Here is a 144179-nt window from a genome sequence, read left to right on the forward strand (position 1 = left end):
AATGCGCCACCCACCTTGAGATATAAGTTCTAAGATCTCAGTATAGTTACAACGGTTGCCCCACCCTTCAAACCGAAACGCATTACTGCTTCACGGCAGAAATAGGCAGGGCGGTGGTACCTACCCGCGCGGACTCACAAGAGGTCCTACCACCAGTATAAAATCGTTCGGCACAATAGACAACTGCCGTTATTGCTTGACCAGATCGGAGAAAGCTATAGTGAATAACACCATACTGAGACCACCAAACAGCTACCATTACCTTTTTATTGGTAAGCTTTACTTTAGGATACTGTTGCGGCGTTTGACCTGGGGTCAGCCATTGCATTTTTTGCTTACAGTTATCGTAAAGAATCCACTTTTCATCACATGTCACAATTCGATCCAATGTTTCTTCATTTCTGTATCGATTGAACAAGCCAACAAAAGTTTCAACAGACGTTTCTTTCTGCAGATAAGTCAAATCATGAGGCACCCGTTTTTCATATTTTCATATTTTTTAATTTTATTGATTTGACGCAAATTAGTTAAAAATACGTTTAAATCAAAATCGCACGGTGCGTTCATTAGCAGTCCCCTCTCCAAACGCTACATCGATATTGCGAGTTGTTTCTGCAGCGTTAGTTCCGCGTCGGAACTCGTATTAAAAAATCACTCGAATTTTCGAAGTATCCAACTGAAAGTCGATAATCGAATATTGCACATTTTTTAAAAGAAGAACCTCATAGGTTCCATTTCAAAAAAGTTTCACTCAAATATCTTAATCCATGAAGGTTCTATGTCAATTCGAAGTACCTATTACAATAAAACTACAATTTTATACTTTAACCCCTATTACGTAGGTTAATCAGTAAAATCATATGTTCGACGAGGTATAAGAAGCAAAGGAACAGAAGTGTACGCTCACATACAGCATTGCCGAGACCTTGCCCGCCACGCAAGGACGAGCACCAGCCCCTTGCTAGAAAAATCGTCATTTTTATACCGACTCGCCCGGCGAAAAGTCCTCTTTGCAAAAATAGATAAAAAAACAAAAATTTTAAATTTCGAATTTCAAGTGACGTTTTAAAGTTCGAACTTAATTTTGCTTAAATTGTACTTAAATTTAAATTAGTGAATTGTATGCAAAAATCTAGCTTAAAGTGATTTTTAAATTATACGAATAAAAATTTCAGGTAAGTTCTATTGCTACTAAACAAATAATGACTTTACTACCTTGTCTCTCCCATGTCAATTTTATTTCAGTTTCCCAATAATATTTTCATTAATGAAAGCTTCTAACATTACATAATAAATATAAGTTTTCCAAATAGGTACAGTTTTTTTTTTACTAATATTTAACCATACTTATTTACTTTAAAATTTGAATATAATTAATTTGTCCATTATAAATTGATAAGTTATATATCATACAGAAATAATTACAGTTTTCAATCAGGGTCGAGATACTTTTAAATTTCAACTAACATATTGCAGACGGGTTATTATAATATTATTTATTCACTTGATTTTTAGTTTAATAACGAGCTTTTTTTAAATAGCAATTGTTTTGAAACCAATTCAGCGTATGAAAGCATTTTGAAAAAGGTAGGATAAATTTCGTAAGTCATAAATCCGATGTTCCTGCTTAACTACGGACGCAGACGTGATTTAATATTTACGGGAACTCAAAGTACTACCTCAAAAAATATCAGGTTCCATTTTTTAAATGAAAGATTTAACCTAAGCTCAGCACCTATTTAAATTCGTTTAATTTCAATGATGATTGCAATTTTGGTATAACTGTGATATCTTCAGTTACCGCGTGACGTAAATACGATGATTTTAATAGGTAGTCAACTAACAGCTAATCAGGTTTCATATCATAAAAAAAATTGCTCTCTCAAACCAGCGGTATCAAGAGCGGATATATTAAATAGGCGATATCGCAGATCCAAGACAGTACCCGTACTTTATTCTTTCCGAAAGTGTTCTAAAAATACAAGTAACGTGAAATGCGTTTACAAATTATTGGTAGCCTATCAATATGCTGTGATCGACTGCGAGTTCGAAAGGAAAAAGTTTTTTGTTTTGACTGATATCGGGAACGATTTGTAATGTCATGTATATATGAGGTCACAAAATGTAGTGGTGGTTTATAGTTTAAGAATAAATAATAACAACAGTTGCTTTATTCGAATAGATTCCGAAATCGATTATTACTGGTTGTAGAGCCCGTCTGATGTATTGAGTTTATAGGATATATATATAGAGTATGGTCGTTATTAAAATGAAATGGGGGCCAGAATTTAAATTTTCCAAGAAGGAGGTTGATGTCCACTAATCGCTAAACAATAACAGCCAGCTCGTCTGCCCGTTTACCGTAAAAAAAAGTTACAGCTACGTCTTATCTTCTTATATATATAAATGAATTGCTGTTCGTTAGTCTCGCTAAAACTCGATAACGGCTGGACCCATTTGGCTAATAAGGTAGGCAGCGGCTTGGCTCTGCCCCTGGCATTGCTGAAGTCCATGGGCGACGGTAACCACTCACCATCAGGTGGGCCGTATGCCCGTCTGCCTAAAAAGGCAATAAAATAAAAAAATATATATATTGGTATTTAATTATTTGTGGAAGTCCAGAGAAGGCTTAAAAGGTAGATAAATATGAAAATGCTCGGAAATAAATAAAAATAACAATTTTGTTTTTCCTTTGATGTGTCCCCCGTCGGACGGATTCTTTTTGTTTCTTTTAAGTTTATTTTATAGAAAAGTTTAGGTCTTTTATTTATCGATTGAGGCACTACTAAGTCTGCCGGGTCAGCTAGTTATTAATAAAGAACATATATCTAATCGTTAAGTAGTAACATTGTGAAATTCAATATTGAAACTCATTATGATTAATATTCGTTTTTCATTTACGAAAGCTGCTACGAGAGAAACATCGTATTTAGCAGTTCAACATATAGTTAAACTTATTCGATTAAAATATTTTTATTCTTTAGGCAAACTTAAATAAAATTAAAACCATATTCCATCATTATATTCGTTTGAAGTTTTCATAATAATTGCAATGATATCATACACATTGAATTGAAGATAAATCTTGTACTCAAAGTTATTTCACTGGTTAGGTGCCTTACGTGAGATACCATTAAATGCACCAGCATTTCCACGCCTCATTTTATATCCCTCGTGCTTATCGTAAGAGGAATCTCTGTCCTTCGTGTTGAACTAAACCATTGTTTACTAACACGGACTGGTTAGAGATGCTACCATACGGAGACTAGTATTGTCAGACGAGAATTATTTTGTATTTTTTTTTGCATTTTATAATGATGTTCAAAATCCTATACTAATTTATACGAATAGATTTCGGATAAATCTGGACTTTATTCTTATTTAACATAGTATAAATTCATAATATTTTTATCTATCTCTATATATAAAAATGAATTGCTGTTCGTTAGTCTCGCTAAAACTCGAGAATGGCTGAACCGATTTGGCTAATTTTGGTCTTGAATTATTTGTGAAAGTCCAGAGAAGGTTTAAAAGGTAGATAAATATGAAAATGCCAGGAATTAAATAAAAATAACAATTTTGTTTTTTTCCCTTTGATTTCCCCCCGACGGACGGATTCCCTTTGTTTCTTTTAAGTTTATTTTATACAAAAGTTTAGGTCTTTTATTTATCGATTGAGGCACTACGAAGTCGGCCGGGTCAGCTAGTAATAAATAAATTAATGTTACTGTTCGTTATAAAATTATACTTATTAATATTTTATCTTTTGTATCTTATACTGCACAAATACATTTAAGCAGATAAACAAACAACAGCTTAGTTATTTAGTATTGATATTTTGTGTATTAGCAGTCCTTAGGTATGGTACATACATATCTGGGTTTTGCGGTGAATAGTAAAGTTAAAAAAATGGATGAGAATATAGTGACAGTAATAGCTTGAGGGTCAAATACTATCGTGTTTATTTTATTAAATATTATAATAGCGTGTTAATAGTCGAAAAGCTTATTTTATTAGGACCTACAATAACTATGTCAATCGATCAATTTATCTACACATATATAATTTATAAGTTGTGTTTATATCTGTGTATATTTATGTATACCATAAGTTTAGTAGCGATTGAATCATATAATCAAAGGTAGGCCAGCAGGCAGGCAGAGTTTGCTAGTGGATAATTAAAAAGCATACATTTTTAAAGGAGATACATTTTTGGGAGGTACTGGAACAATCAAGTGAGTTTAAAATTGGAACAGCATTGTTTTAATGGGTCATAAAATGTTATATGTTTCTCATTTTTCATGAGATCGATCAATTAATGAATTCGCTTATGAAAAATTATAAGCGAGTACCGTAACTAAAGGGTATATTTGTAACTCTGCCATAATTGACTCTACCGTTTGACCAGGAGTGTATAAATTAGCAATTTTAACATTTGTAGGTACCTAACGAACGGATCCTGTAACATATGCACCTGGCAACACTCCAAAGGCGTACGTTCATTGTAATTCCATCGATATGAGAATTGTATGGTCTTCGTAATCTGTGTACAAGTAGGAAAAGAAAATTACAGTAGGGTTTTGAATTTTAAACGAGCGAATAAACTTAGATACAAATCTTCCAGTCTGACCTATTACTGAAATATTACGCATTTAGGTATATGTATATATTGGGATGAAGATTTTTCAGAATATTATTAAAAAGATAGTGAGTATTCATGAACGTAAAATACATATGTTCAATCTTTTGTAGCTGTCTCGATTATAATTCGAAACATATGTTGGCGTTATTTTTTTTATTTCTAAGTCAAATTAATTAACTGTGGCTCACATCGATTATTTAATTCATACCGGAGACTTTTTGGCGGGAGCGCGAGCAGTTTAGTGGTGTGATTTGTTTTATTTTGTCTATTTAGTGTTTCTTCGGGTTTAAATGTGTAATAATGGTGGTTTATTAACTGTTTAATATCTGTGAAAATGCACAAATGTGGGAAAATTAAACAAAGCCGCTGGACGTAGCTTCTCGGGATCCTCCAAAAAGTCCACTGAAAAAATCTTAGTAAATGACCACCATTTTACCGAGGTTAATTTTATCCCATTTCATTTCATTTCATCCCAGTTGATTAATGTTTCAAATTAATTATCTTCATTTCATTTCACTCCATAATATCATCTTTCATAAAAATATGAATATAAATTAAAATAAGACATGACTTAAAGGTCTCAGTTACCAGGTCATAAAATCCCTTAAAAAAAATTTAAATCATACCAGAAATCAAAGAGCTTATAAGCACTATGCTAGGAATGGTAAATGGTCCTAGATCCTAGTAAAGTAGGAAAAATCCGCAGGCTACCAGTAATGTTTTCTTCCCAAAATAAGTCCGTGTATTGCATTCGTTTAACGATATTTAAACAGCAAGTGAGGCAGCGGACTGAAACTGCCGGTCATCGTTCTTGTCGAACCCGCCGCTTGCTCGACGAGTAAATTAGCCCACAGACACAGCCCACTGAATTTCTCGCCGGATCTTCTCAGTGGGTCGCCTTACCGATCCGGTGGTAGATTCAGCGAAGCACGGCTCTTGCTAGAGTTCGTGTTAGCAACGTCCTCAGGTTTGAGCCCCGTGAGCTCACCTACTAGCTAAGGCTACGCTGAAATAGCCTCTCAAGGCTATCAGCTTAGGTAGGAAAAAAAAAACTGAAACTGTTTATGTTGTGTCGTGAAAAAACAATGCACTTCAATAATTTTTTTATGTTAATTCTTTGTTATAATTACCTTGACATTGAATTATGTTACATGTCTCAAGAATGCAATGCACGTTTCTTGATCAGAACAATCTTTAACATTGTGAAAAATAGACAATAGTTTTTATTGAATCACAAAGCATCCATGACCTGACCCGTTTTGGGATTTCGGTAAACATTATTAATTTACAAGTATGAATTGTATCAGATCTAGTTTTGTGGTGTACTCTCATAATTAAAGTGCATAACGCATTTGTGTTTTAACGTGATTAAGCTGTGAGATATTTTTCAGTTTAATTCAAACAATCGAAATGGCCAATACTTTAATCTGGCAATGCCATTGTCGATGCTTACAAGCTAGTAGTTATGTCACAGTTAAAATTTATAATTACGTTCTATATTTTTGTATACTTAGTTTTAAAACAGGATTTGATATGGAATTTAGCCCAAATAAGCTCATGATGGTGGCAGGTATGGCCATGTGACCAAGCATTGCCCCATGGCGCCATTAGCTCACACAGACGAGTACCATCCTGCCCATTTCTACCTCTGTGTATTATGCATTCCTGTTGCATTCTGGTAGTCGTTATATAATAAAAATGTGACTTCAACTTTACAACTTAAGGAAGGGGGCAGCCTTCACGTTGTGATGACTATTGGTTCCGTTAATCGCATATTACCAAGCAGGTTGTGAACTTCTCGGTTCCTTAAAGACCATTAAAGAAATTGGTATGCTCTATAGGAATACGATTAATACTAGAATATCACTTCGTTGTGATATTTTGCAATTATTTTAACGGTTCGACGAGATCTCACGCCTCGTCTGGTGTTAAGTACCTGTTGGAGCCCATAGACCTCACAAAGTGACTTCCTTCTCCCATCTTGAATCTAAGTGAAACTGATACTACTGTCCTTTATTTACATACCAGTAAATACATTTTATTTATTTATATCTACAATTAAATCTGTTCTAATTGAGATGGTATTTGATTATCAAATCTTTACATTTTTCTAGTACTTATTATTGTAATCCACAATAAGCATTGAAGTGGTATCACAATGAATCTACAGGACACGCAATATTTCCAAGTGTCAATTATTAAGGTATGCGATCGGCGCTCGGCACCTGTAATAGATTGAATATTGTTGTCGCTCATGACACTATCTATGTACTGTGATAATCATTGTGTCATTACAAGCTATATACATCTGATGCTGGTGTGCACGTCCCTCCGCAGGTGCCGGCGGAAGATCAGCGCCCCAGTACCGATTGTCTCGGTACTGTTAGGCATTGCTGAGCCGGTAACCCTTTCCAAGCCTCGTTATTTTTGTTTCATTTTTTGTAAACTTATGTTTGGAATAAATGTTTATTATTATTATTATTTTTTAAATGTAAAACTATTAAACGTCAAAATTTAAATTATTTTTGATAGCGAATTAATTGTATGCACCCCAAAAGGCTTTAGTTGCTATTGGCGATGCTCATAAATGGCTGCAAACGAAAAACTAAGATCTTTTTTTTTAATAAATGTATGTGTCCGTCACTAATTCAATTGAGAATTTATAAGACTAAAAATACAGCTAGTTAGGGCCTGATAATCAATGTGCCACGATACAAAGTAGGGTTTGTTCAATTTAAACCAACAAAGATTGACAAAAAAAATCGCTTGCTATTTTTATTCTTACAACATCACATTACATTCGCAATGCTTTCTGTAATATCATCCCAGCTGCGTAAGAAGCGTAATTTTCTTGTAATTTTTTTCTCCTATTTCTTCGGTGCGGATTCTACGTGTATACATTCTTTATCGGTCAGCTAGGTTTTATTGTATTAAAAACATGTCTTATATTGAACAAAACGATTAAGTTTGGCTTGAAGGACTGCAAGCCAAGGCAGATGTGCAAACCTGTTCAATTTATACTCCAGTAGTTGACTGGTACAATGATTTTTTAGCCCTTGGGTCAATAATAAGACCCTTAAGTATTCGAGTTCTTGCAAACCAGTTTCATAGTGAGTTACGATGCTATCTTGAACTCTTTGGATATACGAGTTCAATCTAGAAACGCTACGGACAGCTATTTTTTTTACTTTAATATCATTATACCCTTTTCATTTTTTGAAATGACACTCAATGAAAACTTTAATAATTATTTAGCAGTTTTTACGGTTTATTTTCTTCAACGTTAGGGAATAAGTGATTTCCTATCCAAATACGTGATATGTATCAAAACCAATTGTTTGTTAAAATAACTCATCATATGTAATGTCGGACGTAATAGGTTCTGTGAGTTATTTTTGGGATGAAGCGATTATTGGCTTAAAAAAGGCCTCTATTGCTTCAGTAGAAAAAGAACAACTGCTCCAATTGGAGCAGTTGACTTTTCATGACTGATAAATTTATCAGTCATGAAAAGTCAACCGCTTTCATTAATTTTATAACTTGGATAGTTTTATTTTTTACTCGCATTCAATTGCCAAATAAAAACAGTACAAACAGTTAAAACTTCAAAGTATGCCTATAATAATAAATACTTTTGTCAAAATTATCAAATTCTAAGATCATTGAACTTTTTCACATTTAATGTACATTCATAATGTACATTAGTAATAATTATTGCGGTGTGAATTTGCTCTGACTAGTTAGAAATGCCAACAAATTTCTCGTGTAAATAAAAATCTGGATCTTCGAACAGTGTTAATGACAATTGAATTACATTTAATGTTTCTAGTCGACAGTATTTCATTTAAGTACCAGGTTTTGTTTAGTATACTTCTTTCTATGATTCTAAATTGAACTGATGAAATTTAAGATATATTAATAATTATATTGTTAATTGTGTATTTTTGTTTTCGTTAAGAAATTGTACATATGTTCATAAACCACTTATGCCGCGAAGCAACCGTGTTTTTCAATTTGAAGGCTGTCGTAATTTCAATACAATTGGGGTTTCAACCCTTGAAGCTAGAGGCTGTATTCAGGTGTTTGTGGGGAGAGCTCTTTTGCACATCCTCCCCAGTCAAAATCAATGAAATTACATATAAACATATTTTAATAATTCATCAATATACATTTATCTTGATTTAGCATAGCTTGCAATTATTATTTAGGAATTTTAATACGTCGTTTGAATGTAACCAATATATGTAATGGCTTTAACGCCAAGTAGGATCAAGTTCATTGCCAAGAATCTGTTTATTCCTCAATAACAATATATTAAACAGTTAAACAGTTACACAGCATGCACGTTTCTAATTTACATAGTAACAATCGAAGATGTGGATCACCTCTTTGGCACACGACAACACTCTTTAGTAGGTACATATTTGTTAAATGAAATTTTAGACAATCAATGACTACATGGTGGGTTCTGTAAAACCTAACGCTAAATTATGAACTCCTTCTACAAGACTGTCACTTTTCGCAACATGTCTCTAGTACTAAAGATAGGAACCAACTATTATAGGAATTAGGGAACTAAGAAAAACTACAGAAATAATTACGCGATAATACTTCTCATCCTTGTTAAACGTTATTGGGTTGCGCAAGCAGTCGCTTGCGGCGAAGGGCTCGACAAGTAAATTAACCCTCAGACACAGCCCAATGAGTTTCTCGTCGGATCTTCTCAGTGGGTCGCGTTTCCGATCCGGTGTTAGATTCTGCGAAGCACTGCTCTTGCTAGGGTTCATGTTAGCAAACGTCGTCAGGTTTGAGCCCCACAAGCTCACCTACTAGTTAAGGTTACGCTGAAATACCCTCTCAAGGCTATCAGCTTAGGTAGGAAAAAAGCAACGGGAGAATGGGCAGCAGCGTTCTCTGAGTATCATACTATCCTATTACAGTTTGAGCAGTTAAACAATAAAATCTCAATGGTTAAGGACAGCATTCACGTTCTGATGTGTATGATTTCCGGTGAGCACTGAGCACCAGGGTAGCCAAGAGCTCATTTATCCATCTAGATAGTGCAAAAATACCTGTAATATTTTTTCCCTGCATTAGGAACATCTCAGAAGTGTCATTGATGATGGTTATTTCCTTTCATTATAAATTATGCTCGCTCATATCGGAATATTTCAATAGGTTTCTCGTTAATTATGAATTGTGCTGTAGTTCCTGACGAATGAATTTTTTAAATAATGGGGGAAGTTTATGGGGACACAAAAGTTTCTACGTTCATTGTGCATCTAAGGTTTTGTAACGTGCTTCGAATTAAGTATGTTTTGAGCGTGGTGGTAATTCGCGCTCTTAGTCAACGACTATTACTCTTGGCCAGACTTGACCTCAGACGCGACCTCAAAACTATCGATCAAAAACAAGAGCGCCATGTAAGTAGTTTTCAGTATCACCACACTTGTTCTCGGTTGTTTTCGAAATAAAATTGTTTATATGGCTTAGTGCTTATATTGGTTACTTGATTTTCAAATGAGGTTACAATACTATCGACCCGCGTCAGTTGTTATGACAGCGAGATTAAATATGAAATGTTAGTTTTGTGAGCAAACAACTTTATTCACATTTGCTATCCATTTAATGCTTTTTGCGTAATTCCCGAACAAGTAAATAAACAAACCACGCGTAATTTATTTGTATCCAGCGGTGCGGCTAAGCCGGTATTCGAATCTCGCAGGCAGCTACACCAATTTTTCTAATGAGAGACGTACTTAACTAATATTCACGAATTACTTCCACGATGAAGTAATACGTGAATATGAGGAAATGACTATATAGAGCGCTTTGTCGTTCAGGGCAAAGTAGAAGGCACCAGACCGCGTGGAAGGTTGCCCATGCGATGGACCGACCAGGTCAAGTCGGCAGTTGACGGCTATTTGCATGAGTGTACCAGGCTCACTGCAAACCGGGAGGAGTGGCGATTGCACGTGAGGCGCATAACATCTGCCCACAGCAATGATGCTGAATGACAACCACGACCGCTCTGACAAGAGTGATACGACAATGGAAATGGAAATAAAAATCAAACCCGAAAATATTGTAATTTGTGTAATTACGATAGAATTCAGCCATAGACCTTCAGCCAATAGCCATAGAGTCTCAAGGTGGATAATGGAATTCGGGTTATTTATGTCGATAGGTTCAAGTAACTACCTAAAATCAGGTAGGCCGTGAGCCGTTATTCACCATGTCATAAAAGAACCACTTTACTTCTTTGTGTAAATTTGGATTGTGCCTACGTAAACTATTAACACAAACTCTGGCATCGATTATAGGATAAAATCTAAAATTCTATTTCACGCATGTTTATATTTGCGAAAGCCTTTATCACGCTCGCTAAGCCAACGAACTCGGCATGATTCAAAAATATAATTACAACGAGATCACTATCACCACGTACACTAAAAGGAGGATGTTTTGTTTTTACGTGCCGAGTATGTAACAATGACCATTTTTTTATTCAAACGCTGAATTGAGGCAGCGTATTAACATTTAAGTCGCTTTGTTTTATAATTGTTCTTTTTTATTACTTTGTTCTTCTGCTTAGATGGTCCTCTCGAGGCTGTTCCGTTGGCTAAGATGTTTATGGTCCTTTGTTAGTGGCGTAAATTCAAAATTATTTTAAGATGTGGAAATAAAACCGCTGCGCTCATCGACAGTGTGTTTCCAAAGATCTTTTTTGCCACGTACCATCCGGCTTTGGAATGAACTCCCCTCCACGGTGTTTTCCGAGCGCTATAACATGTCCTTATTCAAACGAGGCTTGCGGAGAGTACTTAATGGTAGGCAGCGACTTGGCTCTGCCCCTGGCATTGCTGACGTCCATGAGCGACGATGACCACTTACCATCAGGTGGGCCGTATGCTCGTCTGCCTACAAAGGCAATAAAAAAAACTAACAGGGAATGCTTATTTTTATAGCGTAGAATCGGAGACAACTATTTTGTTCGTATTCTGGAGCAGATACATTGTATGGCCTGGCAGTTCCTCTGCCATTGCCGATATTGATGCTTCGAAGATGAACGTATACATAATACGAGCATAGATTAGGGTTATTGTTATCGAAATATTGACCTCATACTTCCAGCAAACGACTGTAATGTAGATCAGCTCGAATTATCTTTACCAGGTAGACCACGAGTTCGGCTTCCCGGGCACAGCGATGCAATAAAAATAAAACCACTTCGCCATTGTTTCTAAAGCTAACTCGTTTTCCCTACTCGCTTGATAATACAATATTCGTATCGTTCTTCCTATTTCTATGACAACTAATGAAATAGTATTTTCTTCGATTTCCGCAAGTTTTAGACATAATTAAAACCTGATTGACTGTTTAATTTAGCGTTTTTTTGTCATTTTATCATTTCGGCTGGCCGTCGGTCATGACGAAGACTATAAAGCATTCGAAATATCGGAAATAATGTAATAATAATATTTTCTGATCTAATCTAATATATAAAATAATTAATTGTCTATATCTATCTTCTTCTATATATGTAAAAATGAATTGCTGTTCGTTAGTCTCGCTAAAACTCGAGAACGGCTGGTCCGATTTGGCTAAATATTGGTTTTCAATTGTTTGTGCAAGTCCAGAGAAGGTTTAATAGGTAGATAAATATGAAAATGCTCGGAATTAAATAAAAATAACAATTTTGTTTTTCCTTTGATGTGTCCCCCGTCGGATGGATACCTTTTGTTTGCTTTAAGTTTATTTTATACAAAAGTTTAGGTCTTTTATTTGTCGATTGAGGCACTAAGAAGTTTGCCGGGGTAGCTAGTAATAAATAAAATAATTAATAATAGTAAATAAATTAAATAATAGATAAAATAATTAATTGTCTATATTAGTTAAATTTAAATTACGTTGTTGTTCGGTTTTGTTGCAATTATGTCATTATGTCTTAAACTGAGATGATTAAATTAATTGTTTTGTTTTAATGCACTTTAGAGAATGTTATTTTATAGCTCAATTTACTTATCGTAAATCCGAAGATCATTGACCGTATGTGTTTAAAAAAAAATTGCCGTGATTAAATGTAAACCATTTATTTTGATCGATTAGTACAAAACTGACCGGTTCCGCGTATGGACCGTTAAATTATTAGGCAATTTGTTTCATTGTCAGTTTTATGACAATGTTATATTAGTGATTTATTGAGAAAACGCGATATTTTAAAAGTTGTTTCAATAAGTTGTGCTGTCATTAGAAATGCTTTTTGTTGTAATATTATTGTTTTTAATACGTTTTTGTTCTATCTATATCTATACTAATATTATAAAGAGGAAAGATTTGTTTGTTTGTTTGCTTCGAATAGGCTCCGAAACTACTGGACCGATTTGAAAAATTCTTTTTCCATTAGAAGCCGACATTGTCCCTGATGAACATAGGCTACTTTTTTAATTTTTTTTTTGTTTTCTAGTGTGTTTTAATGTTTCCGAAGCGAAGCGAGGGCGGGTCGCTAGTATATTAATAAGTGAAGCAAAAACTTTGTACCTATCCCTTTTTACGAAAATTGCGCGGACGGAGGAGTATGAAATTTTCCACACTTATAGAGAATATAGAGAAGAAGTGCACAATGCTAATATTTTTTTAAAATATTAACGAACCTTTTTTGTAATGTATATGTGATTGTGTATATATATATAAGTCGTCGTGGCCATAAGGATAAGACGTCCGGTGCATTCGTAGTTGCGATGCACCGGTGTTCGAATCCCGCAGGCGGGTACCAATTTTTCGAATGAAATACGTACTTAACAAATGTTCACGATTGACTTCCACGGTGAAGGAATAACATCGTGTAATAAAAATCAAACCCGCAAAATTATAATTTGCGTAATCACTGGTGGTAGGACCTATTGTGAGTCCGCACGGGTAGGTACCACCACCCTGCCTATTTCTGCCGTGAAGCAGTAATGCGTTTCGGTTTGAAGGGTGGGGTAGCCGTTGTAACTATACTGAGACCTTAGAACTTATATCTCAAGGTGGGTGGCGCATTTACGTTGTAGATGTCTATGGGCTCCAGTAACCACTTAACACCAGGTGGGCTGTGAGCTCGTCCACCCATCTAAGCAATAAAAAAAAAAAACTTTTTTGTGTATGTATTTGTAACTTAATATAAATTTCATTGCACCTACAACTATTTACTCTGCACTACCTTTGGTTGACTGGTAGAGAATGCCTTAGGCATTAAGTCCGCCAATGTAAATTTTACATGAAGTGTAATAAATAAATAAATAAATAAAAAATAAATAAATTGTACGTATGATCTAATTTTAAAGTCAGAGCCAGAGCATTGATAGAAATAATAATAAAAAAAACCCGCGATATTAAATTGTAAAAATACTTTTAATCAATGCCTACGACTTGCAAATACCGACCGAAATACTATAACACCGTTAGTGCTCTAATTAGTAATTCTTCTAAGTAATTATGAATCGAATATTATAATTTATTATTAATTTAAAATTTAGCAGGGCGTTGCCGTTTGTTTGTTCATAATTCATTGACAGTACGAGTATTATTAATGTCTAAATTGGCAAACCACGCCCTGATCATTTTAACTGTTTTAATAAAATGCCAGACGAAAAAAAAATCGCTGATACATTTAGAAAGAATAAACGTAACGGGTTAAGATATTTTTCATACAGATATCAAGCTTTGCGTCATCGGAATAAAGGACACAACATTTAATATGCTATTTGAGGATATGTTTACTTTTATGCTTCGCGACTTTAAAATTAACTCTACAAAGTTCAATGACCGTAATCAAAAATTGTTAAAACAAAAAAAAAAGTCTAATAAAAGTTAATCACTCTGCAATCATGTAAATATTATCGTAAACTAATTAAGGTTCAATAAATTTTTGTTAAGCAGTAAATTTTTTTTATCTATCACAAATTCATTCATGTGTGATTCATTGTTTTACTGTTAGAACAATTTGCATAAACACCAATGAATCTCATCTCGAAGCTGTTAAAGAGAATAAGTACCACTTTTAAGTGTTATTTAAAAGTGCTTTAGAATTGATTATTGACCAATCATTGCGTGTTCTAATGTTAGGCTATGCTATTAATGCTTTAAATAATTTTAAAGCGCATTTTAGTTTTTATTTAGCATTTAGACTTAAGTGGTTTTTTTTAATGTAGCCCATAGACTGATGATGATGATGATGATTCATCCGACCGATTTCGGCCATGGCGACCACTTTGACTCCTATCCGTCGATTTGGCGCTCGTGTGCTCGAAGATGGCTTATATAGCCTATCTTTGCGGCAAAACTCCTATAGACTAGGTGTATGCCAAACCCCCTTGAAACATGAGGTCAAAAGTCTCAATTGTATAACAGCGGTCTCACTCTTTGAACCGGAAAACAGCACTGCTATGTTGGTTCTAGCTAGATGAATGCCAATTTTTGCATTTCTTAAGTTCCACTGAAGGAAAGCTTTCCTTATCAAGTTTACTACGACGTCAAAATATCGGGAACTCATTTAACGTAAAAATCGTGGTAAGAACCCATTAAATAAAAGTGTTTGTGATATCTATTATTTTTACTATACTCAATTAAATTGTGTTTTCCAAGATAGTTTTTGTCATGTTTTATCAAACTATGATAAGGTGACTATGATATATTTTTAAAATGATTTTTTAAGAATTCTATTAGTTTGATCATTCTGATAATATGTGAGCGACAATATATGAGTGGTGATAACCACTTTTTAATACGCTTTTATTAGCTTCAGATGAATGTATGTTTGTAACGGAATTTTTGAACATGATTTTGACGCCTTCAAAACAATCGGATTAACTCGAAATTTGGTATACTTATTAAGGACCGATGACAATTCAATGTTAAAAAATAAAAAATTCCAAAAATTGCAATTGAACTAAAAAATTAAAAATAAATAATAGTTTAAAAAAACTAACAAAATACGCTTTTATAGAAAATTTATTTTCAATTTTTTATTTGGATTTTCTATAAAAGCGTATATTGTTAGTTTTTTTAAACTATTATTTATTTACTATTTTTACACGACAAACGTGATGCGCCTCATCTAATGATTTGTCACTTTACCGCGGCAAAAATAGTTATCATTTTTAGAACATGACCTTGCACTGTTGTACCATTGAACCAAATGACTAGCGAATACGCTCTATATAATTAAAACGAAACAATAAGAAAGTTGATGCGTGCAGATTCATTTCGGATTCGTGTTGCAATGTTTAGAATCGCCGGATGATCGTGATAAGATCTCGACCTACGGTCCGTTACGCGTTTCCAAATGTGCGATTTGGATAAGATTGATTCGTATACGCTTAAGAATTAATAGTGTGCAAGTTTATTCAGCAGGAAAATTTAAATTTGCTTCTTATTTAAGTGCTAACGCAACGAATGACACTCGTCCCTTGATAATGACACTAAATAGTAATTTTCTTGCCATATACTTAATCCTTTGACATCTAATACTATGCTAAAAAAATTATAAATCGTTTAACTATTTTAAGGAATAGGAAGCTTGTAACATTAGTCCGTATTTTTGCCGTTTTTAAACATCCTGTAAACACATTATTAACAAAAGAAAAAACAAAAACTGTTTTAAAAAAAAATTCATATCCAATAAAAAAACTATAAGTTATTTTTTAAGAAAGTAATATTTTGTTTCATGTGAAAATGAAGGGTCGTGTTTAGCATTTTACACATTTATTTGTAGTTCGGGTAGCAGTAGTTTCTTTTGTTGTCTATTCGATGATGTATGTCGGACAATAGAGTTAGAAATTTATAAAAATATTTTCCTCATTGTTTTCTATACATTTTTGAAAAATATGTGTTTCGATAGTTATCCGGTGTAAGAACACTAAGAACATCTATCTGGTCGGTATAAAGATTGTAAAGTCATGTCATAATAATAATAGCTCACGATTTAAGACGGATTCAAATCGTGACTTTAAAAGAAAATTGACTGAAATTGATTATTTTAATTATATTCTCATGGTAGCTATGTGGGTCAAGGTTCGTATGTAACATAGAAACGTTAAAATAATGATGACTAATCGTAAGTTCACTGTCAATAAAATTATTCAGATTTTCGTTATTTTTATTGCTTTAAAAAAACAAAAACGACCCGCTGTGGTCATTCTGTCCCTCTAAATGTCGATTTATAGACAAGGGTCTTTCAATCTTTATAGTAAGAGAGCCCCAGTAGGGGATTTTGATATTTAGTAAATGCGACAGGTTAACAGATGTGATGACACCTTTTTTTTAGTGCTTCGATGGGTGGACAAGCTCAAAGCCCATCTGGTGTTAAGTGGTTACTTTAGCATATAGACATCTACAACGTAAATGCACCACCCACCATGAGATATAAGTTCTAAGGTCTCAAGTATATTTACAACGGCTGCCCCACCCCTCAAACCGAAACGCATTACTACTTCACGGCTGAAACAGGCAGGGTGTTGGTACCTACCCTTGCGGACTCACAAGAGGTCCTACCATCAGTAAAACCTCCATCAAAACGTCTCTAATGCAAGACACAAATACCCAAATACCGAATATTCCGCCGCCGTGGTATAAAAGGCAAGGGCACTAGTTGCAATACAAGTGAGCCGAATCATCGATGGATCTGTTTTAGTGTTACACCACATCTCAATGAATCGTCATACTACATTAATCTATTTAAGTTTCGATAGCCGTTTTATACTTGATAAATTATTTTATTGCAATTGTCTATTCGTTAGTTAAAAAATCAAATCGCAATATTTAGTTCAGCGCTCATGAAATACAATGCGTAATTCACGCACATGAAATTAAACATTAATCTGTGATTATTACTAGAAAAACACACCAGGAAGATTTAATTTAACATGTACATAAATCTCATTAAGTCTTCCTCCGCGGCCTAATTGTTTCTACATTGATACAGAATAGTGTAATAAAAACAGATTAACAAAATAGATGAGCGATAAGTAATTATGATATGACGCATCAAAAATACAATACATATCTTTGGATGGGGATACAATTTTAATTAATTTTATCTCAATAATTGGCCTCATTAAGTAATACTATATATGCTTTCGAGATTTATAGCCTATTATTAAATGTGACCTCTATGACTGGCTATTTGAAGAGAATTCAAATAAAATTCAGCACACACACCACTACACTACTAGTAAATAAGGGAAAAAATTCTAAATGTATTCGTCGCTAATAAAGTTCCATAGGAAAAATATTAGGTATGTTATGTTTTCAGTAATTATAATTACACAATATACACATTCGGTCTGGGTCGTACCTGGTTCAGAGATTATCCATTGCCATACAGCGTGGCAATGCTGCTAGCGTAATGGGTACTTTCGGGCCGGGTGGTTTCGGTGGCCTGTTTTGACTAGCCGATGCCTACGCGCCCATTGCTGTTAGCGTGGACCTTTATGTTACTTATGACGACGCTTGCAGCTGAAAGTAAGTATTGTTCTTTTTGACGAAGCATGTTGCTGATAACTTTATTTCTGTAATCTGACGAAGCATGTTGCGGATAATAGCATGTACTTTTAGGTTAGGAATGTACCCACTTATACAAAGATTTGACTATTTTCTTTCGTAGCACGGGCCCAGCAAACATTTTTAATGTTATTGTCGCTTTAATTAGATTTGATACTGGTATCTATTTCTATAGACATACCTTCAATTCGAGTTAGCGCCAATTTAAGAAGTGCAATTTGTCGATTTGAATATTTCATATTCCAAAAAATTTTTTTTTTTCAGATGATGTTAAGCACGAGTAAATTTTTTTTTTAATATTTTTTATTGCATGGATAGGTGGATGGGTGGACGAGTTCACAGTCCACATGGTGTTAAGTGGTTACCGGAGCCCATAGACCTGTACAACGTAAATACCGCCACCCACCTTTAGATATGAATTCTAAAGTCTAGTATAGTCAGTATAGTTACAACGGTTGCCCCATTCTTCAAGCCGAAACGCATTACTGCTTCACGGCAGATATAGGCAGGGTGGTGATACCTACCCGTCCGAGTCACAAGTGGTCCTACCACCAGTAAAAAATAAGTATAAATTCTATTTGATTCATACCGCGTTAAATTACGGACTCCCTTCAACACACTGTTTATTTAGAAAAAACGGACTTTTAGTTTTGTAATTAAAAATATAGCGTCACGTACATTCTTTAATACCATATCAATAGAAAAAGACAAAACAGTTTAGTAACATTTTCTCTCCTGCTCGTCAATCGATCTTATTTTTTTGTTTGATAGCTGTTGATGAGGTTTAATCTATACTAATACCTAGTCAGGTCATAAATTCTGTCACATGTTTAATGTAAAATAATTGAAACAAGTTTATTCATTATGTAACCATTCATATACCAAAACGAACTTAACAAAACATAAATTCTTATGACACTAAAGTTTATTCAAAATGACCTCCGTGATTTTGAATACAGGCCTTCAATCTGCGCGGCCAGTTGTCTATCGCAGCACGAACGAGGTCCATGTCAATATCGGCGGCTGCCTTAATCAAGGATGTCTTGAGTGACTCCAAATTGGGATGAGGCTTTGAGCACGCCTTTTCCTCCAAGTGTTGCCATATCTTGTAATCTAACGGATTCAAATCCGGACTGGAGGAGGGCCAGTCTTCGTGCCGGATGAAGTCGATTTCACGCGCCGCCAGCCAGTCTTGTGTGCTCTTCGCTCTATGAGCTGGCGCCGAATCTTGTTGGAATACCCAGTGCCTGTTATTGAACATGGTATGAGAAACAGGTTCCACAAGGTTCGTCAGGACTGTATTTTGATACACAACTGCATTCGTTTTTATACCTTTCTCACAAAAATGTACCTCTGTTAAGCCCTCAATAAGAAACTCCCAACCATACCATGAGCGAGGATGGAAAATGACCTCGTTGGACACGCGGAATACGGTTGCTCGCTTCTTCACTACTGTGTGCGTACACTTTATCATTTTGTTTGTTATAGCTCTCTTCTACGGTAAAATTTTTTTCATACGAAAAAAGAATTTCCCGGTATTTTTTTCCCGCGTACCGCTTCAACAAAGCGCGGCATCTCTTCAGTCTCAGGTCCATTAGACGAGCATTCAAACGATGTCCTGTTTTTCTTCGATATGCCCGAAGCCCTAAGTCTTCATTTAACACCCTTTTCACCGTGGTTCTGCTTAACCCCATCTGAAGGGCCAACAGTTTCTGCTTACGTTTGGGATTTCTTTGAATTCGCGCCTTCACAGCTTTTATCACTGCTGGAGTCCTAACAGACCGAGGGCGACCACTTCTTGACCTGTCATCTACACTAGAGTCTTCATTGTATCGTTTGATGGTACGATAAACGAATCTTTCGAAACGAATCGTTTGGAGCCTCTGGGTTTGCGGAGGGACTTCGGTTCCCTCTGTATTTTATACCGTATGTTCCATGGGGAGTGCTCTGAGGAATTGTTCGAGATGATACCAGCATCTCGTTTTTACCATCGCACCGCCCGCCACCGGAGTAGAGTTCATCCATACTACCTGGAGCCACTGCGGTCATCCACAGTGCGTTTCCAGAGATCTTTTTTGCCACGTACCATCCGGCTATGGAATGAGCTCCCCTCCACGGTGTTTCCCGAGCACTATGACATGTCCTTCTTCAAACGAGGCTTGTGGAGAGTATTAAGCGGTAGACAGCGGCTTGGCTCTGCCCCTGGCATTGCTGAAGTCCATGGGCGACGGTAACCACTCACCATCAGGTGGGCCGTATTCCCGTCTGCCTACAAAGGCAATAAAAAAAAAAAAATCTTTTGGTTATAGTCAAATTTTTCAGTATGTTAAAAATTTGAATTGGCGCGTAACCGCAACGATGCAACGCAATAACTGCAACACGGTCTTCTTTAAGCGTCCACTCCATATTTAAAAATGAGTAAAATTCTAAAAGTATACATTTTTATTTTCATGAAAAATTCGAAATTCGAATTCAATAAACTTTTTTGTGGCCAGCATTCTAAAAGAAAAGTTTTTACTGTATGACAATACTTATGACCTGACTAGGTATATAAATCTACAGTTGTTTTTACGGATGTTCCGTTATAACTACTGAACCATGCATCCGATTGACTTGAAACTTTGTATCCATGTAGAAAATACACGTACTTAATGGATAAGCTAATTAATATTTATATGAGTGTTGGACTCCCTAATAATAATGACAATAAATAATCATGTTAATTTTAAATGCCCAGCGAAGCGCGCGAGTACGGCTAGTATTCGATAAAATGAAACTGGAAATAGTTTTTAACACTATTTTATTAGTATTTTTCACACACATATAAAAAAAATTACTTATAACGAATGAAAAGAAATGCAGCATATAATCTAAATCTTGAGATATCAGTGGTTGAATTTCGACTACTCTGCGAATACTATTTATTTGTATTTTTCCTATTTATTTCGTAGACAAGTGAACGTCGTGGTGTTAAGTGGTTACCGAAGCTCCTAAATTTGAGAGTTTGAGGTCTGCGTCTTAATTGTTTAGTAAATAATATGCAATTTAAATGCAATCTCATCTTAATGCATTAACACTGTAATGCATAAAAATGGAATAATTCTACAACTATTGGAATGAAAGTTGCAGTGGTTAATCAACATCCTTGTAATTAAAGACTAACTATTTTCCCATTATATCTTAGGTCATCCATCGTTATTTTATAAATATGTACATACACGTCATACACAACACTTTATGGCGATAATCGAATTAAAACTCCTTTTTTTAGGAACAACCAGGGAAATGTGGTGTGAAATATGTACTAATTTTGTTTCTTATTGCTTAGATGGTTGGATAAGTTCACAGCCCACCTGGTGTTAAGTGGATACTAGAGCCCATAGACATCTATAACGTTAATGTGCCACCCACCTTGAAATATAAATTCTAAGGTCTCAAGTATAATTACAACGGCTGCTCCGCCCTTCAAACCGAAACGCATTACTGCTTCACGGCAGAAATAGATAGGGTGGTGGTACCTGCGCGTCCGGACTCCTAAGAGGTCCTACCATCAGCATTATTGATTAACATATCATTATTTATTGAAAAGTGGACCTGTAGTAGTCGAAATTCGACTATAATTAATTGAAATTATAAGTTTGAACATTATTAGGGTTCTATTATCAAAGACTATTTATTATACTTCTATAGTCACAGATTTCGCCAAGGCTACCTATAATCAAATATTAATAAAAACAAACAATATTTAATCTATTCTCAATTTGACCGCAGACGTCAAGAACAAAAGTTTGACAATAAATAAATAGTATGCATGCGTGTGTGTGTCAAATACATGGTAGTATGTGTAATGTTTTCTTTATTGATTTGTGGCAACTCACTTACCCGCCACTACTTGGGCAACCGCCTTACAATTTAACAAAATCGCTGTCGCCTATGAATTCAGGCAATCTATTATTGTTGTTCAACACTTCGGCAATCTTGAAAACTGCGGGCAGTACACATCGATTTTTGCTGTGCTACCCATCGTTCGTGTCAGTGCTTTACTACTCGTATATGTTATTTCTTTATCGTACCACTCTTGTCATAGTTTGTTTGTGAATATTGCTATCTTCAATAAACTATTCAAAGCAGTACATATTCATACTCACCGTGTAAAACACCCTTCGTGTCAGCGCCTACCTAATACAGTTAGAAGCAGAAATACAACAACTACTTCTACAGATTTAATGTATCTTTTATGCATTATTTAAAAAATATATTAGCATTGTGCACTTCTTCTCTATATTCTCTATAAGTGTGGGAAATTTCATACTCCTCCGTCCGCGCAATTTTCGTAAAAAGGGATACACAGTTTTTGCTTCACGTATAGTAACCGGCAAACATCGTGAGCAAATGACCTTGACTGCGCAGAACCGAATTTTAGATCACTTTGGTGGTGAGGGTGAGGCGCGACGGCAGGGGAAATCGTATCGAGCGCGTTATTGGTAGATCAGTCGAACCTTGCGTCCCGCACCGCATTCCGCATTCCGCTTGCTCCCAAAAGTACGCTTGCGTACAGTGAAAAGTCTATCGTTATTAATCGTTAAGTTATATTTTGTTATAATTGCTTGTTGACTTTGTTGCCATTGCTATTTGTTGAGTGTTTGTTGATTTTTTATAAAAAAATACACTATGCCGCGACAAACTGGTGTAGGATTCAAAAGAAAGGGTAGAAAAATTGTGTAGGACGTATATTGCTTCATTATAAAACAGGGGAAGAATGATATTATGGAAAAAGTAAAACAGACTTCGGAAGCAACAAAAACATCAGTGAGTACTGTTAGGTGCATTATTAACGAAGCTAAAGGCTCTGGCTTGCTCATCGTGCTTGGGACTCCGTCTTCAAAAAATAATTAATTATAGACAAAAAAGAAGATCGAACCGACCGAGTCGTAAACTACACCGATGAGCCCTATGTCGACTTATCACGATGATGGCGACTCGGGTGATGAAAACAGTGATGATGATAATGGTCAAGATTATGATAACGAAAAAAAATTACAAATACCAGCTTCGCTTCAACTGAATGAAGACCTGGCAACAGCTCTAGTTTTGACTTAATAGAAGGAATATCTATTTTACCCCAAGATTAAATTATTATAATTATTAACCTATATTTTTTGTTGATGTTCTAATAAATATATAAATAAATACATATGTTGATTTTAATAATTTAATAGCATTATGACGCAGAGTAAATAATGTTTTTGCACGTGAGTGTACCATGCGCAAACTTACCCCCACTACGTCAACAAATGCTCAAGAAGTTTGCCGGCTATTATATCTTAATTAAAAATTAGATCGATTGTTAAGACCTTTTGTAAAGGATTTTTATTAGTTTCGTTTCCAGATGAAAACTAAAAGTTGACTGACCGTTTGCAGCTTATGCAGCCTTGGCCGTGAAAATACAACAAAACGAACGCGTTACATGAATGTGTCATAACTTGAGCTGGTCATAGTAATTATCTGCTGTGTTGCGTCGACAAATTGATGTTTTATTCATATGCGAAATAGCAACTTAACGACCCTTTTAGATATTATTATAAAAGGAAATACCTAACAATTATTTTATTAACACGTCTAATAATGTTTAAAAATGCGCACGCTTGCTACATTAATGTCGGAATTGAGTATAAAAGCCTATGTCAATCTGTTTACGACACGCAAAATATTCGTTCAAAATACTGCATCAAGGTTTGATGAAGTTTATATATTAGTCATTCTACAATCTCGATCTCATAGGACAATAATTGGATAATTTGATATGTTGTGAATAAAAAAAATCTTGGCAAAGAAAATTACATATTAAGTAAGTCGTCAATTTGATGTATACAATAAGGTCAATTGCGTAATGGCAAAAGATTTGAACAATTTACCTCATTCATCTAGCTAAACGTAATTTGGTCACGCCATTGTTTGGATACAGGCATGATTTAAACGACGATAGTTCAAACGTAATGATGGACTTAAAAAAAAATCGCTTTACCCGATCCTGGGCCCTTCTGCATATTGTATCGACGTTATTATCGGATTATTGGAGATGATAAAATAACTTGTTTTTCAATAGTACAAGCCGGCATTGGTGCAGTTCACTTTTTTCTTTATATAAGACCGGTTCCAGATAATATATTCTTTCACGAAACTTAGCTCTGAAATTCTCTTCGGAGTTTTTAGGCACTATTGATATTTCAAGGTTAACTCTATTTAATGTGGCAGAAAGATGTTTATGTTTCTGGTAGTACCACCGATTATGGTGAACAACTTCGTCATCAAAACAATCACAAGGAAACAGTCGGATCCTGATGCTATTGTATATTTAATTTCATGATGAATTTTGTGACACTAATCATCAAGTGTTTTATTATGGTCAAGCAAGCAAAGGGCTTAATGTGGCAGTAGGCGTCATAGAACACAAGATCTTCCCTTTGTCGTTAACTTTCAAACTATCTATCTATATTTCTGTCCACAGACGTCCACTGCTGGACATGGGCCTCCCCCAACCCTCTCCCCTCAATGAACTTTTAAACTACCTAGTTTTTTCCAAAGAGCGGGTGAAATCGCTCGGTAGATCGGCAGTCCAAATGTTGTTTTTTGAAACTTATACATACGCAAACTTACCTTCAAAATGTCGTTAGCGAGATTCAGCCATCTGTCAAATATCTTGTGTTCTATAGACGCTGTCACCGCCACAAAGTTTCAGGAGATTATGTTTCTCCAAAATTGTGTACGAAAATTTAACTGCCTATGTTTGCAAGTTGTAAACCATAGTTATACATTCTTGATTTCAAAATGTAACAGGGGCTCAAATAACATAATTAAGTTTCGCTATTGCATATGCTTCATGCTTTAATTGAGTCACGACATTCGTGCTGCGTTCCTATAAGTACTTATCAGGTAGACCGTGATTTATACAAATTTAGTGCAAAGAAAAGTGGCGGATGTTTCTAATGAAGTCCAGTTAATATTCAGACAGAAGAAGATTCTTCGAATAATTAAGAGTTGATTCACGCAACAAAGCGTAGTTTCATAAGGAAACAATCAGCGAATCAATTATCTATGTACGCTTTTTGCCCAGGTCGGCCCATTCATGTCGATGAGTGTTACAATATAAAAGAGCCGGGAATAATCGAAAATGATGTAATGCTATAATGCTCCATGTAATCATTCAGAAATGGGAACGAAAAAACACTGATGCGTTTTACTTTGTGCTTTATGAAAATGTTCAGCATCTCATATGCAAAGGATAATTAATCATAATTAATAAAAATGTTCTAATGTTCTTAAATCTAGTTAAATAATATGTTAAGTATTGTGTTAAATCTAATTGATTAATTTGAAATGTTATATGATTGTGGATGGTTTGGGATGCAGTGAAGTGTATTCGTTTCTAAAGTACGAACAGTAGAAAAAAATCCGGTACCAATATATCTATATATATAAAAGAAAGTCGTGTTAGTTACACTATTTATAACTCAAGAACGACTGAACTGATTTGGCTGCAAATTGGTGAGGAGGTAGCTTAGAACCAGGAGAAGGACATTACTTTTTATCACATTCCCGTGGGACTTGACATAAAACGTGGTAACTATAACAAAACGTAACTGACAGCTAAACGTAATATATTCTATGGTTGATTGTGTTAATTATAGTAGAATTTTGAAGTTGACTGGTTGATGTGTTTGAAACAAACCGTGTGGCGGACCAAAGTTCGCAGGGTCCGCTAGTCTACCTATATATTATGTATATCGACGCCTGAAAGGCAAACGTGACTAAGCGACAATGTGTGAACTTTACAGTAGACTAATTTAAAGTTGAAATACCTGGAAAAAAAATCTATTTTAACGAATGAAACTGTAGAATTGAAATGATTTTAATAGACCTAGAAATATATGTCGGGGAAAGGCTCTCCTCGCCGACATCGCCATTAGTGGCTGCGGGCTTAGTGGGCGTCATGGGGTTAAAGTGCGAGCACAAAACACAATGGATGCCGTTTTATCAATAGTTTAATTTCAGTTTATACAATATTTTGTTATTCCACGGTAATATTGTAGGAACACAACAGTTTAGACCGAGCAGCGAGTTCGGTGCACCAATCTCACTTTAACTATATCCAAATTATCCAACGATCCAACTCGATACGTTTTTATGCTCACAAAATACAAAATGCGTCACACCACAATACAAGCTTTCTCAAAAGTGAAGATGGCGCCTCGACCACGCTCGAGACAAGACGCTCTGCTCTGATTGGTCGCTGCCTACGTGATTTACAGTTATGGGACCTTTTATTACAGTTTATTTTTATGAAAGGTTTTAAAGTTATAGAAAAACGTAACAAACAAGATAAAATAAAATTAGAAATTATAAAAGTAATTACAACGTAAAACTAATAATAATAAACATTAAGCATGTAAACAAGAATCAACTCGACTCATTGCTTCCTCTGACACGGCCGTCCTGACATATCACACGTCCTCGTGTGATGTTGAAGGCCGTGCATCATCGCTATCTGCAAAAAAAGAAACTTTATTTTTGTACGTCTCGGCCACTCCTGACCCAGGACATTACAGGATCCTTACATTTGATCCTTCATGCAATAACTACATTTCTGTTTCGTATTCTGATCTGAATCCTAATAGATTCCACGCTACATTCTAAATTAATTCCATAGTATCTAAGCAGCCACTTCGCCGTTAACAGACTAATAGCAATAAAATGGCCACCTCGCCATCCTATGGCCACCTCGCCATCCTATGGCCACCTCGCCATCCTATGGCCACCTCGCCATCCTATGGCCACCTCGCCATCCTACGGCCACCTCGCCATCCTATGGCCACCTCGCCATCCTATGGCCACCTCGCCATCCTATGGCCACCTCGCCATCCTTTGGCCACCTCGCCATCTCATGGCCACCTCGCCAACTCATGGCCACCTCGCCATTCTACGGTCGTTGTATTGGCATTCCCTACACTTCAGGAACTAATTATTTTAAGCACAAGAAATTTATTATGAATATCTTACCATCACTGTCATCTGACAGACACGGATCCAGCTCAGTTGGGATATAGGATTGAGGAAAAGGACGTAAGCGGTCTCTCGCATACTTGTATGTACGATTACAATTCAAGCTTTTGAGATGATACCTGTCACCGTCTAGTATTTCAATGACCTCATAAGGTCCTTTATATTTAGGGTCTAATTTTGTTTGATTCCGTTCGTGATTCTCAATTAAAACATAATCGCCCACAGAAAACGAAGTGACTTTTGCCTTCCTTTTGTCGAACCGTGCTTTATCAAGACATGCGTTATGTTTTATTAGCCCATTAGCACGTTCTCTAATCTCTTCTATATCTACCTCAACCTCATGATCGTCTACGGTTAATAAATTTAAGGGTCTCGCTACTCTACCTATTAATAACTCTAGAGGACTTGCTTTCGTTACTCTATGAATTGTGCTATTTATGGATAGTTGGACATCATCTAATGCGTCTTGCCAGGACCTACTTGGGCTTGTTTCTATCACAGTTAACATGTTTTTGAGTGTACTCATTATACGCTCTACTTGGCCATTAGCACGACAAGAGCCGGTTGCTATTAGATGTAGGTGGATATTGTGATTAACACAGAAATCTTTAAAATCTTTATTTGCAAAGCATCGACCCTGGTCAGCGATAACCCGCGCAGGGGCCCCGAAAAGCGATATGGATGCTTTGAGAGCGCTGATCGCACTATCTGTGTTAATTCTTGTAGAATGCCTGAGTAACACATATTTTGTAAAAGCGTCTACAACAACAAAAACATATTCCTTTTGATCATTTTTGCCACTAAACTTACCTGTGGCGTCAATGTGGATTGTATGCCAGGGAATATTAGCTTTCGGTATGGGGTGTAACTCTATCTGCTGTTTACCGCTTCGCGACTTAGCTACTCTACACGTTATGCAATTTTCTACGAATTTTCTGACGTATTTTGACATATTGGGAAACCAATAATGTTGATACGCTTTTTCTAGAGTTTTATCCCATCCCAGATGAAGAATGGACTCGTGAATATGATTTATAACCGACCAACGAAAAGCTCTAGGAACAACTGGTAGCCAAATGTTGCGATTATTCCTTTGAAATTTTCTATAAAGCACATTAGATCGTAATTCATAGATTCTACTACGATCTAGGTCCAAATCATCGTTTTCGAGCTTACTAATAATTTCATTGTATTCAGGGTCTCGTCGTTGTTCCACTTGTAACCAATTCGAAGATAACTCAGCTATATTAATGCGTTTTTCTCCTACACAATTTTCTCTACATAAATTATCACTATCGCCAACGGTGGTGCTATTCACCTCAGGTAATTGATTTCTAGAGAGAAAGTCGACGTGGGCCATTTTTCTACCCTCCCTGTACTGTATATCAAAATCGAAAGCCTGGAGGAATGCCCACCACCGATGCACTCTAGGAGTTAAGTCCACTTTGGTTCTTGAGGCTTTCAAAGAATTGCAATCAGTAACAACCGTGAAAGTCCTGCCATACAAATAATGGCGAAAATGCTTAACCGAGTTAACAACTGCTAGTGTCTCTAACTCATAAGAGTGGTATCGAGATTCCGCGTGCGTAGTGCGTTTACTGTAGTACTCTACCGGGTGTAATTTTGCTGTTTTAGCTCTTTGGAATAGGATCGCGCCGTAACCTTCACTACAAGCGTCCGTATGTAGCTCTATAGGTAATTCCGGGTCAAAAAGCATCAAAACCGGGGAGGAAGTCAACGCCGATATTATGTCTTGCCTAATTGTTTCGTACTCTGTGCTCCAAACTATTTTAGAATTATTCTTAGCTAACAAACGGTAGAGCGGTGCCATCCTAAGCGAAAAGTTATTAACAAACTGTCTAAAGTAGGATGCTAAGCCTAAAAATTGTCTGAGTTGAGTGATGGTCTGTGGTGGTAAGGAACTAGCCAACGCGATAATCTTTCGGGGGTTAGGCCTGATTACACCCTCTGATACTTCATACCCTAAGAATTGAACCTGCTTCTTTAGAAAGGCACATTTTTTCATATTGAACGAAAATCCGGCATCACTAAGAGTTTTCAGTACTACGTGTAATCGCTCCAGTCCTTGCTCTACATTATTCGCGGGTATAACTAAATCATCCATATAGACAATTGCGTAAGAGTGCGCTAGGTCACCTAGAGCCGTATTAATAGCTCTCTGATACACAGAGGGAGCATTTCGTAGACCAAATGGCATAGCAGTGAACTCATAATGAGAGTCTGGGGTAACAAATGCGGTCTTCTCTATCGAATTCGACTCTTCATTTATAGGAATTTGATAGAATCCACTAGCCATATCAAGACATGTATAAAGTCGTGCGCCTGATAACCTTTGAACTTGATCACCGATCAAAGGTAGTGGGTACCGGTCGGGAACTGTGTTAGAGTTTAACTCTCGGTAATCTACGCACATCCGGTCAGTGCCGTCGCGCTTCTTCACTAAGATTATTGGGCTAGAGAAGGCCGATTTGCTTAGTCTAATAACTCCAGCTGATAATAGTTCACTGCATTTATTACGTACTATTAGTCGCTCTTCAGGACTCAAATGATAAGGCCGCCTTTGTACAATTTTGCTAGGATCTACTAAATTTATTTCTAATTCACCTGTCTTCACTCTATTAGTAGGCGTACCTTCAACAAACGAACTCTTAAAGTAGCTAAGAAGTTCTATCAATTGCGGTTTAAGGTTATTGGGTATATCAGTGTCCACGTCATGAAAGTCAGCCACCACGTTTCCTAAGTTGCAAATGTTAACTAAAGAGGACTTTTCAACTATGGTAAGCTTATCACTCGATATGTGTACTGACAACCCTAAGGCCAACAAATCGCGTCCAACCAAAATATCATTATCTAGGTAATCATCAGGTATAATGTGAAATAAAATTTGTACGTCGTGGCCACTGAGAACGACCCTAGATAAAATTTGTGAGTTACATGTTACACTAGACTTTCCCACTCCCGTCAATGTAACAATTGCGTGCTGCAATGTACCGACAAGTTTATGAGAGACGCTTTCTTTAACCAAAGAACAGTCAGCACCGGAATCAAAACAAAACGAGAACTGCTCACCAAATTGTGTAATTATCCCGGTGACAGGTTTCATACAACACACGTCCACTCGCTTCGCGACGCTGGGTGCGGCGGTGGGCTGTCCACTACTGCTTGTAACTGGCCATGTTTTTGAACACCGCGATGCCACGTGACCTTCAACACCACACTTGTAGCAAGTCACAGGTGCATGCTTAGCCACGGCCGTGTCGGGACGTCCAAAGGTCGGAGCTGTTTGTTGCTTGTCATGCGAACGACTGAAACATTCAATAGATTTATGGCCAAGCTTTCCACAAGCGTAACATTTTGTGGAACCAGAACTTAACCTAGGACGTTTATAATCTTGCGTAGTGCTTGCAACGGCCTTTGTAGTGTCTTGGTAACTCCGTTTGCGATACGAAAAAGCCATCAGTTCGCGTTGCATTTTACAGCGCGTAGCTATTTCTTCCGCAAAAATATTGCGTTGTAACCGTGGCTCAATTTGTGCCATGTGTGCAAGTATTAATGATACCACCATTTCTTCCTTGTCTAAATTATTCCATCGTGACATGAGTAAGGTAAATAAACGGCTTGCATATGCAGCAAGACATTCACCTTCTTGTGGTTTACCAGTAAGCATCTTCAATAACGTCGCTGCACATGTTTCTAACGTAACAAATCGAGAAATAAAAATTTCCTTAAATTCTACCCATTTGATATTAGGAAAAACTATTTGAGAAAACCATGTTGCAGCCGACCCTTTCATAGCCTTACTAAGAATGAGAATTAATTTACTTCCCTGTATCTCACGATCCGATAAGCAAATGTCCGCCGTGGCCAGCCAGGCCCGGGCGTCAGTGTTTGCATCATCCGGTTGAAACTTAGGCAGCGTGATGTTTTTATCCTCAAGATTCGGTGGTTTAGTCAAAGCCTCCACGAGTAGCTTCATGCTGGTTTGTTGTGCTTCAAATAAGGCACGCCACCCATCATTTGCTGTCGTCTGTTCGTTCACATTTTGTGCCTGCACCGATCCCACTTCTGATGTCGGGGAAAGGCTCTCCTCGCCGACATCGCCATTAGTGGCTGCGGGCTTAGTGGGCGTCATGGGGTTAAAGTGCGAGCACAAAACACAATGGATGCCGTTTTATCAATAGTTTAATTTCAGTTTATACAATATTTTGTTATTCCACGGTAATATTGTAGGAACACAACAGTTTAGACCGAGCAGCGAGTTCGGTGCACCAATCTCACTTTAACTATATCCAAATTATCCAACGATCCAACTCGATACGTTTTTATGCTCACAAAATACAAAATGCGTCACACCACAATACAAGCTTTCTCAAAAGTGAAGATGGCGCCTCGACCACGCTCGAGACAAGACGCTCTGCTCTGATTGGTCGCTGCCTACGTGATTTACAGTTATGGGACCTTTTATTACAGTTTATTTTTATGAAAGGTTTTAAAGTTATAGAAAAACGTAACAAACAAGATAAAATAAAATTAGAAATTATAAAAGTAATTACAACGTAAAACTAATAATAATAAACATTAAGCATGTAAACAAGAATCAACTCGACTCATTGCTTCCTCTGACATATATATATTTCTTTGCGCATCGAATATGGTTATTGCCTATCATTTATGTACAAAGCAATTATTGTCGCTTAGTCACATTTGCCTTTCAAGCGTCGATATGTATATAGAAAAAAGGCAACCTAATAAATGCAGGTTAAAAATGCTAAAATGCAAATTTATTTCAAAGCGATGCATTCAAAACAAGACAAAGAAAACGACTTGTTATTATCGTACGCAGTAGTAGGAACGCAATAATTTACTATTAGTCGTACTCGTATCAGAGTTCAATCGATTCAGCAGCCACGGGAATGTTGGCTTCATTTCTTAGCAGGGAAACTTGCACTTTGTAACAACCTGTTAATAAAGTTCATTTTTTTATAAAGTAACGTTAATAAAACCTATGTTATTGATACGCTGCCATACCTTTCATCCAGTTGAGATCAAACTTCGTTTTATTACTTGCAATTACTGATGGTAGGACCTCTTGTGAGTCCGCGCAGGTAGGTACCACCACCCTGCCTATTTCTGCCGTGAAGCAGTAATGCGTTTCGGTTTGAAGGACGGGGCAGCCGTTGTAACTTGAGACCTTAGAACTTATATCTCAAGGTGGGTGGCGGAATTTACGTTATAGATGTCTATGGGCTCCGGTAACCACTTAACACCAGGCGGGCTGTGAGCTCGTCCACCCAACTGAGCAATAAAAAAAAGGTCGTAATATTGACGGTGAGATAACCATAGGCTTCAGTTATCACTTAAAGCCCGGTGAGCAACGGTTTTACGGTAGGCAGCAGCTTGGCTCTGCCTCTGATGGTTACCACTCACCATCAGTATTCTGGGCTACCTAGACGGGCAATAAAAATAAAAAAAGCTTCGATCCTTACTATCTATCTACAGTATTGGGAGTAATTTTTATGTAAGAAAATTGAAATGCAATAGTTATCCTTTAATTAACATAATATGCGTCACACCGTAGTCGCTTGCAATCCCAGCAATGTCCGCCTGATATAAAAATAGACTTGTAGGATCACCGCAGGCTGCTTTCTTATTTTTTTATAAGAAGATCGAGTTGTAATTATTCGTGGCATTGAACTAGCCAGCCAGCTACGATTCCTTCGCACATCAAGACTGGCTGGTTGTTGACATGTGACCTTTAAGGATCCTCTGGAATTCTTGTTCGCGCTCGCATACAAAGGGATCTGTATTTATAACAATTTACCTTTGTAGCGATAACAATTAAAAGTAATCAACTAACTAGAAACTCTTTAGTTTGACGGCTTGTTGTTGTAAAAACAAACTTTTGAGTTATATAAGAAAAGCGACTTCTGTTAAATATAATGAGAATATCACCAATTTAGTGGAAATTTAATTAAAAATGCAAAGAATGAGAACGAAAAGATATAACTTAAGTAATTTATTCTATAATTTTTTATGGGTGTATTTATAAAACCAGGTGGTTCGTGTACACGCTTGTTTGTAGAAATCAAATATGACATGTCAAATAATGAGTATAACTCATTGAAGTATGAAAACTAGGTCTATGGTATAACTATGTTTGTAGACGTTTGAAAATTAGAAATGTGCCTTATTTCAAAATCAAAATCTATATATTAATACGTGAAGCAAAAACTTTGTATCCCTTCCCTACGATAATTGTGCGGACGGAGGAGTATGAAATTTTCCACATTTATAGAGAATATAGAGAAGGAGTGCACAATGCTAATATTTTTTTAAACTAATGCATAAATAATGCATTAAACCAATAAAAAAAACATTACACACACCGACATGTATTTATTTATTTATTCATTCAATCTACTTACAAATTAACAGTATAAACCAAAACATTTGTAAGGCATTAATAATTAGCTTAAGTAATTCCTAACAACAACAATAAATCGCTGCAAACCATCATGGAATATATCCATTTCCGGAGCATAGGCTAGCAAGCCATTGAGTAGCGAGGCAGCACGATGCGTCGGGGAGTTAGCGGTGTGCTGCGTACGCGCGTGCGTGGTACTAAGAAGCTGCCGCTGGCGACGCACCCGTCCACACATACATCCGCGCATATAGCCATCAGGCACATATAGAGACACTGATTCCAGTGCAGTGGAGTTATCAATTTTGTTATGCAATAGCTGATAATAATGCACCATAAGAGTCATCTTCCGTCTCAGCTCAAGAGTATCTAATCCGACCATACCAGCCACATAAAGTGATGGATACAAGAACGGATAGTATCCATACATTTTCTTGAATAGGAACCTGCAAAAATTTTTGTGTAGTTTTTCCAGCATTAGCTTTTGAACTGCTTCGCGAGGATCCCACACGAGTGCGTTATATTCAAGACTCCTTCGCAAATAGGCATCGTACAGCATAAAAATCACACGATGGCCTACAAAGTCGTGCGTCTGACGAATTATGAAACCAAGCAGACAACTACCCCTTTTACAGATATGCTGTATGTGATCTTTAAACGTTAGCTTGGAATCAAAAATAACCCCCAAGTCATGTATAACTGCCACATGATTCAAAATGACTCCAGATATATGGTACGGGAACAACACGGGCGACCGTGACCGGCTGTATGCAACGACCTTGCATTTATTAGTATTAAAATGCAAGCGGTTACGCTCTCCCCACTCTGCAACCCGAGTAATGTCGCGCTGCAAAGCATGGCGCTCAGCATCACACCCGACCCCAACGTACAGCTTAAGGTCATCAGCAAACATAAGACACCTGGTCCGCTCACTAAGAATAAAAGGAAGATCATTTATCATGATTAAAAACTGAGTCGGACCAAGGGTACTACGCTGACTGACCCCTGATCTTGTAAAATAAGTTTTAGATTTGAAGCCCGCCAACTCTACATGCTGAGACACACACACGCATATATACTATTTTGTTTATTGTTAAAGTCTGTAGTCAAGGAGTGAATAGATTAATACTGTTTTTCTATAATATTATTTGTCTTTATTGTACCCTTAGCGTAATCTGTGATTATAGAAGTCTTTGATAATAGAACCACAATAACGTTCAAACTTATAATTAAAATTAATAATTATATGAGAATTTCGAATACAGGGCGACCATTAGTATGCATTATTTCCCCATTATTAGTAGATTAGTAACGCAGAAAATTTCAGGGATATACCAACATACCAACTACAAAAAGGATCCCTTTTTTAGGGCTGATGGAACTAGGAACACTGACTGATTCGGTAACACACTGACTGATTCAGGATTCGGTAACACAGTAGTTCGCGCCCCTGACTGCAGGGCGGCAAATCGAGATTTACGTTCCCATATCGGGCAAACCTTCAAGTGCCAAACAAGTTTTTTAATAAACGTATATAACTTACGGCACCGGTTATCTTATAACCTTAAAAAACTGCCTATATAAACATAATATCTATCCCTGGTTCTCATAAAACCAGAAATCTTTTCTTTGGGTCACATAACCACGTATTTTTGTTTCGATTTATTATTATTATATGACGGATGCATAATGTTTTGTCTAGACTTGAAGATCCACGGCCTCAAGCAAAAAATTGTTGATGGAATGATGAATGAAACATAAAAGTTTAGGCTCAAAACAATTTTCCTAATGTCCTGCTGTTGTACTAACACTAAACAAACTTTATTTTAATTTCAGGTGACTTCGACCAAAAAACCATGTCCTAAACCAGAAGCTGTGCAAATTTGTAAAGATGGCCTCGTTGACTATAAGATATTTCTTGCCGTATTTGCTGCTTCCATTAGTAATAAGAGGAAATGAAACAATCATAAATGGTAGATCTGAAAATTAATATTAATTAATTTAATCTAAAAAAAAAACAATCTGACTCGTATAATCTCCCCGGGATCGATTCATGAATAATCTCAGTGTATGCCCGTAAATCTTAATTTTCAATGCATATTCCTTTATTCTTAACTAAGCATACACTATAATGTAATAATAATGTAATGTAAAACTATACTGAGACTTTAGAACTCATATGTCAAGTTGGGTGACGGCATTTACGTTGTAGATGTCTATGGGCTCCAGTAAACACTTAACACTAGGTGGGCTGTGAGCTCGTCCACCTATCTATGAATAAAATAAAATAAAAAAAATTAATGTGTTTAGATGAGTTGGTAGAAGATACTCGCCAGCCTCGAGCCAGTGGAAGAATAGTCAAATTGTACTCAGGGGCTAGACGAGAACCAATCATATGCTCCAGTGATGGTTTTAAGGCTGATCCACACGACTGCACTGTGTTTTACAGGTGTATGAAATCAGGAAGTGGAAAGTATACTATTTTTAGGGTAAGCAATAAATACTCTGTGGATTTACGATTAATTTACAGGAAAGGAAATCTTATTGATTTGGAAAAATAACTTGTTTTTCAATTAAAAACTATTATTATGTACATGTGTACTTTTGAGTATGTACTTAATATATTTATTTTGTATGAATCGGCGAATGAACTCATGGCCCGCCTGGTTTTAAGAGGCTACCATAGTCCATAGATATCGTAACGTAACCGTCACCACCCATCTTCAGACATTACGGTGAAATCTAAACTTAGATAGTAAATGGCTGTTCCAAGCTTCAAATCAATAAATACCTATAAATGTTAATACACAAATAAATCAAGCTTTATACAAATTCTACAGATGTCGTACTACAAACAAAGGAATTGGTTTAGGAATAGCTTTATGAATGCTTGCTGATAAAGATAACACAAAAAAGTTACATAAGCGCCACTTTTAAATTGTGTAGTACTGTTTGTGTAGTTGACGTCGGCTGGAGTTGTGTAAAAACAATAATATAGGAGACGAAAAATAAATTAATAGTTAGCGTTTATTTTATTTCAGTTCCAATGTGGGCCTGGAACCATCTACGACATAGACTCGGAGGTATGTAACCACCAACGTAGTACAAAACGGTCCGAGTGTGGTGGCCTTAATGTGCCATCGATAGAAGAAAATGATAATGGAATCGAAAATTACAACCAAGAAGTTCCTAAGCCTATAAGTACCAAGTTTCCTGTTTACGTTACTACAACAGTAAAAACTTCAACGATTTCCTTAACTACGCCTAGTTCTAAGCCAAACACAGATTCACTAAATCTAGAGACTGCGAATGAAATCACGAAATTTCCCGAAAGTTTTGTCTCTACAGATCCGATGACCTCTACAACAAAGTATTATGAGCATAAGAATAATGCTATTGTTGATTATTCATTATCATCACCAACAAAACTCGAAGCAGTAACTGCCTCGCAAGGACTAAAATCGCAGAGCAACATTTGTATTTCTGAAGGTTTTATGGGTGACAGTGAAAATTGTCACAAATTTTATAGATGTGTTGGCAATCAAAGAGGTGGTTTCATGAAATTTGAATTTTCGTGTAGTGCATTGACTGTGTGGGATGATGAAATTCAAGCATGTAATCACCCTTGGTCTGTAAAGAGAAGTAGGTGCAGCAGAAGCAGTTCAGATTCGAGTAGCGTCCAAATAAAGCCAGCAATAAAAGATTCCCATATAGGAACCATGCAAACGACTACAAGCAGTTTCACAGAAAATGGCACAATTAATAGTAGTCAAGTAATTCACGCTCCACATTTGTCACAATCTCCTGTGAAAATAAATGACGATGAACTAAAACAAAATGCAAATAATAAAATAGAACAGAATCACTCACACATAAACTATGGGGAAGTAGAAAGCCATATTCCAACCAAAATTTACAAAGATATAGCACTCTTTCAAAACCAGACAGATAAATTTAAGCAGCCGAGCCAAAAAGAAGAAGTAAATAAGACAAGTACAACTGTACCCACAGTTCAGACAGATTCTAAGCCAAAAATAAATAATTTATGTGTTCAAACCGGTTTTCTCGGAGACCCTTACGACTGCAAAAAATTTTATAGATGTGTTGATACTGGAAAAGGAAATTTTATAAAATATGAATTTTCATGTGGTGAAAGTACGGTATGGGATCCAAAATTAGAAGCTTGTAATCACGCCTGGGCAGTTCCGAAATGTGGTGGAAATTTTATGTCTACTACTGAAGTTGACGTAGTGGAATCAGCACTTAACGCGTCTAATTCTTTCACACCGTCAGCACCTGTCATCCAAACAACTATAGAAATTGACGCTGAAGAAGAAGACATTGGGTATGGAAATATTCATTCTTCAGAAAAAACGACGACTCCCAGAGCGACCACTATCGCTAGTAGCCCTCAAATTTCACCATCGAACGATTGTAAGTCGAGTGGCTTCAAAGGTGACTCAAAAGATTGTAGTATATTTTATAGGTGTGTCGAAGATGCTAATGGAAGATATACAAAATATGAATTTAAATGTGGGGAAGGTACAGTCTGGGATTCTAATCTAGAAGCTTGTAATCATGCTTGGGCAGTAAAAAAATGTGGAGAGAATGAATTATCTATTGAAAACATATCAACAACCACTGAAACTACAACTATTACCAAAAATCCAACATCACCTAGTCAAACTATAATGAATAGTAAAAATCCAATAACGACATTAAATGGTAATCTAACTACCACTACTACTACTGAAATATATCAACCTGATCAAGAAGACTCTGGTTATATTGGTCATATTGAAGAAATCACATCCTCAACAACAAAACTACCCGATTCTTCGATAAACGGAAGTAGTGAATGTAAATCAAATGGCTTTCTTGGAGATAAAAATAACTGTAAAAATTTTTACAGGTGTGTAAGTAACGGTGATGGTTCGTTTAATAAATACGAATTTACATGTGGCGAAGGAACAGTTTGGGATAGTAACATTGAAGCATGTAATCATGCATGGGCAGTGGAAAGTTGCGGTGGTATTAGTGTATCAAGTTCTAGTGAAAATTTTGATTTAGTTTCCACAATTTCTCCTCAATTGACGACTACAAACAAAGCCGAAAATTCCAACATTGAATCTACAGGTGACACGGCGTCGACGACACTAGTATCAGTATCATTTTCTACTACAACTACAGAAACCGCTGCTTTGACAACAAATACATGTAAAAGCACTGGCTTCATAGGGGATCAAAAAGATTGTAAGAAATTCTATAGATGTGTTGACAATGGAGATGGAACTTTTACACGTTTTGAATTTAATTGTGGGGAAGGAACTGTTTGGGATAGTAAAATTGGTAATTGTAATCATGCTTGGGCTGTAGAAAAATGTGGAGAGTATGGCGAAGATGAAAACTCTAACGCAGCCAATACTTCTGATGGTAAACCAATTTTCGCAGATGAATATGACAACGGAGTTGCAACAACAAGTAAAACGACTAATAATGAAAAACCAGATTTTATTCAAACAACAGTATTAAGTCCAATTGTAAACACAATTTGTAAGCAGAGTGGATTTATTGTTGACAAAAACGACTGTCAGAAATTTTATAGGTGTGTTGATGATGGAAAGGGTGGATTTATACAGTTCGCTTATCGATGTGGGGAGGGTACCGTTTGGGATTCTAGTATTGAAGCTTGTAATCATGTATGGGCTGCACAAGAGTGCAGATTTGATAATGTTACAAGTGAAACGATTGATAGTTCAACACATGAGTCGCCAACTACCTCTTCCGTTCAGGATTCACTAAATTCCACATTACCTTCAGTAATTAATACCGTCGCAACATCTACAGAAAAGGCCGTAAGCGATTACTGCACACAAGATGGTTTTATCGGTGACAAAAGAGATTGTAAAACGTTTTATCGTTGCGTTCACAATAGTCATGGTGGTTTCATAAAATATGAATTTCGCTGTGGAGAAGGGACTTTTTGGAACCAAGAAATACAAGCTTGTGACCATGTTTCAGAAAATAAGAGATGCTACAGTCCTGATCATGAAATCGTTGATACTAGACCTCAAATCGAAAATGATGAAATTTATACAGAAGCGATGACCGAAATCATAAGTACATCGCATTCACCAATTGTGACGCAAAAACCTGTGACCTCTGAGGATACTTGTCAAAATGAAGGATTTTTTGGAGATTCTAGTGATTGTCAAAAATTTTATAGGTGTGTGGAAGATTCAAAAAATGGATACACAAAATATGAATTCGTTTGTGGCGCTGGTACAATTTGGAATCAAGATATTATAGCTTGTGACCATCCAACTTCAGAGAATAAATGCTTAAGTGAAAATATCAATTCTAATCCTAACCAAACGAATGAATCAAATGTAGATGGAGAATCTTCAGATATTACAAGCACGTTTAAGCCGCATTCTACTCGAGAACCAGAAAATTCAACGACTGCAGACACTGACGAATGCATTTCTGAAGGATTTTATGCAAACTCGCATGATTGTAAGAAATTTTTCCGTTGCGTCATAAACGACAAAGGAACGTTTACCAAATACGATTTTATTTGTGGTATTGGTACAATATGGGTTCAAGAGATACAAGCATGTGATCATAATAATGGAATCGAGACTTGCACTTCGATAAATATACCAGAAACTTCTACAGTTACATACGCTTCAACTACAAGCCAATCGAGCTCAAATACCACTCCATTACTGTCAACACCCATAAAAAATGATAATGACTACTACATCAGTACTAAGAAACCCACTACAGAAGTATGTGAAGCAGAGGGATTCTTCGGAAATGATAATGATTGCAAGAAATTCTATCGCTGTGTAGATAATGGTCAAGGTGGCTATACAAAACACGAGTTCAGTTGTGGTGAAGGGACCGCTTGGGATACCACTATTGAAAGTTGCAATCACATAGACAACGTTAAAAATTGTCATTTTTCACACCAAGAAGAAAGTCAAACACAGCCGATATTATTCGACGAAATGCCATCCACTGAAAATGAACAGGGCACAACAAGAGTTCCATCTTCTTCACAATCTACTGAGAGCAGTATTTCGGATGATAAAGCAAACTGTGAAAGTGAAGGCTACTTTGGCGACACTGAGGATTGTAAAATATTTTATAGATGTGTAGATAATGGAAAAAACGGATTTACCAAATATGAATTTACTTGTGGAGAAGGTACAATCTGGGATCAAGACTTAACTACATGTAATCATCCGCAAGACGTATTAAAACCTTCCTGTGGTCACACTAGTGAACAGATTTCTACATCATCTACAATGAGTTCTTCGTCATCAGACTCTCCTTCAGCAACCAGTACTTTATCAACAACCGCAAGTACGACAGAAATCAGTAATAGTACCTCAACCGACTCTTCCCAACAAAGTTCGAATAAACCAAACCAGAATATCACTTGTCCTAAAGAAGGTTTTTATCCGAATCCTAACGATTGCAAGAAATTTTATAGATGTGTTGATTGGGATAGTAATGGTCAAAGATTTTCAGTGTATCATTTTGAATGTGCAGATGGAACTATTTGGGATCCTGCACTTAATACTTGTAATCATGAAGAATCAGTTTATCCTCCTAGAGACTGCAGTAATACACAATCAGAAAGCCAAATCACAGGACAAGAAACTACTACAGAAGAACAACTGCAAGAATCATCTACACAGACAACTAGTGAAATGACAACTGCAACTAATGAAGAGGCGGCTACTCAACAAACATCAACGACTCAAAAAACCACAACAATGGAAGAAACTACCATGAGTGAAGAGCCTACAACACGACAAACAACCCCACTAGATACAAGTACTGAATCGACACATACTACAATACATAGTACAACTCAGCAACACTCTACTGAAGAAATTTCAACATCACAAACGTATGCACAAAGCACTACGCAACAAGCAACAACTCAAACACAAACAAGCACACAAATTACTGTGCAACAAACAACAACATCTGAACCCAGTACAACTCAGCAACAAACAAGTTCACAAACCACTACAGATCAAACAATGGAAAATTCTACTAGTGATCAAACAACATCAAGCACTAATACGGCCACAACACAACCAACAACAAGTGAATATTCCAGTACTGAGATATCAACTACTTCAGAGACGGCTATAACAGAGCAATCTACAAATCAAGCAACCAATTCAACTCAAATGACAACTACTCTCACTGATGTCTCAACTACTACAGATCCAACCCTATCTACTACAACAGAAACAGCCAGTATAACAGAAGTCAGTCAAGAATTAACAACTACTGAAGAAAATTCATCTACGACCAGTGAAGGACCCACAGAAGTTTCTACTCAAGAAATTGGCACTGAATCTTCTACCACCAATATGGAAACTTCCACTGAAGGAAATACTGATGGCAACTGCCCTAATACGGAAGATGATCAGCATTTGTTTGTATGTCCTACGTCGTTCAGAAGACATCCAAAGTATTGTAATATATTCTATCAATGTACAGAAGATGATGAAACACACGAAATTAAAATAGCTACTTTCAACTGTCCGAACAATACTATATATGATGAAAGTCAAATTAAATGTGTTGAACAAGATAAAACGAATATTGAGTGCGACGGTGAAATATCATCAAGGCGAAGACTGAAACATTTATCATTAAATTACAAAGATCCTGTAAGTATTTTTTCAAGTACTTAATCATCTAGCTTTTATTATTGGTCAATCTGTTGAATAAAAATTTGCGTATTTCATAGTTGTCTCTAAATAAAGTTTTAATAAAAAAAAAGATCGTGGGACACCGGATAGGAACGAAGTCCCTTATTATAAAAATATTAATTTTAAGTTCTATTCGAGGTATAAAGAAAATAAAACTGGAGGTTTCGCAACAGCCCACGGTCATTCGGTAACGTGCGAACTTATTGTGGTACACTTCATTCACGGTTGTTTGCATAAGAGTTAGTGTATTGCGCAAACGAACGCTCTGAGATCGTGGTCAATGAATGATAAAAAAATATGTTATTTTTTGTACGTTATTACAAAGTTAGTCGTACACTGTGTGCATTACTAATAAAAATCTTACGTTACGGACGTTTTTTCTCAGTTAGGGTACCCCTCCGCATCGTCCCATAAGGAACTTCGTTCCAAAAATATACTACTGCTTTGTCTATTGTGACATGGATAGTCAATAAGCTATTTTTATGACTGGCATATCTATCAGTTCTCATGTTATAAAAATTTTGCTGTTTCCCGTTATAATACGAACCGACTATCTGGGTATCGGTATCTCATCACCATCTTCATTCGTTCCTAGGGTCAGTGTTAGCATCACTCCGGTTTGAGCCCCGTGAGCTCACCTACACGTTAGGGCGAAGCTGAAATAGTCTCTCAAGGCTATCAGCGTAGGTAGTAAAAAAAAGTTAACACCCTTCTGCCTATTTCTAGAGCGGAACGATAATGCATTGTAATTTAAAAGCTAAGTCGTCGTGTTCAAATCCCGCAGTCAGGCGGTCATTTTTTTAATAATGAATTACGTACGTAATTCATATTTTATAAACGACTTAATGATAAATGAAATATCGTATAATAACAGTCGATTAACAAATTTTATAAAAGTGCATAGTTTCTGGTGGTAGGACGAATTATAAGCCCATTTCGGTTCGTACCACCATCTTGATTATTTCTGCTGCGATGCAGTCATACGTTCCAATTTGCTGCTATTTTTCCTAGTTAAAGCTTCTCCAAGCATTAGAATTTTAGTTCTTGATATAACTTTGTTTTATTCGTTATTGCAGATAATAGTTACGAGGGATAGTCAATCATGTTCATCCGAAGGCCACATGCCCTTTGAAAAGAACAGTGAGTGTTCTCCGGCATTTTTGAAATGCGAAAAATCGAAAAATGGCAGATTACGGGGTATAGTACATCAATGTCCTCAAAATTACGTGTACTGGTCCATAAGCAGGCGATGCGAGCTAGTCGAGAGAGTTAGGGACTGCAAAAGGACTACTAACAACTGGAACGGTAGATGGGAAATACCAATAGACAGACATAATGTAGCTTGGTAATGTGACAGCGGGACATTAAGAAATATCGAAAAGACTTCGATTTTAAAGTATGTGATAATATACTTTATTAATAGTGTAAAAAGTGTAGAATAGTCTTATCTAATAAGGATTTTAAGTCATAACCGTTTATCGTTAGGCTTCTAAACAAAATTATTGCACAAACATAGATATCCACTAAAATTTTCAATTATAATAAGTAGCAGTTCCAAAAATTATAGAGTTGACTCTATTTTTTCTAGTCTCAATTGAATTTGAAACATAACCAATACATACATATGTGGTTGCGCAAACTGTTATGTTCTATTAATAATTATCCAAAAAGCGATAGTTTTAAACAGAACTTGTGAACAAAATATTGTTAAATTTTTTTGAACACATTATTTTGATCACGACTTAAATTTATACAAATAAATTATTAATCAACGATATGCTTGTTTTATTTAGTTGTAACATATAACTTATTTCTTTTAGTATACGAAATAAAGAAATGTCGACAAAGAAACTGACAGTATATATGAGCAGTGCTTTATAAATTTTATGCTGTAACAAGAGCCGTTTAGACACAGACTTACACTATTTAAATTAATATTACATCAATACCTATACATGACATTAAAACACCATTGCAAAATAATGATAGTTCTGTTGTTATAAATTCCGTGATATTTTGGTCACCTTTGTAATTTAATGCATCATTAAAAAGAGTCCCTATAAATGCATGACAAGCTGTGTTACTTGCAATGATATTACCTTTTAAATCAATTGTTAGCCTATATGTTGCGTTGTCAATTGGCTTAGCTAAATCATTTCTCTTTATATCTTCTGAATCTCTGTTTTTAAGACCTGTTTTAGGAAATATAGGATGACCATTTGTAACTGTTTCCTTTGATTCGATAAAATTGTCTTGTTCAAAGTTTTTAGGGTTTGACGATATTTCGTGTTCTCGTGTCACTGAGGTCAACTGCGGGTTAGGCTTACGATGAAACAAAAAATCTAGAAACATCGGCAATAAACTCACTGTTGTTGAAGTTACATTTTCATCAATCTGATGTTCTTTAATTAATTTACGATTGTTATTAAGCAGTCTATTTTCAATTATTGAATTCGGTGTAGTTTTTGATGATTTATCTGATAGGCCATCTCCTAATGTTGTAATGGCGAATGATTTATCCTTTAGTAACATCTGCTCTGTTACTAATAAAGTGTTTTGTTCATTACGATCTAAAATTATGTCAGTTTTGCTTTCTGTTTCAGCTAATGGCTCTTCCGATAATTTGTTTTGTTGCTCATTCGTTTCTAAAGCATCGATTATATCTCGTATGTTATTTAATTTTTTATGTGCTTTATATCGATGTGAATCAACATTAGTATTGTGTTTTATGGAATTTATTGTTTTGTCTTCCAAGTCATCTTTTTCATATTTCGACAAAACATCTTGCAATTTATTTATGTAAGCTATAGAAGGTGATTTAGGAGTTAATACATTAGGATTAAAAGCTATTCCTCCCTTATCCCAAATAGAAAGAGCGCGTACCATAAATTTAATGAAATCTTCCGGCAGCTCTCTCCAAAATTTCGTTAAAGCAGAGTCATCTAAACACCTACTTAAACTAATATATTCTATCCGAATGTTTACGTTTCCATAATTTTTTTCATTTGAATAAACTTTTTCCGTCCACAGTGTATTCATGGCGATTTCATTATTTTCTTCACCTATAATATGGTAGTTTGATAATTTGGTATCGTTTAAAACAACTATAAGTCGGTATATATAAGATGGATGTTTCTCAGATAGCAGTTTAATATACGGTATGTATTCGTCGAAATCGATTTCTTTATCTTTCTCTATGAATACGTGCATCCATACTGTTTTTGCAGTGCTTGGTTTATTCGTTTTATACAAGCCTGTATCGAAAATTTGATTCGTCACTGGTTTCAATTGCGCCTCTGGCATTAATGTTAAAATAAAAAAGCTATTGTATATTATAAATGTAGTAATGGTTATCATTCCAAGTCCAATCCACCAATACGCTACAAATCTGGTCCAGTGATCTGAAAACAATGTTGTGCATATTTTTAAACATTAAAATAAATTGAAATTAATTTAAAAACGTTATTGCTGGTGTCATTTGTATAATTACAATAACGTTTATATTTGAATATTTGGTGAGCATCTAAACAAACAAAATGGGAAATGGAATATGAATTTCACATCGTTATAAGAAAACATGTTTATTAATAAGGGATATAGCGACACGATGACTTTATGCAAATTTTGTTTACCAAAATTAAAAGTAAACGTATAATACCTACTAAAACACTTGCATGCACACTTAAAGAAAGTTTCTAAATATTACGGTCCAATAGATAACATTCATGCTAGGGCTGTAGTTATAACTATACTGAGACCTTAGAACTTATATCTCAAGGTGGGTGGCGCATTTACACTGTAGATGTCTATGGGTTCCGGTAACCACTTAACACCAGGTGGGCTGTGAGCTCGTCCAGCCATATAGGCAATAAAAAAAAAAATCGTGACTCACTAGCACGTAAAGCCATTATAAAGTTGACAGAATGATTGAACGTAATTAAACCGACACAATCTTATGTTTACTCATACTTTAAACATACGCATCTCGTAATATAAAATTTTGAATAATTTACTTAAATAAGTATGATAATTAATGATGATTAAATTACCTGGCCAATGTTTAATAATAGCAGCGGCTCCTTTCAGATTTACTTTGATACGATTTCTGTTTGAAAAGGAACGGCGTCGGTAATGACGTGGAATCGACTGATCTTCCTCAGAGAGTTCGTCATGCAGCAAAGGATAATGCTCACGGTATTCAGACATCACTATCCATAAGACTCACTGTTAAGAAACGAGTATATTCATTATTGTTGGTGATCTGCTTGATGATTATTAAATATAAATAAATTTACTAGGCTGTACAAACATTTCCCAAAGCTAATATAATGTGAGATGTCATTATCGGAACGTCAATAATTTTTTAGCTGAGATGTTAAACTCATTTGATTTTAGCTATATACTTCTTGTTTAGTAAAGCTTACACAAATTTAGAAAAAAAAATATAGTTACATTGTCCATTGCTTCTGCAATCCAATCATGATTTCGGATTAGATAGGTCGACATTTTATTCTAATGCAATTGAAACTTGCACCTCTTTTCTCTTGGCCGGGTTATTGGTTACGCGTTGTGGTGTTTATGAACTCTGGTGGCCACTTAACACCAGGGCAGCCCTAAGTTTGTCTGTTCATATACAATAAAAAGTTTGTCATGCAACCAAAATAATTGACTTACCATAATTCAATAAAGCATAATTTACGAAAACAGACCACTGAAACCAGCAATGTTTATTTTACAACTTGTATATTATTTATTGTCGTTTTAAATGAAATATTATTTTATAGATGATAAATTTTCTACAATTGCCGCGTACGGTGCACGATGTGCGACTGCATATACGCGATAAGTATAGCATCAATAAAGTAAATTGTACGCACGCAAATTTTCAAATGTTTAAAAATTTAATTTTTCCGCTTTGAATAGAATTACTGTTGTATCAACATTATTTGATGGCACGTACGGACGTGATGTCGGATTTGTTATTACTTAAATGTTGTTTAAGCGTTATTAGAATGGCAAAATGAGTCATTTTCATTACATTTTCGTGGTATTTTTTATAAAGTTACGTAATACCAGTACATTAATTTTAAAGAATTATAATGTTCGTGTCAATGCGGTATAGTATAAGCCAAATCGAAGTCCAATTTTTTTAAGTATATTTTGATATCTTGTACGTAAACATTACGTATCTGTAAATACTTCTAAACTTTTAAAGAATGTTCTGCTGCGAATTATTTTATGGATTATCAGTCCTAAGGGAAGAGATACAATGTTTTGGTGATTCTGGGCCTAAAAACAACCACTACAAAAATTTAATGTTGTACCTAACATTTGCCATAATTTTAGTGCGCTATTCCTCTAAAATTGAAAAAAATCAAACGAAGAAAATGTTTATTTTTTTCTTGTCTGTTAATTTTTGAATGTATGAATTAATAAAATGTTTCCAGATATTACAAATAATCTATAATACATCTTTTTAACAAAAAGTACGTTCTTTGAAAAAAAAGTTATAGTGACAAAAATTCTAAATTGGAATACGTTCAAAATTTTTGGCGAATGTCAACATGGCGTAAATTATTAATTAAATACCTATGGTGCTTGGTTTTTGATTTTGAATAACCATATTAAAGGATTCTACAGAAGGAAATAAAACTTTATCAGGTAACAAATAAGGTTTATCATAATTTAAGTGTCAATTAATATTAGAAATAGTGAAAGTCCTCATTTGTTGCACACATTGCCAAATACGTTCATAAGTATTTCTATAAAAATTCAAAATAATATGATTATTATTATTGTTTCATATTATGTTTTAGCTATTTTCGTATTCAGGATGGTGGATCACGATCCAGGCCTTAAACAGGAGGAAAACTATCCTCTTTTAAAGGTGGATGCGGGAGGAGGTGATTCTTGTGTGGGTCCTCAAGCGCCGCTTACTACGGTATCTCCAGGATGGACCATTGCTTCTGGGAGAAAACATTCTTGGCTTAATCGGTGGCCCGGTTAGTTATAATGGAATAATACAAACACAACTTTGAGTCTTTCCGCATTTTTTTTTAAATATAGGCAATAATATTGTAACCTCTCCTATTAAAGTATTCGTCCAAGCTCGCTCATATTACGTAAGTTTTAACATTAACATTAACGTTAGTTTAATATAAGTGACTTAATTTAGTATTGTAATAATACAACCAAGAGTAAATGTGTTTAAAATTTTAAATTTATCAGCTATAAATACTAGTTTATTATATATATTACTAGCTGATCCGGCAGACTTCGTAGTGCCTCAATCGATAAATAAAAGACCTAAACTTTTGTATAAAATAAACTTAAAACAAACAAAAGGAATCCGCCCAACGGGGGACACATCAAAGGGAAAACAAAATTGTTATTTTTATTTAATTCCGAGCATTTTCATATTTATTTACCTTTTAAACCTTCTCTGGACTTCCACAAATAAAATTAGCCAAATCGGTCTAGCCGTTCTTGAGTTTTAGCGAGACTAACGAACAGCAATTCATTTTTATATATATATATATAGATAGATAAATATATAGATAATATTAGTTTAATGTCAATAACTATAAAATATCGTTACAGAATTATTCTCGGCCTGTTGGATGACGTTTATTTTATTGGGAATATCTCTTCTGGTATTTTACGCTATTGGTATTAGCGTTTACAGACACCAGGGTCTTATATTTGTAAATTGCAACGACACCAGACCATATAGTCAAGTTTTTTATCATCAAATAGTCTCAGCAGAAACATATTTTCCATTCAGCTCGTACTATGGATATCTATCGAACATGGTTACGCAATACCCTGATCTACGTTTGAATTGGTTCTTCCTGATCGACGATTCACAGCAGTATACCTTCAATAAATTAGTTCAAACGAGAAAAACGAATGTCTTTGAGAAAAACAACAGGAGATCCATTCAAGATTTTAGACTGAAATACAAAAGTGTAAATCTAACTATAATGCTCTTAAGTAAGTTTATGGCGACGACTCCAATGAGGTTCAATTGGAGAACTATTCCGGCATCGTATTTGAGTTTTTACGTAAGGACCTTCTCAGTCTGGCGCAACGGTGGCATAGGGATGGATTTATCTATATTCAATGCACGATTTAACAGTCGATCCGAAGATAATAGAATCAAAGCAATATTGAAACAGCACAATGACGGTATTCAACCTGAAATTTATTCCAACGTACTCAGCACTATAGACTCCCAAGAGGAAACTGAGTTTTTCGCGTTAATTAACCAGTTTTTAAACGAAATTCGATCCATTCTTAATAAAACTGTGTTCTTTTCTACGACATCCGAAAAGAGGCATAATTTTAACGAGCCACGCAAAGGTAAACGTGAAGTAAAGGACTTGTTTCGTATTAAAAGTTTTGATGAAAACTGTACTGCTCACCGCCATTTGTCAAACTCATCCAATAACAAAGGAGCAGCAGCAAGCGAGAGCAAATTAAATAGCAGCGTATTCCATACATTAAGGACTGTCGGCGATGTGTTAACGTTTTCTAATTCAAGCTCTAATAATACTCCATCGCAAAGGGATATAAGAAATATATTCCCTGATAAGATGAATGCGACATCAGAAATGAAACGGGTAACGAATAATAGTTCAGAATCTCCTTCGGTAATGTTTTTCTATGAATTTTCATTTTTGAGTGACGGAATGGAGCCGGTTTATGTGTTGCCTGATTTCGAAAAGAATTTAGGAGGCTTAAACACACAAGCAACATTAAAGAAAAACACGAGAGAGAATCGGATTGCCCCTCAACTTTTGGCCATAGATTCGGAAGGTGTTTTTGTAGCGGCTTCTACTCGTTTGCATCCATTATTGGGATATTTAATTGGCAATGGCTGTCACCATTTGCACCCCAAGTTTGCTATTCAAAATGCTTTATCTACTCATTGCTCACGATATTTTCGAAATGATTTATACTGCGATAATATTTTTTTGTTGTGAAAATACTCCGTTAACGTTTATTTTGATTAAATAAATTTGTATGTTTTTAATGCAATTAAAATAAATAAACTAGGTTTTAATCTGAAGCGTATATTTTCAAAGTATAGTCGGCTCATTGGGCCATGTTTTAAGATTTTAAATAAACTTTTGTGCCGACTTGAATAGGATACGTTTGTCTTTATTCCAATGGAGTTGAATCTTTGAGCTCAAGGCTCCTAAGTACTGGAAAGTTAATGAACTTTGGCGACAGATTAACGCGAATCCGTAGACTAGCTAACCTACTATATCTGCTAATTCCAAGATTCCAACAATTTGCAATAAGCGAGACTTCGCTTTCGACCAATGACCAATGACATGCTTATATATGTAATCACTATTATATAACAATATGAGCTACGAATGTTTGAGAATTAGGTTGAGTTTTGAGCCTAAGCTGGTTGGTATTACTTTTTGCATATTCCTGCCGTAAATCAATCAAGCTTGAAAAGGTGTGTCCGCTATTTCAATGTAATAACTTGGCAGTGGTAAACCTGGTTAAATTTGCATTAGACCACACTAATATATTTATTGCATAGTTGGAGATCTTCTACTGGTGGTAGCACGTCCTGTGAGTACACACGGGTAGGCCGTTTGTATGAAAACTGAGATCATAGAACTCATGTCTCAGGTGAGTGGCGGCATTTACGTCGTAGATGTCGGTGGACTTGACGACCACTTAATACTAAATGGGCCGTGTATTTGTACATTCATTTATTAACAATTAAAGGTGAGTGAACGAGCTCACTCTAGTGGTTACCAGTGCATATAGACATCACAATGTGAATATCGCCACCCAAGTTGGGTGGTGACCCAACCCACCTTAACACTTGAGGTCATATCTCACTTGTATGAATAAAAAAGGAAATTCTAATCGTGAAGGATGTCTATTAGATTATTAATTCAAGTTATATGCAATATTCACAATAATTGCGTTGTTCAACTAAATGTTGACACGTATGTACCTACGTGGTATGTAGACATTGACAAAACGGTATTGTGAAAAGAAAAAAGAACATTCAATGAACTCAATGAGTGTACTTCAAAAGTATAATAGGTTTTTTTATTTTATTTTAATTCTATTAATTTAATTATTATAAATTTAATTTTATTCTATTCATGGTTTTCACTTAATGACTAATTATAAACTGATTACTTTTTGACTATTAATGTACGACAAATTGTATTAGCTACTGTTGGTTGTGCCTAATAAATTAATAAAGTCCAATTATCTATGGATTCATGAAGTCATCTGTCATTTTATAGACAAGCAATACAAAAACATTAAATTATTGTTAATGTATTTGCCAGTGCTCATAATGTTATTGAACTATGGCGTGGCGGTTAAAAAGATCAACTTGAAATGAAATTGCCATTTAATATAGTTTTGACTCCAATTTTGAAACCGTATTTGGGAAATATAAAGTCGTTTTGTCAACAATATACATTTGTAATTAGTTACTATTATACTTGCTTCTACGGGACTGTCGGTTTAGTATGTCATTCAATATTCAGTTATGATACCCATTCAATACTCAGACGACCCTACGGTTCGGACGGTCTTAGGCTGTAATTGCAGTCCATAGACATCTTATGAAGTATCTCCTAGTCTAAATTGCATTGAAGTAGCAGTGATATATTATAACCGTCAAATAGTAACGTGTGCTTGCTTTACTGGGTTACACCAATTTACTACTGGCTTGGTAGTATTACATTCATACCGTCCTATTTCATTCTTTATGGTTTATACTTCAGATAGAAGTAACTAAATTAGGAATAAGCACCCGTGGTCTACGATTCTTTGAGCGCCTGCTAATAGGCAGTAGTAGTGGTTATGCTAAGGTCGCTTGTGTTAGATCTTCTCACTTGGACTGTAATTGTCTATTTTCTGTTAGTATGTATGTAGGATCGTTTGGAACCTCGGGGTCTGCGGAGGGACTTCGGTTCCCTCTGTATTCTGTACCGTATGTTCCATGCTCTGAGGACATGTTCGAGATGATACCATCGTCTCGTTTTTACCATCGCACCGCCCGCCACCGGAGTAGAGTTCATCCATACTATCTGGAGCCACTACGTTTATCCACAGTGCGCTTCCAGAGATCTTTTTTGCCTCATACCATCCGGCTTTGAACGAGAATCCTTAACGGTGTTTTCCGAGCGCTATGACATGTCCTTCTTCAAACGAGGCTTATGGAGAGTATTAAATGGTAGGCAGCGGCTTGGCTATGCCCCTGGCATTGCTGACGTCCATGAGCGACGGTAACCACTCACCATCAGGTGGGCCGTAAGCTCGTCTGCCTTTAATGGCAATAAAAAAAATGCATGTATATAATGTTAGATAAAGTTTCAAATGTCGATCAAAAAACCAAACTCAAAGATAAAGCCGAATGGTAATTTTATTGTTTCAGGTGTACCTAATTACATTCTTTCAGAAGTTTTTATCGTTTGAAAATCGTCAACTTGAATATTGTTTCAGTTTATTAGTATTCATCACCTAAAAACACATTTAGGAGAACAGCCGATGGCGTCGACGGAGAATATTTACAATTTCATGATCATTCACGATTTGAAGATCATAGCGACCTCAATGGGCTTCATACAATATGTTTGTCTGCTTATAGGATGTTTGACAGTAAGTATGATTATATAGCAGTAGCATATTATCTATTAATATTTCCGTAATGATTCAGAAATATGACGCAGTTTTATGCGTACCTACTTAACATAATTGCTACCAAACTTATTCTAAAAATATTACCAAAAATAAATTTATTTTGGGAGAACGACAAAGGAAAGCTCTTCCACCGAGCGAATGCTCAGTAGACCGACGTCGTCCACATGTCGTTGCTTGGAACTTGTATATTCAAACTCAAGTTGTATTTATTGGAGCTATGGGTGCAGGAGAACCATGACAAATTTTCGTCGGTCATTATGGCGAACCTTGAGGAAGGCCTACGTCCAGCAGTGGGCTGATGATGATGCTGATTACAAGAATTGAAATTTTGAGATACAGGAACAAGAAAGAAATAATAGTGTTTTTTTTTTTAAATTACTACGACACTAGAAAACCTTCCGAAAAAGTACCAGAATAAACATTGTCAAATCATATTTTTAAAATAACAAAGTCGAATTTTTTTAGAATAAAACAAGAAAATCTTTTCATTTTCAGGAGAACCCAGCATTATTTCTACCTCATTTATTCGGGCAGCTTGTCGTAATATTCATTAAAATAGTGAACGCTTTTCTTTCACTAACAAGAACAAATTCGAAGTCATTACGAGGGCTTCTTCACAAAGCACTTAGTATTTTGATAATGACTTTCAATTGGATGCAGGAATTTTGCGTTTTTAGACTGTTTCTGTGTGTTTGTGATTTGTGAAATTATTTGCTTTTGATTAAAATATGTTTAAAGAGAATGGAAAATAGTTTCTGCTTTGTTTTATTTTTTATATGTTCTTATGTTTATACTTTATTGGAAATTAATATATTTTTCGTATGTAGCTTAGGTCAATCAATTAGTGTTTTAGCGAAAAAGGTCTTCTTTTTAAATTGACTGTTATTAAAAAAAATATGTCACCTGTCATTTGAGTCATATTTATAGTTGGACACCGGTCTCTTCTGATCCGCGCAAAACAGATACGATGGTTTAAAAAGCTATATTAGAAAATGTATTCAGTTTTTTGACACTGATGCTGTGCACCGCGCAGTGTATCTATCAATAGCGCCGATTAATACAAACCAATCCTTTGTCGTATTACCTTAATAGCAAAATGAACAGTGACAGTAATTTCATTTTGAATCAGATTCGTCAGAGACACGAAAATCATGTAGATACCGTAAGTCGAATTTATTTAAGTACATATGGATTATGGTAAGGATAATTATTAATGTGATTGAATTGAAATTTATTAGTACCAAAGATAAAAGACGGGGGAACTTATATGTTATATACACACTATATACACTTATGTGGAATAAATTGCTTCAGAAAAAATACTTCAGGGAATGTGAATCGTTTCTTTTTCAGACAGTAGGAATGAAGTAATGGTAAGCTGGAGTGGCAGGTATCCCGTAACACTCCCCCAGGGAATGCTGTAGGTACAATGCACAGAGGCCCAAGTACCAAAGATCCTACCACCTAGGACACTGGGATTTGGTATAATTCGAGTGGCACATCGATATCTCGAAATTGAATATAAAAAAAATTAAGAGAGGAGACTTTCCATTACTTTTTTTTTAAATTAAAAACCTTTTACATATTCTTGATAATGTTTTGATTAATTCATTAAATCAAGGCTGAAACAAGCACTTTTACTACATATACGATCATTCTTACGGCTGGTAGGACTTCTTGTGAGTCCGCACAGGCCGGTGGGGCAGCCGTTGTAGCTGAGACCTTAGAACTTATATCTCAAGGTGAGCGGCGCATTTACGTTGTAGATGTCTCTGGGCTCCAGTAACCACTTAAAACCAGGTGGGCTGTGAGCTCGCCCACCCATCTAAGCAATATTTTTTTTTATCAGAATTTTACATAGATTAGTGTTCGTGTACATAAACAAGAATACGAGAATGCCATAGCGTAAAGTATTAAAACAGGATATTGGTCTAACTACATATATAATATACAATAAACACGTGACCTATTTTGTTGATTTGTTAGATAAACGCGGTCGGTGAGAATTCGCATGCCGCTCAAATCAAGATGCGTGCTCTTCTGGTAGCCCTGCTGGGAGTTTCTATGTCGGCGTGTGCTTTTGCCTCGCAGCCAGTCGAGTTAGAGTTGGACGACGATGACGTCACGCAAAAATTGAGTAACGTCAGTTTCGCTAGAAGGTGAATTCAAATTTTGTCTCTTTCTCCCATTTTTTGGAACGAAGTTCCTTACCGCAGGCTTGTAGGAGATAGGGATTTTGCTGCACGACCGAACTGAAAAAAATGTGATAGTAAGAACCGTAAGAAAAAGTCCGTGGAATAAGGCCTTGTTTTCCGCAAAGCGATATTTCACCGCGCGATTTTTTTCTCGTAATTTTTATATTTTTTTTTATATGGAACTTCGTTCCTATCCGGTGTCCCACGACACCACACATCTTTTTTATTATCATATACTTAATGTTGGGCTGTGAATATTTTAGCCTATTTTATTCAAATATATAGGTACATATTTTGTTATAGAATTACGAAGCCCACGATCCGGCTTGTTATTGGAAATGGAAAATCCAGTGCATTTCTGACGGCAGTGACATCCTTGCTTTTACTTATCGCTGTGATGTCGAAGGTAAATAAGCAAAACAGTCGTAGAAGTAAATTAACATGAACGTTCACAGCACAGAATCCAAGGTCAAGAACTAGATTTTGTTTTTGTTTACCGAAAACTCGCGTGAGAGATCAACATGAACACACCGATATATCCAAAAATGAAATGTCTTCCACAAAAATATTGACTGACGAAAATCTTATCCGGTCCGGATCGTCAGGTTGTTTCCCGATGAACGAGGTGATCAACAACCAAATCAACGTACCTACTCACATATCCACCACGTAATAATATATATTCATTCTAATGATCGCAACGGTGTGCAGACACAAGTTTAAATGATATTATTTGAGTTCTGGCCATCGCGACGACGCATTATGAAAAAGAATGAATGCGGAATAACCAACGCTAGGTATATGAATCGAGATTTTCTGACGGATTAATATGACCAGTACTCGCAGAATTTATATTTTATTACTAGCTGGCTTGGCAAACGTTGTTTTGCCATATAAATTATTTCTAGGAAAGATAAATAACCTAGATACCAACTGCAGTGCCATCTGCCGGGCTGATTTGTGAATCTAAACCATCCAGGTTGCCACCCAAAGGCATACAAAAAAAAACATTCAAATCGGTCCAGCCGTTTAGGAGGAGTTTAGTGACAAACACACGCACCGAAGAAATATACATATAAAGATATACGCTATAAAACTTGAATACGACAATTGTATTTAAAGAAATTTGGCTGTGTAAATGTGTAAACGGTATAAAAATCTCCGGGGTATTTAATTTAATTTCATAAAACTAAAAGGTAAAGTCTGCAAAAAAAGTGAAATAAAATAAAATAAAAAATGTAATTACGGTTTGATTCAGCAATCGTGGTGGCGTCGCGGTGCTCGATGGCTTGCAGCACCGGCTCTATTGGTAGTCGCTTTAGAAGCTGCTTCAGATGCGAGCGACGCGTTATTGGCTGCGGTACTGCGGGGTTCCGCTGAACCAGCCAAAATTGCCCTACAGACTATTGGTGCAGGATTACTTGTCACGGTCGAAATACTGGTTTGGTAAGGTTCCTTGAATAAAACAATTATATTGAGTTGTTCGGAAAGTAATTTCGTTTTTTTTTGGTGGAAATGAACCCATACATCGAGCTTCGAGGATAATCCCAGGCCTATTAAGTGGTCATAAGCTGTTGAATTTGATAAATTTAACCTCAATCCGATTTCACGTGCTGTTATTCGCCGGTTCGCATCAATTAATGCCTTTATCGCGTCTTTATCAGCTTCAACTGGCCTTCCCGAACGTGGTCAATACCGTCTTTACCATAAGGGCACACGGGGCTCGTGCCCAGGGCCCCCATTCTCAGGGGGCCCCGAAGGACCGACAATTTCTCTCACACATTTATTCTCAAAACATTTTTGTTGGGCACATTACACTTTTTTCACAAATCAGTAATCTTATCAGAAGGCATATACTACGCAATTATATCGATGACTGCGCGTATTTCAACTGTACTAATTAATAATATTTCCGAACGCATCCTACCTAATTTACTAAGTAGGTACACCATCTAGCGATTACGATAACGGTTTCCGTTATCGTAATCGTAACCAAAAAACCAGCAGAATTCTAATTTCATTAATGACACATTATATCATACTGTATTTGATTACCTACTACCTATAATAAATGGTCCTACTCAGTAAAAAATGTTATTTTAATTCGCTTTTTTTACTTTCCAAAAGAGCCTCAAATTCTTGTGTGCTCAAGGGCCCCAGCCTGATTTAAGACGTCCCTGAACGTGGTGCATCTTCGACATCAAAATTGCTGGATTGAAATTTAGCGAACCAGTTCTGGCACTGGTGTACTGTCAACACACCTTCTCCGTACACATCGGTCAATTTCTTTCTGGCTTGAACAGCATTTTTACCCTTTCTCTAGTAAAATAGTAAGAATAGTCGGAAATGCTGCTTATCGCTCTCCATATTTAAAAGGGCACCAACCAAAAACTAATGCGTAGTTTTAATTGGAAATTTTCACACACAAGCCTTGCTATATGAGCTCTCAAAGCATATAAAAATTATACGGCTTGAATGTGAGGTTGGGTGCAAAAAAATACAATTGAATCCTGTGTCGGGAATAAACCAAATTACTTTCCGAACAACCTAGTATATATTTTGTCTTTTCTGCTTAATTTCCTCGAATGTTGAATAACGAATATTGAAATTTAGTCATTGTTTAAAGAAGACAGAAAGTTGATAATCCGTTGTTGATTCAATCCTAAGTTTTAGTCGCAGGAAATCGCATTGAAACCCGTGGACCACGGGCTGCCCGATGGCGATAGTCTGGGAGTATGCTCTATAAGAAAACTCTTGATGGTTGGTTTCTCTGGATGGGGAATAATGGAACAGGTTGCCGCTAATTACCGCAGTGGGGATGTTTAAATTTTCATCACTTGAATAATCTATGGAACGTTTATATTCAAACTATTTAGTTGATAGTTTAATTTTTATGGTTTCAGGTACTTTATAGCTAAATTTTTTGAATACAGTCCACCGCCCTTAGTCGAAGTCAAAGACAGAGAAACTGTAAAGGCATCGCCAGAATCACAATGAAGCTTTTTTTTATTTTTTTATTATCTACATTTTTTTTAAATAAAACAGCTAATATCATTACATAAGATAGTTTATTTTTAATAGGTATATGTTACGTACTACATAAGGCCACGTTACGATTAAGCTGACATTACATGAAGGCACTGGTTATGTGTTGAAGAATAATTGTGGTTGGGAAGTCCAGTTTTATTAAAAATCAACTCCAAATTAATTCAAGACAGTCACTGTAGCAAAACCACTATCGTGGCTACAAATAGTATATTCTTTACAAAATCTATTCTTGGCTGTGGTCACATGATTCAAAATATACATTTTGACTAAATTTTGCCATAAAAACCATAAAAGTACGGTTTGCAAAACTGACGATAACAATAATATATGTTGATTACATTGTTGACATGTCATCTTCTCAAAACATTTCCTTCTAAACGAACATAATAACGTTTTACAAATGGAGGTGTGTGCAAATACTAATATACCTTTTGCAGCTTCAGAATGCTTCAGCAAATGATACAATATGAACGATTGCTAAAAGTAACATTTAAATTTATATTTTTAATATTAATACGTGAAGCAAAAACTTTGTACCCCTTTTTACGAAAATTGCGCGGACGGAGGAGTATGAAATTTCTCACGCTTATAGAGAATATAGAGAAGGAGTGCACAATACTAATATTTTTTTCAAATAATGCATAAAAGGTACTTTAAATCAATAAAGAAAACATTATTAACATTATTAATATTACTGATCTATAGTGCAGTTTTGGCGAATACTGTGATTATATTATCGAAATATAATAGTGTTTGACAATAAAACCATAATAATGTTTGAATTTATAATTTCAATTAATTAGTCGAATCTCGAATACTGTGGGGCCACTAGTATTTTTAAAATCACCCAAACTTAATATACAAAATGTCTATCCATATAAAATAATATATATTTTTAGTAGCAAAAATGAAACAGTACAAGAATCTTTTTCCTATGTTTGGCGACCGAATTACTCTTTTATCATGTTTTGTAGTTTACTAAATTTAGTATTGCCAATTAAAAAAGGCCGGAAACTTTATTCACTTTTCCTATATAAAAATGTTTGTAACGAAACAGACAGAAGAGAAAACGTTATACATGGAAAGGAATTCTCAACCTTGAAGCATCAGTCCTAATGGTCGAATTTTGACCTTGAGGAGCACTATGCAGGACCAATTTAGTTATATTGTTTAATACTTTTTTTAGAGCTAAGGATATTGTTTTGTCTTCTGAAAACTTCAATCTTGTCGAGTCGGCACTATGGAAGGTATAGGCTATAAGCAAGGGGCACAAATTGGCACTAACTACTATATGAAATTTAAAGTTTCAGAAAGTAGATTTTATTAATTTAAAGTTATATTCATTGGCGAAGTTTCTTAAATAAGTAATGGTACCAATTAATTGTTAAATAACCAACCGAATTGGTTATTCAAATGTCAAAATCAAACAACTTCATATATCGTCTTTTCGCATTAAAAGTGTACAATTTCCAAATACATTCGAAATTGAGTTAATATGCGGAATCATCACCAGTATTTTTCTCATAAATACTGTCAAAAGAGCGTAGTTTAGTTTTTTTTTTTTTAGTTTATCTATGTTGTGTGTTACTATTAACAAAATTAATACATAATTTTATCTTACTTTAAAATACAGATAATGTAACTGGTAAAAAATAAAAATTAAATGTTGCAAATATGATTAATATTAAAAATATCACAATATGTCAAACCTTTAAAACACTCTCCTGCAAAATAAGTAAGTTTTGAGATTATACAGCTTCGATCAACAATAGTAACTAGATTTCGGGTCGGCAAAAATCCGTCTCATTAAATAACAGCGCACTTGAAATGTGAGCTCTTATTTTGTTTAGTTCACTTCAGGCACAGCCAATGTCAACCCGTCTCACTATGCCGCAGTGTGTATTCAAAAGTTGCAAAAAATGCCCGAAAAAGCAATTTAACGGCCGGAGTATCTTACTTTCGGTAAGTACATGAAGTATACGTTATATTTTAAGCTTTAAACTAATAAATAATATTACATTTTAAACAAAATTACCGATTTTTAACCACCGCTACAATTGTTGGCCAAGGCTCGCCAACACTCAGGCCCTGACCCGCGACAACGTCGCGGCGTTGCGACGTCCGCAGCGCGCGATTGCGGTCAGGGCGGTTCGTGGATACCGCACCGTCTCGTTCGAGGCGGCGTGCGTGCTAGCTGGGACGCCTCCCTGGGACCTGGAAGCGGAGGCACTCGCTGCGGATTACGCGTGGCGATGCGATCTCCGCTCCAGGGGGGAGCCGCGTCCTGGCGCGGCGGAAGTTCGAGCGCGGAAGCTTCAATCTCGGCGTTCCGTGCTCGAGGCGTGGTCTCGCCGCCTGGCGGACCCCGCCTACGGGCGACGGACCGTCGAGGCGATCCGCCCGGTCCTCTCGGACTGGGTGAATCGCGACCGAGGACGTCTCACCTTCCGAGCGACGCAGGTGCTCACGGGACACGGCTGTTTCGGTCGCTACCTGCACCTCGTCATACACATACTATTGAAGAGCAACCCGGTCGGCGGTGTATCGCGTTCCGACCCGGCAGGCTGGTTCTGGCCCAGCGGGGTATCCCGGAACACCAGCGGCACCGCCCGGGCGGCCTGTTAGGGCCGCCGTACCGCGGAGACTGACGTCGTTGGTCGTCGACTATCGCCTCGACGACCCGTCGGTCGGGCGTCCTCGGGGTGGCGCCGCGTGTCTGGTTGTAGTGTTGACCGCGGGAACCCCCCTACTCTGAACGGGTTCTGACCCCGGACGGAGATCGGACGTCGGGTGTAAGAGTGCAGGGGAGTCGTTTAGTGGGTGGGCCCTAAAATCCTTGGGCCCGCGATCTGCTCTCAACACCTGCAGATCGTTGAGTCTCACATACCCCGCGCGCCCCCTAGGCGCGGGGACCTCGTAGGAGGTTCGGCCACCGGCCCGAAAAAAAAAAAAAAAAGGCTCGCCAACACTTGGACAAAATTTTTGTTTAACAGAAAAGTAAATGCATGGAGTAGATTTGTGTTGCAATAATTTTTAAAAATTTGTTAGCAGTACTTCAAAATTGGTTAGTTAAAATTGGTTAATTCTGCTTTTGTGTCTGTTTGTTGGATTCTCATTGGATACTCAGCTTTTCTTTTTTATTTTAGCTTTCCTAGCAATCACGTGTGCAGAATGGATCTCGATTGTCGCCAGAGAAAGAAGAGATTACTTTTATAAGCCAGCTAAGAACTCCACTCATTGACACTGGACATCTTTGCCTTCCGTGTTCACGGCTATTGAAACGTGGCCGAAGCATTGTAATAAAAATATCGCGCTTAAAACCGTTTAAACGTTGTTTTATTATATGTACTAGTCGCGAAAACATAAAAATATACTATAAAAATATCTATTACACAAAACGTAACGCTAATAAAATAATAAGTAATGTATAGATACTAACAAACATAAATCCTCAAAACATAAAAAGTAAACAACTAACCTTTTACTTTTATTCATATAATAAATTATTTCACTGTTCAACGCGACTCCGTTACCTCCTGTAGTAAATAGAAATTGAAATTTCAAGAAGCAAAAATAAATAAAACAAAACGATGTTAGTTCTCAAAGCTATAACCGAAAAAGTTACTTTATTTGTTGGCGCATAAAGTTGATTTAACATTAAAGATTGTTTAACATATGCCTTTTCATTTGTAAGTGACAGGAGTAATTTATTGCTTTGTGACGAATGATTGTAAGTATTAGATAATGTTTTGGAGATTTGGAACTTTATTACTAGGTGTCTTAGTTGTAATTAGTTTGAACTTAAAACTGTTTCAAAACTTTTTTCTCCGTTTGTTGTAAACCAACGTAGCTATGTATATTCACGCGGACAGTTTTTGCTTCGATTTCGTACGTGTCCCTTTATCTAGTTACAATAATTGTTGATCGAAGTTATACAGTTTTAATGCGAGAAGATGATATTATTAAGACTCACAGTGTGCATTTTCAATTAAATATATTATAGTACATTTTTTTTAATACTTCCTAATAATATAATACATATATACGCAACTATATTGAAGGCTCAATAATCTCAAGCTATGCGTATAAGTTACATGTAACTATTTCTATTTGGTTTGTGCTAAGGTATGTATAATATATAGCATTATTAATATTATATACCTTATTGTATTATTAATACAATGTATTAAAATTTTTATACAGTAATCTCCTCTATAACGCGGTAGATTGGTTCCGCGTTAAAGGAAACGCGTTGCAGAAGTGTTGGACGAGCTCACAGCCCATTTGGTGTTAAGTGGTTACTGGAGCCCATAGACATCTACGACGTAAATGCGCCATCCACCTTGAGATATAAGTTCTAAGGTCTCAAGTATAGTTACAACGGCTGCTCCACCGTTCAAACCGAAACGACTGTTTCGCGGCAGAAATAGGCAGGGTGGTGGTACCTACCCGCGCGGACTCACAAGAGGTCCTACCACCAGTAAAGTAAAAGCAGTGCTTCTACGCACTGCTTTTGCTAGGGCTAGTGTTAGCAACGACCTCTGGTTAGAGCCCCGTGAGCTCATTTACTAGCTCGGCGAATCTGGTATAACCCTTCGAGGTTAATAGAATAGGTAGAAGAAAATAAAAGGGGATAAATTATATTGTTTCGAGCACTCACTACTACAGTAGAATACATTTCTACTTTTTTTTTTTTATTGCTTAGGTGGGTGGACGAGTTCACAGCCCACCTGGTGTTAAGTGGTTACTGGAGCCTATAGACATCTACAACGTAAATGCGCCACCCACCTCGAGATATAAGTTCTAAGGTCTCAGTATAGTTACAACGGCTACCCCACCCTTCGAACCGAAACGCATTACTGCTTCACGGCGGAAATAGGCGGGGTGGTGGTACCTACCCGTGCGGACTCCCAAGAGGTCCTACCACCAGTGATTACGCAAATTATAATTTTGCGGGTTTGATTTGCCTGAAACCTCTGCCTTTAGATACAGCGTATTTCCGGAGATAAATTTCTCCTATGGGCAAAAAACGTACTTACTATTCTAATTTCACACGACACAGCCAATAATTTACGTAGCACATCGTTCCATTTAACATTTTAAAAATCATTGAATACTCTATAAAATAATTGAATAATATGCTATATATTAAATATTTAGTAACTTGATTGATATGCGATATAGTTTCCTTATATTTTTACTACTTATAAAACAATACTACCAAACGTTGTTCTTGTTTAACATATTAAAATTTGGTTTGTTTTAAACTATAAGAAAAGGAAAAAAAACCGATGAATAAACACTTTAAAAAAAAACAGCTGTAAATTTACAAAAAAAAAAAAAAAACTGTTAAGCGTATCTAACTCCTTTACACAGATTGCAGATTAAGGATTTCTTATTAGGATTTAGCTCATTTTTACGTGTAATTTCAGCGTCCAGCCATTCGATTAAATCTTTCTTCAATCGCAATATCGTGTCTTGATTAACTCGGCCATCGTGAAAGAAGTCTTTTACGACTTCAACGATTCCGTTATCGTCGTGTCTGGCTTCCCCGAACGGTCTCCGCTGTTTCATGTAATTGAAAACGAATTCAACTACCTGCGAAATCAAATCTCGCTCCGGACTGAGCAATTTCAGATTGGCAATTTCGCTTGGCACAAGTTTCGACAGCAGATTAAATGATAGGGTCATCAAATTCGTATAGACCTCTTCGGAGAGGTTTTGGAGCATCGAAACTATTTCATCGGTGCCCGACGAGCTGATACGCACGAAATATGAGCCGATTTGGATTATCTCTTCTGGACGGATGCCAACTAATAGATGGCCTTCTTCGTCGTCTACTCCGAAGTAGTTGTCCACTCTGTTGACGGGCGAGTTCAGACGTGTGGACACATTAGCAGGCCCCGGGGGGGCTGGGCCGATTTCGGCGAATATTTGCGATCTCCCTTCCGAGCCGAGCGAGTGTAACTCGGACGGGCTGTACCCGTGTTGGTTGTTCAACATGACCCGGCCGTCGGCCGTCATTGATATCCTGAGCCTGTGCTGGTTCACGTCCTTGTTGATGCTCAGAACTTGAGCAAAGTATTCGTCTTTGTTAGCGATATTCTTGATGCCCTGGATGACTTCGGTGTTACCTTGAACGGTGCCCTGCACCCGTCTAGCTTCGGCGGAAAGCTTATCGAAAATTTTCCTGTCAAACATTTCAAGTATAAAAATAATAATAATAATAACAATATCGGTAGTCGGTTTAGTGACGATAGTTTTACGTGAATAACGTCAGTAACAGAACTATTCGAACTGCTAGCTGTGACGTCACGCGTCAAGAGAGATAAATGTGTCACGAGCCAACGCTTGGGCCGATCGAGCCTCTCTATCCCTTGTTCCGCGCTCTCGCTTGCATGATCAGGCTTAGGCGGAACGTGACACTTTTTCGTGCGTGCAGCTGGTTTTCATCGGTTTATGAGACATTATCACATAAAAAAAAAGAAAAGAAACTATTTATTATATTTTTTTATCCTGACCACACTGATCACATTGGAGGGTAGTTGCAAAAAAATTATGTATTCTCATTGGTACTTCGTGTTTGTGAAAATTGGTCCGACTCAATCGGACGTCTTAAAGTCGGTATTCAAAGATTTCGTTACACGTAAACTTTTTATTTTTTTATTGCTCGTTTAGGCAGATATTAGCATACGGCCCACCTGATTCTGAGCGGTTACCATCGCTCATGGACATCAGCAATGCCAGGGGCAGAGCCAAGCCGCTGTCTACCGTTTAATACTAAACATATCAAGCGTATTGAATATACCAGTTTTTAGGTTCAAATAAAGCCCTTACCTGTGCCGATTACTCCGGAGCGTATCGCGGAACTCATTTATCCTGTTCGTCTGACTCTGCTCAATGATCTCTTGCGCCGTCTGATTCGATACGACAGCGTTGAAGAAGAACAACGTCGACATGGCGAATTGGAATATCTCAATACGACTCGGCTTCTGACCGTGTTTCCTGTACTGAAATATTATTTAAAATAAATAATAGTTTAAAAAACCAACCAACGAAATACGCTTTTATAGAATTTTAATAAGAAACTTTTTAGTTGGATTTGAATTATGAGTAGAAGGGTTATTTTGATATTCTAATATCCCGCAAAGCACCACACGCTTTTTTATTTACAATAAAATCATTTTTTCTTACAATATTTTTAATTCAAATTTATTAAAATTTATTTTCAATTTTTTAATTGGATTTTCTATAAAGGTGTATTTTGTTGGTTTTTTTTAAACTATTATTTATTTTTCATTTTTTAGTTGAAATACAATTTTTTCAATATTTTTCGTCAATCGTGAACATTTGTTAAGTACGTATTTCATTGGGAAAATTGGTACCTGCCGGCGGGATTCGAACACTTTTGCATCGCTAAATACGAATGCACACGAATGCATAATAATAATTATTAAAAATTTTGCTCCTTTACACATAAATAAGAATAAGCAATATATATATAAAACATACTTAAAATACCTTTGGTACCATTATTATTGGTATCTACTTCAATAATACCTTTGAAACATAAATAATAAAATCCGGGGAATTCCCACAAGGAACAAGCTCCTGCTTAAGAATTGAAAATAAACGATGATCTGGCCGAGAATAAAACCGCAGCTTCGACTGGTCATTTACAAATTAGCTTTGTTGTATTAATGAAGTAATTTATTATTTATGTTTCAAAGGTATTATTGAAGTAGATACCAATTTCAGAAATCTACCTTATCACAAATTTAACTGAAACTTACCTGTATTATAAGATGCACAAAGCCATTAGTAAAGCTCGCAGCTCCGGTCAACAGGTTCGCGTGTCGCAGCACGTCGACTGACTTAGTCAAGAACCTCCCCGACTGAAGTGAATAAAACGTTTACTTGTATATATTTATAAAGAGACTGATCGTCCAAAATATACGCGGGCCGTTTATCGTCCTTAGACGAAAGGCCTCGGTGAATGCCTAGAATGAATGTTAAGTTTCAGCTTGACTGGACAGTAGACACAGAAGCGCATTGATCGAGAACAAACAAACGCACCTTTCATACTTATCTATACATATAAATAAAATTAGGGTGTCTGTTTGTAGTATTGAAATAGCCGCTTTTTACTACATGCATATGAGTATACATACGGTACATACACCAAAATAATATTTTTTACAATTTTTGTCTGTCTGTCTGTCTGTTTGTTCCGGCTAATCTCTGGAACGGCTGGACCGATTTTGATGAGACTTTCACTAATAGGTAGCTGATGATATAAGGAGTAACTTAGGCTACTTTTTTTAGACTAGCTTCGCCCCGGGGCGTCACCCGCAGTTATTGTCGTACCGCGCGCAACATGGCGGGCTTCGCCTATCAATAATATAATTTAATGTTTCCGAAGCGAAGCGAGGGCGGGTCGCTAGTTTATTAAATACAGACGGATGTATGATTTTGGCCATAAATAGTAAGGTTCTTCTTCTTCTTTTTTTTTAAAAAGTATCTATATAAACGTAGTTCAATAATATAATTTTATGAAATTTATAATAATAATTAAAAATATACTGTCTAATTAGATTTTAGTAAATATAGTATAATAATACAATCGGGAAACGAAGTTTGATTTTAGTTCGTTTTTGTTAATACATATTTAAATTAAGTTTACTATAAATTAAGTTCATAGCATCTCCACGCCTGATGGGTTATTAATAAAAGAAATGAGACAACCCCGCGTCTCAGTGTTAACAGCCTGGCCACGGGACATTCGCCGATACGAATATTCGCGCGGTGTGAACGGCGAAGCGTCTAGCGACTAAAATAAGCGCATAGAAATGTACTTATCAAGCCACGCGCACCGGCGACCGGCGAAATGTACCGAGCGAATCGCGCGGGCGACTTGCGACGCGGCGGGCGAGCAAAACAAATGCATGAATAAGGACGGCGCGAGCCACGGAGTCGAGCGGTAGTCGCGGCGAATAGTGCAGTGATTAAATGAGTTTAGTTGTTTTCGCCGCGAAAAATGAACACCGTAAGTTTTATTGCTGATATGCTACTTAGACGAGCTATTTGGAAGTCTAGCCACTCAAAGCAGCCCAAAAATTTTCTGGATACCTACATTCTGTATTTCTCGTGCTTCTTGTGGAATTCTCCATCTATACTCCGATTCTTAATCAAATCATGTACTCCACAATATTTTCCAAATAATAGGTCTTGAACCAAAAAACGATTACTTTCTAAGCAATATCGAGATAATTTCGATATAGACATTTCGCTGTCGGACTTCCTTGCTACAAGCGCATTATTTTGTACAATGACGTCACCATCGCGATGCGAAGTTTGTATCAAGTTTGCCTAATAGTCTTCGAATAAAATTAAAAATGACTCGTCACTGTCAGTCGCCGTAAAAAGTATCTTATACGTTTCTATAACACCGGATGGTCTGCGTAATCTGTGCGTGCCATTTAACGGTGGTCGTTCATAGTGAAAGCGTACCGTTCCTGTAGTAGCCTGAGCTGTTACCTACCGTAGTGAGGTTGGTGCCGGCCGCTGCTGATTTAGACAGGAGATTGCTGGCCGCTCCGGCCGTGAGACCCACGCCCGAGGCCGCTATGTTTAACCAACTGTTACGAGCTTCAGAATTGGTCACGTTTATGGTCTGTGAACGTACGAAGCTTTACAGATTTTGCCGAAATTATATCTTTGAAGCCTGGAGGAAACGAGAAAGGCAAGAACTTCCACCGAACGGGTAAAACCGCTCGGTGGGGCGACGGTACGAATGTTATCGTTCGGAGTCTGTATCCTATAGTGAGATTCAAGCATCTGTCAAATATCTTGTGTCTGTATCGTAGCTACCGCCACATATCTAAGAAGTTCAGAAAAAATACTTTAAAAAAGATTATGTAGCAAAGTTTAGCCACTTCTAATATGTAGGCTTCTAATAATAGGCTTGTGAAGAGAATGAAGCGGTAGGCAGCCGCTTGGCTCTGCCCCTGGCATTGCTGAAGTCCATGGGCGACGGTAACCACTCATCATCAGGCGGGCCGTATGCTGGTCAGTCTACTAAGGCAGTAAAAAAAAAATTGTTTTTTTTTTTCGTAAATCATTCAGAATTATTTATTGACACAACTGATTTCGAAATGCACGGGCAAAATAACAACTTTCCTATTTCTGCCGTGAATTTCCTAATTGTTTTTTTTTTAATAAATTGCCTTACCGAAGTTTTTGGGCCCTAAAGTGACTTCATCCACCTTGAGGACATGAAGTGTAAGTCTCATTTGTATTGTGTAACGGATGTCCCACCCCGAGACCTCAGATCGTAAGATTGCTTCGTGGCACAAATAGGCAAAATGGTGGTAGCTAGTCGTACGGGCTCACAATTTTTTACTGGTAGTAGGACCTCTTGTGAGTTCGCGCGGATAGGTTATGTCTTTGTTATCGCCTATTTCTGCCGTGAAGCAGTAATGCGTTTCGGTTTGAAGGGTGGGGCAGCCGTTGTAACTATACTTGAGACCTTAGAACTTATATCCCAAGGTGGGTGGCGCATTTACGTCGTAGATGTCTATGGGCTCCAGTAACCACTTAACCCACCTAAGCAATAAAAAAAATACAGTTTACGACAAGCAAATTGATGATCGCAGCATGCTGGTATGATACTCAGATAAGGTTGCTCATTCTTGTGTGATACCCTCTATCGTATTGTACAAGATCTACGAGAAGAGACAAAGCAGTTACCTGTTCGTGCGTCCTTCGGTCGTGTAAATGCAACGAAGACCTGATCAGCCCGTAGATTCCCGCGGTGACGGAGACGGCGGCCGCGCTTGCGAGCAGCACGGGCGCCACCGGTGTTAGCGCGGCCACCCCGACCACTCCCACGGCGCCCAGCGAGACCACCGTGGTCGCTGTGTCCACCGAACTCAGCACGCGTGACTTCAGTCCGAGGGCAGGTGACGGCGCCACTGTTAGATTCACCGTGAAGTCTGTTCCGTCCTTTATTGAAGTAGTTGAATGATGGTTTAGCAACATTTTTATATGAAAATAAAAAAAGGACACTAAAAGGAGACAAACATTACTTAAATAGGATTTAGTCAGTCAGAGAATGAAATAGAGTGTTCGAGAAGGTTTCACATCTACCGCGTTTGAGATGCAAATTTTTTTTTTACATTGCTGATGAGTAATAAGACTAGATGCGGGTATCTATAACGTTAACGATTACGTACAGTCGTGAAGTCTGTTCCGTCCTTTATTGAATTAGTAAATGATGGTTTAGCTACCTTGTTATTTGAAACTTGAAGAAGAAAAATAAACGATACTAAAAGGAGACAAACATTACATATATAGGATTTAGTCAGTCAGAGAATGAAATAGAGTGTTCGAGAAGGTTTCACATCTACCGCTTTGGAGATGTAATTTTTTTTTTTTTTACATTGCTGGCGATTAATAAGACTACATGCGGGTATCTACAACATTAATGATTACGTAAAGTTAGTGCATAGTTTTAGAACGACAACCTCTGGCATATTCACATCAGACGGGTACGGGTATACCATAGACAAATTACTCTGCCGGGGTTTCTGTAACGAGTGTGTCTGAATTTGGGTATAGTTTCCCAAACGGGGCCAAAAAGGTTTTGGTAGAATTCATCTAATTAAAATATGTTATGGGTATTAGTTCGAATATCCCGCAAACAATAGGACCGATATTGATGAAGCTTTCGAAGTTATCGTGGCTAAAAGGACGCTTGGTTTATTCGTATCAATACGATTGTGCTGTATCAAATACCGCACGCGTGCACCAATTTTTCTAGTAAAATATGTACTTTATTGACGGATAAGTTCACTATGTAAGAACAACATTATGTAAAAAAATTTAATTTGCTTAGTTTCTTGTAATAGGATATTTCGTGAGTACGGGTGTTACTTCTTCTTTATTCTTTGTCTCCATTTCCAACACTAGGTGGGGTCGGCACATCGAATTCCATTCTCATCTATCAACCGTCATCTCAACACTCACTCCTCTCTCCTCATATCGTTATTCAAACTCCTTCCATGTCTTCTTTCGTCGACCTGTTCCCCCTATACCTTGCACTACCATTTCCATACATCTCATAGTATTTTAACCACTAATGCGTACAGTGGAGGCTTAGATCTCATGTTTCAAAGTCCGTGGCGGAATTCAAGTAGTGATGTCTATGGACATCGCGAACCACGCAAGACCAAGGGAGGCCTGAACTCGTTCAGATAATTAAAAATAAATGGCTCCTTGCTACAATGTTAAAAACCACAAGTAAAAACTACATTTTATCAAACAAGTCTATAAATATAAAATTTGTAAAAGTTTAGTCGCTTAAGATTACCTCAGTAAGTGTTCCGGTATATTCTCCGTTCTCAGGGACTATTAGAACACATTTGTCCAATGTGTTTTCTGTCAAGTAAGCATTCCAACTATGGTACACCCGGGCATTGTCATCAATATATATTTTGCATGGTTTCACTGAAAATTAATTTGAAATCTCAAATCAATAATTAGGTATTATTATTATACTTAAATATACACCTTTCATCGTTGACAAACTTAAAATAAAAAATATACAATAATCATTAATTACATTAACATAGAAACGTACCTATAGAAAATAAAAATAAAAGAATGTGAAATAAAAAGTAATCAAAATGGGTTAAGTATATATGAGTCGTCTATTATCAAAGGCGGCAATCTGTACATTTGGACAAAAATTTTTTATTGATATGTCAATACAGATTTATTTGAATATAATCGTCTCCTTCAAAGAATACGGTTCAAAACCTGCATTAAATAAAGGTTAATAGTTAACCTGTTATTTATCTAAGATGTCGTTCCGAAGAGTTTTGTGACTGCCAAAGGAATACAAAGTCAATAATTCGTTTTTCTGATTTACCAATCATTGGCCAAAAGTCAGATTGCCGCCTTTGATAATAGTCGACTCATATACTATATAGTCACAACAAAATAAGGGCCTTGGATTGGAAGGATGCTACACTTGTGAGACAGTCGCTCACAAGTATGGCCTCCTGCTCCAGTAAAAAAATACCAATCTCAATCAATTTTGTCTCAATGATCATTAGAAAACATGTCTAAATCAGTTGTATCACTTATAATGGAAATCTATATTAAGGTTTAGGAACTTACCATTCATTTCTATAGGTATACATTTTCTTATGCAAAAGACAGGTACGAGCCATATTTCGGAGTCACTCCGTTCGTGTAGATCAATCCAACATTTCGACGGTTGAATGTTTAAAAAATTCTTGGGCTTTGGACGTGCACAAACAACCAGTAAATTCGACATATAAATTTCATCTTCAAATGAATATTTACCTGGAATTCAATTAATCATTTTTAAATTAGAATGACAAATTTAATGTAGCATTTGTAGCAATTGCTTTTAATGACTTTATGACATAAATAATACAAAAGTATAATCATATTAAGTGGTTAAGCTGCTATAGTGTGCAAATTAATTTTCTATAGCCTGAATGGCTATTTACTTACTAATGGTAAAGGAACAAAATAATGTTAAAAATAAAATATAATAATTACTGGTAGGGTGGGTAGGTAGGTAGGTAGGTAGGTAGGCTTTATAATGCATGTAAAAATGATTATTTCCACCTGACATAGGTATTATACCTTAGTTATATAGTGAAATTATCGTTTCATTTATTTATTTATTTATAACCACCCACTTATTATTTTCTGATGCATGGTAAGCTCAGACAGATAGGAAGGACTATTTGTTTACTTTTTTGAAGAGTGGGTCTGCTGTTACACAATTTTGAGATTTCGACCTTATATGTATCAAAGGTTGGTGGCTGCATTTACAATTATTAGTACAATTAGTTAATGCCTTTGGGTTTCCTAACCTTTACTTTACACCAGAAGTTTCGGGAGCTTGCTTGCCCATCTACAAAACATAACAACAACCTTTATACAACAGAGATTTTCTATCGCATGACCTAATAAGCGATGCAGCATTCATTCATCATGTTAGGTTATAATCATTGGTAAACCAGCAAATATAAAATATTTTTTAATGATTGTCCATAATATGACATATGTCCATAAGTATACATAGTTGGTACTGTTTTTTTGGTGGGAAAGCGAGCATACCTATTCTGATGGCGAGTGGTTACTGTCACTCATGGACATTGGGCTGTGCCCCTGTATTGCTCCATACTACGCGGAAATAAATAGGTAAGATAGAATACCAAAGCAATCAGTACCTACTGGAGTGATATGATAATATATATTTTTTCTATCATGTGCATTTAGAATATTTTTTAGTTTTTGCATAGTTTATAGTACCATGCCTGTAGTTGCAGTGATACTAGTTTTAACTACAAAATAAATTCCAACAACACAAATAAATCACAATTTTATTTCTGAATTTGGTTATTTTATTGCAATTTTTTATCTAGTCTTCAGAGTCAATGAACAGCAAACTTAAAAAAACAAAGATAGCATAATCATTTTATCATCATTTAATCAGGGATGTTAATAAATAAGAGATTGTATCAGTTCACATAGGGAGCTAATTTTTTTTTTATTAATTTTATCTAAGATTAGCAATACAATAGAAAGTGATAAATAGTGATCCACCATAAATTCCCCAATTGCCATTCGCTACTATGTGGATGTTTGCTGTATTAGAGGCAGTTAATTAATCTTGTTGAACCTAACTTAGATTATAATTTTTTTTATTACCACCTTCATTAAAAAATATTCTCAGGAATGATTATTAGTATTACCTTGTTCACATATTTTTGCATAGACTAAGTCAACTTTTTCTTTTTGTCTGGAAGTGTATCCTTGAAGATTAATTGCATTCATTTTTTCCGTTTCTATCAGCTCCCCTTCAGTAATCGGAGGACCAAATAGTCCAAATGCCAAGTTTTGCAATAAATGATTTCTATTGCACTTTTCATATCTGAAATATAATGTTGCTTCTAACAAAATCTATTTTCTTAGCTTTCTTAGCAATTTATAGAGAGTTAATTTTTTTTTCATATTCAGGGTTTATGTGCTTACCGGAACCCATAGACATGTGAATACCGACACTTTGAAACCTTGAAATTTGAGGCCTATATTGCAACTGTTTAGTGACAGTAGTAATGGTGCATATCACAATTTTCACAGGTTTCATTTCTATCACACAATTTAATTGCATAATTTTGGAGGTTGTTCGTGAACATATATCAACTATCTTCAGACCTCCAGTTCATTAGAAAGATTAATCGTGGACTTTGGAATTTAAGCACTGGCATAGTCTCATACGAGTAAGCCGAGCCTTTAGGTCATAAAAACTTCAATATAATATTTTTATTATTGTCATTTTACAATTTAAAGACAGCAGTAAGTAATTAACTTTGGTTTTTATAAAATTTTGAGAGGAATTTTTTAATTAAAATTTTCAATATATTCATTTCATAATTTAACCACTAATGTTAGTAAGTATTTACCTAATCCAGTTACAATCCCCTAAGTTTTCAAAATATTGCTGTTGTATTTGTACAGGGGTTAAGTTAAAGTCACAATCTGTTGGTGCTTCAACATGTAATGTTGGATTTGAGCTTTCTTGCACTGTGTCCGTTGAGGTGTGTTCATCCATTGTACTGAAAATAAGGTTACCACATATGACGCAATTTTACTATTATTACTGATTCAATAGATATATACAATACAGTGGAAAAATTATGTATTTGAAATGCACATACATGCAAAGTTTTTCACTTTCAAAATTAATTCTCGCTATTCAATATTCCTTACCTTGTGACTTTTTTGTTCACTTTAAGGACTATTGCATTAAGCAATAAGTATATATTTGTATATCACTGACAGCTGTCGTTGCTTATCAGGGAATTCACCGATCATAAGCTTGATATGTATACCACAAAATGTTGTCTATGACCCTAAGTGAAATGAATTTTAGTCTTCGAATGATAGCACCATGTCTTATCTATGGAGAACACTAAATTTATTTTAGGGACTCTAATTAATTTGCACAGTAGGTACCTATACTTTTTTCAATGTTGACAGTGTTTTTGTTGATTGTTGATAAAATGGATTTGACGTAGAAACATATGTTATTTTGTTTTAATTCATTAGTTGCATAGGCAAAAGGATTTTAGCCCATACATGAGAAATTTTGTAACAAAGGATAAGACACGTTTGTTACGCAAAAAGTAAAATGGAGCAACTTTTGAAAAAGAAAACAGTTATTTCAATTTATTTTATTTATTTGGACATACAAACAGTGAACTTAAACTATATAAAATCCAAACTTACAACTAAAAAACAATTAAATGTCACCGCATTTAAAAAAAAAATATGAAAAAATATATGAGAAAATCATTTAAAAAAATGTTATGAAACGCTATGCTAAATTATATTATGAAACAAAATAATTTTATAGTAAAATAGTGGGAATTTACAGAGAGTTAAATGGAAATCAAGAAGACTTGTCCAGCGATTTCATTTCATTTTTCCACATTTGTGCATTGTCACATTTGTAAACATTATTGTATGTTGTTATGGCCATAAATTCAGAAGTCGGAGTAGGTAGATTGATATAAGGTCGTTGACGTCAAAGGTTGAGGATAATATGGATAAGCCTCCAAAATAGCGGAACTTCCTATTTATTGTGATATTTGCTCCGGAATTTTGAAATTATCGGTGATCAACAAGAAAAAAATGTGCGTGGCAGAAATCTGAATTAAATATAGAAAAGGTATGTAAAACACTGTTTTTTTTTTGTTTCTGGAGGTAAAATATTTATTCAACTTGCCTTTTTTCTAATAATTTCGTGAGTTTACAATGTCTTTGCCCAGAATTGATTGTCTCACAGATCATTGTAAATTTATTTGAAATTGGTGTAACTTTGAACGATTCAATCTTACCTAATTGCCAATTTTATTTTTATGGGTAACTTTGACATGTTGAGTTGCAATTTATTATGATTTTTTTCTATTGTTATACGTTAATAAAATGCCACGAAAAGCAAAAGTGATTAAGCCCGGTGTGCGTAAATATGGCGTAAAATCAAATTATACCCCAGCTATTTTAGAGGAAGCCCTAGATAAAATCCGATCCATTAAAAGAGTAAGCTCTAAGAATATCACCATAAATGTTTTCAAAAAAGAATGTTTTGGGGGCTGGACGAGGTATTCAACAAATGAACGGTGCGTTGTAAAGAAGGAGAACATAATATATTTACTAAAAAAACATCAATTAACAAGAAGGGATGGAAAGCTTTTCATGGATGATGATATTTTGATCTTATATTCCAAAGTTGAAATCCCGGAACTTTTTCTGGTACTTCCCGCACATCACTACATAGTATAAAACAAAGTCGCTTTCTCTGTCCCTATATCTGTCTGTCCCTATGTATGCTTAAATCTTTAAAACTACGCAGCGGATTTTGATGCGGTTTTTTTTAATAGATAGAGTGATCTATGAGGAAGGTTTATATGAATAATAACATCCATTAAATAGTGGAGAAATCAATAATAAATTACAGTTTCTGAAGCGAAGCGAGGGCGGGTCGCTAGTTATGGATAAAATGGCATGTCCATATTATAATATCTTGACGCAAGTATATAAAATCAATCTAGCTACTCCGACCACTAGCCATAATATACGCTTAAACTACAAGAACCACAATTTTTTTAAATAGGTATTTTTGGAAAAAATACGGTATTTGAAATCATGACTAAATGGACCATATTTTGAAATAGGTTGCCAAAGGTAGTATGACGAAGAGGTCGACTTGCAACCAACTGAGTTTCTCGCCGGATCTTATTAATGGTTCGCGAATCCGATCCGGTGCTAGATTATGAGAATCATTGTTCTTGTTATGTAGGGTAAGTATTAACGATTCTCTGAGACTGAGCCCCTCGAGGCTACTAGCGATTTGGTAAGTTAAAAAAGGTACATGAAATACCGAATTAGCGAACACATTGTCGTATTTATCTAAGCAGATACTAGGCTGCACTAAAAGTATCGGGAATGGAATATTTCCACTGTTCCTGTCATATTAAAATCTTTTTAATTGAAAACTCCTTGGTTTTAAAAATCGAATACCATTTATTTATTTAAAAAAAGATTCTCGGTCTTGTCACGAGGTTTTGTCAAACTTGTTTAGTCGTTGAGAAAATGGAATTGACTCGAGAAAATTCAAGAGCGATGATTTATTATGACTTTCGAAGTGGTTTAACACAAAAACAGTGTGTTGACCGGATGATTTCTGCATTTGGTGATGAAGCCCCATCCAAAACCACAATTTATCGCTGGTTTGCTGAGTTTTAACGTGAACGTGTCAAGCTCAGTGATGATCCCCGTCAAGGTCGTCCAAAAACTGCAGTCACCCAAGAAAACGTTGATGCTGTGCGTAAGCTGATTGAGGAAGATCGACATGTGACATACCGCGAAATTCAGGCAACTTTAGACATTGGCATGAGTCAAATACAAATAATCTTGCATGAACAATTAGGTGTAAAAAAGTTGTTTTCCCGATGGATACCGCATTCGCTCTGTGTAGAGCAGAAAGCGGCTCGCGTTACTTGGTGCGTCAGAACTCTCTAAAGATTCCACGCAGGATTCTCAAATGCTGTATACAACATTGTATAAGGTGACGAATCCTGGATATACGCGTACGAACCCGGAACAATAAACCAGTCACTAGTTTGGGTGTTCGAAAATGAGTTAAAGCCAACAAAAATTGTTCGTTCACAGAGTGTTGCAAAAAAATGGTGGCCACGTTTGTCTCCAAAACCGGCCATGTTACGACTATTCCTCTTGAGGGACAAAGAACGGTTAATGCAGAATGGTATGCTGGCATTTGTTTGCCACAGGTCGTTTCTGAACTCTGTAAAGAGAACTGAAACCGCCGCATCATCCTCCATCACGACAATGCGAGTTCTCACACCGCGCACAGAACAAAAGAGTTTTTAGAGCAAGAAAACATAGAATTATTAGACCATCCGCCGTACAGCCCCGACCTAAGTCCTAATGATTTCTATACTTTCCCTAAAATAAAGAATAAATTGCGTGGACAGAGATTTTCATCACCTGAAGAAGCTGTGGACGCATACAAAACGGCAATTTTGGAGACCCCAACTTCCGAATGGAATGGTTGCTTCAATGATTGGTTCCATCGTATGGAAAAATGTGTCAAATTTCGCGGAGAATACTTCGAAAAGCAATAAATACATTTTTAAATAGTAATGTTGTGTCAATTCGTTAATTCCCGAAATTTTCAGTGCCGCCCTCGTATACTGTTAGTTGTTTGGATTAATTTCATGCCTTGAATGATAAAAATATCACAAGTGCTATTCAAGATTGCAAAATATCTTTGGGCGGAATTTCAACTGAATCCGTTCTGTCTTATTGCGTGATTGAGTACAAGTTTTTTTATTTATATATTCATGTTAGTATAGATATGCAACTTGCATTTAAAAAGAAAATAAACGACATTGTACCTAATACCTACGTCTATAGAAATTGTACCTGGTGAGTAAAATATTTAATTTTATACAAACCGACTATACATACTCAAATGTTTTTAGTAACTACAATAAGCTATAAAATGATACACTTAAAGAAATTAAGTAGGCTAAAAACGTTTCAAAATGAAAATTTTAGAGGTTGTGACATTGATTTCTGGGTAAATTAATATCGATAGCTGTGTAGATTAAAATCGCATTCCTAGATTACATGTTATGGTTTTACAGTTCGACGTTAGAATGTTTTTATAAGGCAATAGTAATATTATTGTTTCAGAACATAAGCTTTGTGGCTCATTCATAAATTCGTTGATTAAACTTAGGCGAAAATATTATTGTTATTGTCTAAGAGCTACTCCAGTGACTTCCATATTAAAGATTTATATTAATATTATGCTGAACGTTTACGTAATGTTTTGAATAATATTTTATGTAATAATTAGGACGGAATGTACGATAAGGTCAGCTATACTTACTGTTACCGACGTATTAATTAACTCACCGTGGTCTAAAGGATTAGCGCCTGCCGTATTTGTAACTACAATGAAATCTGTTTAGATGAGGTATCTCCTTTTTACAGCCAGTTAGTTTTTTCTAATGAGGCGCGTCGATCCTACATATTACTGCCGCGAATCAGTCTTGCGTGCATGTTTATCAGTTCATGTCACTATTTAAAAATGCCATTTCAGTTTTATCACGTCAAGAATCGCCAGTACTATCTGCCTTAATTTCCCGAAAGATTTTAATAAATTTTATATTTATATAATAATGCGCTGAGGGCTAGTTTTTTTTTATTACCCATAAAACACGAATACTCACCCTGAAATGTGACGTCAAAATCTTAATTGTATTGTTTAATTGCTTTTCTACACGGTCAAATCGAAATGCATGACTGCTTTGCGGCCGAAACAGGCGGCATGGTCATACCGTGTGGTATAACAATACGCACTATAACCAGTATAAGCCGTATTTGTTTAAGGGTCGATTCGACCAAACAAGAGTAAATCTTATTCTTAGAATAACTCGTCAGTTAATCGAGAGTAAATCAATTTTACGTTTTACCATCTACAAAGTGGGCCTATTCGGGAATTGTTACTATACCGCCGTTTCGCACGGAATAACGGAGCTATTCCTAGAATAAAGTAATGGCGTCAGGATTTCTGTCATTTCATAACTATTTATTCTGTTTTAATTTAAAGTCAACGCAATGCACTAAATTATTATTAATAGTCTGGCATTGTGTAATGCAACGTTTAAACGAAAAAAGATAAAACCAAACGACAAAACTTGACAATTCCCTCAAACAAACAACAAATAAAATTAATACGTTTGACAGCTAGATATCTTGATAATGTATCGAACTGTTTGTTTTTTGGTGTACAATAAAGAATGCTCTCTCTCTCTCTCTATCTTACACTACAGCTACTTTTTCACACTAAAATACGGCAAAATCGAGTTGACGCTATGTATGCTCTTACACTATGCCGTTGTACAACAACATTTATTTGCCGGGTTTTATTTTTGTTCACCATTCACTCTGCTATTCGCGTATTGTTATTCCTAGCGCAAGTATACGTGGAAAAACGCCTGTGGATTTACTCGAGATTAAAATCATGGAATAGGTTATTCCTCGTATAGTTACTCGAGTATAAATTTAAGTTTGGTCGAATCCACCCTTAATAGATTTAAACATTTAAACAAATCGTAATCGTCGAAAGCGATAAAGAGTTGGACGTGCAATTTAACTTATGCCAGCCCATTGAGTATCTCGCCGGATCTTCTCAGCGGATCGTGATTGCGATACGGTAGTAGATTAAATCGCCAAGCAGCTGCTTTTGAGTTGTTAGGTTTCCTTTGAAAGCGCTCGGGCAGATGTTACCAAATCCCAACTCTCCTGGCTGAGCCTTTGCTCACCCACCTGTCCTGGTGTAACTGGAAAGGCCTCCGGGCCACCGGTAATCTATCAATTCTAAAAAAAAAAAATTTAAACGAATTTTAGACGGCCAACAAATCACACTACTTTCAGCACTTGTTTACACATTAATTTAGAGCGTATTGTTGCGTAACGTTACAATAACGTTACCCGTTCTACGTGGAGCTCGAATTGGAGCTGTATTTTGTATTTTAGGAGGTGAAAACAATGAGTGATATTATCACTGTTTTGTCGTGTGGACGCAGGTTGCGTAGGGATGGTAAAATCACTAATAATACTTTTTTCAAAATCCAATTAAATGTTCGAAATTCAAATTATAGTTTAAAAAATGACAGAATTGCTTATGTTAAGAATAGTCTTACAGAAAATTGAACCTAGTAGCAGTCCTAGCAGAATGGATCGTTAACTATTCAAAATAAAAATGTTTTGTTATTCAAGTTGTCTTTTACAGGTAATTATAATCCGGATTATGGATTTGCTACGTTCACAATTGAGTGGATCCGTTAAAACTCAAAGATTTCTCTTTTCCAAAATATCTATGTATAAATCAATGTTTACTGATTTTGTACCAACGAGGCGCGTAGTTTGTAGCGCGAGTTGCATTAGTCGGTGATGGGGTCGGGTGTATATGGTGAGTTGCCAATCCTATCAATCCCGGTCAGCAGAATATTAATCAGAAAATACGATCAATAAACAATGCATCTTACATACATTCTACACCTTCAATATTTTGTTTTTGAATTATGCTTGGATTGGTAAATTGGATAGAAAAAGTTAGATATTGTTACGCGCTAGGGTCCGGGATAAATAAAATTCTAGCGAAGTGCAAATTAACACTGTATTAACACTTAGAGCACTCACAAAGCACTTTAAAATTCTTAATTCACTTCTTCCGCTTCGCTTCGGGTGTACCGTTCACTGCTTTGCTTCGAGTAGTTCCGATTATTGCGATTACTAACTGCTTCGTGCCATCTCTGCAACGCTTTTGTAGCCGATATGATATCCCTAGAATTATCGAGAACATTCCTCACAAGTCGAGTACATTCGAAGTGTGTTTCTGCTATCTGACAATAGATTGCGTTGTACTTCTCGATTTTACTAGCACCTTCGATATTCGTTCGGCTAATCGGTGATAGATGGCGTTACGCTTACTGACGTAACAATATTAGGAATATTTTAAGCTCCCAGAGAAGAGGCAACCCTATAACATAAATACATCTATCGTTAATGTACCAAAGAATACATGGTTGCGCGATAATACCACATTCATCATTACAGTAATATTTTTGGTGCGAAACTTACGTTCCATCAGTTAATGGAATCTTAAGAATCCATATTTCAAAAACGTAATCGACTCAATTACTCATTTATTAAAATGTGTTCAGTTTTATCCTGACAAAATTGATTACAATTCAATTATTCTGTTCTTACAATTGAATAAAATATAAAAACAGGCTTAACAAAAAATTAGAATGAAAGGCCATCATAATTTCCTTTTTAGTGTGCGTAATTACAAAATTCTCATATTTCTAACTGTCTTAGTGGGTTTGTGTTTGATTTATTTTCAAAACAGTGGCGTTTATCATAACAAATACCTTCCGTTACCACGAGAGGCAATGGAAAAAGTGAGTTACAGCCTTCAGTTGCACAAATATATTATCGATCAGTACTACGATTATCGAAAGGTAAGGGAATTCAATACATTAGAAAGGAAAAATAACATTAAAACAAAAATTTTTTTATACGTCAGCAACTCATAATTGATTTAAACGCAGAAATCGAGAACCCTGGATCGTTCTAGACGCGAAGGTCGTCAGCGTCAAGTCCGGCCATTTTGAGAGACGCCGACCGGACGCTGCTTTTTGAATGGCGGGGCAGTTGGCGAGCGTATGCTTCGTCAAGTCTTACTCGCAACAGCAGTGGTGTTACATCATCTTCAGCGGTGCAAGTAACAGACGAAGCAGCTGTGACCCAAGAGCACCTTTTTTTCCGTCCAGCGTCCGGGCCTCTTACGAGATCCCCGCACCTAGGGGGCACGCGGGATATATGGGACACTGGTCCGCGAAAGCTAACTGCGCGCCCAAGGATATTTTTAGGGCCCTACCGCATTAAACTACTCCCCTGCACTCTTACATCCGACGTCCGATCTCCGCCCGGGGTCAGAACCCGGTCAGAGTAAGGGGGTTGCCGCCGTCAACACTACAACCAGACTTGCGGCGTCACCCCGAGGATGCCTAATCGACGGGTCGGCGAGGCTATAGTTGATGACCAACAACGCCGGTTTCTACGGTACGGCGGCCCTTGCTAGGCCGCCCGGGCGATGCCGCTGGTGTTCAGGATACCCCGCTGGGTCAGAACCAGCCTGGATGCTCTTCCACAGTATGCTCGGCGACGACAGTGACGATGGCAATACGCACCGCATCGTGGATCGCAGCCAACGACGCGCCATCCCATCCTCTTGGTGCTAGCGCGCTAGAGTGATAGGAGCGTGTGGCGCAGCTTTGACTCCCTTAAGTCGCCTCGTGACCATCACCGGAAAGAGACTGCCTCCTCACAGGCGCCGGAGCTGGACGAACGGCCCCGGCTCGGTGGTGGCGAAGCGGCGAGACCCGAGAGCATCTGCGTCAACCGTAAGGTGGGACGTTTTTGGTCAAGGTTCACTCATTCTATGAGGACAGAACAGTCGGACGGTCCTTAGACTAGTGATCGGGTCCGCTAGGACACTAGACCTCCTAGTTTCAGCACTCAGGGAGCATAAATGTTGGCTCGATCCGGTGGCTGAGGTCGTATTATCAGTCAAATTCAGGGGCGACTGGCTTAGGTCGCCGTGGTCTTAGGGCAGTGTCCGGGTTCAAAGGCACGTCGCTTCGAAAGAAACCTTACAGTGCGGATGCCGTGATATTGTAACGCCTCTACGATTATCAACCAGGGCACGATGTTGAATGTAATAGCGATTGACGCTTGAGGGGGCTTGTACGCGTACTACCGCAATCAGGATAGAACAAGGCCAAAGTTTCTCCGAAGAAGTTACTTTTTTTGGAAAAGCTACATAATGATTGTAGCTGTATTTTCATGTTCTTTTTATTCATACAGGGGTTAGAATAAAATTATTATGACAAGAAAATTATTTCTATCTCTGCTCTTTCGCAATGTGCTCTGATCAATAAGAACATATTTAGGTATACATTTAACAGACTTTATCTAATATTCGGTGGTTTCTTCATCTTGAAAGTCGTTCATTATTACGGCTGTGTCATAATAGTTGATAGTTCATCGAGTGGGTTCGACCAATCTACTATAGCGAAGTTTCATTAAATTTTAATTTCGACCTTTGATAGGATCTGAAAACATCAAACCTAGGATCAATTCTCTTCAAAAGGAATAACAAGAATACATTATTAGTTGAAAAAAATAGAACATTTACGGTACTAATATGGAGACATTGGGAATGGCTGAAATATCGCCACATTTTTCGCTATAGTTCAACACCGTAAGTACCGTTTCGCGTATGCTATTTTCCTTCAACTACGCTTTCAATTATTTGTTATCAGTCTTACTCTTACAATAAAAAGTAATTAACTTGCAATCTTGTACATGTACTGACTAGTTCGTGAGTGTTCTTTTAATATTTTGAGTAACTCGTTTGCATAGTGTAAGTGACATCGATTACTATACGAAGGTGTACGAGTAATGCCATATACTTCATGAAGTCGTCGTGGCCTTAGGGATAAAACGTCCGGCGCAATCATATCAACGGTAATGGTGTTCAAATTCCGCAGGCAGGTACCAATATATCTAATGAAAAACGTAAAAACTTAGAAAATGTTCGCGATTGACTTCCACGTTGAAGGAATAACATCGTATCCCACTTGCTTACACCATTCCAATCGGAAACACGACAGCTTCGCGGCAGAAATGTTTTGGTTTCACAATGGCTTACTGATGGTAGGACCACTTGTGAGTCCACGCGGGTAAGTACCACCCCCCTGCCTATTTCTGCCGTGAAGCAGTAATGCGTTTCGGTTTGAAGGGTGGGGCAGCCGTTGTAACTATACTGAGACCTTAGAACTTATATCTCAAGGTGGGTGGCGCATTTACGTTGTAGATGTCTATGGGCTCCAGTAACCAATGAACACCAGGTGGGCTGTGAGCTCGTCCATCCATCTAAGCAATAAAATAATAGCCCAGATTTGACAATTACTTAAATTACTCGCATATTTTCAGGCATAATCCACTGGAGGATTGTAGTGTTAATAATTGTGAATTCACCGGAAATAATCGACTGTTAGACAAGGTCGACGCTGTGGTTGTTCATCTGCAAAAAGGAGTTCTCCCAAACGTCTATAATAGAACAAGAACGCAGCGCTGGATATTTTTAACCGACGAATCTCCAATACATCTCTTTGAAAATGAAAAAAACAGACCAAACTTATCGGACTTGGTTAACGTCTTCAATTGGTCTATGACCTATAGGTATTAATGTTAGTTATAGTTTTGTTATTTTTTAACGTAGTTCTAGCAGGAATGGATGAAAGTTTCTAGGAAGAAATAGGTAAGATGGTGGTACTTATCCGCCCGGGTTCTCAATGATTTTTTGTAATCAACGAAACATTTTCAATAAGTTATTTAAAATTTATTTTACAGAACTGATGCCGACATTCCTGTTCCATATGGTCGAACAGTACCACTTGAAGCTCCAATATTTACCGAAACAACAAATACGAATATTACTAAACTAATACCTAATTGGAAAAATAAAAGGCGAGATGTATTGGCCTCGATTCTGATGTCTAACTGCGGTGTACCGTATCGAATGAAGTATTTAAATAAGTTGAAAAAACACATGAAAATTGATATTCATGGAAAATGCTCGGATTCACATCTTGTTAACAGGTATTTTGTGTTTGCTTTAGATTTTACGTGGCGTAAACGTGTTTGGATGATAGTTTTCTTTTAAATTACAAACTCAGGCAAGGCGATTATGTTTTGTTTAATTATTGGCGACTGGTTACCGTACAATGATGGGGCAAAGTGACATCATCGGCTATAGTTACATAATATTGCTATATATTATAATAAGAGAGTTATTTTTTCAAGTTTCGTTTTCAAAATAAAAAATCAATAGTTTGATAACATGTCGAGGATTGCGACAGAAACTACAGTTCATTTCAGAGTTCCCTGACGCGTGGAATAAATTATGTTTTAAAGTATAGAAGAGTGCGAAGGCTGAAGGTAACGATCAACCTCGTTCCAATGCCATTTGATTTTGTTTTGCTAAAGCGGAAACTCGGAACACTTATGTGTTACAAAATATGAGCGAGCCAATATAATATTTTCCATGTTTTTTTTTTCTATGCTCATCGTCAATGATTTTTGTCTTCTACTCTCTGGTTACTATTTTAATTCATATAATTTGCATTTAAATAGAATAATACTTTTTTATTATGTTTAATTTTGTTCATAATTAACAGGCAATATGCATATTAATAAATATGCTTCCTGGTAACCACATTGGCAAACTTAGACTAAAGACGGAGGCTTCATGAAAATTGTTTCATATTATTTCATTGTTATTTGAGAACTACGAAATTTGAGTACCTACATTCTGAACGAATTTATAAATTACAATAAAACCTGTTTTCGCGTGGTCTTTCTTTATTCTATTTTATTTTCGTGCGACTTTTTTATGCGGTTCATTTATTTCAACGGCGTTGGTACTACTGCAATATTTTCTATCGACCTTTTATTATAGTTTAACACTACAATCCTCCAGTGGATTATGCCTGAAAATATTCGAGTAATTTAAGTAATTGTCAAATCTGGGCTATTTTTTTATTGCTTAGATGGATGGACGAGCTCACAGCCCACCTGGTGTTCATTGGTTAATACGAATACACATTTAAGTCGGGTTTGGAAGCACGTTTTTTCTATTGCCTAGATGGGTGAAAGAGTTCACAGCCCACCTGGTGTTAAGTGGTTACTGGAGCCCATAGACATCTACAACGTAAATGCGCCACCCACCTCGAGTTAAGTTCTAAAGTCTCAAGTATAGTTACAACGGCTGCCCCACCCTTCAAACCGAAACGCATTACTGCTTCACGACTGAAATAGGCAGAGTGGTGGTACCTACCCGTGCGGACTCATAAGAGGTCCTACCACCAGTAATAATTGACGTATATTCTAAGTACGACTTTAATTGTGCGGCTTTTTCTCTGCCGATTGTTTTTTCTGCAGCTTATCGTTCAAACTTAGTTATTAATAATTCGCTGAGTATTTAGGTTAATGCTAAGTATTAATAAAATATCCGAATATTTATTTGTGCTATTCTGTCGCTTAATAAATATGTTTTGCTGTATTTCCTATTTTATATTTGTTAAAAGAAATCGAATTAATAGATCTGACAAGTTGTATATTTTGAATGTTAAACACGCATACTTGATGATTCGTTTTAATGTAGATGATCCAATAAGATTATAATCATCTAAGAATATTTTTTCAGCTGCCCTGGTCATTTCCGAGCAGATTGCAAGATAATATCAAACTACCTCTTTTACTTCGTATTAGAAAACTCTCTTTGTAAGGAATATATAACCGAGAAGTTGTTTCACCAAGCGTACGCAAAAGGGGCCATACCAATAATCCAAGGTCCGCCTTTAGAAGATTGTAAGAGACTTTTGCCGCCGAATTCTTTTTTGCATCTCGACGAATACCGGTCACCCAAGAAGCTAGCTAATGAAATAATAAATATTACTAGCAATGAAGATAATTTGCTATCTTATCATTTATGGCGAAATCATTTTCAAGTCATCAACGAACATGGATACTTTGGTACAAAATCATACCACTATTGTAGGATCTGTGAAGCACTGAATTATAATGATGCAACGGAGTCAGTTTACGATAGTGATAGAATTAATAATTTTATGGACGCAAGTAAATCGTGTACCAGGAAATGAAAAAAGTCGGCAAGAAAACCGAGAGAAGAAAAGATAAGTGTTCGCCCAATGAGCGAAACTTGACAATAATCATGAAATCCTCAATAGATATTAGATTAGTTTTATATAACTATAATGCATTTTTATTATTTAAGTTTTGTTTTTGACATTTTCAATTATTTATAACACCGAATCCCGACCTAATAAATACCAACTAAACAACGAAAAAAGAAAATCGGTTGAAAAACACGAAGAGAAAATTGGACTTAACTGTTTTGTTTTTGCCTTTTCAACAGAAAACAATATGTAAGATTACTGACATTATCATGTTATCGTAACCATCATCTTGCGTGTTATCTGAAGATGCGGGTATGCCACTTTAACAACCACCAACAATTATTCACATTTTGACATTTTATAATTGTACCAAGTGTGTACAGAGCGACCAGGTCTTCTCCTGCCATGCGGTTGCCACTCAAACGCGATTGATGCTGCGTTGACTTCGTTGCGCCGTAGAGTCTGTCCTATCCAATGCCATTTCCGATGGGCAATATCTTGCGCGATGGGGGTTTGGTCACATTTAGTCCAGATGTTTTTATTAGAGACTAGCTGACCCGGCAGACTTCGTAGTGCCTCAATCGGTAAATAAAAGACCTAAAATTTCGTATAAAATAAACTTAAAACAAACAAAAGGAATCCGTCCGATGGAGGACACATCGAAGGGAAAACAAAATTATTATTTTTATTCAATTCCGAGCATTTTCGTATTTATCTATCTTTTAAACCTTCTCTGGATTCCCACAAATAATTCAAAACCAAAATTAGCCAATTCGGTCCAGCCGCTCTCGAGTTTTAGCGAGACTAACGAACAGCAATTCATTTTTATATATATAGATATCGACTGGCTAGAGAATGCGGAGTATCGACCTCAAGCACTTATTTACAAACACCTGCAGTTCGTTCGTGAGTGTCTTGGCCACTCTCAAGGTCTCAAATTAAGCAGGAGAACACTTTTGACAATGGAGTCGAACAGGGTCAGCTTGATCCGACGAGTCGTGACACTTGACTCCCAGACTCGTTTCAACTGCGAATGCACCCTTGACTTTCCTAATTCCTAATGTGCTCGTTCGAATCACTCAGATTGGGTGTGGAACTCCCCATATAGGTAAACCTCTGTACTGACTCCAAACAATTTATGAAGTCGTCGTGGCCTAAAGGATAAAACGTCCTGTGCATTCGTATCTACCGATGCACCAGTTTTTTTTTTATTGCCATTGTAGGCAGACGGGCATACTGCCCACCTGATGGTGAGTGGTTAGCGGCGCCCATGGACTTCAGCAATGCCAGGGGCAGAGCCAAGCCGCTGCCTACCGCTTAATACTCTCCACAAGCCTCGTTTGAAGAAGGTCATGTCATAGCGCTCGGGAAACACCGTGGAGAGGAGCTCATTCCATAGCCGGATGGTACGTGGCAAAAAAGATCTCTGGAAACGCACTGTGGATGACCGCAGTGGCTCCAGGTAGTATGGATGAACTGTACTCCGGTGGCGGGCGGTGCGATGGTAAAAGGAGATGCCGGTATCATCTCGAACAATTCCTCAAAGCACTCCCCATGGAACATACGGTACAAAATACAGAGGGAACCGAAGTCCCTCCGCCGACCCAGAGGTTCCAAACGATCCGAGATATTCGAGTATTCGAGTCCCGCAGGCGGGTACTAATTTTTCTCATGAAATACGTCCTTAACAAATGTTCACGATTGACTTCCACGGTAAAGGAATAACATCGTGTAATAAAAATTAAAGCCCGCAAAATTATAATTTGCGTAAATGCTAGTGGTAGGACCTCTTGCGAGTCCGGACGGGTAGGTACCACCGCCGTGTCTGTTTCTGCCGTGAAGCAGTAATGTGTTTCGGTTTGAAGGGCAGGGCAGTCGTTGTAACTATATTGAGACCTTAGAACTCATATCTTAAGATGGGTGGCGCCAATTACGTTGTAGATGTCTATGGGCTCCAGTAACCACTTAACACCAGGTGGGCTGTGAGGTCGTCCACCCATCTAAGTAATAAAATATAAAAAACACGTTTTCTACCTATGTATCCACCTATGGACGAGTGAGATTCCCTCTGATTGATACCCAAAAGGAACTGATAGTACCGTAGTGCTTTCACTGGAATGTGTAGTTTTCTCCATCTTAAAATCAAATAAAATCTAACAAATCGAATCGAATATATAAAACGATACAATATATTACGCATTATGAAGAATGCAAACATGTTTTTGGATTGCGTCTAATCGTCCCGTTATGTTATGTTTAATATAAAAGTATGATGATGGAAGCGGATGTTTTTGGAGAGATTGTACGGTCTGTTATTTTTATTCTACACTGATACATAAAAGGAATCATTACCGTTATCAGTGGGGGTTCTCTAAAAGATTGCGTTCCACTACCGCAAAACACATTTTTCTTCTGTGAATTTTTATCAGAGCAAAGTTCAGCTCAGTAAATTTAAGGAAACATAATTTCTCTCCTTTAAATAGTACAAAAAATATGAAACTTTCTATAGAAAGTATACATACTTTTTTGTCATCGAATTCAGATGAGAATACAACCTACTTGATCGTGAGTGGTCACCGTGGTTCATAGACACCCGCACTGTTTTATATTAATATATTATGCAATATTTATATTATATACAATTATGCAATGGGGTATGCAATGCCGAGCTTTCAATTACATTCAAATAATAGAGAGAGAGAGAGAGAATTATTGCACACCAAAAGACAATTAACATTAAACAAACAGTCAACTAGCAGATACATTTGTAGAATAGGCGTTAAGTGTATTTATTATCTATGATAGGCGGTCTTATTCTTCTTATTCTCTTCCAGACAACCGTTTAATTAAGACAAGTTCTGGAAAAGATAAAGATACAGCAGGTTTGTTGCGGTGTACTATTAAACACATTAATACATTTTTAAAGAAAATAGATACATACAATAAATAGATATGTACCGTAATAATAATATGTACTTACAGAAGTTTCTATTTGCCTGTAAAGTTTGTGACAATGCCATTGAGTTACTACTGGATTTAGTTTAGTCAGTTACATTTTATTGCATAGGCGGATGAACCAGCTCACTGCCCATCTTATCTTGAGTGATTAGCGGAACCTATAGACCATGCGTTTTGAGGCCAAATTTCCAAGTGTATTCTAAAACGCCTGTTCCATTTTTCAAATAGGGCACGTGATTATATATTGGTGAATTAGCAAATTGAAGAACTTCCAACCGTAGGGGCTCGCAATAAAGGCTTCGTCATTGGCATGACACTAGTATTAAATCGTTTAGAGAATTCATTGTATTGGCATTTGTTCTTAAAAGTAATTGTCTTCAGATTTCAATCATAAATACACCAAGCATATCCGGAAATAAAAATTACGAAGGAATAATTATTCTAACCAAAGGGAACTCTGATTTTTAATTGTTCGAAAACAAAGCGAAGCTTAAGGGCGCAGCGAAAGTCATTAATTTCAAAAGAGTTCACAAAGTTTGGGTTTTCGGTTCGTATCCAGTATTTGTAACAAAATTTGATAGCATTGTTATTCGGAACGAAAATGACTTGTTTTAAATTTATTACAGAAGTTTGTTTTTTATTGCTTCCCTGTACTGTTTAAAGGGTGTTAAATAAGTTTTGTTATTATAAGATCGCGCCCGTCGGCGAAGTATCAAAGTATTTTATTATAAAATCTTTATTACTTTTGGGATTTAGTATTCGTATTTAATACAACTTGGACGGTAATTTTATGCGTAATCATAATAATGAAAATATTTTGTGTATTCATCGCTCACTAAGTTTTGCTTGTGAAAATAAATATATTCGAATATCTCAACAGATAGGTCTATATTCAAACATAAAACAATGGCAGTACTTTCACAATTTTAACACTTATTATAACGTCTGAACAGTCGAAGAAAGATAAGGTTGGCAAAATAAAGCATTCGCCATTGCATCTAAAAACTTCACATTCCCGCCAAAACATTGCACAAGGCGTCATTCCAGCGATAGCCTCCTTTATAAAAATAATATATTTGGTAATTAAGTCTCCGTGCGAAATAATCCTACCTTCACTAAATAAAATAATAAACAAATATAATTTCTTTGTGATTTGGAATATGTGTTATTTGAATATACTAATTAGTCTTCACCCGAAGTTCAACATTAGACCAAAGTCGCTGACATGTAAAATGTACATTAACTTTAAGCATTACATATATTATTGTTTTTTTTTGTTTGACAAGTAAAAAAAAATTAAGTCAACACTACTAAAGCCAATAGCTACTAAACAAAAGAAAAGGAAGTCGATTGAAAAAACCGAAGATTCTCTAATTCTTTACCTATTTTTTTTTTTTGTTTAAATAATCTTATACACATGTAAGTACTATAATAAATAATAAAATAAATAAATATTTACTAACAATCACGCCACGTTAACTGGTCCCGTGATAAGTTCGTAAAGAACTTGTGTTACAGGTACCAGATAACGGATATAAATGTAAGATTTTTATTATACACATACATATATTTAATATACATCCATAACCCTGGAAAAGACATTTATATTTATCATACAAATATCTTCCCTTGGCGGGATTCGAACCCGCGACCCCCTTGTGTAGTGACCATGTCACTTACCACTACACCAGACGGCCGTTGAATTCGATTGCCTTTGCTGTATAACGATGTTTCTATGCCAAATATAGTTGATAAAGATGGAAACTTAGTTCAGAAAATCTGCAATACTAATTGACAGCACTGTGCTTTTAGTTGAAATTTTACAGCAAATAGTATAATTCTAATCGCACAAAAAATTTGGAGCTTAGTGGAACACTAAACCTTGAGCTTGTTGACAACTTTATTTACCTAGGCTCCAACATTAACAACACTGGATCCAGCGAACTTGAAGTACGACGGCGTATTGGAATGGCAAAGGGAGCCATGACCCAGCTCGGTAAAATCTGGAAGGACCATAACATTACCCAGAAAACAAAGACAAAACTGGTGCTCACTCTGGTCTTTTCCATTTTTATATACGGAGCGGAGACCTGGACCCTTAAAGCAGCTGATCGCAAACGCGTGGATGCTTTTGAGATGTGGTGCTGGAGAAGAATGCTCCGGATACCTTGGACAGCGAAGAGAAGCAATCAGTCTATCTTAGATCAACTGCAGATCAAGACTAGACTGTCCACACTCTGCCTTCGCCGCGCACTCGAGTACTTCGGTCATATTGCTCGGAAAACACCGGATAGCTTAGAAAGACTATTCGTGACAGGGAAGATCGAGGGAAAGAGACCGCGCGGGCGCAGTCCGACAAGGTGGTTCGACCAAATCCGCACCACACTAGAGATCCCATTCCACGACGCCCTTCATGCGGCCAATGACCGGAGGCGCTGGCGGGACATCACAAGGAGTAAAATCATGTCGAATTATAATGGTCACGACCCTCAGCAGTGAGGAAACGACGCGAGGAGGAGGAGTATAATTCTGCGGATAGCCCCGAAAATAGTATTACATGGGTTTTACTGTCTCATGCGAATTGTAGTAATTTCCCGCACAGCTGTTTGTTTTAGTTTACGATCTCGTAATAAAAAGTAGCTACAACATACTTGTAGTTTCCGAAACAGATGAACGGAACGTCCATTTTAATGCGACCCGTTTACTCTAAAACCAACACCTTTGTAATGCCGAGATTTGTTTTTATGAGAAAGGCAGGATATGCCAAGGTTTTCTGGTTCAATAAACAGTAAATTACAGTCGCACGGAAGTCGAATTATTCCGTGTATTAAAACTCAAGTTATACCCAGAGCAACATGTTAGTTGTGTTCTTTTGGATACTGGAAACAGTTTAGTAGTAATCGATTGCCTTCGAAACTATAATTTAATGTGACGTAAGATTATAGTGAAATAAATATCAATGAATGAAGTAAATCGATTTCGCTTGAGTGTGAGTACATCATTATTGCAAAAGATGACACGTGTTGTGCTTGTGCTTTTTGGAAGGATTGGATTAACAGAATTTCCTCTTAATATTTCAGAAGGCAGCTTGTAAAGTGTTTGAAGGCAAATAATAAAATTAGCTTTCAGGCACGGAAAATGACATATGGTGCTTTTAAGCCAAAAAAAAAACGAACTGAATAAATATTCCCGAATGTTCTTCACGAACGCGAGCGAAGTTGTGTGTAAAAAGTAGAATAAGACATGAATTTGGCACTGTACTCATCTATATATTAATACGTGAAGCAAAAACTTTTGTATCCCTTTTTACGAAAATTGTGGGGACCGAGGAGTATGAAATTTTCCGCATTTATAGAGAATATAGAGAAGAAGTGCACAATGCTAAGATTTTTTTTAAATAATGCATAAAAGATATATTAAATCAATAAAGAAAACATTACATACACTACCATGTATTTGACACACACACACACACACACACGCATGCATGCATACTATTTATTTATTGTCAAACTTTTGTTCTTGACGTCTGTGGTCAAATTGAGAATAAATTGAATATTGTTTGTCTTTATTAATATTTTTCTATAGTGTAGTCTTGACGTTGAAAATACAATCATAATAGTGTATAAACTTACAATTCTAATTAATTATAGTCGAATTTCGACTACTGCGGGACCTCTAGTTTTTATTATTACGTACAAAAAAATGTAGACGGCAATAAATCTATTCCATGGCTCAATACATATATATGAACACAAAAACAACAGATGTTGTTGGAAGACAATTTCAAAGTCTTCTCTTGCTTTTCGATAAGCGATCAACCTTCACCGCGATAAAATATTGCTGACCCGCGGTGTAGTTATGTAATGTATAATACGCAGCTATAATTGCGATCTCTTTCATATTGTGTTTTTTTTTATTATTTTTTTATTGCCTAGATGTGTGGACGAGCTCACAGCCCACCTGGTGTTAAGTGGTTACTGGAACCCATAGAGATCTACAACGTAAATGCGCCACACACCTTGAGATATAAGTTCTAAGGTCTCAGTATAGTTACAACGGCTGTCCCACCCTTCAAACCGAAACGCATTACTGCTTCACGGCGGAAATAGGCGGGGCGGTCGTACCTACCCGTGCGGACTCACAAGAGGTCCTACCACCAGTAAAAGTAAAAGTAATTTACTACGGCTTTTCTAGGAGTGAAAGCCTTCTAGACAATTGTCGATGTATTCAAACTGATATTAATCATTATTTAATTTGTATGGATTCTGATTAATTTGAAATTATCCTTACAATCGTTTCAAGGATGCCTTGAGCTAAATCAATTTCACAACCGCGGTTGAATTATGAAAATGTAATTCCCATATTTATTAACAGCTAGCTGACCTGGCAGACTTCGTAGTGCCTCAACCGATAAATAAAAGACCTAAACTTTTGAATAAAAGGAATCCGTCCAACGGGGGACACATCAAAGGAAAAACAAAATTGTTATTTTTATTTAATTCCGAGCATTTTCATATTTATCTACCTTTTGAACCTTCCCTGGACTTCCACAAATAATTCAAGACCAAAATTAGCCAAATCGGTCCAGCCGTTCTCGAGTTTTAGCGAGACTAACGGACAGCAATTCATTTTTATATATAGATTATAAATGAGCTAAATGAAGCATGTATGGAAGTATGGAATGGACTTTATAGTGTTTTTTCGGGATCTTAGTAATAATGCTCATTAAAAAATCTGCGAAATTTGCCTACGTTCTTTATTTTACGTAAACACAGTTTTATAGGATAGCACAAAGAATTCCGTCATTTTCCGTGACTATCGTAGAAGGCGACTAACGTACTAACTATCAATAGAAAATGGGCAGCAATACTCTCTCTGTAAATATCGTACCAGCATTTTTTGATTACCATTTACTAGTACGGTTTATTATAAGCACACATGGAGATATACAATCCGGTGTATTTCTACTCCGGCGTGAAGGGTTAGGAGCATTTGTTATGCAATACCACATAGATTTCGACCAGAAATCTCCAAGCGCGCGAGTGACTAAATTGACGTTCTGATATCAACTAGTCAAGCCATGTGCCGCCAAAAATTCTATTCATTATAGAAATTTGAATCCGGCGCGCTTTTCGCTACTTATGATAAAGCATTACTTTTGTGTTTCACAAAATTTATTTCACCAAGTTCGACAGTTAAGCCGAATTTACATTACGAAATTAGTGGCGTGAAATTAATTTCGTGACATTAGTTTTACTAACAGTTTCACGTGTAATTTAATACTTTCGTAATGCATGCATTAATTTCATGCATGGAAATTAGTTTCGTGCCCTGCGCGATTTTTTGGTGAAATTAATGTCATGCAACTAATTTCATAGTGTAAACGCGACGTGAAACTAATGTCGCGAAAGGGCCTGCGCTGTGCGGACGTGTGTATTGTTAGTTCGGACGCGCTTCAAGCGTTGAAAATGGCAAACCAACGATGGAGTACAGAAAAAAATATAGATCTTATTAATGAATATCAATGACAAGGGTCCCGAAACACCTACAGTAAAAAATCAAAATTATCTTCACTCATTCGAAAATAGTTTTTATAACTCTCAGGATCTTCATCTGCTAATTCAGAGACTAATTTCATTGCACCTAAATGCCTTCTTGTTTGACCATCCTTGAATCTACCAACTTTTTTTTCTTGATAGTCTTTTTTTAAGTTTATAGGTATATAAGCATTTCTTTAACTACATTAAATATAGCAAATTACAGCTTTGATGTTGAAGGCGCCATGGCTACTGCGATACTTTTTTTTTTTTTTTTTTTTTTTTTATGATTGAAGGATTACTGGTGGCCCGGAGGCCTTTCCAGTTTCACCAGGACAGGTGGGCGAGCAAAGGCTCAGCCAGGAGGGGTGGGATTTGCTAACAGCTACCCGAGCGCCTCCGAAGGAGACCTAACAGCTCAAGAGCAGCTGCTTCGCGAATGAATCTACTACCGGATCGGAATCGCGACCCGCTGAGAAGATCCGGCGAGAAACTCAGCGAGCTGATTCATGGGTTAGGTTGCACGGCGAACTCTTTGTCGAGTTCGACGAGTACGGTTACCGAGGTCCCTAAGCCTGCTCCTAGAGCTGAAGGCGTCTAGTGCAAAGGTTATTGGATCTGAGGGATCCGTAAGGACGTGTCTAGGGCGTCGACGGTGACTGGCTCCTGCATGATCAGGATTCGGGGAGTAGTCAGCGGCGGCTACGATAAGGCGATTATCATGACGCATAGCCTTATCGAAGTACCGTTCCGACGCTGACTTCATGAATTTCTGGATAGATTCGAGGCCCAGGTCGTCGTGTAGGTCAACGTTCCTCACGAACCACGGAGCTCCGACGGCTAACCTGCAAAAGCGGGATTGTAGAGATTGAAGGGTGTGTATGTGTGTGCGGGCCGCGTGAGCGAACACCACACTCGCGTAAGTCATGACGGGCCTTATGCAAGTTTTGTAAAGTGTCACCTTGTTCCGAAGGGACATTTTACTCCGCTTACAGATCATGGGGTAGAGTCTACCGAGAATAAACGCGGCACGGTCACGGACTGATTTTATATGCGGGCGGAATGTCATCGATGCATCCAGGGTAACGCCCAGGTACTTGACCTTCCTGGCCCAGGGTATGGATTGACTAAAGAGAGTAATCGGGGGTGTGAGATTCCTCCTCCTAATACGGGAGGAAATCCGTGTGGAGCACTGCGATACTGTAGATTTCGCGACACTAATTTTTTAACGAAATTACTTTCGCATATATCGAAACTACTTTCGTGAAACTGAGCTCAACATGCATGACACTAATTTCGTAATGTAAACTCGGCATTAGCATGCTACACATAAAATTATTATTGAATGTGATCGCAATTGTATGCGTGTACAACAATTGCACCGTCCCGATTCCCTTACCGTTTTCAGCTTTTTAATCCCGTGATTTATGAGAGGCACGGGAAACGATTTTTGAATACAATGAAATTCATTTTCGCGTCGAATAACGATAAATTTTCGTGAATTAGACCGTATAGAGTAACATAAGATTTAAAACATTATTTATAATGTGATTTATTTTCATTTTACTGTTTGACACCGCTGTTACTTAGGCCTGAAATATTTTTACTATTGCTGTGAAAATACGTCAATATCAAAGTATGTATGTACTACGTTGTATATTTTTTGTAAGAATATAATTATTAGTTCCGTGTTTGTATTTAGTTTGTCACTCATAGGTAATACAAATATAAGCCCACTGAGTTTCTCGCCGGATCATCTCAGTGGGTCGCGTTTCCGATCCGTTGGTAGATTCTGAGAAGCACGGCTCTTAGGGTTCGTGTTAGCAGCGTCATCAGGTTTGAGCCCCGTGAGCTCACCTACTAGTTAAGGTGACGCTGATATAGCCTCTCAAGGCTATCAGCTTAGGTAGGAAAAAAAAAGCAATCAATTAATCATTAAAAACTAACGCGGTAAACAAACAGCCTTCAACTTTCGGGACTCAAATAAAATTTTCATCAAGTAAGCTGATTAGGAAGTATCGGCTCCAAATTCTCCGCAATATTTGAAGGTCTCAAACAAGCAAAAGGAACGGTAAACAAAGCTTTTTGTTTGAGACTTAATCAGCTTAGTGGGGACGAAGTGAGTGTGCCCCGAAAGTGTTAGTTTACAAGAACTCCTTGGAACTTCCATTGGAGCAAGCAAAGGGTTCGTGTAAATAATTGGAATACAACATTCAGATTAATTTAATGAAAGCATTAGGGTGCTTCGTGATAAAGATCGTTCGAAGAAAATATTTAATTTTGTTTGTAAAATAAAAATAAAAACGTTTGTATCTAATGCTATTTATATATACAATAAAAATATCGTATTAAGTTATACATATAAATATTAAAACAAAATCAAGTCACTAAAAAGATAAAGTCCGAAATTGGATTTGTTGAAATTGTCATTGTCAAATGTCTATTTTCATTACAAAGGCGGGGCGAAGTTGGTTAAGGTAAAGCAGTAACAGATAAAGAAAATTGGAATACCTTGAACGAGGCCAGTCTGCAAAACGGTTTATATTGTTTAATGTAATGTTTTATATGCATTTAATTGCAATCTACTAGTGAAATCCAGCCCGCTTTGCCTTTGATTTTACTTTGATCTGCTTGCTAATATACTCCACAGGATTATCCGCTAGGCCAATTGGAAGATTTCATCGCTCGACACGCATCGTGTTATATAATTTAGGCCACGACAACTTCTGAAACTCACATAATTTAGACTACAGCTCTTCCCTAGATATATAGTTAGATATTGTTTATTTAGCGTCGTACTAGCTGGTACTGGAAGGCGTCTTACTGTAAAGTTCAGATTACTCGTCTCCCAATTGTGGTTGCTTTGTGCTGTCTATGAGCTCAAAACTGACTAAAAGCTTTTCGTGGACAATGAGCTTGTATATTGAAATGGAGTAGTTTAAGATAAAGATAAAGATAAATAAGCCTTTATTCATATTTATCTTATATTTACCTTAATTCATATTTAGGTACATACAATTTTTATACTTTTTTTCTTATTTTTTTTCTTTGCATTTGACATCGGCTAAGATTGTTTTACTTTCGCATAGGCCTCCCCCAAATCCTGCCATAAGTTCCGGTCATGGCATTTCCTCTTCCACGTAGAGCCTGCAACAGTTTAAAGAGTAGTTTAAAGTCTGGTAAATTCGATCTCCTTTAGCGTTCCTGTTTCATGGTAATTTGGCACTATAATCTGCGAGTGCTAAATCGTGTCGGTCGCGTGTATCGGAAATGGGCCTAGATAGCGTTGTTCCTACGCATCTGCAATTCAAATAAGCCGCATCAGAATTTTGCACAGCCCGTTAGCGGTAGCAATGTTGTGACTTCAAAATGAAGTGGTTGAAGCTGAATAAAGGTATTTTTTTTGGTAGACCTTACAATCGTTTTTAACAGATAAGTAACAGATCGCGAACAAGCGTGAAGAATATCTGTTTTTTTTCTCGTACATTGTATTTCAGAAATCTGACAGTTAATAAATATCAGCAGGTTTCGCTTAGTCTCAAAGTTGGTACTGCAATCCACGATCCACGGATGATGTATAGCTAACACTATTGTTCACATCGAGACCGGTACCTCAAAGTTTCAATTGCAAAGAAAAATATGAATACGAATGACAGTAGGGCATTAACCTTTATGGGCGTTACTAATTCTAGATTTTGGGTAGATACTCCAGATATAAGATCTTTGATTGAAAAATAATAATAATTGCATTGTCTCATATCAAGAATTCTTAATGCTGACATGGCATATAAAAAAAAGCGGATATATGATGATACACCTAGAACAAAATTCACCTCAATCTTCCCGAACTCCTAAAAAGTAGATTACAATACAATTATAAGGCTGAAACATTTCTTTTACGAGAATCTAAGGAACAGTACTTAACTTAAGCGATATTTCTCTAAATCCGTTTTATTAAAGCTTTATATAATTAAAACTCGGGCTTTGCGAACGCTGCTGCCATTGAAAGGGAGAATAATTCATAAGAAGGTTAATTAAATTCGTTTTACAGCGGTCGGGAGCATGCCGTCGAATTCAATTGCTATCGTTTATCTGATCGAGAAAATTGATACTTGAACTCTAATAAAATCTTCATACGAGCCCATTTTAGAACATATTCCGAAATCTTTTTGAGTTACCGTTCGCTTCGTAAAACAATACTTAGTCTGGCCATAAATACTGTTACACATAAAAATAAACAAAATATTACATTTGAATTTGGAACTGGAAAGTATATATATGACGGCGTTAACGATATTTATGTTATATAGCACGTGCAATAGGAGTGACTCACACAAGCCAGGTGCGCCGGCCGTGTCGTTCCACTCGTAAACAACAGCTGCAACAGAAGTGACTCATAAGCCAGCTGCGCCGGCTAGTATAAAAAGGCGGAACGTGCCTTGAAATGAACACCCGTCATGACTTACGCGAGTGTGGTGTTCGCACCCTCCAATCCCTAGAATCCCGCTTTTGCAGGTTAGCTGTCGGCGCTCCGTGGTTCGTGAGGAACGTTGACCTACACGACGACCTGGGCCTCGAATCAATTCGGAAATACATGAAGTCAGCGTCGGAACGATACTTCGATAAGGCTATGCGTCATGATAATCGCCTTATCGTTGCCGCCACTGACTACTCTCCGAATCCTGATCATGCAGGAGCCAGTCACCGTCGACGCCCTAGACACGTCCTTACGGATCCATCAGATCCAATAACCTTTGCATTAGATGCCTTCAGCTCTAATACTCGGGGCAGGCTTAGGGACCCCGGTAACCGTACTCGTCGAACTCGACAAAGAGGTCGACGTGCAACCTAACCCATGCATCAGCCCGCTGAGTTTCTCGCCGGATCTTCTCAGCGGGTCGCGATTCCGATCCGGTAGTAGATTCATTCGCGAAGCAGCTACTCTTGAGTTGTTAGGTCTCCTTCGGAGGCGCTCGGGTAGCTGTTAGCAAATCCCACCCCTCCTGGCTGAGCCTTTGCTCGCCCACCTGTCCTGGTGAAACTGGAAAGGCCTTCGGGCCACCAGTAAACTTTCAACCATAAAAAAAAAAAAAAAAAATGAAATGAACATTCGTTGGACTGCGTTTGCCTGGTGCACTTACTATATCCTTGTTACGTTGTGTGATTCAGTGACTGTTGTACGTACTGGTTAAAGTTGGACAAGTGTTAAAGTGAATTGTTAAGATAACATATTGTTGATTAAATCAGGAATCAAAAAGTGACATCGTTTTACTTGGTGTTCAACAAGATAATATCTATCCTCAAGCTTACATATACGAGTATATATATATATTATTGATTGAAAAACGACTGAATTGTTTTTCATGCGTAATAAGCTAATTAAATATATATATGTCGTGGATAACGACTTTTAGTAATATTAAGACGGTGGTTTTGATTATTATTTTAAATGATGAAATGTTGTTTTGATAAATATCACAAAATGAAGGGTAGACTCCGTAACGCCACAGTATAAAATGGCGGTACGTGGACAGAGTCGTGGCATTCGTGTCAGACAGTGATTCCGTCCGTCTCAACAGTGAGTCTCTGACAGTCAGTCAGTCAGTCAGTCAGTCGGTCTGTCGGTATGTGCAACGAAACTGTCGGTTTACCCTGTCATTGTGAAAGTTGTGTGTGTTGAGTTTCAATAATTATTATTGAAAAGTTTTATTGACTAAACTGAGTTCAATCGAATACGAGTGATGACGAAACTACCGCTCAGCCATCCCTGACGTGTGCCGACATATATATAAATTGCTGAATAATGCTGGTCGAAGAATAAACTCAATAAACGTAAGGTATTATCATAATCAGACATGAAAAAAAATCATATTTCGCCATAATTAGGTTTTATTTTCTTTTATTATAATTGGTTTAGATTTGTAACTTTTTTTTATTGCTTTTATGTGTGGAAGAGCTCACAGCCCACCTGGTGCTAAGTGGTTACTGGAGCCCATAGACATCTACAACGTACAATGCGCCACACACCTTGAGATATAGTTCTAAGGTCTCAGTGTAGTCACAACGGCTGCCCCACCCTTCAAACCGAAACGCATTACTGCTTCACGGCAGAAATAGGCGGGGCGGTGGTATCTACCCGTGCCGACTCACAAGAGGTCCTACCACCAGTAAAGTAGTAGTTTGGTTGTTTAGGTAGTGGTTTGGTTGTTTTGCTAGTTGAAAAGCGTTTGTTAGGTAAGAAAACAAAGCTAAAGGCCTCATTTATTTTATTGAAATGGTGGTATATAAGGTAGATGTAAATGTTTGATTATTGATGAAAGCAGTAATGTACTATATACCTATATTAGCAGCATAGAATTTAGGATAAGAATTTATTATATGATCCAGTCTAATTAAAACTACTTTTACGGTTTTATGTCGCATTTTTTATTGACATTATTATATTTTTGATGTTTTCAATATTTTATAGTTAGAGTAGACTGTTTTTATTTAAATACTCTCTGAACGTTTGAAACGGCTTCATTCAAACAGTAATTATTACGTACTAGATTTAATAATATTGCTCAAAGTTCAAAAGCGTTTCTCTTTTATCTTGACTGCATCATTTATATGAATTACGATCAATTTCCTTGAGAGCATTGTTGTATAAATCGTCAATAGCCACTCGGTAATCTGCCAAAGTACCCAAAAACAAAGGGGTTATCATCGCGATTTATGAGCTATAAAACTGGCGTGGAACACCTTTGTAAGCGAAAATGTGAAAATATTCCATTCTTTATAAAATGAATTACCAAAAACGGCTTAAATACTGTGACCGCCATTGCTGTTTTGTGAAGCCCATAGATTAGGCTTCTTACAATGAAAGCTGTTTTAATTTAATACTACGGTAAAAGTGGTAAGTAAAAGTCGAGATAGCAAATTGGCTAAAGTATATCGCTTATGGAGCCCCACAGAACACGTAAACCACGAATAATATAGAATATCCGGAATTATTAAATAAGAGGTAATGGATTTTGAACGACTGTTTTTAATGGGAGTATAGTGAGAACAACGCAGGGGATTACATTTTGGGTTGGATACGAGAAAGTCCATACAAACATAGAAAATCACTAAAAATATCAATTTTTTATAATATCTTTTTCGCTATTTTAATTAATTATTTCAAAATTAAAATTCTAAAATATTTTTTTATGTAACGCAGAAGAAACCATATTTGACATTTAGTAGTTACACCCAAAAAATCATATCAAGTGTATTGTATTGTACTAATTAATTAAATGTATTATCTATGAATGCCATACCGAACCCGTTCTGTTATATTATTCAATGAAAAAAAAAAACACGTGTTGTCAAATCGTAAAAGACAAAATGGCGGCAGAGGGTTGTAACTTGTAAATGGAAACTCTTTTGGCAATAACCAAAGAATAGACCTCTCTGGCTATAGCGAATCAATTGCCCGTCCAAAATTTAAATATTTAACTTCGTTCGTCGTCCAATGTAGCAAAGGTTAAAATTTCAATGGGTTTTAATCTTCGATCATTATTGATCGAAGGTTTTAATTGATAATTTGAAACAAAGGTTTTTAAGCTTAGGGCCGTTTTTTGTAACAAAAGAACGTAGTAAATTAAAAAATCTGTTTAAAATTCGTGATGTGAAATGTGATGTGAGAGTCAAGTATGTTAGGTAGATTGAAAAATAATTTTCAAAATATCTTGTCACAAACGAAAGCATTTTTCACTTACTTATTAATAATACATATCGACGGATGAAAAGCTTTTAAAGGTTTAGCGACATTTTACAATTTTATAGGAGAGCCGTTTAAAGGTTAACATTTTGTAAAAATACCATAACAAAAATAACTTCTTCAGCTATTTGAATGTGGTAAACACGTGAAGGCGCCGCAATCACAAGTAAAGGAAACAAAAAGGTTGTTATTATATAATATTTATATATATTAATATTATGTTATGTAATATTATATATTAAAATAATTTAATGAAATGAAAAGCAAAATTTTATTTTAATACAACAATAACCGCTACCTGAAGTAAGTAACTCAGCAACGCTGTTACTGAAATTTATTTAATTTTATTGTTAATCTTTACGCGTTTGGAATGTTGAAACGATTTTCAATTATTTTTTACTATGGCTATATTCGCGCTACTAAACTGAAGGCTTATTGAAGTAGACAATGATTGGCATTTCAATTTAGGTTGAGTAGGCAACCCAGTCTGCGCATAGTGGGGAAAATTTACACCCATATCTAGCAACGTGCTTTGGACGATAATTGAAGGTTCCCGTTTGATATTTATAATGGAAAGTTTAATGTTTTTACAAATATTCTATTGATTAATATTAAATAAGATAGTGAGGGCATGGATGTCTAATGTGAAACAAATTTCTGATACAAAATGAGAAGCCTGTGTTACTTTACTATAGAAATAAAATTCAACAACTTATATTTCTTTAATCTTGGTTTATTATTATATGTTTTCCAATTTATTAAAACATGCATTTTGTCCCTTTTATAAAAGGACTATATTTAAATCGTCTTGCTATTTTTTTTAAAAGGACAGTACGTGTTAAAACTACTTTATACCATACTACCGGACTGGACAGATGTCCTGTAGTTCACGTCTTAAATCTGAAAACATCAAACTTTTTTGAGTAAGTTTTAATAATCTGCACTGTTTTGATTACAATATTTAACTGTAAATCTAAACTATTCTCGAACCCACACAAAAAAAAATCATTAGAATCTGTGTAGCCGCTTAGGGCGGGATCACAAACATATGTCACACACAGACAGAAGAATTATATTTAATATGTATTAAGAATAATAATAATTTATAAACGTTTAAAATTACATTTTGAAGTAACATTAAAATTGTAGTTTGATTGCACATAAGCTAATAGTTCTCCAAGTTTCTTAAAAAAGTTTTGGACATTGCGTCTATTGAAGCCTGTAGTTTTTACTAATAATACTTTTACGGTTTAATCTTGCGATTTTTTATTGTCATATTATTTCCGATCTTCTGAATACTTTACAGTTTTCGCAGCGCATTCGTGTAACCACGACGTAAAATTATGTCTACAACTCACGGAAACCGAACAAAATTATCTGAGTCTAGTTTATTTACATTTTTAATTTTAATATCATAAAGAATTCAAATTCTCCGGTCTCGAGAATTGAGTTACATGAAATTTTCTCACAGCGGCGCGTGTCATTCGTCAACAAAATAATTATTATACTTCTTCTTTGGTCCCATTTCTCATCGCGTCACTGAATTGAAGTCTTAAACTTACAGTGATAAACATCAGAACTCCATAATATCTCGTTCGTACAAGCGTTGTATAACAGCAAACGAACGACCGCAAAGTTATTACAAACATTTATTTCGGCCAAAAACCGGGGGTCACGTAAATTACTTCGGTATCTTCCGAAGCAAAAACATAATTAATGTTGTGTTGTTCGTAATCAGAGAGCTAAGTGGTACACAACACCGCCAGATGCTGTTTTGTTATTATTTTACTACACCGCAGGCTTTTACTCCTGAAAATCAACCGGAACTATGGGGTAGATATCTATAGAAGCGAGAGAAGGGTGCTCAAGTTATTGAGTTATTTAGTGGCTTATAATATATGAGTCGCCGTACTTCCATTATTTAGGATCAGAGAAACGTCGCTATGATTATAAATTTTGTCAATTATGAAGATTACTGGTGGTAAGACCTCTTGTGAGTCCGCACGGGTAGGTACCACCAACCTGCTTATTTCTGCCGTGAAGCAGTAATGCGTTTCGATCTGAAGGGTGGAGCAGCCGTTATAACTAACTATACTTCAGACTTTAGAATTTATATCTCAAGGTGGGTGACGCATTTACGTTGTAGATGTCTATGGGCTCCAGTAACCACTTAACAGGGCTGTGAGCTTGTCCACCCGTCTAAGCAATAAAAAAAAGAATATAAAATATAAAAAAAGTATAAAAAAAATTACATCATTCCATATCATAATTTCGACATAAAACACTGAGTACTGTCGACGTAAGAAAATCGAAATAAAATAAAAACTACTAAAAAAGGTCTTCTATTTCTTCGCTTCGATCAAACAAGAAGGCACTTTAATGTGAATATTTAACGGTTCATGAAATATAGCTTAGATTACGAATAATTGTGTACTATGTAAAGGCGATAAGATTCTATCCCTTTTTACATAAACGAATCTAATATCAAATCGTGATCAAACAAGATTTTTAGAAGGTGATTTCCCATTTTCGTATTTCTTACATCGAATGTGATCAAGTTAATTTGAATATGAGAAAAAAACCTTTAACTATTTTATACATCAAATAAAAAAAAACTGGTTTCGTGATGTTATGAAACAATTTTATTAAGTTATTTTACTGGTGGTAGGACCTCTTGTGAGTCCGCGCGGGTGGGTACCACCACCCTGCCTATTTCTGCCGTGAAGCAGTAATGCGTTTCGGTTTAAAGCTGGGGCAGCCGTTGTAACTATACTTGAGAGCTTGGAACTTATATCTCAAGGTGGGTGGCACATTTACGTTGTGGATGTCTATGGGCTCCAGTAACCACTTGACACCAGGTGCGCTGTGACTTCGTCCATCCATCTAAGCAATAAAAAAAGAATATAAAATATAAAAAAGTATAAAAAAATTTACATAATTCCATATCATAATTTCGACATAAAACACAGCATACAATCGATGTAAGAAAATCGAAATAAAAAAAAAAACTTAAAAAGGTCTTCTATTTCTTCGCTTCGATCAAATAAGAAGGCATTTTAATGTGAATATTTAATTGTTCATGAAATATAGCTTAGACTAAGAATAATTGTGTACTATGTAAAGGCGATAAGATTCTATCCCTTTTTACAAGAAGTCGACGGTAAACGAATCTAATATCAAATCGTGATCAAACAAGATTTTTAGAAGGCGATTTCCCATTTTCGTATTTCTTACATTGAATGTGATCAAGTTAATTTGAATATGAGAAAAAAACCTTTAAATATTTTATACATCAAATAAAAAAAACTGGTTTCGTGATGTTATGAAACAATTTTATCAAGTTAAGCAAACAAATGTATGTATATATGTGCGATTTATTTGTATAACATTATATTAATACTCCTTGTATGTAAAGCGTTACGGCCAGTCACTGTCATATTTCTATTAATTTAAATACCACAGTGTCTAAGATGTCACAAAACATACGTATTTTATTTCAAATATCAAGCCACTCAAAACACAACCTTATCACCACAACAACATTGCTTACGAATTAATAAACAGCAAAATTTGGATTATCAAATTTACTAGAAATAGCCTATTCAGTAATGAAGATTTTTGCTCAAACCGCTCTTGTACAAAAATGCCTTTCACCCCTTTACTTAAGACATCAAGAGTCGAGAGGTAATTAATCATTCCAAGATTATGTTTTTCGACGTCACGTCGTTTTAAATTTATTTATTCTTACTTAATTGCGGTTTTCAGTTACGACCAACCAGCAAAACCCGTCTGTTTTGATAATTAATGGATCCAGAAATTCGTTATGTACTAAACTGAGCATTTTAGGCAGATGTTGCGCTGTTTTGTGTTGCAAAAAATACACACATATTTTCAGATACATATTTCGCCAGTCACTTTTGTAAACGTTCCGAGGGGTTTTGAGTTACATTTTTTTTTATATACCTAGCGTGAAAAAATATTCCTGATATCTTGGGAAGAGCAAGAGATATTTATTTTTCATGGTTCTAAAAAACTAAGTTATTTTCTCCAACAAAAATAGCTGAGACCGTGAAATAGCTCTAAAATATGTTTGTGTAAAATGCTTTCAACAGATCCAAAGTTTTGTTGATCCAGACTGTATTTTAACTGAAAAAAAAAAACAGAAAGGTTTTCTTTGTACGCAAAAAAAAGATGAAGAAATAATGCGGCGATCTTAATCCCCAAATCTACTAGCTTTCCTGAATAATCTAATGTTTTTGTTATATAAAATGATGAATATAAGTTACAGCGATCAGGGATTTAGCCAGAAACACGAGAAGTTGTTAAGTTCTCTTTACTGGTGGTAGGACCTCTTTACTGGTGGTAGAACCTCTTTACTGGTGGCAGGATCTCTTACTGGTGGTAGGACCTCTTGTGAGTCCGCACGGGTAGGTACCACCACTCTGCCTATTTCGGCCGTGAAGCAGTAATGCGTTTCGGTTTGAAGGGTGGGGTAGCCGTTGTAACTATACTGAGAACTTAGAACTTATATCTCAAGGTGGGTGGCGCATTTACGTTGTGGATGTCTATGGCCTCCAGTAACCACTTAACACCAGGTGGGCTGTGAGCTCGTCTACCCATCTAAGCAATAAAAAAAAAGGTTCTTCGTTATTTTGCTGCGTAATCAAATCAATGTGTTTATTTTGTTGACTAAACACGGGATCGCTTTGACATACCAGCCGAATTTTCTCGGTAGACAGACATTCCGGATAATGTGCGAAGGAGTTGGAATATAGTAATAGCATGCGAGTTTATCTTGAAAATTACGCTTTCGTGCAATCAAATTTTACCTTATTTTTCTATTCTATGACAGACGCCATTATGATTTAAAGCAAAAAAAAATATCGAAAAAAATATATAAATATAAAATGGCTTCATTTTATAATGGTCATCTTACGTTACAGGCATGACACAAATGGATCGATTTTGTAATAACTACCCATAAAAGATCATACCGGTATTGTCAGCAATTACGAAAATAAAAAAATCGGCATTTTTTATTTATATAATTAATATGGTGGTTTTGTCTTTGCCGCGGAAGTCATTTTTGATATTTTTAACTACATGTTTATTTTGATAAAGTATGTACCAGGCCTAGACCCTAGAAGTTTTATTTTAATTTTCAACATTTAACACAAGTGCACCGGGCATCTGGCTTACAGAGGCCCAAAACAATAAATAAATTGATATAATTTCCCCCATCTGTGCAAGTAAAGGAATTTTATTCATATGTAAAGAACTTAGGGAAGCTTAGTTAAATCCGGAACGTTTCAAAGAATTCGCTATTTATAGCGCCATGAATTAGTAAAGTTGTAAAGTGAACCGGCCGCAGATGGTGTAGATAGTTTCAAAAAGGTCTATCTCCGGGTTTTTTTCCCGAGTGGATTCCACCCCTGTGACATATGGCGGTGCTTATCCCTCCAAACTACAGTAATTTCTGAGAGCCAATTCTAGGATTGAAATAAAGCGTTAGATACCTATGTGTATTTCATGGCAAATCACTTTTACGGATTCAATATGTGAAGCGATTTACCTTCCTGTTTTCATAGCGCCCGGGTCTTTTGTTTTTCTTCGTAGTCATCGATCACTATGGTTAGGGTTTCGTCTCAATCAACAATGCAAATGTTTTTGTTCCAAACTCGATAGAGTGAACACATTGTGGTGTATGTTTTTATTAGCAGTTATATGAAGAGGATAACAGGGTTCATAATGTTGATGCTGTCGTCTTCCCTGAGAGAACACTCGAAAGGAGAAGCTGAGAAATTTGGAGGATTGGTTTTTAAAAAGATTATCGCTGTTAAATCTGTCATACTTTCGAAAAGAGCAAAAAAAAAGCAAAATTAAGGTACAGTCTTCGAATTGACACATTTGCTTTGATTATGCAGGTTTTTTTTAAGATGCATCTGTTCCAAGCCTATTCACAGACGCTAAAAGTACGTCTCCTTTCACACGCGCTGTAGGTAGCATGCCCAAAAATCGCACGAATGTGGACTTTTGAGCAAACTCAAAATGAGCATGCACGTTATTAGCAATGTTTCGACACACATGCTACGTAGCGACACCCATGCTAAGTAGCGACTGCTCAAATGTAGCATTCCTTCATGCCAGTAATGAGCATGTGTAACTGCACCTTTACATCTTGTACTTTAGGAATTGACGTTTCGTATTCACACTGCCTCCTCTCATGTCCTCCAAAATTGCAGAGATTTAAACATTTTTACCGAAAAATAGCTACAGGTATTCAAAATTAAATTGTGTTTATTTTCTTGTTTTTGGCAATACCCATAAATTTTTTCTGTTGAATTTCTAAGCACTGAGAAAATATCAGGTCAATCATTGTTGTTTTAGAATGTATCTAATTCTGATATTAATTGATAGCAGTAAACGAAATATGAATCTGGCCAGTAGAATATCGTATGGTACAAGGGTCGTTTTCAAATTTGGGGCCAAAAGCGAGTTATTTGATTTAATTCTTATAACCTTAATGTTACCGTCATTATAAGGACAGTAAAGTTGTTGTCATGACAACGGGCACGTGGTCCTATAGCTATATCTTCGTAAACCCTGTTAAATTAAGAGTTATACATTAAAAACTACCCCAAATCTCATTCGTATCACTGGTTCGAAATTCAAATTCTAACTTGTTTGCTATTTTTCCAGTAATGCGTGTTGAAATTCGTCAATTTTATTTAATCAGTATATAATACAATAATAAGAGAAAACTAACTGGATATTAGAACATTATTAAGAACAAAAGAAGTACGATGTCTAAGCTTTTAAAAAAAGTTCCTATTTAAATTTTAGTGTTATCCGTGTTGGCGTTATCAAATGCGTAAAATGAAAAATATAAATATTATATAATATTATCAATAAATGAGTGATTGACTTGATTGTGATGAAGCATTTTTTATTCAGAACACGCATAAATACAAAAAACAAAATGAAAAATTATAGAAAGTTTAAATTCATGAAATAGTTACTTTTTTGAAAAATTGAAAACGACTCACTCACATTTACTCTGCGAGGTCTCCTCTATCATTTGTGGTTCATTTATTAATTCGAATTCTAACAGGCGTCCGTGACCATAACAAGTGTGGAGTAATGGAAACGTTGAAAGTTGAAACTTAGAAATAAATTATTGCATGTCACCAGTAATATCGAAAGGATCTGAGAATGGGGTGCATTACATTCTAACATATTTTTTAATATCAACTTGTCGGCGTGCCACGTGGCACATCAAGAGCGACAAACTTTATTGAATTTTTATTAAAAGACAAATTTACCTTCCCTTGTCGATGTTCGAGTTTCTGGAATATTTCGAAAACTATATAATTGATTGCTTGGTTTCTTCTCAATTTTTCTTTATAAAAAAAAATCATAAAAAATTAACCAGTAATAAAAGTTACATGAGTATTTTTAATTAGTAATATACATTTAAGTGAGTAAAATTAATACTGTGTTATTATTATTAATAATGAGCCAATATTCAAATCATTATTAATTTATCATGTTTCATAGTATAAATAGGCAAATACTATAAAACATATACTATTCTCCTGAGTTTGTTCAATCGAGTTACTTTTTTCAAGTTGTTATTGACGAGATTTAGTGTGGCCAGTACAAAAACAGGTATCTCCCTTTCCAAGAAAAAAGATAAATAAGAAATAGAAAATCTATAAATAAAGAGGTATCGGTGATTATGACCTACTAGGCGAATACTGGTAGCAATATCTAAACATAATTATGGGTTTGTGTATTTTTGTTTTGTGTTGTTATTTATTGAAAAACAAGACATATTTCTTTCTTGTGGTGGGGCTGCAAAGCAATCCGGTACGAACTGTAGGAAAGATGCAAAACAAGAGTATTAAGACTTTTAGCCTGTTTCAATTTGTATTATTGTATTTGTTTAAATTACATTTGTACATTATTGTATTTTGTATATTTTTTATATTGCATTTGTACGTATTGATAAATGGGCTTCAGTAATAACTTAGCAATAAGCTGCAGCAGTAAACTGTAAAAGAATAGAATAGATAATAAAAACGGTTGGGCAAAGATGCTATTTAAAATTAAACCAAATAAATTCAGGTTTCAACAACAAAACAAATGGATCTTTTGTTATTGCCTCGTGCAATTTTCAAGGTGCGCCCTAAGGAATACTGGGCAGTGGATACTTTATTTACAGTACCTTGCCTCAGGGCTTGCACGCAGCGCGCACCTTTGAACCGTGTATGATAAATCTTCCATTGTTCCAGAAAGGTAGGACATTAATTATTATCGAAGACGTAATTTGGTGAGAGTGTTTTTGTAAAATTAACAATAGAGTCTTTTATTTTAATTATTTCATTAATGTGTGAACGAAGATGTTATGAATCCCATGGACAGCATATCGGACTAACGCATCCATATTAAGACAGCTCAATATCCAAACCAGGCTCCCTACCGATCTGCCTCAAGAGGATATTAGAGTTCTTCGGTCATATTGCCAGAAAGAGTGGTGACAATCTTGAAAAAATTATGATAGCTGGCAAGATTGCAGGCAAAAAATCTCGTGATCAGTAGACATCTACAACGTAAATGCGCTACCCACCTTGATATATAAGTTCTAAGGTCACAGGTATAGTTACAACGGCTGCCCCACTCTTCAAACCGAAACGCATTACTGCTTCACCGCAGAAATCTGCAGGGTGGTGGTACCTACCCTTGCGGATTTACAAGACGTCCTACCACCAGTCATTACACAAATTATAATTTTGCGGGTTTGATTTTTATTGAACGATCTTATTCCTTCGCCGTGGAAGTCAATCGTAAGCCTTTGTTGAGTACGTATTTCATTAGAAAAATTTATACCCGTCTGGTATTCGAAAACCGGTGCATCGCTCAACCCGGCACCGGCCGTCTTATCCTCTAGACAACAAACTTTAAACATATATAGATATAAATACCCAGACAAAGAGCAAACGAGTCTATTCATAGCACGAATTTTTGCCCGGTGTGGGAATCGAATCCACGACTCTCGGTGCAACAATCAGGAGCGCGCTGACTACCACCTGTCCGGGTCAGTCTACAATCTAAGAAACGACTACATTAAAGTTATTTGAAAAACTATATCTGTCCACATCATTTCGTCTATTAAATTTAGTGACAATTACTTTTGAAGTCCAAGCTAAATATCTCCGTGAATAACATTCGCAGAACGAGAGAAAATTTAACAAGATTCCAATGTAACTAAGCGGAACAATCTGGAACTCGCTTTGTGCCTTTTGAAAGCTATTACTGAACAACGCATCGGATCGACGCCTCCAAAATTACTTGCGACTTTCGCGTCACATTAAAGAGAGGATTCGCTAGAACTATCCCGGCACCATCTGTCTCCCTATCGCTCTCCGCAAACGATCCAAGTTTGTTTCAACACCCCACTCTTGTGTAGTCGTTATTTTTGAAGCAATAATAATATGTCAAGTGTAATTTATCGATATGAGCTGAATTGATCCGATACAGCTCCATTACACGCGTATGCGTTGTTCATGGATTTTTTTTTCGAATTAAGTTTTTTTTTTTTATTGCTTAGATGGTTGAACGAGCTCACAGCCCACCTGGTGTTAAGTGGTTACTGGAGCCCATAGACATCCACAACGTAAATAAGCCACCTACCTTGAGATATAAGTTCTAAGGTCTCAAGTAAGTTACAACGGCTGCCCCACCCTTCAAACCGAAACGCATTACTGCTTCACGGCAGAAATAGGCAGGGTGGTGGTACCCACCCGCGCGGACTCACAAGAGGTCCTACCACCAGTAAAAAAGTTTTTGTTTAAAAAAATATACAATAGACAGAAGAGAATTACATCAGATAGATCGCGAAGATCTGTTTGATGTAATGATTGGGAATATGATATGAATGATTATTGACGTCGTCGTGGCCTAAACGATAAGACGTCCGATACATTCGTGTTGAGCGATGCACCGGTGTTCGAATCTCAGGCGGGTACCAATTTTTCTAATGAAATACGTAATCAACAGATGTTCACGATTGACTTCCACGGTGAAGGAATAACATCGTGTAATAAAAATCAAAACCGCAAAATTATAATTTGCGTAATTACTGGTGGTAGGACCTCTTGTGAGTCTGCGCGGAAAGGTACCAACCACCACCCTGCCTATTTCTGCCGTGAAGCAGTAATGCGTTTCGGTTTGAAGGGTGGGGCAGCCGTTGTAACTATACTGAGACCCTTAGAGGTTATATCTCAAGGTGGGTGGCGCATTTACGTTGTAGATGTCTATGAGATCCAGTAACCACTTAACACCAGGTGGGCTGTGAGCTCGTCCACCCATCTAAGCAATAAAAAAATTAGTGAAAGTAGTAGTAGAAGTTCGAGAAGAACGTTTCACATATACTCGACTTTTTTTTTTGTAAAATAATTGAGTTTTGATCAATATACATTGTCATGCAGAATGTAGATAGTTGCGATTCGTGGAACATTCTCGACCTAAGTGAAGTGAATAGAAATATTTATATTGCCGAACTTAAAAAATAATCATCGATTCCGAACCACTTACATTGAGTGATACCTACCTAATATTTTTATAAAATATCTCTTAATGCAAATCGGCTGCTTTATTTGTTCGGGCGTTTTTCTACTTCAATGATCCAACTAATTGATAGGCCTTTCCGGTTTCGGGCAATTATGTTTACCCTCTTAAGTAAGAGGGTTTATGTTAAAGCTTTCTGCCTCATTACAGAAACGAAAATAAATTGTATTTAATCCGTAGTATTTACAGGAGCTCACTTGAATTCCTCCTTCGAAAATATTCCGAATCTTCTTTGCGAACTAAATCAACCTCTACCTTACTTTGGAAATAAAATTTAACATTTTATCCACAATGATTTTTGTTAATGTATAATAATAATAATACATTAATGAAACCTGGTCTTGTCTGTACCATACGGTCCATGCCAACCATGATCGAACACAGTGGAAGAACGTCACATGTGGTCGCGATCCTCAGTAGTGAGGGAACGATATAGAAGAAGAATGAAACCTAGACATTGACATAATTTAACCCGATTGAATTCTGAGCACCCACAGATTTAAGACCTCATGGCCAATATATGTCACAACCTAAACACCTAGCTTGAGGCAATAGGCAATTATATTGAAATGAGGCCTATTTTGTGCAACCTGGAATGCCTGATGGCTCTATAGTCGTAAGAGACAAGATATCGTTCAGGCTTAAACACTAATGTTCAAGAAACAAATTTCGGATAAGGGTTGAGAAAGTCAGGTACATTTGTTTTTTTTATGCGGGAGGAGAAAGAAAAATAAAATCAAAAAACGGGTACTAACTGCAGTATCATCAGGTCACTCAAAATCTCAATATGACAATATAATGTAACTATTATCACAGGAAGGTCATAATATAACATTACGTTCGTTGTTACTTTTAGCTTTATCCGTTCGATAATTGAAGAGGATTATTAGGAATATTAATAACAGCTAAATTTTAATCCATGGCTAACTCCTATCGGATTATAATCATTATTGGTACAGTTTTGTGTTATATTCGTATATAATTTTTGTGTTGTGCTCGTATATAATTTTTGGTCTCTTGAAAATATCGGATGCGTAGTACAAACTCGCTTAGAGAGAGAGAGAGGGAGACAGAGAGAGCGAGAGAGAGAAACAGAGAGAGAGAGAGAGAGAGAGAACATACTTTATTGCACACCAAAACGCAATTAACATCAGAAAACAGTCAACAAGCAGATACGTTTGTACAATAGGCGGTCTTATCGCTAAAAGCGATCTCTTCCAGACAACCTTTTAACCTCTTAGATTAACTGCTTTTAGCTTTTTGTTTATTTTTTATATCTGATTAAATTGCATACGCATGTAATAATTAATCAAAGGTTAAGATTGACTTAATTTTAGAGATATACTGTTTTTAAAAGACGCTTCAAGAACACGTTAGATGTAACGATTAAAAAATGTGGGAACATAAACTTCATAATCAATTTTAAATTCTTAAATAGAACGACGTGGTTATCGCGCATAAAATATTTCTGTATGGCACCTTTTTTTCTGTAGAAGAGCAAACGAGTTCGTAGCCCTTCTGGTATCAAGTGATTAGTTACTGCAGCCCAGTCGTGGTATGAGATCAAAGTGACCATTTTTTATTAATTACTCACATGCGTAGACGAACTCACAGTTCATATGGTTTTAAGTGGTTACCGGAGCCCATAGATATCAACAACGATGCAGTAAATTGTTCAAAGAATTGTTGCTTCATTTCCCCTTAAAATAAGGAAAACCAAAAGAATAATAAATACCCTTTCGCATTTATAATCCTATTACTTTTGACCACTATCTTGATATTGATATTGATAGTGATTTATAATGATAACCAAGGGTTATCTCTCTTTAGTTTGAATGTATGGGAGATTTTTGTTAATACTTGTACTGGTGGTAGGGCCTCTTGTGAGTCCGCACAGGTGGGTACCACCACCCTGCCTATTTCTGCCGTGAAGCAGTAATGCGTTTCAGTTTGAAGGGCGGGGCAGCCGTTGTAAACTATACTGAGACCCTAGAACTTATATCTCAAGGTGGGTGGCGCATTTACGTTGTAGATGTCCATGGGCTCCAGTAACCACTTAACTAGATGGGCTATGAGCTCGTTCGCCCATCTAAGCAATAAAAAAAATAAAAAAAACGCAACATACGCTTTTGTCGAATTTCTATAATGTTCGATAAATATCGCTAATCTCATAAAGTAGAACATTTTGCAATGGTATTATCGCCAAAGTAAGCTAAAGTAATATGCCGGGATTAACGTGACTTTTACATTTATGTAAAGACCACACCTGGATCTCCGAAAACGCAATTATTTGAGCAGATAAAATCGATAAATTGCCTCTTGATTTTAGAGTCAAGTATAATGAATGAATCAATTACTGAAAAGTTCCTTTAGAGACAGTTGACAAAGGGTTCAGCTCGCAGACTCGAATAGGTATTTGGCGATAATCACCTAAGTTTTAATTAATCACATTGCTTCATGGATGCAGTATGCATGGACGTCGGCTCAGTACTATTCGTCAAGTTAATGACACAGAATCGATTTCATTGCAACCATTTAAGGAAATAGATTATGTTGTTTTAATCTATTGGCTCACATATTTTCAGAAATTTAATCGGAATGAATATTATTATACAGTGATTAGACAATCTATATATACATAAAAATGAATTGCTGTTCGTTAGTCTCGCAAAAACTCGAGAACGGGTGGACCGATTTGGTTAATTTTGGTCTTGAATTATTTGTAGAAGTCCAGAGAAGGTTTAAAAGATTAGATAAATATGAAAATTCATTTTGTTTGTTTTAAGTTTATTTTATACAAAACTTTAGGTCTTTTATTTATCGATTGAGGCACTACGAAGTCTGCCGGGTCAGCTAGTTTCATATAATTATGTATTAGTAGGTTTTCCAATCATCCGTTAAGATTGTGAAAGTAAGAACATAGAAAATGATACGCATCATATTTATGTAACTAGTTTGTTTGTTGACTTTTTTTTAAATTAAAATGAAATTTCTCTGAAGAAAGATTGTAAATTTTCAGCTCTGAAACAATATTACGAAAGCCTTTAGTCAGGACGAATATAAACCGAGGAATATTTTTTTTTTTTTTTTTTTTTATTGCTTAGACGAGTGGACGAGCTCACAGCCCACCTGGTGTTAAGTGGTTACTGGAGCCCATAGACATCTACAACGTAAATGCGCCACCCACCTTGAGATGTAAGTTCTAAGGTCTCAATTATAGTTACAACGGCTGCCCCACCCTTCAAACCGAAACGCATTACTGCTTCACGGCAGAAATAGGAAATATATAGCTCTAACACGACAATGCAATTTGCACGGTCAATTGGAAAACGAGCGGTGGTAGAATTGAAACGAATAAAAATAGTCTGTATAATTTTACAAGCAAAGGATTGATGGACGTGTAGGAAATCACAGACAGTGAAAATTATATAACGTAGGTATTGATTATTTCGTTCTTTGTAACATAATATGGCTATGTTTATTGTTTTTGTATTTCTTAGTATTTCCGTCTACAATATAACACTTTTAAATAAATAGATAATTGTGTTTTTTGTACGAAATTTTTTTATTTAATAAAGCTTTTGTTTCTAAAATGTTAAATGAATTTTCTGTAATTAGCATTTATAATAAGGTTATGAAACACATGAAGTTGCCATTTTACAATACCGTCCATTTGAAACGTAATTTATATCTGACAAGAAATTCTATATTCAAATTAATTCATTTTAAAATATGGAATTCTATTTTCAAATTCGTCGCTGTTTATGTTGTTGATTTATGATATCGATTTAAGTGGCAGCATTCGTGGGCTTTGATAAAAACTTAACCTCAATGCAATATAAATAATCAGTACGTATACGTAATTGTTCTATTTTTAAACATTCATTTAGAGTGATATTGTTGCTAATAACTAATCAGAAGTTTTATTTATTAACGGTAAATTACTACTAGCGTCACAAAAGTCTACCTTGAATTTCGGTTTAAGGAACCAAAAAAATACATAAAACCAGTTTAACTTTTCTAAATGGAGCTACGCTTAGAAAATATCCTTCGAAACTTACAAATAGCAAGATTTAATTGGTTGACTTTTCCGAGTCTCTAGGGACATCCGTAAAATGTTCTAACCTTGTACTGAAACTAATTTCTATCCTTTCCACAATCCGATTACGGGGTGGCAAATATTTCCAGAACGATTTCTGCGTGGCTACAAATCGCAATCACGGCTCGTTTTGAAATTGTCGTTAATAGCGAACTCAGATCGTCGTAAATCTTGGAATTGACTTTTCGTTAAAACAACATTATTCAGTAGCCGAAACTATATGTAGTAAATCTCCTATAGTGCATAATCAGTTTCTAAAAAAATAATCTAATATGAATTTAAATGTGGCGAAATCTAGTGTTAACCGGAATGATGAAATAGCTTCTCAAGACAATGTCGAGGACAAAGCGTATTTTGAGGACGAACGGCTTGCGGCATATCGAAAAAGGAAGCTTTCTTAATCAAAATTAATCATTTTGTTTGATCTATATTAACTTGTTAGTAATCTATACGATAGTCTATAGCAGTAGGCTATAGTATGGTAGATAGTAAAATATATATTACTTTACTATATAGTATATGGCACAAGTGATGCATATAATATACCGTGCACAAGAAAGGATACGGCGCGCGACGAATGGCGACGTCTTGTGAAGCCCACCACCACCACCCGAACTGATGACAACAACCACTCTGCCAAGAGTGCATACGAAGAAGTCTATAGTATATGGTGCTATACGTACTACTACCATAGGCTAATGCTTAAGAAGCGACATCGGCTACGCGAGTTTCTCTATACTCTAAATCGCAACAGATTATCGCTGGAAAATGGGAGGTCGAGGACGAAAATCATTTTCAAGGATCTATTTCGGACGGTAATAGTTTAGCAATATCCGTTTGACTTTTCTCATATCTTAAGGCGACTGAAGGATTAGCTGGAGAGTGAGCAGCAGCCTTGTCTGAACATTTTCCTGGTATACTGCGATCGGTAAGGTTAAGGGCATGAGACCGGACGACGAGGTACCACCGTATTCTCTATTTTAGCTGCGACGCACACTTCCATGCGATCTGGTGTTTTTTTTTCCGGGCCGGGGGCCGAACCTCCGACGAGGTACCCGCGCCTAGGGCGCGCGGGGTATGTGGGACTTGACGATCTGCAGGTGTTGGAAGCAGACCGCGGGCCCAAGGAATTTTAGGGTCCACCCACTAAACGACTCCCCAGCATTCTTCGCCCAAGCGTCCGATCCCGTCCGAGGTTAGAACCCGGATGAGGTAGGGGGGGTTACTGCGGTCAACACTGCAACTAGACAGCGCAGTCACCCCAAGGTCGCCCAGCCGACGGAGCCTTCGAGGCGAATCGAAGGCTCTGAAACGTCGGCCGGCTCGGTAATGCATTCTGGTGTCAGAGAACAGTTGTTAGTTAGAACGCAATAGAAACTTCAATCTCATAGTGGATGGCGGTGTTTACATTCTGATGTATATGGGTTTCGGGGTTCACTTAATACAAGATGTGGGCTCGTTCGTTCATAATAACTGAAAAGAAAAGGAACGTTTTCTTTACTTCTCTTAAAACTACTTTCATTTGCAGTTTAATCTCCAGTATTTTTACTATCACTATATTGCCATTTCTTTACATATCTAGCTTTCCAATTCCTATCTCGATCTTAAATACTGATTCCTATTTGGCAAGCCTGGATAGTTGCTTGCCACCAACATAATTCTACAGCGAAGCCATCACGCGTTCTATTTCGCAAACCGCTGCAAGGCTTCAGCCTTATTTCGCAGAGTTGTGACTTCCTTATTTACCAGTTTAAGTACTAAATGTTTTTTTTCATCAGTATGCAAATTAAATGTTCAGGCGACTTCTAAACTCATCTGGCTTAAAGCCGAAGGGAAATTGAAATATGTTTCTGTGAAGTTACTTGCGAGTTTCTCATCACACCGCTCGAAAGTTTCCGATCTTCAGGTACAAGGAAGCTCAGTGAAACTATTTGTTTTAATGATTTCATTTTAGATTCAATTCATGAAAAAAGTAGAATTTTTTTAATATCCCAAATAATATTTATACATAAGGATGGGATGTTGCCAACTATTTGAATGGCTCCCAGCATACTAAACTAACACTTTTTCAAACAGTACTGTGTTATATGTCGGCGCAACATTACTATTTAGTTAACTAAGATTAGTTAAAGTTAACAGTCTCCTTAATATTGACATAGTTTATTGATTATTGTAAGTCCAACGCATGTAAACAATTGTTTAAGACGGTGCTCATAACAATTCATTACTAAGCTACCCCTACTTTCTACTATAAATACGAGTGACTATTGTCGCACAAATATCGATAACTACATCGCCGATCTTGGGGACCGAATGGTAAACAGTTGACGTCGCCCAAAACACGTCATCTCGGGTCCTCCTGATCCACTAACTGTGCTTTTAGTTACCCCAAGCATCGGTCATTTTTCTAGTTGAACCCGTCGCTTGCGACGAAGCGCTCGACAAGTAAATTAACCCACAGATACAGCCCACTGAGTTTCTCGCCGGATTTTCTCAGTGGGTCGCGATTCCGATCCGGTAGTATATTCTGCGAAGCACGGCTCTTGCTAGGGTTCGTGTTAGCAACAGCGTCAGGTTCTAAAACAATTTCTAAAGTTTCTCATCATCCTCATTATGGGTTTATACTTGTCACACAGTTCACTAGCTCCCTTGGACAATTGGTTCTGAGAGAATAAATCGGTGTATTAACCTATTTTGTCTATTAAAATCCGAAACGCAATCCTCACGCAAAATTAAGTATGTCTGAACAAATATGAAAATAGCTTACATCAAAATGGTGGGATATGTCCGTCAACTATTCATTTCTTTTGTAACAATTTCATAGGCGCAATAAGATGTATTCAATTTAGGACACAAAGAAGAATATAATAAAACGAATGACAATAGCTCGCGATGTGACACAATAGGCGTATGTTATGGCTCTACTGTAGAGAAATATGATGTTTGTTACAATAAGTTGAGATGTCCTCAGATGTACGAATGTAATAAAAGTTTTCCTAACAATGTGACTCGTCATAGTCATCAAATTAACTTTCTGTGGATGAATGAAACATTACTTTTGATTAGTTACATTTTCGTTATTCGCATTATTACTACTACTTATTAATATTAAAAGTTGGGATCACATAATTATTTCTGTATTTTGGTAGACTTAATGTGAGTTAAACCAATAATTCCAAGAGAACCGTAACGGAGGGATCTGAACATCGCCATTGTTGTAGTTTGAGAGGCGAGCTCATTAGTTGGTAGAACTATGAAATACTTTTTTATTAGTGATTAGCTGACCCGGCAGGCTTCGTAGTGCCACAATTTATAAATAAAAGACCTAAACTTTTGTATAAAATAAACTTAAAACAAACAAAAGGAATCCGTCCGACGGGGGACACATCAAAGGAAAAACAATATTGCTATTTTTATTAAATTCCGAGCATTTTCATATTTATCTACCTTTTAAACCTTCTCTGGACTTCCACAAGTAATTCAAGACCAAAATTAGCTAAATCGGTCCAGCTGTTCTCGAGTTTTAGCGAGACTAACGAACAGCAATTCATTTTTTATACACTTATATATAGATAGATAATAGATAAGCTGTTCGAGAATGTACAATGGTCTCTTCAAGTGACTGCTTTTCGTGACCGTCAGGAGTAAAGATTTTTAGAAGAATGTACCTACCAAATAATTACTGTACATACCGATGTTTTCTGCTTTGCAAACAACAATAATAGCCTATTACAGAGCTAAAACCGCCTTCTATAACTATTATCTACGTTGCCAATCAATGCAAATACATTCTTATTACAAGAGTCGCCCTGCAAAAATATTTCTTTTGTGGACACATTGTGTGGCAACAATAGCATCGCTGTTCTTTCCGGCGAAGGCTGCTAAAAGGCGAAAGCTCTTCAAGTGATTGCAAAATCTCTGTCGATGCCACTCGATTTTCGAAGAAACGGCAAATTTTATGAGACAAAGATCTTCGAGAAAATTCAGTTGCTCTGCTTTAAAATTCTAATTTTAAATAACTTAAAGAAAGCGATCTGTTAACATCCGTGCTATTTTATCAAACGTTATTCAGGATATTGCTTCTTTTCTATTTTTTAGACGAGATAACCGTAAAAAGAAGGGTGACCGGTCGGACCCATCGAGCTACAGGCCTATCGCGATAACTACCTTGCTTTCCAAGGTGATGGAGCGAATAATAAATACACATCTCCTGAAGTGTCTTGAAGATCGCCAGCTGATCAGTGACCGACAGTACGGTTTCCGTCACGGTCGCTCAGCTGGCGATCTTCTTGTATACCTTACTCACAGGTGGGCTGAAGCCTTGGAGAGCAAGGGCGAGGCTCTTGCTGTGAGCCTTGATATCGCGAATTCCTTCGACAGGGTCTGGCATAGGGCACTTCTATCGAAGTTACCATCTTACCGAATCCCCGAGGGTCTCTGCAAGTGGATCGCTAGCTTTTTGGATGGGCGGAGCATCACGGTCGTTGTAGACGGTGACTGTTCTGATACCATGACCATTAACGCTGGCGTTCCACAAGGTTCGGTGCTCTCCCCCACGCTTTTCATCCTGTATATCAATGACATGCTGTCTATTGATGGCATGCATTGCTATGCAGATGATAGCACGGGGGATGCGCGATATATCGGCCATCAGAGTCTCTCTCGGAGCGTGGTGCAAGAGAGACGATCAAAACTTGTGTCTGAAGTGGAGAACTCTTTGGGGCGAGTCTCCGAATGGGGTGAATTGAACTTGGTTCAATTCAACCCGATAAAGACACAAGTTTGCGCGTTCACTGCGAAGAAGGACCCCTTTGTCATGGCGCCGCAATTCCAAGGAGTATCCCTGCAACCTTCCGAGAGTATCGGGATACTTGGGGTCGACATTTCGAGCGATGTCCAGTTTCGGAGTCATTTGGAAGGCAAAGCCAAGTTGGCGTCCAAAATGCTGCGAGTCCTCAACAGAGCGAAGCGGTACTTCACGCCTGGACAAAGACTTTTGCTTTATAAAGCACAAGTCCGGCCTCGCATGGAGTACTGCTCCCATCTCTGGGCCGGGGCTCCCAAATACCAGCTTCTTCCATTTGACTCCATACAGAGGAGGGCCGTTCGGATTGTCGATAATCCCATTCTCTCGGATCGTTTGGAGCCTCTGGGTCTGCGGAGGGACTTCGGTTCCCTCTGTATTTTATACCGTATGTTCCATGGGGAGTGCTCTGAGGAATTGTTCGAGATGATACCAGCATCTCGTTTTTACCATCGCACCGCTCGCCATCGGAGTAGAGTTCATCCATACTACCTGGAGCCACTGCGGTCATCCACAGTGCGTTTCCAGAGATCTTTTTTGCCACGTACCATCCGGCTATGGAATGAGCTCCCCTCCACGGTGTTTCCCGAGCGCTATGACATGTCCTTCTTCAAACGAGGCTTGTGGAGAGTATTAAGGGGTAGGCAGCGGCTTGGCTCTGCCCGTGGCATTGCTGAAGTCCATGGGCGACGGTAACCACTCACCATCAGGTGGGCCGTATGCTCGTCTGTCTAAAAAAGCAAAAAAAAAAAAAACTACCTAGTGAGTTTCTGAGGCTGTGTTATGTCATAAGTTTACCGGGTTCCATGGAAATTACAATTAAATAGGTCGCTGCCTACCTTGAGGTATGTGATCAGATTCTGCGATAAACTTCACACATTAACGCCTACAGATCTTCAGTAATTACTCAAATTTATCTACTTTATCGGTTTGAATATTGTATCATGAAGCTTTTCATTAGTCGTGGATGTCATTCACAAGTAGTTTTCAGCGGGATTAAGACACTAGAATCGTGGCATTATTCATTACTAGATGATGATAAATCGTAGCTAGATCGATTTATCGCCCCCGAAATTCCCTGTATACTAAATTTTATAAAAATCGTTGGAGCCGTTTCCGAGATTCAGATTATATATATGTCGTGGATAACGACTTTTAGTTGTCGTGGATAACGACTTTTAGTAATATTAAGACGGTGGTTTTGATTATTATTTTAAATGATGAGATGTTGTTTTGATAAATATCACAAAATGAAGGGTAGACTACGTAACGCCACAGTATAAAATGGCGGTACGTGGACAGAGTCGTGGCATTCCGTGTCAGACAGTCATTCAGTCCGTATCAGACGGTCCGTCCGTCTCAGTCAGTCAGTCAGTCGGTCTGTCGGTATGTGCAACGAAACTGTCGGCTTATCCTGTCATTGTGAAAGTTGTGTGTGTTGAGTTTCAATAATTATTATTGAAAAGTTTTATTGCCTAAACTGAGTTCAATCGTTCAATCAAATACGAGTGATGACGAAACTACCGCTTAGCCATCCCTGACGTGAGCTGACATCAGAAGTGAGATCAGGACTCTACTCTCACTGGCGTGACGTGTTTGAACATGTTCGAAGTACAGCAAAAAAAAAAAAACATGATGCAGATCAGAATACTAGTAGTGGTACGCCACAAGAGCGTGAATGCAGCATACGTAAGTCGTGTAATAACGTGTCTGTTACCTCGATGGAAGATCTGAGCCACGAAGAAACCGTCACATCTTACGTTCTAGCTCATGTTGCCCAGTTGACTCTCGACTTATCACATGGCATTTACTAGCGGAAATACGACACGTAACAAGCTATTGCAAGAAATTAAGGCAAGTGCAAGTCTCAGGTGAAACTTCGATCGCAATAATGGATCTGTCATGACGAGTGGGTAGTTCCGACACGAATCGTTTTTAAGCCAATGACTACTGCTAGAGTTACATGGCACTAGTGCAGTAAACCAGGACATGAGACTGTGAATTGTCGCTGAAACTTTAGAATCTACTAGATTCAATACCAATAACACTACACGTTCGATGACTTCGGGCTCCAGCAAGCAAGCAAACAAGAAAGCAAGCAAGTTTCCATGGGGAAGAAAAATTGACACATCTGAAGTCGTCGTGACCTGTAAGATAAGACGTCCGGTGCGTTCGTGTCTCGCGATGCGGCGGTGTTCGGGTCCCGCTGGCGGATGCAAGTTTTTCTGGTGAAGTGCGTGCTTGTGGGTGCTTGACAAGTGTTTGCGGTTGGCTTCCGCAGTGTGGGAGTAACATCGTGTAGGAGAGGTGGAACCCGCAAAATTGTAGTTTGCGTGGTGGCTGGTAAGATTTGCTGTGGTAAAAAGTTTGCGTGGTGGTAAAATGTCTTGTGAGTCTGCACAGGTAGCCGGAGGTGAGTCTTTCGCGGTCGCGGCCTACCCAGTCTGCGAGAACCGGGCAGATCGCCTCGACGGTACGGAGGCCGGCCGACGGGTCCGCCAAACGACGAGACCACGCCTCCAGCACGGACTGCCGAGATTGGAGCCTCCGCGCTCCAGCTGCACTTGCGCTAGGGCACGCCGCCTTGTAGGAGACTGTGAGGTATCCTTGAATAACTCTGACTGCGATCGCGCGCTGCCGGCGTCGCAGCGCGGCGACGTTCTCGTGGGTAAGTACGTGGCACCAGACGGGTGCTCCCTATAGTGCCATCGACCGCACGGGTACCATCACCCTGCCTATTTCTGCTGTGAAGCAGTGGTGTATTTCGGTTTGAAGGGTGGGGCAGCGGTTGTAACTATACTGAGACCTTAGGACTTCTATCTCAAGGTGTGTGGTGCGTTTACGCTGTGGATGTCTATGGGTTCCAGTAACCACTTAACAAAAGGTGGGCTGTGAGCTCGTCCACACATTAAATCGAAGAGCGTAATCAAACGAAATTAGATACGAAATTTAAAGGGCCGTTTAAAGTAGTTGAAATGTTCGATGGTGACCGTTACACATTGAAAGCTTTAAATTCATGATAGGCTAAGAAAAATGTCAGCATGACACATACCAGTCGAGGTTGATGTAAATGATGATGATGAAGAGCAAGCTTAAATTGTGGTGAAAACTCGAGTAAGGATAGTCTATCGGCCGTATTGTTTTCGACCGTACCAGTAGCTATTACGTAGTCGTAGCCCGGTAGAAATTGGTGTCTCTTGAGGCAACTCAAGTAGTCCGTGGGTGCGCGGTGCGCGTTTGGCTCTGGCGGAGGTCGGGGTCTGTAAAGACCATCGTGTGTAGTCAGCGGGTGATGCACACGGGCGATCCACGCTGTGGATGCGCATCATGAGGGCAATTGCGATTGCTGGTCGGCTGGAGAGCCGTGGCGTTAGATATTTTTACTCGGAAGTTTTCTTTGATCTGAGTTCCTGTAAGCTATGCCTGATTTGTACAGAGTAAATTTGAAGTTTGATGAACGACTGTGGTACGTGCTCTGGCTGCTGAATAGTGAACTTTGTATACCCATTGTTTGATTTGGTTAAAATGGTATTAAAACAGTTTAAAGCTTTGATGACTTGAAATTTTCCGATAAGTCGTAAAGTGTAGTCAGGAGTGATCGAGCGGAACAAGTGTTCTCGTGGATGTTTTTGATTGTAGGTTAACCATCACACGAGGACGTGTACAATCAAGAAGGCCGTGTCGCAATCGACACGTGATTGCTGCAGCCAATACGAGATATGGAACGCAAGCGCCATCTGTCGGCGCTCGATGGGTCAACTATACACCGGCCGAGCGGAGCGACGTGCCGGTAGCTGCGTAATATCGGGCAATTTTGGTAAATAAGAACAATCTGGTGAGTCGTATTATTTTTATTTGGAATCTGGTGCCGAATGTTCTCTTGTCGAGAAATCTATTAGTAGTAGCTTCATAATTCAGGAATTTTATGCGAAGGTTCTCATAAAGAGTCTGTTGTTTTGACCAAAACTGTACGGAACAAATCCTATGCGATGGTTTATTGCTTACTCATTTTTATGTCACGTACTACCCGATAGTTGTTTTAATCGGTCCAGTGAGATTGAGCATTCAGCGAAATAGAACACTTAAATCTAGTGTCCTTATTCGAAGCCCAGACTTGCGTTATTGATGACCAAGCTCGCGATGAGCTCATAGAATTGTTCTTGATAAGAAGTGCTAGAAGCCGTACATCTTTTTTAAATTGTTCTACCCTAAGAATAACAGAGGCGAGCCCCTTCGAATTCTTAATAGTTCGCGTGCCATATCCCTAAAGGTTTTTTACTTAAAATGATACTGAAAGTAAGAGATTAACTTTGACGAGACCAGAACATTGGAAAGCTAGTAAAATTTGATGTTGAATTTTGTTGAAATGAAGATAGATGGCTTTAACTGGTAATAGAACCTATGTAATCATATATGTATGTAATCAGTAGCACTACTTAGAAGTAGTGCTACTGACGAGACTGATCAGTGAGGTGAGAGTATCTCCATCGATTGGTACAGCGGAGACCTGGGTCTCAATGGAGACTATTGTTTTGTTGGTCTAGTAATGACCTTGACTCTATATTTTGAAGTGATGTGTATTGGTTTTATCAGGTTTTATCATTTGTTTTAATGATAATGTGGGTGGCAATGTCACTAGCTACGCCGGCAGCCAGGCTAGGAGCGTTCTATATGATTTTGTTGACACCAGTGATGTAGAAGATGTAGGATCAAATGACCACGATACAACTGACTGATTAAAGTAAGGATTTTGTTGTCCTATTTTGTGTGATTAGTAAAGAACAGTATTCGGTGTCATTTATGACTGGTAATTGAACACATCGCTCGGTTTAGGTGATGTGTTCGTTTTATTGCCGGATGGAGGCATTGCGATGTGTTTTATGGTTGAAGTGGGTACTGGATGGAAGATGCATTTGCGTGCCAGATGGAGGCATTAGTGTTTTGTGTTGAAGTTGGGTACCGGATGGAGTTCCCACTAATTTGCCGGATGGAGGCAATAAGTAGTCAAGAGCTACTCGATGGAGGTGGCACTTGAATTGGTTTATCGTCACTCGATATAGGTGGCATGAGTTACTCTCACTAGATGGAAGTAATTGTAACGATAGTTTGTGGTTGATACAGAATACTGATGAAATACTGCTCAGATTGAGTTGTTTTGTAATAACTCGGGTTTCTAATGCTTATTGAGCATTAATGAAATTTTTCAGTTGTATAGTGTATCACTAATAATTGGGTAATTAAGTTATCTACTCACACAGGTTAACATGGTCTGTTAAAGATCTTGTTGAGAGCTAACGTTATGGTTTGTAATGAAAGGAATCCCAATCCTCAATCGTGAATGTATCAGGATTGGCCGAGACGAAACCTGTTTGATATTGCAAAAGGTTGTTTTTCTTGCAGGAGCGTCACACAGGGACGTGTGACATGTCAGAATGGCCGTGTCGTGGATAACGACTTTTAGTTGTCGTGGATAACGACTTTTAGTAATATTAAGACGGTGGTTTTGATTATTATTTTAAATGATGAGATGTTGTTTTGATAAATATCACAAAATGAAGGGTAGACTACGTAACGCCACAGTATAAAATGGCGGTACGTGGACAGAGTCGTGGCATTCCGTGTCAGACAGTCATTCAGTCCGTATCAGACGGTCCGTCCGTCTCAGTCAGTCAGTCAGTTGGTCTGTCGGTATGTGCAACGAAACTGTCGGCTTATCCTGTCATTGTGAAAGTTGTGTGTGTTGAGTTTCAATAATTATTATTGAAAAGTTTTATTGACTAAACTGAGTTCAATCGTTCAATCAAATACGAGTGATGACGAAACTACCGCTTAGCCATCCCTGACGTGAGCTGACATATATATTAATTTACAAGAATTGATCGTTTAAAGGTATAAGATAAGATATTTGAAAGTCGTCGTGGCCTAAAGGATAAGACGTCCGGTGCATTCGTATATAGCGATGCAACGGTGTTCGAATCCCGCAGGCGGGTACCAATTTTTCTAATGAAATACGTACTCAACAAATGTTCACCATTGACTTCCACGGTGAAGGAATAACATCGTGCAATAAAAATAAAAACCCGCAAAATTATAATTTGCGTAATTACTGGTGGTAGGACCTCTTGTGAGTCGGCACGGGTAGGTACCACCGCCCTGTCTATTTCTGCCGTGAAGCAGTAATGCGTTTCGGTTTGAAGGGTGGGGCAGCCGTTGTAACTATACTGAGACCTTACAACTTATATCTCAAGGTGGGTGGCGCATTTACGTTGTAGATGTCTATGGGCTCCAGTAACCACTTAACACCAGGTGGGCTGTGAGCTCGTCCACACATCTAAGCAATAAAAAAAAAAAAAAAAAAAATATACTTACATTAGGTATACTTACATTACTTTTAAATTTTACACAAAATTTAACAAAATAACTGCTTAATTGGTCCTACTCTTTTTCGGAGGAGTTTCTGAAATGCATTAAGTGACCCTAAACACGTACCTATGGCAAAAATCATTACACCTGTTCCTTTTCTTTTTATATATATGTGTATGTGTGGGTGTGTGTATGTATTTAAATATATATATATATGTGTGTGTATATATACATGTATAATATTCGCTTACCTATTTTGATTTTCTCGTATATTCAGCACCGTTATTACTAGTTTTAAGATACTCCTGTAAAAAACTCTCCACGAGACAGGCAGTGCCTAGTGTGGAGAGTTTTTAGCAAACTGTTACGTGTAAATGTTTTTCAAGGTTAATAAATAAATTATTATTATTATTATTACAATAACTTCATCAATTTAATAATTCATCAAATACTCCGATCACAACCATATTGCCATTATCTGAATTTTAAATTCCTTCAAATTAGGAATGCAAAATTTAATTAACGTTTCTTTCGTTTTTATTTAAAATTCACAAACAATCTTCAGGAGACATTCTGATGGATTACAAACATCTGTTCGAGCAAACGAGGCTTACGGAGATAAGGTAGAGTCATTATTCACTTTTTGTTCGGTTCCTCAGAGTTCTTCCTTTTATTGTATGAAAAAGGCTACGCGAGTTTTGGCTAAATAATGAATTGTAATTAAATTAAGAGTCAACATACAATTCTATGCGCAAACTAAGTAATTATTATTACATGTTGTCAAAATACGGTTAAGGCGCTAACTATCACCGAAGATTATTTTTGGGAAATTGACAATATTATTTAATAATCCGAAACATAACGGCGTAGTCGACGAAGGAAACAGTGGCACTAAAGGGCAATTAACGTTTGGCTCCCAACAGCACAATGGGTAAACGATATCCCGCCCACTATCGGGTTTTACCTGAGTGTCAGGCCGCCCAGTGTTTGTCCAGCTAATGCAGGCCTGACGAGATTTTCGACCCTTCCCCTTAAGCCAGGAGGATTTACTGATCATTTTAATAGACGCACAGATGCGATTACGCTCTGTAAGGTGAAAGGTTGTACGTAATTTATTTCAGAGTTCCATTTTGATGAAACTGCTTTTAAGGCTTAATCTCGTGTTTTTTGCTGTCCTCATATTACAATTTTCGATGTTTCGAGCAATCTACAATTCTCGTGGTCACGAACGGTCATTTTTATTTTTTTCATTGCCCTTGTATGCAGAAGAAGAGCATATAGACCATCTGATGGTGAATGGTTACCGTCGCCCATGGATTTCAGCAATACCAGGTGTAGAGCCAAGCTGCTGCCTAACGAGTCTAACTAGGTTAGAGCCGTAAAAGTGGTTTTAAATATGTTTACGATTCGTAAAAATAAATAAAATATTAGTTCCATTTTGAACTGAGAACATAGTTTTTAATAAATTATGCATTGTTGACATAGACATTGTTTTTTTTTATCAAATAATTTTTTTTTTACCGCTGGGGAATCCATTTACGGATACCCGGTCGAGAGGGGCAATAGACCGGGTTATGTCGGACTTCGGCGCCTTCAGAGAAGAAGAGGGAGAAAAAGAAGACCTAAGTCCTCCTCTTCTTCCAATTCCTACCGGGAGACTACGCCTTGAGAAAGGCGCGCGAGACGCTGCGCTGTGTCTACCACGCAGGACCCGCCTCGCAAAACCGACTACCGACTAAACCCCATCGAGCTCCACCACTCCGACTCCACGAAACCTACGGTACCGCACAGTGCGCGCCGCAGGCTCGCTGTCGCCGGTACCCGTCCTGACAATAATAGGACGGGATCCCATCCCCGGGAAGATCCCGTAGGACGTCGTCTCGGGAGACACACCGTGAGTGGCGCATAGGAGCCACCTTGCGCCGCCTCACCATGGAACCGACAGCAGAGCACTGGGCGCCCCCGCACCCAGTACCCAACAGTCCCTACGGGAGATTAACGGGAGCATCATGCCCGCGTCGCTCACCCCACCTTCTTCGCTGAGGAGCCGAAGAGGGATCCCACTCCCTTTCGCGCTCCTCAGCCTCGCGCAACGCAAGACTATGAATACCTGCAAAACTGATTAATATGCGTTTCACATATTGCTTTGGTATATGTAGTAGTTTATACTGTGTTGGGTATCAGAAATACATTAGAAAAAAATAATCCACGTACTCAATTTTTTCTTCTGGGCCGGTGGCCAAATCTTCAACGAGGTCCCAGCGTACTGGGGGCTCTCTTATGACGTCACTCTTGAGCGGCGCACTAGAGTGGTGGTACCGCGCCGCGCGGCCTCGACCCTCCAATTGGCTCCGTGACCTTCGCCGAGTGGAGGCAGCCTCTTTCAGGGGCCATGATGTACACTCGCCTTCTGGGGTATCCAGCTCGACGGCACCGGATCAATGAGGAAAGGAAGGAGAAGGATAGGAAAGAGCTCTCCTACTCCCATCCCGTCGCCTCCTTCTGCGAGTTGGTGCACTCGCAGAAGTCGAGCATCGCTTTCCAGGACGTGATACTAGATTTTTTTATGAACTTTGACTAGAAATCGGATCCTGCCTATACAAGCCGATACTACAGCCATTAGATAAAAATCTATAGACGTATTTTCTATTACATAATGAAAAATATAAACCCAATTTCCTTTATAACTTAATTAGTGACGAAACAAACTTCATCCTCGGGGTGATGTAGCATTAGCATAAGTAAATTCGATACTTTTAGCCAGAAATCCTTTGGGGCTCGTTCTAATTCCAATTGCAATAGTATATTTAAGGAATCGTGCTACATTTATATCCTTGTACAGTTCAGAATCTCATTTGAATAATTGGCAAACAGAACCCTTTTTATTTCGTTCGGGTGCTTCGGAAGTGTAAAACATTCATTTGGATTGATTCAAAGGCTGGCTCTCTAAAAGTTTCACGAGAGTTTTCCTACAGACGTTCCTTAACGCTCGATTTAGCGATGCCTTCATTGCGAGCCTAATGAATTGTACTTGTTTAAAGTTTCTATATCACGGATTTAGATTGGAGTCGGGTCTAATAATGGCAGCGCATGGAACGGGACCGAACTTTTTTAGACGAAGGTTTTAATTAAGAACCGGCGTGTTCTGTGGGTACGAGGGGAACAAACGTCGAAGTTAGTTCGTATCGATAGGTAGATTCGAGTCCGCAGCTACCCCCATATTTCAAGGCGCTGCGGTCGGAATTAACTGTGAGTTAATTTGAATGAAACTAGGGATCGTGCACGGAACCATGCTATCTAAAAAGAAATCGAATCGGTTCATGGTTTTATTTTAAATACGTACATTTATGGCTGTTGTATAATATTGTTCTTTAAAATGTATAATTGGAATTTGGAGTTAATTTTGATTTTGATTTCCTTTATTTTATTTTATTGCATAGATGGATAGACGAGCTTGAGGGAGTTCGTATAGAGTCCCTTCTTTATTTCGCCGTAGTCGTGTTTTATGTAATTAACACCACAGTTGAAACAATATAAATTTTATTGTTGTAGCGGCATAAACAATTCTAAGTAATTATATTACATTAGTTATTAAACACATTATAAATTATTTGTACGTTTTTAAATATTTGGCGGTAAAAAGGTCCCGTGTCACAGACTATATTCTGTTTCCCACATCTCGTGCGTTTCGGCTTACGCATCATAAAAAAGGTGCGTACTTAAACGCCACACCACCCCCCTACGGAGAAGGAGAATCCGCAGAAAAAGAGAAAAATGATCATAGGTCGAAAGGTTTGGAGAAGTGGACTCTGCGACCTGATCGGGTGGTATATTGAGGTGTATGCGTAGGAGTAGCAGTTAGAGGTGCCGAAGGCACGAGTGGACTTGAAGGGACATCAGTAGCGTCCGGTTGCGCTGGTTGAGGCACAGAAACCCGCGGCGCTGGTGCCGGAACGAGATCTACTAAAGAATGCTCGACGAAAGCTGGCTTAATTCTGTCGACACTGACCGTCACCTGTTTCCCTTTTACATCAATCGACCACGTTTTTCCGTCCTCGGCTCTACATATAACTCTATGAGGACCAGAGTAAGGTGGTTGCATTGAACGTCTAACCGAATCCTCCCTGAGCATGACATGAGAGGCGGTGGAAAGATTTTTAAATATGAAAGGTGATGGCTTAGTGTGTGAGGAACATGGAGTGGGACGCAATTTAGACATACGCTGTCTTAACTTTACGACAAAATCCGTCGGGTCCTCGAAGCCAGAAGGACCGGGAGGTACTAACAGTTCCCCTGGAAGCGTTAATGTTTCTCCGTAAAGCAATTCCGCTACTGTTGCTTGTAGGTCTTCTTTAAAAGCAGAACGCATTCCTAATAAGACCAAAGGTAATGCATTCAACCACGAATCATCATAACACATCAGAGAGGCCTTTAATTGTCTATGCATGCGCTCCACGAGCCCATTGGCACAAGGGTGGTAACTAGTAGTGCGTATACGTTTAGTACCACATAAATTAGTAAGGCGTCTGAAAAGGTCCGACTCGAACTGTCATCCCTGGTCGGTTGTGATGACAGCAGGTACTCCGAATCGAGCAATCCAACCGGCTACAAAGGTGCTCGCCACTTCTTCTGCTGTTATTCCGTGCATAGGCCAAACTTCGGGCCATCGAGTGTAGCGATCCACAGCAGTCAGGCAGTATTGGAAGCCAAAACAAGATGGAAGAGGGCCAATTATGTCAATATGGACATGCTTGAGCCGAGACGTAGGACTGGAGATGTGTCAAGTGGAGATTTTATATGCCGTGTCACCTTACTTCGCTGGCAAGCAACGCAGGTTTGGCACCAATAACGGCAATCTTTGGCAATGCCAGGCCACACGAAACGGTCTGAGATCAATCGAATGGTTGATCTAGTACCAGGATGGCTAAGATTATGTAGCTGAGCAAAAATCTTCTTTCGCATAGGTTCCGATACAAATGGGCGTGGGCGCCCTGTTGACATGTCGCAGACCAAAACAGTGTTTGTGCCAGTAACTAAGACGTTCTCTAGTTTTCGAGAAGAATTCGCATCGTTACGATACTTTTTCAATTCGTCGTCAAGTTTTTGGCAAGCGGAGAGAGCAGAATGGTCAGTTTCAAAACTAACAGCTTCGATGCGGGACATGGCGTCCGCCACCGTATTATCCACCCCTTTTATATGGACAATGTCCGTGGTAAACTGCGAAATAAAAGACAGTCGATTTAACTGTACCGGAGGAAGCCTTTCGCGACGTTGCGAGAACGCGTAAACTAATGGCTTATGGTCCGTATAAATCGTTACGTGTTGTGCGGCTAGGAAGTGTCGATAATGTTGCACACTCTCATATACCGCAAGAAGTTCTCGGTAGTATGCTGGCCACTGGCACTGTCGGGGATTCAGCTTTTTACTAAAGAAACCCAGAGGTTGCCAAGCATCACCGACTTTCTGCTGAAGGCAGGCGCCAACGTGAGAACTGGAAGCGTCGGTGAAAAGCCCTAGCTCAGCGTTAGGCAAAGGGTGTGCCAACAGAGCTGCAGATGACAAGCTATCTTTACAAGCATTAAAGCATTCCTCGAGCTCAGGTGTCCAAATGATCGGTGTGAGACCTTTACCTCCAGCAGCCACGATCGCGTTGACTAGCGGTGCTTGTAACTTGGCCGCATTGCGCAGAAATCGGCGATAATAATTAACCATCCCAATGAAACGACGGAGTCCTTGTACAGTCTGTGGTAGAGGAAAATCTTTTAGAGCTTGAATGCGCTCTGATGGTGGTTGTGTTCCGTCGGCGGATATTCTGAATCCGAGAAAAGTAACTTCAGGAGCACCAAACACGCATTTTGCTGGATTTATAACGATTCCGTAATCTTCAAATCGCTTGAAAAGAGTATGAAGGTGTGCAGCATGTTGAAGAGCATCACGGGAATACACTAATATGTCGTCAACGTACGCAAAGCAAAAATCGAGACCTTGGACAACTTCGTCTATAAATCTTTGAAACGTTTGGCCTGCGTTGCGCAGACCAAAAGTCATGTAGTTAAATTCATAGAGTCCGAAGGGTGTTATGATGGCGGTTTCACAAATATCCTCAGGCGCAACAGGAATTTGCTGATATGCCTTAACGAGGTCGATTGTACTAAATATTATACTACACCCAGATATGTTATGGCCGACGTCACCGATATGGCGAACTGGGTACCTGTCGGGTATGGTACGTGAATTCAACGCACGATAATCGCCGCAGGGTCGCCAGGTGCCGTCGCGCTTAGGGACCATATGAAGTGGGGAAGACCACGAACTTTTCGAAGGTCTGGCTGTCCCGCACTGTACCATATCATCAAAAACCTTTTTGGCCTCTTGAAGTTTTTGAGGTGCCAGACGTCTAGGACGACAAGAGACTGGGGCGCCCTCAGTGGTCAGAATATAATGAACTGTGTTATGCTTCGGCTGACGAATAAGTCCTGGTGGCTTCGTAATGGACGGAAATTCCGCAAGAAGTGCACTAAATTGGGATGACGGAGCGCAGACAACTTTGACGCTAGTCTGGTCTAAAACAGCGACGGCAGCAACGCATGACAACCCGGTAATGCTATCGACGAGTCTCTTACTGGCACAATCTGGCAACAACCGATAGTGCGCCAGAAAATCGGAGCCGATGATGGCGGTGTTGACGTCAGCGATAATAAATCGCCATTGAAATGTGCGGCGTAGCCCCAAATTAAGCGCCATTTCTATGTGACCAAATGTGCGTATCTCACTACCATTGGCAGCCGCTAACGTATAGTTTGAACGTACCGGCTTATTTGCTAACCACTGGTATGGGTAACAGGAGAGGTCGGAGCCTGTGTCTATTAAAAAACGGCGCTTGGTTGCGCTTTCGGTGACAAATAATCGGCGACTCTCCTTTAAGCAGTCAGACGTCGCCATCATTGACTGCTTTTGTCGTTTTCCGAAGGTGGCGGCGGCGCCCAGGTACATGGTTGAATACACTTAACAGCTTTAGTATTAAATTTCCTATGGTAAAAGCACATTTGAAGCTTACCAGGCGTTTGTGAGCGTCGTCGCTGGTTTGAGAAATCCCGGGTTCTATCTCTACCGCGCTCTGCAGTAAGCACAGCAAGCTGACGCGTGACCTCATCCAGACGCCGTGTGATATCTTCTAACGAAGGGGGTGAGACGGCAGACGTGCTTGCTGAGAAAACAGCAGATGAATGAGGTGCGACCATACCAGGCGAAACTTCCAAAATTTTGTCCGCTAGCTCAGCGATTTTGTCCAGCGAGAGTTCTGATTGGGCGGCCAAAATTGCTTGGAGATGTTGTGGGAGGCGACGCATCCATAGCTGGCGAAGCAAATTTTCATCAGTGAGGGTGTTTCCTGCCAATGATCTAAGATGACGTAAAAACTGCGAAGGACGGCGGTCACTCAACTCAACATCACTGACAAGTTGCCGGACACGTTGTTCCTCAGACGTGGACAACCTACGGATCAACTCGGATATGAGGCGACCATATTTGTCCTCAGGTGGTGGTTGGAGAATAATGTCCTCTACCTCCCCAATAACTCGGGTATCTAACTGAGCAATCACGTAGTTAAATTTAGTCAGGTCAGCGGAGATGCCTGAAATCGAGAACTGTGCCTCTGCCTGAGCAAACCAAATTGCAGGCCGATCAGGCCAGAAAGGAGGAAGTTTTATGGCTACTGTGCATACTGAGGTAGGTTGAGGAAATAATGGCTCTGTGGGGGGTGGTTCCGTTTTATCGACGCATTGCATTTTAATTTTTTGTAACTCAGCCTTTAGGATGGCATTTTGTTGTTGTAACAGCGTATTTTCTTCTCTTACTAATTGTTCGTTTGCCTCCATCATTGAACTTTACGTATACAACTGTACAAAAAAAAAAAATAAGCATTTATACAATTTAACAACTTAAAAAAAAATTATAATAAGTAAAGAGGAAATTGAAAATTAATGATTATGGTAAAAGATGGCAAAATACTGACTATGAGAGACACAGTAAAACAATGAAATAAAATTATAGTAAACAAGAAAATATAAATTAGTCAAATACAGATGTGATGTTAGCACCGACTTACATTTCGTGACTATTAACTCTAAATGTACAATTACACTTCATGTAGATAAAACCTAAAACTGTAAATAGTTTTGCCTCGTAGAAACAAATATTTCCTTACTACTAATCGTACCATAATATCTTAATATTATTATTAACTACAATGTTATACTATGAATTAGTGGAGCTAGTGGAGCAAGTTAGCAAAATATGATTAACTATTGTTAAAAACGGAACCTTTAAATTAAATTTAAATTTTGTTTTTCTTGTTTTTTTATGTCGACAAAGCTTTTGTATAATATGCAATTATGTAACAAAATTAAAGTTATAGTATAGGCGGAGAATATGAAAAAGTATTAAGATTACAATAAAATAAAAAATATATAAAAACACTTCACTGAGTTAATCAGAAAACACAAAAAAAAAGTAAATAAGTTCCGTGTTGTGGAATGCCGCACCAGGTGTTTAACCGCTTGTACTTGATCACTCTGCTGTGCGCGGCGATGCTGCGCGAAGTGTATATGGTTTGTAGACGATCTTGCCTGAATGCTGCGCCAGGTGTATATAGTTTGTACTCGATCTCTATTTGTAACGATCGATCACGTCGGGGTCACCAAATGAGGGAGTTCGTATAGAGTCCCTTCTTTATTTCGCCGTAGTCGTGTTTTATGTAATTAACACCACAGTTGAAACAATATAAATTTTATTGTTGTAGCGGCATAAACAATTCTAAGTAATTATAATACATTAGTTATTAAACACATTATAAATTATTTGTACGTTTTTAAATATTTGGCGGTAAAAAGGTCCCGTGTCACAGACTATATTCTGTTTCCCACATCTCGTGCGTTCCGGCTTACGCATCATAAAAAAGGTGCGTACTTAAACGCCACAAGCTCATAGCCCACCTGGTGTTAATTGGTTACAGGAGCCCATAGACATCTACAACGTAAATGTGCCACCCACCTTGAGATATAAGTTCTAAGGTCTCAAATATAGTTACAACGGCTGCCCCACCCTTCAAACCGAAACGCATTACTGCTTCACGGCAGAAATAGGCAGGGTGGTTGTACCTACCCACGCGGATTCACAAAAGGTCCTACCACCATGAAAAAGTGGACCTTATAAGCGGACGAGCATAGAGCCCACCTCATGATGAGTATTTACGGTGACTCATCGACGTTAGCAATGCCAAGGAACAACCTCTGCCGCTGAATCTCTCCACAAACCTCGTTAAAAAAAAGTATTGCTTATATGTTCAGTAAAATATTGGTGCATTTTTCCAATTGCAATCCTTGTAATTGTCGAAAACGACTCGCGCTTATAGTTCGTTGATCCTTCGTGAACTGCCAACAAAAATAAGGTTCTTTACGTTTATTGCAGTAGCTTGGTACACAAGTCGACGTCTTATCGACTATACTAGCGGAGGTAATTGATATCATAATGTAATCTGCCATCGCAATCCAACCCTTTAAAGCCGAAATCATGAAAGTTTCACGGTAGAAATAGGATGGCACCTCACAATGCAGATTGTATTGTACCAGCATTAAGATTCAACTCATTCATCATCTCAGTGGAGTTGGAAAAGTGTCTTGATCTTATCTATGGTCCTTGGGTGGTCTCTCATCATTGGTTGGAAAGAAGTTCTCAATATCTTCAAAAGGCAATAAAATATGGCTATATGTAGATCCAAAAATTTTTTTAAGTGTTTTAAAGATCTATTGAAAACGGAAAAAAATAACTGTACAATTCTCGTTCAACAATATCCAATACTTGAATCGCAACATGCATCCCTAGATGTGTATTTTCAGACTGCTCCAGAAATCCATTAACGCCAAAGCTATACCCATTAAACCGCAGCCAACATACATTCGTATAGTGGTTTAAATAATTCAGTAAAATGTCTGTTACGTTATATCTCTAGTGATTCGGAAATTACTATTTCAAACTAGCTGACCCGGCAGACTTCGTAGTGCCTCAATCGATGAATAAAAGACCTAACTTATGTATAAAATAAACTTAAAATAAACAAAAGGAATTCGTCCGACAGGGGACACACCAAAGGAAAAACAAAATTGTTATTTTTATTTCATTCTGAACATTTTTATATTTATCTACCTTTTAAACCTTCTCTGGACTTCCACAAATAATTCAAGACCAAAATTAGCCAAATCGGTCCAGCCGTTCTCGAGTTTTAGCGAGACTAACGAACAGCAATTCATTTTTATATATATAGAATAAGTAATATCCGATGTAGTATCGACAAAGTTTAGTTGTTCTAAGACAAAGTTTATTACTAAAACTAGTTTTATCGTCCTCTATAGTGTTGTGACTTTTTCGCTTACTTTACAATAATAGCAAAAGCCTTTCATCTTAACCGTTTATCTTATTTTGTTGGTTATATATCGACCTGGTTATACTGGTGGTAGGACCTCTTGTGAGTTCGCACATGTGGGTACCACCATCCTGCTTATTTCTGCCGTGAAGCAATAATGCGTTTCGGTTTGAAGGGTGTACCCTTGTAACTATACTGAGACCTTAGAACTTATATCTCAAGGTGGATGGCACATTTACGTTGTAGATGTCTATGGGCTCCAGTAACCACTTAACACCTGGTGGGCTGTGAGCTCGTCCAACCGTCTAAGTAATAAAAAATATGTATATGTATATAGATATTTATTTTAATGATTAATCGTTTGGTAATTGAACTGTTTTATAAAATGTATTAGTTTTCACTATTAGTCTTCACTAAAGCATTAAGTTTTGGTGATAATTTTTAGTTACTACCTGACACCACAACGACGTGACGTCATCGATTCATTTTTCATTTGTTTTTTTGAAATTAGTTCCTGAGAATTTATAGTGACTATTAAATTGTTTCTATTCTTTCTTTCATATCATGGTTTTCACGAAAGTGTTTTCGGTATTAAATACCGAATCAAAATTATATGTTCTTTACGAACTATGTCGGCATTAAAATGTTTATGGAATGACCAAATAAATGCATAAAGATTTTAATTAATTTAATTTCAAATTGAATTGTCTTCCGTGACACGTTTTAATAATTTTAACGACCGAGTATTTCCTTTTGAAGAGTTCATCAAATTTTTAAGTGCCACATAATAAAGTTTTGAGCGTTACTCCGAGTTTGATGACGGTGTTAAAATTGACAGTTTTATTATTACTTCGGACCCTTTTATAAGTGTCTCAATGAGCCATGAAACGGGCACACGGATATTTAAAATCAGGAGAAGGTAGAGATTTATTTATTGGGATTCTATGACTGGTAACTAAGACCTTTAAGTCATGTCTTATTTGAATTTTTAATCTTATTTTTTATGAAAAATGGTAATATGGACTGAAATGAAATGAAGATGATTAATTTGAGACACTAATCATTTAGGATGAAATTAAATGAAATAAGATGAGGTGATATGGGATGAAATATTGTAATCTCAGTAAAATGGTGGTCATTTACAGAGGTTTTTCAGTGGACTTTTTGGAAGATCTCGAGTAGTTACGTCCAGCAGCTTTGTTTCATTTTCCCACATTTGTGCACTTTCACAGATATTAAACAGTTAATAAACCACTGTTATTACTACACATTTAAACCTGAAAAAACACTAAATAGACAAAATAAAACAAATCACACAACATCTCTGCTCGCGTTCCCGCCAAAAAGTCGCAGAAGCTAGAGAGAGGTGAAATTAAAAGAAATTATAGATGTGATTTTGACATTAATTGTAAATAGCGTTCATGGTTTGTTTATGCGATTTAGTTCAAATTTCGAACGTATATTCAGAGAAGATTGTTAGTTGACAATGCAGTTGTTTGTGATAGTAACAGATAGTTGCAATTCGTTGGTCGGATAAGTAAAGTATAGTTGATCAATACTATCATTAAATTTTGATGTCCGGAAAGTCAGAGAGCGTGATAGCATTGTTTATTTAAAAACATATAAATTAGGCATGTCACTCTCTTGAGCTGATATTTCTATATAAGACCAGCGGTCCACAAGCGTCCTTGAATGGCTGTAATTTATTTTAATTAATACTATGTAATTTTTCTTAGAATGAAATAAATAATTAATTATTATATCGATCGGTAATTACTTCTCGAAATTCTCCAATACGAATTTTCATATTGATATTCTTAATTTAATCCAGTTAATTTGTTATATTAATAAAAAAATTGAGAAAGGATTTTTTTAAAATCCATTTTAACGGAACCTTGAATGTCTGTGTACAGATCTTTTCAATTCATAAAATTTTCATCACAATTCAAAGCCACGTCTGATTCACGGCACGTTTTCAACAGAAGATACGTTTTGGAAGTTTTGTCTTAACCTATATTCATAAGCGGCAACAGTATCCGAAGGTGATTCTTCGTGAGACTTGTACAGTGTACATTGATTGGTATCTGTTTATGTTCAATTCTTATGGCTAAAGATGAATTATTTAATACCAGGTGAATTAAGGATTTGTTTACTTATTATATTCCACAAATTCAAAAATTAATATTTCGCTAAGAAAATAAGAAAACTATCGGTTTCTTTCGGAACAAACCTAAAAATACGGTCATTGTTTTGATGGCAACCCAAAAAGAATCACCATTAAGTTAATTGGCGAAAGGCCGACCTTATCAGTTTTCCGCTCCAACAACTGATTAACGATCTACCAAAATAGCTCGAGCTAAGACAGTATCGGATGATTTTTTACACCATCATGTCCGACGACTGAATTTATATTGAATATTTCACTAATTCAAATCTCGAATATTGTTATCTATATATTAATACGTGAAGCAAAAACTTTGTATCCCTTTTTACCAAAATTGCGCGGACGGAGGAGTATGAAATTTTCCACACTTATAGAGAATATAGAGAAGAAGTGCACAATGCTAATATTTTTTTTAAATAATGCATAAAAGATACATTAAATCAATAAAGAAAACATTTCACACACTACATATCATGTATTTGACGCACACACGCATGCATACTATTTATTGTCAAACTTTTGTTCTTGACGTCTGTGGTCAAATTGAGAATAGATTAAATATTGTTTGTCTTTGTTAATATTTTTTATAGTGTAGTCTTGGCGAAATTCGTGATTATAGAAGTATAAAATACAATCATAATAGTGTACAAACTTACAATTCCGATTAATTATAGTCGAATTTCGACTACTGCGGGACTTCTATTTACTCTAATTATGATTGGATTGTAAATGATACACACTTATAATAACAATCGTCATTTAGTGTTGGAAGGGGCAGACTTGATGCGTCTCACGATGTCGCGCCATCTCTCCCTGCACTCGTTTAGGGGACCTCCCACTGCAGTTTTAATTTGGTCGGTCCACCGCATTGGTGGCCTCCCGTTACATGACGATCACGACCACTCTGTCAAGAGAGACACGACTGAGAAGAAGAAATAATAAAAATCATCGGTCTTTGAAAAAAAACATTCAACTATTCATAATCATGCAAAAAAACACTTTATATGTTAGTGTCTTATGTTGCAAGTAAGATATTCTCTTTGTAAAGGAACATGTTAAAAACATATATACAACGTAAGCTTTGAAAATCCTCAAGGTTGAAAAGAGTAACAAAAAAATAACGCAAAAGACAAAAGCTCCGAGCTTAGAATTTGAAGAGGGTTCCCGTAATGGACATTTTTGTATGCGACAACCGCTCTAATGATTTCGTTCTGTTCAAAGCGATTTTTTCCTCGCTTCAGTAAGGAAACACGTCTGGGTCAAGTTTCGTTGTACAGATATTTAATCGTGTCCATTCAAAAATAATAAGAAAAGCTGTATGGTTTCGATTCCGGGATAGCTTCATTTAATTTACGGTTTCGACGATGAGTTAGAGATTAATGTCGATGACTCCAAAATTTATGATGTCCTAACAAAAAGCAATTGTTAGTTTTTAAATGCAAGAGATAAATTAAAAGTCTCTTATAGATGTGGAGCTCAAAATAGCCTCCCCGCCCTTTGAATAAAGGCGAGTTGATTTAATTCAAGCACGGATTAACTGCATTAAGAACAATAGACCAGACGAAGGCTCATTTAAATGTTATGGTTTGGTTAGAGAATTCTTTTTACTAGAGGTCCCGCAGTAGTCGAAATTCGACTATAATTAATTGGAATTGTAAGTTTGTACACTATTATGATTGTATTTTTACTTCTATAATCACCAATTTCGCCAAGACTACACTATAAAAAATATTAACAAAGACAAACAATATTTAATCTCAATTTGACAACAGACGTCAAGAACAAAAGTTTGACAATAAATAATATGCATGCGTGTGTGCGTCAATTACATGGTATGTAGTTTGTGTAATGTTTTCTTTATTGATTTAATGTATCTTTTATGCATTATTTAAAAAATATATTAGCATTGTGCACTTTTTCTCTATATTCTCTATAAGTGTGGAAAATTTCATACTCCTCCGTCCGCGCAATTTTCGTAAAAAGGGATACAAAGTTTTTGCTTCACGTATTAATATATAGATGAATCGTAATTTCGTTTTACTATTTATTACTGTAGCTTCTTTTAATTAAAAAAAATAAAAGCTTATAAACGGTTGACTGAATTCATACACATTTAAACTTGAATTTGACAATCCACATTGAGGCAAATCTGAAACTTTAAATACCTCGGAATACAAATTATAACCTAATCTTCAAACGCAAGATTTTGCAACAAATAGCTAGGCATGTGAACTTACCTGACTCTGAATCACAACAAGGAAATCAAGGGTATGTTAGGGAAGTAGATAAGAATACTGCTATTAGATACTTCATGATAGGGAAGCAGTAATTTGATAAGGCTAGAATCGCAAACCCTTATCTTAAAGAACATTGTTAACATCTAAACTTCCCTGACCTAAATTTGTACTTTTTTCATTTCGCCTATCGGTGAAATGATTATGTTTTATTGTTGTAGATAATACACGATTTTTACTGTAATATTCTACTTCATGTCTCAAGCTTGGTAGCGGCATTCACGTATGTGACTCCCATTACGACTTAAGACAAGATGCTATGAGTTCGTTCATCCATTTGTACAAAAAACATGGAACATGCTTGTAAATAATAATTACTTA

General features: G+C 37.1%; 7 protein-coding genes across 9 annotated transcripts; 5 read left to right on the plus strand and 2 right to left on the minus strand.

The window, feature by feature from the left end:
• Positions 1–810: 810 nt before the first annotated feature.
• LOC114240655 (uncharacterized) lies at positions 811–44205 on the plus strand. The gene is made up of 5 exons (XM_089734372.1): positions 811–1175; positions 35523–35659; positions 35997–36175; positions 36728–42388; positions 43507–44205. The coding sequence occupies exons 2-5, from the start codon at positions 35578–35580 to the stop codon at positions 43777–43779; spliced, it is 6195 nt and encodes a 2064-aa protein (XP_089590498.1). The 5' UTR covers positions 811–1175; positions 35523–35577; the 3' UTR covers positions 43780–44205.
• Positions 43820–47582, minus strand: LOC114240577 (uncharacterized). The gene is made up of 3 exons (XM_028171154.2): positions 47105–47582; positions 46480–46654; positions 43820–45831 (listed from the first exon to the last, which is right to left on the minus strand). Exons 2-3 carry the CDS (start codon positions 46634–46636, stop codon positions 44357–44359), a joined length of 1632 nt encoding a protein of 543 aa, XP_028026955.2. The 5' UTR covers positions 46637–46654; positions 47105–47582; the 3' UTR covers positions 43820–44356.
• A 301-nt stretch (positions 47583–47883) lies between these two features.
• LOC114240704 (uncharacterized) lies at positions 47884–50577 on the plus strand. Of its 2 annotated transcripts, XM_089734373.1 has the most exons (3): positions 47884–48091; positions 48263–48432; positions 49031–50577. In XM_089734373.1, the coding sequence occupies exons 2-3, from the start codon at positions 48264–48266 to the stop codon at positions 50413–50415; spliced, it is 1554 nt and encodes a 517-aa protein (XP_089590499.1). In that variant the 5' UTR covers positions 47884–48091; position 48263; the 3' UTR covers positions 50416–50577. The 2 variants fall into 2 exon arrangements, with proteins under 2 accessions (XP_089590499.1, XP_028027158.2); XM_028171357.2 differs by having other exon boundaries at positions 47884–48432.
• Positions 50578–51720: 1143 nt separating this feature from the next.
• LOC114240742 (uncharacterized) lies at positions 51721–53861 on the plus strand. Its single transcript, XM_028171402.2, has 3 exons — positions 51721–51946; positions 52928–53083; positions 53621–53861. Exons 1-3 carry the CDS (start codon positions 51815–51817, stop codon positions 53828–53830), a joined length of 498 nt encoding a protein of 165 aa, XP_028027203.2. The 5' UTR covers positions 51721–51814; the 3' UTR covers positions 53831–53861.
• A 354-nt stretch (positions 53862–54215) lies between these two features.
• On the plus strand, positions 54216–61845 carry LOC114240735 (uncharacterized). Its single transcript, XM_028171391.2, has 5 exons — positions 54216–54287; positions 55112–55284; positions 55624–55726; positions 56579–56766; positions 58224–61845. The coding sequence occupies exons 1-5, from the start codon at positions 54222–54224 to the stop codon at positions 58315–58317; spliced, it is 624 nt and encodes a 207-aa protein (XP_028027192.2). The 5' UTR covers positions 54216–54221; the 3' UTR covers positions 58318–61845.
• On the minus strand, positions 58372–74480 carry LOC114240648 (uncharacterized). 2 transcript variants are annotated; one of them, XM_028171272.2, is made up of 10 exons: positions 74185–74480; positions 73878–74030; positions 73167–73345; positions 71551–71739; positions 70739–70875; positions 69118–69372; positions 67910–68041; positions 66162–66263; positions 65206–65378; positions 58372–64558 (listed from the first exon to the last, which is right to left on the minus strand). In XM_028171272.2, exons 2-10 carry the CDS (start codon positions 74024–74026, stop codon positions 63718–63720), a joined length of 2157 nt encoding a protein of 718 aa, XP_028027073.2. In that variant the 5' UTR covers positions 74027–74030; positions 74185–74480; the 3' UTR covers positions 58372–63717. The 2 variants fall into 2 exon arrangements, with proteins under 2 accessions (XP_028027073.2, XP_089590481.1); XM_089734355.1 differs by having other exon boundaries at positions 74133–74472.
• Positions 74481–81159: 6679 nt separating this feature from the next.
• On the plus strand, positions 81160–86909 carry LOC114240725 (inactive fucosyltransferase B). Its single transcript, XM_028171382.2, has 5 exons — positions 81160–81536; positions 83190–83341; positions 84076–84324; positions 84496–84744; positions 86351–86909. Exons 1-5 carry the CDS (start codon positions 81324–81326, stop codon positions 86805–86807), a joined length of 1320 nt encoding a protein of 439 aa, XP_028027183.2. The 5' UTR covers positions 81160–81323; the 3' UTR covers positions 86808–86909.
• The last annotated feature ends 57270 nt before the right edge of the window (positions 86910–144179 follow it).

Source organism: Bombyx mandarina, chromosome 17 (assembly GCF_030267445.1).
Source record: "Bombyx mandarina strain Sakado chromosome 17, ASM3026744v2".
NCBI lineage: Eukaryota > Metazoa > Arthropoda > Insecta > Lepidoptera > Bombycidae > Bombyx > Bombyx mandarina.

What these genes read in the sequence shown, in the direction of transcription:
- LOC114240655 (XM_089734372.1), top strand. Translation starts at nt 35,578, where the DNA reads ATGGCCTCGTTGACTATAAGATATTTCTTGCCGTATTTGCTGCTTCCA. An exon ending in GAAAGTATACTATTTTTAGG is followed by an intron (nt 36,176 to 36,727) that starts GTAAGCAATAAA and finishes ATTTTATTTCAG; the next exon opens with TTCCAATGTGGGCCTGGAAC. An exon ending in CATTAAATTACAAAGATCCT is followed by an intron (nt 42,389 to 43,506) that starts GTAAGTATTTTT and finishes TCGTTATTGCAG; the next exon opens with ATAATAGTTACGAGGGATAG.
- LOC114240577 (XM_028171154.2), bottom strand. Translation starts at nt 46,636, where the DNA reads ATGTCTGAATACCGTGAGCATTATCCTTTGCTGCATGACGAACTCTCT. An exon ending in TATTATTAAACATTGGCCAG is followed by an intron (nt 45,832 to 46,479) that starts GTAATTTAATCA and finishes CATTGTTTTCAG; the next exon opens with ATCACTGGACCAGATTTGTA.
- LOC114240704 (XM_028171357.2), top strand. Translation starts at nt 48,213, where the DNA reads ATGATTATTATTATTGTTTCATATTATGTTTTAGCTATTTTCGTATTC. An exon ending in TTGGCTTAATCGGTGGCCCG is followed by an intron (nt 48,433 to 49,030) that starts GTTAGTTATAAT and finishes ATATCGTTACAG; the next exon opens with AATTATTCTCGGCCTGTTGG.
- LOC114240742 (XM_028171402.2), top strand. Translation starts at nt 51,815, where the DNA reads ATGAAATTGCCATTTAATATAGTTTTGACTCCAATTTTGAAACCGTAT. An exon ending in TCTACGGGACTGTCGGTTTA is followed by an intron (nt 51,947 to 52,927) that starts GTATGTCATTCA and finishes ATATTGTTTCAG; the next exon opens with TTTATTAGTATTCATCACCT. An exon ending in TGCTTATAGGATGTTTGACA is followed by an intron (nt 53,084 to 53,620) that starts GTAAGTATGATT and finishes TTTCATTTTCAG; the next exon opens with GAGAACCCAGCATTATTTCT.
- LOC114240735 (XM_028171391.2), top strand. Translation starts at nt 54,222, where the DNA reads ATGAACAGTGACAGTAATTTCATTTTGAATCAGATTCGTCAGAGACAC. An exon ending in ACGAAAATCATGTAGATACC is followed by an intron (nt 54,288 to 55,111) that starts GTAAGTCGAATT and finishes TTGATTTGTTAG; the next exon opens with ATAAACGCGGTCGGTGAGAA. An exon ending in ACGGTCGAAATACTGGTTTG is followed by an intron (nt 56,767 to 58,223) that starts GTAAGGTTCCTT and finishes TTATGGTTTCAG; the next exon opens with GTACTTTATAGCTAAATTTT.
- LOC114240648 (XM_028171272.2), bottom strand. Translation starts at nt 74,026, where the DNA reads ATGGATGAACACACCTCAACGGACACAGTGCAAGAAAGCTCAAATCCA. An exon ending in TATACCTATAGAAATGAATG is followed by an intron (nt 70,876 to 71,550) that starts GTAAGTTCCTAA and finishes ATTAATTTTCAG; the next exon opens with TGAAACCATGCAAAATATAT. An exon ending in TTGTGCATCTTATAATACAG is followed by an intron (nt 65,379 to 66,161) that starts GTAAGTTTCAGT and finishes ATAATATTTCAG; the next exon opens with TACAGGAAACACGGTCAGAA.
- LOC114240725 (XM_028171382.2), top strand. Translation starts at nt 81,324, where the DNA reads ATGAAAGGCCATCATAATTTCCTTTTTAGTGTGCGTAATTACAAAATT. An exon ending in TTTCGCTATAGTTCAACACC is followed by an intron (nt 83,342 to 84,075) that starts GTAAGTACCGTT and finishes GCATATTTTCAG; the next exon opens with GCATAATCCACTGGAGGATT. An exon ending in GATTCACATCTTGTTAACAG is followed by an intron (nt 84,745 to 86,350) that starts GTATTTTGTGTT and finishes ATATTTTTTCAG; the next exon opens with CTGCCCTGGTCATTTCCGAG.